We start from the raw sequence: 144179 nt of genomic DNA, 5'->3' as shown, positions 1-144179 counted from the left end.
AGGAAGGCCTATCGGCCTAATTATTAAAATATTTAAAAATAAATATATCTATTCATCCTTCATTCACGATGAAGGACTTGGCCTTTCCCCTCTCTTTGGACTGTGAGCAAGCAGCCTTCCCTTCTGAATCACCCAAATATTTATGGAGTTACCGTTGATTCCAATGCTGTCGGCTAGTGTCTAACTTTTGCAATTGTATTCTCCAACCAACGATATTCAGTCTGACATTGTCTTCCCTCCATCGCCATAGTTGTTTGGGACACGTGGACTTAATGGGAGGTGGCAGGTTAGTGACAATGCATAGTAGTTTGTATTTAATGTAACTACTTTATCCACCTATTGGAATTGTAATTTTGTAATTTATTTTTCTAAGAATTATATGTTATCATAATTATAATTTATAAATTTTTATTTTAAATTAAGGTGGATGAAGATTTGTTGACTTTTTATTTTATGTTTTTAATTGAGGGCTTAAATTGATTTTCAAGGGAGCACATGGTTAGTCTTAATGTTTAAAGAGTTTGTTAGGTTGTATTGGCTTATAATAAATATAAAAAATTAAATTCGCATAGCTTTCTGTCCACCAATTTCTTAGGGATTTGAGATTATTTCAATTCTAATAAGTTCCTTCATGATAAGTTCCTGATTATTATTTATAACATTCATTATATATATAAACAAATTTTATTTAGCAAAATGGTCCATTACTTTTAATAAATTAAAAAAATGGATTCGTGTCAAGTGACTCCCCACCTACCAATTTCCTAGGGATTTAAGATCTCGATAATAAGTTCCTCATTATTATTTATAACATTCATTTATAATTTTCTTTTCTTAAGTTAAAGTTGACCCATAACTTTTTTATACATGGTTAATCAGGTAAATGTGTGCATTAGTAAGACATTCTTTGTGTTGCAATAGTTTTATTTATTTATTATTATTTACTATATCAACCACATTAATATTTTTAATGTGGTTTAATTGTAATTTATAAATAAAAGCATTAAATTAAATTATAATTATATTAATAGTAAAGTTATTTAATATTGGTTTTTAAGTTTGGTAAGTTGAGATTATGTATTACCAATTAAAGTGATGTCTTATATGATTTTAGAATTAAATAAATCTATGTTTTTATAAACTTTTTATCAATCCATTATGTTAGAAAATAAAATCAGCAAGTGAGCAGAAGAAAGAGATAAGCGTGCTAAAAGACAAGCAGGTTTTGGGCCTAAACATTCCACAACTCATCATTGTATAACTTTAAGGCACATTATTGAAAAAGTTTGGGAGAAAAAGGAAGAAGTCTTTTGTTGCTTTGTTGATTTCAGAAAAGCGTTTGACACGGTTCCTAGGGATAAGTTGTGGCACAGAATGGAGGAACATGGGGTTACTAAAAATTTGAGAGTAGTTGTGCATAGGCTGTATGAAGAGGTGAAAGTCAAAATTAGAACTTCAATGGGAATTTATGAAAGTTTTAGAAGCGATATCGAGGTCAAGCAAGGTTGTCCATTGTCTCCTACCCTTTTTGGTTTATATATTGACAAGCTTGAGTGGTTAAATTCACAAGGGGGTGATGGTATCAATTTGGGCAAGTTTGTGATAAGGCTTCTTTTGTATGCGGATGCTCTTATTCTGATTGCTAAATCTGCTCGGGATTTGCAAGAAAACTTACTATCCCTTGAGAATTTTTGTAGAAGGGTGGGGATGCAATTCAATATTAGCAAAACAAAAGTTGTGGGTTTCTCTAAAAAAGGAAAACATAACCAGCATAAGTTATACTTTAAAGGAAGCATTCTGGAAGAAGTTGCGGATTACAAATACCTCGAAATTGACTTCAACAAAAATTTAAGCTGGGATGGCTATAGAAAGAAATGAACCTTGGGGGGTTGGAAAGCATTTTATACTTTTCAAAATAGGTGTAGAGAGGCAGAGTTATGGGACTGGAAACCCACTCAAAATCTTTTTGGGCTTCTAGTGATCCTGGTGATTCTATATAGTTGTGCACTGTGGGCTAGCAGTACATCCGACATGTAGTGGAAACAAATTGAGAAAATTCAGAAGCGTTTGATTAGAAACAAATTCAAAATTAAAAGTGCAGTTCCTCATGCTATCTTGTTAAGTGAAACAGGGGTTTCTCCTATTGAAGCAATTTCTATGGTGCGAGTCATAAGGAATTTAAAAAAATTGAGCAAATGGAAGAGGGCAGATGACCTAAGGTTGTCTTTAATGACGTATTGTGCAAAAGAAAGAAGACTTGGATGCAACAAAATAACAAATGGTTTAGTAAATAGGGTATTTGCTTGAACATGTGCCCCATAAATAGTAAAGAGATAAAAGATTTTCTTCATAAGCATATTTGGGATAAGGAGCTTGGGAGAAAGAAAAAGTAATATATTGAAGTGTTTAATCCCACTCATAATCATCAACAAAAAGCGTACATAAGCATACGTAGAGGCCAATATTTCTTGGAGATCCAAAATTCTTATTTCTCAATTAAGGATTAATTGTCATAAACTTCGATGTGAAACAAGGCTCTGTAAAAGGTTAAAAGAAGTGTGGGAGGAAAAAGTATGTATTTTTTTTTCTTCCGGAAAAGTGGAAACAAAAAAGCATTTCATTTTAGAATAAAAGGCCTTCAAAGACAACATAGAAAGTTATGCAAATATTCTGGCAGCTAGCTCTTGGGATAATATATTTAGCGAGGGGTTTATCGAGAAGTTGGGAGCGTTTATTGTGAGGTTTCACAGGAAAAGGGATGAATACATCAACCAGATGAAGAAACAATCTGTCCCATAGGCTATCTTTAGCCTCATGGATGTTAAATTTTTATTTTCTTTCTTTCTTTCTATATATAGTGTAATTCGAGGAATTGAAACTGGGTTGGGTTTGTACTAGAAGTTGACTCTTACTATTATATAATAAAAAATTGAACATTAAATTTTCATTAACATCTCCCTACATTTTTTTTTTTAATTAATCCTAAAGAAAAAATACTCATGTAAATATATTTCATAGTTTACTGTTTGTTTTGTTTACATGTCCCTTGTTAGAAAGCCACACCAAAATATTGTTTTGTTGTTTGTATATGTGTCTCTCTACCTGGGATAGTTGTTTTTGTGGTTAGTGAAGGGATTATGGTGGTTAGTTACTCTCGTGGTTGGAGATGGGAGTGTTATACATGTGTTGATGGTTAGAGAAGAACATGGAATTGTTGTGATTCATGATGAGAATTATGACAGATCTTGTTGTACTATTAGATTTTCAAAATTATTAGAAGACATGGACAATGGATTTAACACCTTGTATGATTTATTTATTTTTTTCTTATGGGCTATGAGGCTAGAGAAAGATTACAGTGAGATGAAATTGATGATTCTTGAGCATGGTGTGATACCTTCCTTAGAACACAAATTGGTTATTATATCTTTCATGATATTCAATGGAGGTGTTGTTGTTTAAGTTGATGTAAGAGTTGAAGGCCAAGGATTTGAGTACAAAAACTCTAGGATGGACCAATATATATGGAGACTAGAGCTAGAGTTGTATTGTAATGCACTTGTGTAATGTAACATGTCTAGTGTTCGTAAATTCTAAGGAATTAAACGATGCTAGTGTGAAGTTCATATGTGGTACAAGCTTGAAGCCAAGGGAGGGCTTGTTGGTATTAATGCTAGCTTGTTGTGGATCTTTCATGGTGGTTACAATTTTCATGATTTTACATTTCTAGAGTTTGGAGAGCTAGAGATTGTACCAATTTTGTGATAAATTTGTTCACATGTATTTCATTTCTCTTATATATGTATAAAGTACATTTCTATCCAAAATTATGTGATTGCAAATTTAGTTTATTATTTTTCATTGTCTCCATGATTAATTTTTTCTAAGATTTATCATTTATATTAATTTGATATAACATAGGGTTGAAATCACTAAGTGATTTAATATAGAACTTGAAGATAAAAAACATATTTCTATTACATATTTAATGTTGTAACCTTGCTATTTTTGCAAGATCATCAACTACATGTATCACCAGTAATATGCCTAACTAACTTGTCTTTTAAAGCCTAAGACAAACACCTTAAATAATATTGATTTTTTGTTGAATGTTAGTTTTTTGTGCTAATTTAAACTTCACATTTATAAACAAATGCTTGTCAATTTCTTCTTGTGCATGGTTCTCTTATAGTGTTGGTGATTGGAAACAGGTAAATTTTACCTTGTTTTCTGTGAAATACATGAGCAAAATAACATGAAAAATAAGTGCTGAAAAACAACAATGAAAAGTAAAGCAAACCATCAACATGAACACTTAACACAATGTTTTGATGAAGGAGTTCATCCCTCTTGGGTTACATCTCCTTGGTCCAGCTTCCATGGCTTGGGCCTCTATATTAGCTCAATATGGAAAAAAATGTTGTTTACAAAGCTCTAATGCTCCTGAAACCTACCTCAATGTGTTCTAAATGCTCAACTTAGCTAGGAACCACTTTTCCTCAGCTCAATTTGGTCAAATTTTTCTCCAATTATGACCAAAACTGTTTTCTCCTAATAATCCTCCACTAAAACTGGAGGAACTTCAGTTAAATCCACTAAAACTAGAGTTGGCACCAAATTTTGAGGGTCTGCCGAAATTCTAGCCAAGTTAAAATGGAGTTAATTAATGTTAAATGCACTTAATTAACCACTAAACGTGATTAGCACAAACTACGGTTTTACTAACTGTTAACTCCGGTGGTGTTTGCGGAGGTAGACACATGCAATATGCTAACCGTTGAATAAATATAACTATAATTGCCGACAAAGCATTCACATGGGAGGGCTGACCTACAGGCTGGCCCTCCTAACCCCCAACTTGCATTACATTAAACTTTAAATAGGCACGGTAACATAATGGTTAAGTTGTAATTCGGTCGTGTAATGGAAATGTGTTATGGTTGTTCGGTGCAGGTCCCAGGTTTGACCCCCCAGCCTGCCACCAAATTTTTTTGCACTGCGCACCGAGCCGACCTTTGGGGAGGGACACGTGGCAGCCTTTGGGCTTGCCACTTGTCCCTGTGGTGAAGTAAAATTATAAGTGTGGACACAAACAAATTCCTTTAGCCTGATACTGGGTCTAGTCATAACTCATAGATTCTATGGAAGATTTCCTTAGCTTAGAACCAATTAAGAGGGCCTACCTTTTAGTATGCTTATCCCGTTTGATGATGTCCTTACTTGCTCACTCCAGCTATCTCTCGCTTCCTTCTTCAAGCACCTGAAACAAGTAAACAACAACAAACAACAACCGTGATAATAGACAAATTGTAATTCAACCTACTTAAAAAGTCAAGAAACATTAAGCCATGAATATGTAAGATGACAAAACATGTAGGAAATCAATCGATAGTTGCATATATATTGAATCAAAGAGAGATTACAACCATTGTCTTGACGTTGTTGTTCTCCTCTAATAAGACCAGGTTCCCACACACTTCTGCTAGCATTCCATGATGGCCTCAATCAACAATAGTTTTAAGGCTCTTCCCTTTAGGCTTCACTCCAAACCAAATCAGACTTCTCCCTCACACAACTAGATAGCTACAACAATGAATAGCTTGTTGTTTACTCCAAACCAAAATAACACTAGCACACCAACATTAACACTAGATTGTGCTTGGGAAGAAGGGAGGTTTATATAAGATGAATGGATGGGAGATGGATCCTCTTCTCATGGGAGAAGGTCTTATCCCTTGAGGTAGTTCCATCATTATAGGGGAAAGGAGCCCAAACTGACATCCTCGACCCCATCCGACGAAAAGATTTACTAGACTTCCGTTACGAAGCTTCTAGAGTTGGAAACTTCGGCTCTTAATTTAAAAAACTTTCCATAACAAGACCGGCGCGACTGAAACACATCTCAGTCGCTCCGGTCGGCGCTAGGGATAGTGATAATCTTTGCACATCGGTGAAAGGAAGACAAGGGCCATTAGTGCCGGTCTTGTAAACTAGGCAAAACAAAAGTTTCAGGAGAAATGGTGCGAAAGGGAATTGATCTGCTCATGAAGAGGGACACAATGGGGGTGTCTTCATGAAGGGAAAGCATGTAGGGAATTGTGGCATGGACACAACCATCCAGAGAATGATCATGTAAATGGATCCAGGTATGGGCGCAACCATTTGTCAAAGAGGATCATAATGAAACCAAGGTATGGTCGTAGCCATCCATCTGAAAGAGACATGCATATCAACATAACCATGTTATATCGCTTCGCATCATGGACTTTTGTGATCTGAGTCTAGGGCCTTGCTCTCCAACATGACCCGATCAAAGTGTAAATTCTAACATGTGAATAGATGTGTTGACATTGAACATGCTAGAAATTCGCTTGATTACCAGTCAATGATGTAAACTGTTAACAAGCGCAAGAGAAACCACTAATAATGACAATGGTCCTCAAGGTACTATCAACACAATCCATAGAATGTGAATAGAGGAACTGAAGTCGAACACCCATGAAATCACTCGATCGAAAGCCAATGATGTGAACTTGTCGTCGAGTGTGAAGAACTTGCCATTAGGGCATGCAAGCTCTAAGGTACTGGAAAGGAGTCTCTCGGTCAACTTCCTGGATAATGAGCTGAAGTCGATGGAAAGCGACCGTGTCAAAGGAGGGCCATAATGTATCCCACATCATCGACACGAGATGAAAGGATGCAAAATGATTTTGGATGATATAGAGAATCAGAGGTAAATGTAACTACAGAAGGACAACTCTTGAACATATCGGTGACACAACTGGAAGTTTGGCAGCTTTTGGATCCATAGGATCGGTGGTCATGATGACGTGGCAGAGATCAAATGGAAGGAAAAAATGAACAGCCCAACCTAGGAAGGTCAACGATACAAAGGAGGATATCCCAACCCGACACAAAGCAGAAAGTGTCATGTTCAAGAGTGAGTTACCGACACAACTGATAGATTTCCAAATTTTCCCCCACCATTTATGGAAGGTACCCCAATTATTTTTTAATCACAAGCTTGAAGGGGATAGCATATGCTTGCACTGTAAGTTCATCCTTTGGATGAATCCGACCTAGTAAGTTTAATGAGCCCTAGGAAGGAGAAGCTCATGTTTGCCATGATGACAAATCCGATGTCGTTTAATAGTTTAACGAGTCCGACAAAGGTGTAACTCGGTATCTTTTTCATGTTTAGAGAGTTTGAAAAAGACATGGAAAAGAAAACTCCACATGGTCCCTTTTCATACATTTATGTCTCTCGAACCCGAAAAGGTAAAAAATGATACTTGAGAGAACTGCTTGACCATTTCAGTCAAGGAGTGCCTTTTTCGTAAATAATGCCTCCCAGCTTGAAAAATGGGTAAACTTATATTAGGGGCACGACATTTCACATCCGTTAACGAGTTCGAAACAACAAAGGCTCGGCCATCTTTTCGCTTTTAAATTGTCGGAAAAGAGCTTGAAAGCAAACCCCCCATTTTATTCTCTTTTACGATTCAAAAGGGAAAAATACTTGGCAATCTTTTCATGTGAGCTTAACCAGTCAAGAAAAGAGCTGAAACATGACTTGTCATCATCGCCGAACATCCATCACCTATTGCTGCGCAAAAATGTAAAGTGTATTATCCAGTTCTTGAGGAAAAATATGTTAAAATATTTACAAAAACCTGATATTTTCATGAAAAAATGAAAAAAGGAGAAAAGTAAATACATTTTTACCATTTACCATTTTACCTTATTGTGAAAACTTTTTTACTCACTTTTTCCCTCATTGTTCCGGAGTAGATTGCAGGATATCTGGGAGGTCATTCGTCGAGCCGTCAGTTACAGGTAAGAGCCAAAGCCCTGAGCTCCATTTTCATGTCATTTATTCCTATTTTTAATCATTGTTTTTGGTTTTTTGAGGGGTTTTTGAAAAAACATTTTCTCCCTCAATTGGTGCGACTTTCGAGCACGGAATCGCGCTAGCGGAGGATGATTAAAAATCTAGTTGTGTCGTCGGCACAACTAGGCGCACCAATGCTGTGAATGGGGAAAAACTCTATTTCCTCAAAAAATCGCCATTAGAGCTCATAATTTATGAGCCAAGAATGATTGTTGACTCAAATTAATGGCTTTTGCATGAAAGAATTGCCGAAAATGGTGGATTGGAAAGAACAGGAATAGGAGGATGTTGACACCTAGGCAATGAATGATCCAAATTGCCTGGAAGCTTTGAGGGCTTGCGGGTTCCTCAAATTCTTTCTTACGCCATGGATGCGAGCCCAACTCGAGTTACTTCGGTACCTGATTAACCTTTGGGACATTAATCGGGAAATATTTGTCATTGGTGACCAGGAGCTGGAGTTGGAAACTTCAGATATATACTTCATCATTAGACTGTCTCGAAGATGGGAACCAGTGAACTTGTATGGGTCACGACCGATTGGGGCAAGCATATCTTCATTGCTTGCCAAACACTGCCCTGAGGCCCTGAAATCCAAGAGCGGAAAGATTGAGATTTCCAGTGTTTGGGATATGACACTGAGAGTGCTTCTGTTGACCATCAATAGAGTGGCGGGGTCCTAGGTGGAACATGAGACCAACAAGTCGAATTTCCTATATGCTATCGACTGTACAACACCCACGATCTTCAATTGGGTAGAGGCCATGAAGACCAACATAAAGCGTCAACTGTCCAAAGCTAAGGCAGGGAATTTGAAGCAATTTTACTTCGGATATGTGCTCGTGACCTTTTTCTTGGAACGGGTGATTCCATTCCAGTATCAGCTGACTGAGGTAGATCCTCCTATGCCACATGATCCGCGGATGGCTCACTGGAGTCGTTTGATGCCTAGGATCACTGGGGGTCAAAACGTGTCATACATACCTGCAATATTTTCATGGATACGATGACAAAAGATCGTCATGGAGGACTGGCCATATAGTGGCACTGACTTCCGTGGAGATCCGAATAGGTCCTTACCAGATGGGGAGGTTTTTTACAATGAAGGTAAACAATCAACATTTTAATTTTGATATTTTTTAATTGTTTTTGGTATATATGTGCTTATAACATTTCTCTTGTCAATGTAGATGTTGGACTAGAGCAGCCTAATAGGATGTCCCCAATAGCTAGGCGCGTCCCCTGCCCGATTGATGTTGTCACTCTTTATCACGAGGGGAGTGACAACGAGGGGGAGATCGTTAGGAACCTTGAGGGGTTGACTCATGGTATCCCGGAGTATGCTTGGGTAGGATACATTCCTCATCAGTACCAGAGACATATGGTGGGAGTATCGAATTAGATCCGCCAATTGCTGACTCGTGTCACACGAACTGTATCATGCTACCACAATCACCATGTTGATTAGTCCCTAGGTCCAGAACTTACATTTTTTAGGCTTACATGCCATGGATATATGAGGCCTATGATCCTCCAATGTTATTTTGGACACACATATTATTTTTTGGGGTTTTGATGTATCAAACATTATCACCATATATATATATATATATATATATATATATATATATATATATAGATATAGATATAGATATAGATATAGATATAGATATAGATATAGATATAGATATGTATATGTATATGTATATGTATATGTATATGTATATGTATATGTATATGTATATATATATATATATATATATATATATATATATATATATATATATATATATATAGATATATAGATATATATATATACTGTATTTTCTTATCTACTATGGTACAAATGGTTTGTTTTATCTTTTCACATGTTTCGTAAATGTCTATCCAACACATAATTAGCTAATGCATCTATTAATGTATTCATGCGTCTAGGAATATGATGATATGTAATGTAATCAAAATGTCTTTCCAGTAGACAAATACGGAGATACATTCTCAATATTTGAGGGTTTCTGACAGAATATTGCCCATTGAGTTGAAGGACGACAAGCTGTGAATCCAGGTTGACAACCAACTCTCTAATGTCAAGAGCAATGGCTTTTGACAACAGTTCGATGACCGCACTATATTCAACAATGTTGTTAGTTGTGCGACCTAGACAGATACCTTGAAGGTCAATCAACTCACTGTTAGGGTCATAAATAGCCCATGCCGTGGATGATAGGTTCCGAGTACTATGGCAAGCACCATTAGCAAAACTGATGTGAGGAGTCGAAGACATTTGCAAAGCAAGAAAAGCATAGTAAATAGGAAAGTTGTTTGAAAACTAACACACAAAACCACACTACACAAAAATGAATGACACACTAATGTGCACAAGTAACCATGCAAGATGACCTAAGCATAGTGCTTCTTGAGGTGGGAGTCCATGCTGGGACCTGAGTAATCAATCAACGCAGAAGGACGCCAGATTTTTACTATTGCCATGACGAGTAAGCATCAACTCTGCCAAATAATGGAGTAGAATTCATATAAGGCTTTATCCCCATGCCTCCTGGGTGAGGGAGGGTTATGGGTCAGATGGCAACCCCATTGCAATAATGGGAAATTGGTAAAATCTCGGGGAGGGAGAAAAATCCTGAATCCATGAAGGGACAAAGGTGCCCTCGGTTGAAATATCTTGATCATGTTAGGATAAATTGACACATCAATAAGCAATTGGGAAGAAAACTTCTCAAAACACATAGACATTACCGTTGGGCGAGGTAGGAACGAGGAGCAATAATGAGTATTGATCCAAGGTGGTTCCTCAAGAGACATGACTTCCATGATACCTTCATCAGCAAGGAAGGTCTCGGCTAAGGGATTAGGTGATTCCAAAGTGCCAAGCCACGGGGATTAAGAGTACGTATCGAGAGAGATCTTCAAAACAGAAGAATTAGAGGATGTGGAATATGAAGCCGAGATAGTTTCCATGTAATTGAATTCAACGGGACTAAGCGACATAACCTCACCCCAGCTATCAACAAGATCTGGTGAAGGTATGACCCAAGGGTTAGATTTAACAAAGACCATGTTGACAGAGGCAACATGAGGAGGTGGGAGCGGAAAAATTCCCATTAAGGCAGAATCTTTAAAAAGACCTACCCCCACACTCTCATAGGGAGCACCAGTGTGCTTGACATATGGAAAATTTCCATTCGAGGAGGAAGAGCCAAAGAAAGATAGTTGGTCGACAGTGACAATATTCCCTTGATGGGGAAAACGAATCACGCAAAATAAAGAAGAGGCCACGGCATGCATAGCATGGGTCCAACTTCGGCCAAGTAGAAGATTATAATTGAGATTGGTGTCAATAATTTCTACCTCAACTTGCACTGTCTTGCCTTCCAGAGTGATGGCAAGGTTAGTTAAGACACTAGAGGTTCGCGAATCGCGCCCATCGAAAGCTTCCAAAGTGTTCGAAGATTGGTTCAAAGCAGGAGAACCAATAGCCTTCCAACATGCAGTTGACATGATGCAGGTGGAAGCACCTTCATCGATGACAGTCTGGTGGATGGTCTTCTCATTGATGATTACCTGAATGAGAAAGGCAATCTAATGAGGGAGGCGTAGAACATGGTTCTCTAGATCAAAACATATCAAATTGAAATTGGTGGGATCAATGCCCCTAATAACTGACAGCAAAGATTTCCACTGTGATGGACAGCTTTGGAGCACCTCGAGAACAGAGATAGCTGACGGTGCCTGAGCCAAATCCTCAACAATATTATAGTGCTGAGCGGCTTGGGCGTTAGGATTGTATGAGGATTTCCACAACACACCTCGAGACAGTGGCCATATAGTGGAATCAGGGTTAGGGTGCTCAATATGAAGAGGGCTAAAACTCGGGGTAGAAGAAGAAGGTGTAGCTTCTTTCTCTTTCCCAGCTGTCGAAGTAGGAGTTTGATAATCTTTAGATCTAGTAGCCACATTAATAGGCATACTCATCATGAACACTTGAGATCCTGAGGAAGCAGATGATTGGGGTGTAGAAATTCTGCAAATTCTCTACAAATCTTGCTCTGAGGCCTATGTAGAAAATCTGACTGTAGATTAACCTGATAATGAAATATACCAAAGAAAAATACTATAACCTACTTCTACTATCAATTTTGCAGAAGCTTAAAGATTGAGCAAGATTGAGCTGAACACATATAACCAGAAAAAGAAGAATCAATGCAAAATACACATGAAAATACTCAGGGGAAAGCCTCAGCTAAAAACCCCACTATCTGTATTATCATACAAGGTGGAAATACATCAGAATTATACAAATATTTAACTCTCACAGCTAGCCAGCTCTCAATACAATCCTCCTGGATGCTCACAGGAAATCAAAGCTTCTCACAAGCCTTCCTCTCTGCCCTCCAAGCTCCTATTTCCTTGCATTGTTTCTCCTGGGTGATCCTCCTGTTAGCAAGTGGAAGACTCTCAACCAAGTGGAACACTAATCTCTCACATTGATCTCACACCCTGCCAGAATTGCGCAATCCTCCAAGGGACCTTTCCTTGACTGCATGCATGAGTTTCCTTTATAGGAAAACACATGCAACTGATAGTACAATATCCTTAACATTTAGCTCAACTGGGTCTTTCTCAAAATAGACATGCATGAGTTTCTGATGAGGGAATCTTCAGTTATTTGGAGTACACTAGTTGAGTGCATGCATGCATCAACTAACTGATAATTCACAATTAGTTCCTCAAACAGTTTGGAACTATTTTAACTAGACTTAACTCAGTAAACTGAGCTAACTAATTACAACTCAAATATAACTCAATCTTATCTCCTTAATTAAGGGATAATCTCCTTAATTTAAGGGATAACTGTTGCATAACTGTAGAAAGACTTCTAACTTGAATTTCTCTAACTAATTAACCCATAATGAATTAATTAATTATTTCCAAGCAACTGGTGAGACTAAATTCGATTTTAATTCATAATTTTAATTCAAAGACAAATTAAAAATAGAATATTCTGGATTCTATTTTTATCATTTCTTGTTGCTATTTTCAACATGGGGTTGGTCTACCATTTGGGTCTGGTGAGACGGAAATGGCTATTTGAGGACAGTGGGGGCCCCTTTTAGCAAGCGACTGACTTAGGATCATCGGGGACAATCCTTAGTGTAGTGATCTTCCCCACAAATGAAGCAGGGATACTTAGGTTTCCGTTGCGAAGATTCTCTAGCAGATGATTTGGAAGGACCCTGTTTTGGGGCATCAGATTTACCCTTGCCTTTGCCTTTCTTCTTATCTTTCGAGGATTTGTCCACTACGGTAGACTGGACAACGTGGACCTCTGAGGCTTTACCAGGGCCAAGTGGATTCTAGGAAGAACTATTAGGAACAACATTTGAGACCGACTTCTATTTGGAAGAAGATTTAACAAGGGTTTGGGATACTTAACCAATAACTCCATCAAAAGGCGGTACAGCTTGTGACTTTGATGTTGAGGGATCGGATGATGGCCGCAGCGCATCGAGTAATAACTCATGCAAAGTGCCAGACTAAGAGTAAACTAGATCCAAGTACTCGGCACGAGCGATGGCTTGCTCTTTAGTGACGCATCCACCCATAGCTATATCGTGAGCAATTAGGGCCACAAATGATTTGGTGAACCATTCAGTGAGAAACTGATCAGAAATCTCAAATTTTATCAGGCGATGTCTACGTCTCCATTCATGGATATGATCGGAGATATGTGTCGCAATATCTTGCTTAAGTGATGTGAGCAAATAGATGCCAGTTTCGCAGTGAGCTAGTAGTTGAAAATGCATGAGGAAAGCCATGGCTAAAGAGTTAAAGTCATGGTAAGTACTTCGAGGCAGCTCGATGTACCACTTGGCTACAACGCCTATGAGGGTTCGCTCGAAAAGATAGAGACGAATAGAATCGTTAACGTATGAGTTAAACAAGCATCAGAGGTGATATGTCATCACATGGGCCTGAGGATCTTCTTTAGCTTTCCCATCGAACTTTGGACAATCGCTTGGTATCTTAGACAGCATCAAAGGCTAGTATGGCGAATGAAGGATTGGATCATTTGTAAGGTGAGATACATCTCGCAACTAGAGTGTGGCCAAGAATGACAACTGGGTGTTAAAAGGCATAGGAGGTTAATAAGCGGGTCTGAATGGAGGAGCCCATCCCTGCTGGTAAGGATTTTGGCCCCACAATGGGGGATTTTGGCCATATGGCATCTGAGGTTGCCCTCATTGTGACTTACCTTCACCATTGGGAGGATTTTGACCTTGAATACCTTGGAACTATCCGGCCATAGGTTGCTAATAAGCAACGTATGGGTTAAAAGGCTGTTGAGCCTGTTGACCTTGGACATATGGGTATTGGACTATTATAGACATATTTGGGCACTGCAACCCCAATCATACATGTCCATAAACCAAGGGCTTCTAAATCCCTAAAAGTGTTGTTTCATACCCTAAAGGAGCAAGGTCAGCTGATTACATCATCTCCCAGAAGTTCTCCATGAAAAACTACTCAGAACTGGTCAAAGCAGGACCATACAGACTGCCCAGTGCTAAAGGTGCGATGCATCTCACCTGCCACATGCAAAAAGTGTGATGCATATTGGAAAGACCTTCTATAGGGTGCGATGAGCGAGAGCAGACAAATGGCACAAGCAGTTTGCTAGGTGGAAACCCAGAGAATCTTCTAGAAACTGCTCATTTGACACTTGCCTCTCTGAGTTCGCCCAGGGATGAGTAAGGGATCTAAAATCTCCATGTGGAACCAAGAACTATCAGTGAAATGACACTAATCAAAATCCCAGAAGCTGACTCACTCCCCTGTAAACATCTATATATGGATCCCTCATCCAAGAGATCCAAAGGCTGGAATTTTGTAATTTGCAAGGAAGTGTTGTTGGTTTCTCTTTGAAGACATTGTTGGGTGATCTTGCTTTGTATGAGGTGAAGAGGGCTTTCAAGCTGGGAGGATGGTGCTGGGTCAAACCAAGTGGTTGTAATCCTCTCTTCTACTACTGTTACTAATAAAGCTATTTGAGTTTTCCTCCATATTCTTGTGTATCTCTGAATTGTGTTGATATATGCATTTGTATGGTCAATATATATCTGATCCTATATTATTTATAGTGAAATATCTCTAGGCTTTGATGGTAATATGTTGTTGTGAATCTACAGGTGCTCTTTGAAGCGGGATAAGTGAGGAAGCAGCGGCAAGATTCTATCAAAGGCGAAAGGAAACAAGCAAGGAGCCAAGCGGAAGACTGAGGTTGGTACTCTCTACTTCTTTCTCATCTCTCTCTCGTAAAGGAAAAACAAGTGACTTTAATCTGTTTGTTTCTAAGATAGCTACCTGTCTTAGTGGGACTAGCAGCTCTGAATAACAAAATGGCGACTTCGCTGGGGAGCGATTAGTTTGATTGCTTGTCTCTATTTGTTTGATTCATAAACCACAGACGGAGCCTAAAGTTAAGCCAGCTAGCCTTCGAACTGCATTTGCTATGCAAGTGCAAAGTAGATCAACGCTGCTTCAGTCAATCTCCGGGTTTGTTTATGAACTGAACAACTGACTTCCAAACATCCTAAGTGCCCTAGAGGTAGCTTGAGTAACCTCATTCGATCAACCCTATACTTTGTAGTTACTGACTGTCATTTGCTCGGCCTAAATCCCTGAACTAAACTGCAAACTGTGACCAAAAACCAAGTTAAAGTCTCGTTCCTGGACCGTCGCACCCTCTCCTTTAGGAAGACTGGATGCATCGCACCTCCCGTGTGCAGTAGGTGAGATGCATCTCTGTTTCCCTGTGTTACAGGTGCGATGATTAGGTAAGACTGTTTTTGCCTCCAAATTTTGGTTTTTTCTTCACTGTCTTCAGTTTTATTCAGGAGTTTTGCTATCTATGATCAGTAGACCATTGTAGAAACCCCCTTCCTTTGCATCGTTCAGCCTCCATTATACAAAGATTTGTGAATTTTTTAGTGTATTTTTCGCCATTCACAGTTCTAATTTACAAAATAGTAGCTTAATCGAACTGTCATCTTTTGAGTTGAAAGTGTCGCAAGTATCGTTTTCAGTCAAAGAAAAGAATAATTCTCTTTTTGATAGTTGATTACATTGTTACTCTTGTATTTGATCTGAATTTATAAGTATTTCAAGTGTCGAAAGTAGTTTTCAATTCAAAATCGCAAAGTGTCGTCTTGCTTTCCTGTCGTTTTTTTGAAAAGAAAATCGTTAGTACTGTCGCTTTGAAAGAAGAGATAATTCAGATTTGTATTCAGCATTCTTTTTGTCATTCACACATTAAGAAAGCGAAAACAAATACATGCATGTGCATTTGCATTTAGACTGCTTGTTGATTTTGATTTAGGACAATGCATCTAGTGTGTGCTCTCTGCTCTATGTTGAAAGGATTTCATTTCTCTTTCCTTGGTAGCTAGGATTTTCCTTGCAAAAAGAAGATTAAACAACTGTTTATCATCTTATATTGCATTTTAGGAATTGTATATCTACATCATGCGGTGAACCTTAAAGGAAAACTTCTTAAGAAAGATCAACTGTAAAATAAATTCAATGAACATAAAAACGCTTTGGAACCTAACGCACAACATCTAGAAGTCTAGGCTAGAGACGTATTCCGGCATCGTAAACCCTGGTAACTGTCGCTTTCATTGTAGGTTGGGTGATTCCTCCTCCTTGACATGACAAGTGCCAGTACGGATTTGTGCTCCCACGTATCGTCGAGTATATATTGGGAGACCACAATAGGCTATATCCTTTATCCTTAGGAAGCCGTGTCTACCGCCTTATCGATCGCAATGCACTGAACACAACAGTCGGGAAGATTGACTGCCGTACCGTAAAAAGTATTCTGCAGTTTTGCGGTTGGTTTGGTAATCCATCTGTCTAGATTTCCAGAGTAGTCTCCTTCGTTCCTTTTCAGACTCCTTAAAAGAAAAGGTCCATCTGAGCACTTGTCACTTCATGCTCATTAAAAATCAAAGGCGACTAGAGACATGTTTGGCTTTTTCTCGACTCTTAAAAATTGAAAAAGCAAGTTGTGTCAAAGCGTCTAAAATTATTTTAATACAAAATAACATTTGCCCCTCTTATTTTGAGTTGATCAAATAATCCGCAATCGTGGAAGAAAGTCAATCAAAACCCCGTTGTTCGAGGAGACTGACGAGTCAACTGTCTTTTACTCCGGAAATGAAACCATTCCGGGCCAAGCGAAATCGTTTAACTGGGTCAAAGTCTCCTAGTTTGTTTGAAACTTGTGTTTCAACATCCTCTGAGAGTGTAGTTACTCCAACCATTTATGGTATCCCTGCCTCTACAGAAGAAGTTCCGCAATTACAAGAGGACATTGGAACTAATCCTAGTGTAACAGTAAACACTTTGATTCCTGAACTAGCTCCATCCAGAGTTGATTCGGAAGGTGTTACCCCTCCGGCATCTGTCGCTGCAGAATCTATACCCTCTTTGGCACCAGAAATATTTTACGGACCTGACGGTATGCCTCTTCCACCCCGATTGGTTTCTATAGAAGAGATTATGAAGGATTTCCCATCCAGTATCCCATCGCATTTTGGGACTGGGATCCACCTATATCCTTCTACTTCAGAAGTTAATACCCCTTCATTTTGGATAGACTCGATATGTCTGGACAACCATCGACATCTAGGACTGTCTCGTCTAATACAGTGGTAGCAAAACCTCCTGCCACCACTCCGACGATGTTTGCTGGTATACCATCTGTCCCAACTAGCTCTCAACCGCTAGAAGGATTCCACCCAAGGACTATTTCGACAGTATGGTCTGTTCCCATTTGTTCATCCGGAATAGTATCTGGAATCTCTTATGTTGAATCTCAACAAATTGATCCTTCACAACAATATCAATTTGGGCAGCCTGGTCTCCAAAGGCCAATAATTCCCTTGATCACTGGATTGCCGCCATCTGGAGGACACTACAACCTTTCATTGTTCCCTCCAGGAGAACAAACATATGAGAGTTCACAATCGAATTCAGGTCAAATTGGAATCACATCCAACGGTTGGGTGCCAATACTGCCTCAACAACCAAGAGTTGTATACTCAATGCAACCGAGTCTACTTGTGTCGAATATCCCCACTACACCAGCTATTGTGACAGTGTCGCAAGTACAAGCATTGCTTGTTGTATGCCAACCTCAAGTTTCTCAGGTCGTTGTACAACAGCCTCTTGTCTCCACGACACAACCGCAATCGCCAATTAGTGGCTCCTTAACTAGAGTGACTCAGGCTCAAACGGGTACTATTACCCCTCATCTTGGTCAAATGTCCAGTATTGGGCAACAACAAATGGTTTCACAACCATGGCTGGTGCAACATCAACAACCGCAATTCCAACAAGCTTACCAAGGACCTGAGCAGCAAAACTTTGCAGGTAATGGGCAGCCGTATATTCAAAACGGTTATCACCAATCGTCTCAAATTGGTTATGCCCAACCACCTTATCAAAGTTATTAGCATCAAATACATTATGCTAGTATGCAAAGACCCACTACTCAGGCGATCCCATCTTATCCTGGGTACACTTCACCGAACCTGAATCAACAGTTGCCCTTCATGGCGACTCTAGAGTTACCAGATCTAAATCGGCTAATGAATGATCCAATCGCTTATGCCCCTTGGTGGCCGGTGATTCCTCATATTCCTAAATTTAATGGAAATCCGGGTGAAGACCCGTCGAATCATGTGATGACCTTTCATCTGTGGTGTTCATCCAACACTCTCAATGATGATTCGATTCGGCTTCACCTTTTTCAGCGAACGTTAACTGGTCTGGTAGCAAAATGGTACATCGAATTGCCTAGAGCCTCATTCGATAACTTCAGTGCCCTTGCCACCACCTTTTTAACCCATTTTCAATTACCGATAAGGTATGAAACAGGAACAGAGCTTCTTACCAATTTCAAGCAAATGACAGCCACTCACATATCCGATCATATTCATGAATGGTGACGTCGTTGTAGAATGGTAAAAACATATGTCCCTGATCAGCTACTAGCTGAGTGGTTTATTAAGTCTTTGTTACCTTCTATAACAGAAGATGTGGCGAAGGGAGGGGTCGTCACTGAAGAGCAGGTCATTTCTCGTGTGCAATATCTAGACTTGATCTACACTCAGTCTGGCACGCTCTATGACAAAATCCCTGATGCTCTGAGACCAGAATTTTCCGTTCCTCCTCCTCCTTAATCAAACAAAGAATCTCATGCCGGCGATGGCGTGATAGGTACGAAAAGCACTAAATCGGCAAAGGCTACATCTCAGAAAGCCCGTAAGATTTCTGATCAAAATGCAAATGAAGAAATTCTAGCCTCGGAGGTTAATGCCGTGTCAACTGACAAAGGAAAAGAACCGAAGCAACCAGGAGGCAAGAAGAAATGGAAGAGAAAAAAGAAGAAACATGATGATTCGTCTCCTGAAAAATCTTCAGCAAACCCTTCTGGCCAAAAGAAACCTACTCAGCCATGCCTCATATGCGATGAGGATCATTGGACGAGAGATTGTCCATATAAAGCTAAAGTTAAGAAATTCTTCAAGAATTCAAAAACCTCAATAGTATTGACTAATGCATTTCCAAACCCAGTAACCAATCTGGTTGCTAGTGACAATGCTTCCCCATCCCAAGTCCTTATGCTGTCCATTTTAAAACAGCAAAATGATGCTTTGATATCGACAAGGAATAAAGATTATGGGAATCCACAGCTATCGAACAACAAGGCTACTGATCAACCTAGTAGTTCAACAACAACTTCGACTGAAGTTGTGCCACCCATCATTCCTGAGCTAACGATAAAGCCACCAAAGGGAGTAGTACACAAATCGACATTTAATCCTCGTGCCAGAGTGGCATAGAATTATAATATAGTAGAGGACCTAGCTCAATCACCGTCTGCTATGTCGACACTTGAGGTACTGCAAAATTGCACCTCCCAAAAACAAGCTTTATTATCAGCAATATGTGGGATTGACCCAGCGGATTCCAATCTTGTGGCCTTTAATCATAAAGGATATGACCCGCAGTTACCAGCTCAGCTCTCTTTCCTCATTCAAGTGAAAGCCCTCAACAAAACTGTTCATCGAACAATTATTGATGAGGGGGCATCTACATGTATTATGTCAATGAGTTGCTGGAAAACTTTAGGCTCACCACCCTTGTCACGATCGTCGACGACGTTAAAAGAATTTGATGGACGAACATACACTCCATACGGGATTTTAAGTAACTTGCAAGTCGAACTGGGGGGGAAAACAGTAGAAATTGATGTGGAAGCTATCAATGGAAACCTCAATTACAACATCCTACTGGGAAGGCCCTGGATTTATGCTATGGCGGCCGTTGTGTCGACATACTTCAGAAATATTGCATTTCCCTTCCAAGGGGGAATTACAATCGTCAACTAACATACATTCCTCCCCAACAGTTCGCAAGTTACGGGAAGCATTCCGATGATCCACGGAAGCTCTTAGTTGCTTCAAAATATCAGAGTAGGCCTACTAAAAGACCCTACATTGATGGGTACTTTTTCCCTACCACCTCCAAACAACTTGACGAAAGTGGCAACGGTGGGAACCTGCAATATGGTATCTTCCATTCAGAAGATGTCCGAACATGATATTAGCATGGATCGTCACTAGGTGTTGCCTCCAAGCCCAATAGAAATATTGTAGCAATCAATGTTCTCGGCATGGGAGGCAAACCCCAATGAACGCTCGTCAAGCGTTTGGGTGGATAGGTCTAAAGAGAATGGTACTTCTTCAGATCCTTGGTCACATGTACATTCTACAGATGAAGGAATTGTTCAGTCAATGAACATAGAGGAAGCACCATGGGAAGATTACCACCATCATTCCCATCTTCCGGATTACAACGAAGATTACTCTGACGACCTTAATCATCCACCAGTCTTTGATTTTCTATCAAATACTGTAGATACGGTGGATTCCGAGCGAAATATGTCCAATATTGAAGAAACTATCGCCATAAATATCTCAACCAAACCAAATGTTGTAGAAAATATTCATGTCGGCAAATCTTGTTCTTCTTCAGAACTGGAAGTATATTACACTCTCTTCCGCGAGTTCAGAGATGTCTTTGAATGGTCATATTAACAAATGCTAGGCATCAACTCGAGCATAGTTGAACATGAAATTAAGATGTATCCAAATTTCAAACCAGTAAGACAATGGCTTCGGCAGGTACACCCAAAGAAAGCTATTGCCATCAAAGCAGAAGTTGAAAAACTTCTCCATGCTGGTTTCATTTACCCAGTTCCTTTAACTAATTGGGTATTGAACATTGTTCCTATGATGAAAAAGCAAGGAACAATTAGAGTGTGTGTCGATTACAGGGATGTAAACCAAGCTTGTCCAAAGGACAACTACCCTACACCCTTCATCGACCAGATAATTGATGAATGCGCCGGATGCAAAATCTTTTCATTTATGGATGGATTTTCCGGGTATAATCAAATAAATATCCACCCATAGGACTAGTCGAAGACTACATTTATCTGTTCGTGGGGCACTTTCACGTATTGTAAGCTACCTTTTGGTTTAAAGAATGCAGGGGCAACTTTTCATAGGGCAATGAATTATGCCTTCCATGACATCAAAAACATCGTTCAACCATACCTCGACGATCTTCCGGCTCACTCGCGAAAGCGGACCGATCATCCACAGCATTTGAGAGCAATATTTCTACATTGCCAACACTAAAATAAGACTCAATCCACACAAGTGTGTGTTTTGTGTCGGTTTTGGTCGTTTACTAGGCTTTGTAGTTTATAAGGACGGAATTCGTCTTGACCCGTGCAAGGTTCAAGCAATCATCGATTTGCCTCCACCTTCAAATTTGCTTCAGATTCAGAAACTCCAAGGGAAAGCAAACTTTCTGAGGAGGTTCATTCCAAATTACGTTGAACTTGCTAAAGGTTATACACTTTTTTTGAAAAAGGAAGTACCCTTCAATTGGGATCAGGTCGCACAAGCTTCCTTTGATTCTATAAAATAATCCCTAATAAAAGCATCATTAATGTACGCTCCTGATTATCAAAGAGACTTTAACCTGTACCTGGCTACAGTAGATACGACCATCGCAATGGTTTTAGTTCAAGAAGACAATGGAATCGAACATCCTGTTTATTATTTAAGTCGAAACTTAAATGATACATAAAGCAAATACTCATATGTTGAAAAGCTAGCTCTCGCTGCTGTTCAAGAAATACAAAGATTTCGACACTATGTTCTCTTTTGAAAAACTATCGTTTTGTCAGATTACAACCCCATGACTTACATCTTGTCGCGACAGTTGATTGGGGGCAAATATTCAAAATGGATAGAAATTTTGTAAGAGTTTGATCTGGAATTTGTAAAATCCAAATCAAAGAAAGCTTTAGTATTCACAGAGTTACTATGTGATTTCCCATCATCATCCAACGATTCAACATCCAAAGCAACAATCATGGATGAATCTTTGTTTTTGATATCTTCAAGCGATCCATGGTATGGAGATATAATCATTTATCTCCAAACCCAAACATATAGGTCTAATACCTCCTGCTCAGAACAACGACGTACTCGATACCAAGCAAAAGACTACATGATCGTCGGTGATACACTATACCGTCATGGTGTCGATACTGTTTTGCGAAGGTGCCTCACCCATGAGGAGGCCGAAAAAGTCCTGAATGATTGTCATTCAGGCGCATGTGGGGGGCACCAATCTGGTTATGCTATGACACAAAAGATTTTACGAGCAGGATACTTCTGGCCAACAATGTTCAAAGATTGCATAACCACAGTCAGAAGTTGCCATGCTTGTCAAATCTTCGACCGCAAAACCAGAATACCACCTGCACCTTTGCAGCCAGTAGTTGTTGTTGGGCCATTCGCCAAATGGGGCATAGATTTCATGCAATGTAACCCCACCTTGGCCGGGGGGCATGGGTATATCATAGTCGCAGTTGACTATTTTACGAAATAGGCCGAGGCACTGCCTACATTAAAGAACAACGGCGAAATAGCCCCTCTTTTCTTTTTCAATAATGTAGTCGACGGGTTCGACGTTCCACAAGCTATAGTCACAGATCATGGATCGCATTTCCGCAATCACATGATGGTTGAATTGGCCACCAAATTAGGATTGTCCCACGACAGCTCTACTTTGTATTATCCGCAAGCGAATGGGAAAGTTGAAGCAATCAACAATGTCCTGAACACATGCTGCAAAGGATGATTGGAGTCCATAAACGGAGTTGGCACCTAATCCTGTACTCAGCCTTGTGGGCATACCGGACATCGGTAAGAAACGTGACCGAGTTTACACCCTTTCAGCTAGTGTATGGCTTGGAAGCGATCTTACTAGTTCAGTGTGAGATTTCGTCTCTCAAGCTCGCAGTTGACCTCCTCCCCGGAACTTCAGAGGAAGAAGCTCGTTTCTTAGAATTAATCCAACTGGATGAAACTCGTCATGATGCCGCCTTGGCTAATGAAGCGCATAAGAAACGAGTCAAAGCGCAATTTGACAAGAATGTCAAACCTCGCATTTTCTCAGAAGGTGACCTGGTCTTGCTCTATGATCAGGAATCTGATAAATTGGGAGCAGGTAAGTTCCAGTCTTTGTGGATGGGTCCCTATATTTTTAAGTGTGTATTAGCAAAAGGAGCCTACGAGCTAGTAGATTATGACGGAATTCCACTGTCACAACCCCAAAATGGGTTGTACCTTAAGCGTTACTATGCTTAACTCGGCATGGTAACCTCTTCTTATGCTTTTGTTACATTTTTGTTTTCGTTAAGAGTGATCGTTTTGGTTAGGTAATCCACTTTTGCATTTTGTTGCAGATGTCAAACCCATTGGAATCATTTATTGGATATGCCGACAGGGCGAGTCATAGTACGCGGAACCTATCTTCTGCAGCTTGGGCCATCTTTGATCCAAGCGACGAGTTAGTAAGTTTTAGAGGGGTGTGTATTGGTCAATCAACGAACAACATCGTTGAATATAGCACATTGATAGAACTCCTCTCTGATGCCATCACGCATGGCATATACCGACTTGTCGTTAGGCTAGACTCACAGCTCATCATTCTACAGCTTACAGGCATCTATTCCATTTGGAATCTAGCTATATATCGTATGTTCCTAAGGGTCAAGATTTTGGAAGGGCAGTTCGATTCTATTCAATATCAACATATTTCCAGAAACTTAAACACATTAACCAATTCATTAGTAAATTATGTGTTAGATAGACATTTGCAACATTTGTAAAAGAAAAGCATTTTATCAATAAACTGCATCAGGATAATATAACTTAACCAGAATAAAGCTCCGAAAATAAAAAATATATATATATCACTGTTTATAGTTTATACAAAAGTGTTCTGTGTCCAGGACAAAATTGGTCATATGACCCAAAAACTCAAAATGCAAGGGGGCACCCTAATCTAATGGTGCTCGTGATAAATAGTCACCGCCTGTGCAATAATGCGTAAGAGCCTGGTCCATCGGCTCGGCACACCAGTGGTATGGCACTGTAATCTAAAAGGCAACTCATCAGTCCTCACATCCAGAATACCAATGGTGAGACCCTCGATCTGATCCTGCAACACTCCAAGGGTCTCAGATACATCCAGGTCGCAAATAATGGCCCTCCCTACAGCCTCTCCTACTGGAATGGCAGCTGCTCCTCTCAGACACGCTGCTGGTCGCACTGGCTCAATATCTGCATAATCACATGAGTTTTGATTAGTCTTGATAAACACTTAAAAAACACAAGAACATTATAAAAACAATAAAGAGAGATATGGTCAGAGATTTTTACCTATCACACCCCACTGCTTGCCAGCCGGAAGCACCAAATCCGGGTCACCCCAGAAATCCATCCTAGCATATGGATACTCGGCATAAACCATATGCTGATGGTTTAACCACTCAAAGAAAGCATTAGAGAATGAAACCTGTGGTTGACCAGCATGTCTGGCCATAAGGTCAACCCATCTCTGCATCTGTGGCTCAGTCGGTGGTGGTAGGCCAAGTGAAATGTACTGCGGTTGCATAAGTAGGATCTTCTCCAAGGCAAAAGAAGTGAGAATAGAACCATAGCCAAAGTTCTTGGATCTTCCGTTTTTCACCTTGGTAAGTTGTTCTTTGATAACTGGAAGTACTGCATCACACTAGTTGAGTACCTTGGGTTCGAGGAATTCCAAGGCATACTGCATATAGGACCTGTTGGCCAAGTGAAGGGTTGTGCTACCAACCAATCTAGCAAAGGTGAATAAAATAGTCCTCAAAGGCCGGTCGGTGACATCTCGGATACTAAACTTACCGTCCCTGCTCGGCTGAGATCCTTCCCTATAGTGTCGTCGAATATAATCCCTCACGAATTCACCCCCATGGGTAGAACCTGAAAGTGAGAAAGGGGCACCACGCCTTGATAAACCGGTCAAAAAGTAGATGTCCTCAACAGTCATGGGGATGGATTTGCCTCTTATCTAGAACACTTGGTTGGTAGGATCCCATACATCGAGGAAATATTGCAACGAGTTGATTTGTTGCCTCATTCTAGATATGTGGAAGAACTTGAGCAATCCATAGTTCCGCAATGTAGTTACCGTACACGGATCATGTAGAGAAACCATGTCCTCTTCTTCATGCTCACATTCACGCCATATAATGACCATTTTGCTTTGATGAATCTCTGAAAAACAAACAAGAGAAGAATCAGGGTCCTGATTTGGCAAAAAAATAGGCAAAATTTCCATGAAAAATCAGTGCAAGAGTTTTCCTCCTTGCGCCCATCGCACCTTGGCTGTGTAATGAGTGCGATGCATACATTCTGGCCAGTGGCTAGCTTAAGATGCATCGCACCTTTCGATATACACTAAGTTCGATGGGGGCAGAATGAAATGTTCAAACCCGAGGGGCCCAGAAAAGCAGGAAAACATGCTTAGAATTCAAAAAGGAAAGAATGCAATTGAAGAGCTCAGGTTTAGCTCCTACCTGGTCCAGACGGCACCAAAAATCATCCATAGAATCTCTCGGAATCAGCTAGTGAAAATCAAGGGGGAAAACACCTCCAAAGCTCCAACAGTCACAACTCCAAATGAAATGGTAAAATGAGGGGTAAAAAGATATTTTAAGTTACTTTTCACATAATTTAAGTATGGTATTAGATTTTTAACTCATTTTTCAACCATATGTCCTCATTTCTAATTAGTTTGATGGAGCAATTGAACAGGTAGTACGACCGTCAAAAGAACATAGTGTTAACGGTGAATCGAATATCAATGACCATTATCACGAGCAGTTTTATGTGAAGTTCAAGCTCGTTAAAAATTAAACCTAGCAATGAGCATATGTTCCATCAGAGTTCAAGCTCATTAAAAAATGAACCCACCTCCGGTAAATAACCGTTGTGAATGATTATCATCAGCTTTTGAGCCTTGGTCGTGTTCTTACCATCACCTCCACTCTGTTTTAGTCGATCATTCGCCTCCATTTGATTATTTACCCCTTTTGAGGAACAATTGCGATGAGTGATCCTATTAGCCACCTTCTTTACACTGCAGTGATTGGGAAGTTCAAAACCTTACTTGGAACTAGCTGCTATCTGAAAACATCAGTCGTTCCTCAAAAAACGAGTCTCCTTTAAGCTCTTTTCATTTGACTCGTAAAACATGAAAATATTGCCGAGCAATTGGCCTCTCCAGCTCATTAAAGTGATTGGAATTGCTACCCCTCCTCTAGATTTTAATCTTTTTGGACCTGAGGGATTATTACACAAAAAGATCAAGCGTTTGTCTTGTTCGACGCGTTAAAACTATCGAAAAGTCATCCCTTTCGCATTGTTTTATACTTTTTCGGACTTAAGGGATTATATTACAAAAAAGGAATATTGGAGTTTTCTTTCCGTCTCTTTTCAGACTCTCTAAAATTGAAAAGAACAGAGTTATCCTTGTCGTTAAACTTGTTAGAACAATAGCGAAAAACTTGTCCATTCAGACAAGAACAAGTTTCACTGTCACTAGGTTCGTTAAAACATAGCGACAGGTTTGCCCGAAGGGAAAATTATAGAACAAGCATATGTTATCCTCCTCAAGCTTGATAAAACTAAAGAGGTACTGGTTAGAAATGACTAGGGAAAATTGGGAAGAAAACTTGAAGAAACTTTATTGGTAGCAAGTCGCTCTTGAACATGACACTTTCACTCCATCACCATGATTGAGTCAGGTTGGGTTATTCCGTTCACCAGTCATATCACCATTGGTCCACCGTACCATCCACTTTTGGGATTGATGCTACCAATCCATTTCAGTGTCAATGATATGTTCAAGAGAAGTTGCTCAGAGAATTCACCTACCCAGCTTGTGTCTCATCCGCTACAATACCTTCACGCTTCATTCTTTCATGACCGCCACCCTGAACCTTGTATCATCAGATCGTTTTCACCTCTACAAAATCATTTGCTTAGTTCCGCGTTGTAAATGTGGGATCCATTAATGCCCTCCTAGATGGGTCACTTCTTGTCGACATCATCTCATTATCCAAGAAGCGACCTAGGGACAACCCTTCCAGTACTTTGAAGCTTGCATGCCTCAATGGCAAGTTTCTCACTTCCGGCGACATGTTTACACTAATGGCCTTCGACCGAAAGATTTTGCGTGGTGTTCAACATCAACTCATGTATTCACACCACGTGGATTGTACTGCAGTACCTTGAGAGTCATCATCACCATCGGTGATTCCTCTCGCGTCTGTTAGTAGCTTACATCATTGGCTGGTAATCAGGCAATGTCCTTCCCTGTTCGATATCAGAACATATTTTCACATGGATCGACTTGTACTTTCGGGCAAAGATTGAACGAGTCTTGAAGACCTCGGATCTAGTTTCATCCATCCGGGCTACGATATATTCAGGAGAATAAAGACATCAAATGTACATCATTGTTGCATAGATAATCATCCAAACTAAGGGATGATGGCTCTACCAGAATTATCAGTCTGCACACAGACGGTTGTCTGTCCTATGTACATGAAAATGAATTTATCAAGTTGAGCATGGGAATACCAGCCTCAGCTAGATCATGAAAATATTATGAAGATAATGTATTGTATTGTATCTTATTACAGGTCACCTTCCAGCGCGAAAAACCTCAGAGCCTCATTATAAAGCATTTCACCCGGCATCAAAAGGATTTACAACCTCATACTTTAGGGGGCAACTGTTATAGACATATTTGGGCACTGCAACCCAAATCATACATGTCCATAAACCAAGGGCTTCTAAGTCCCTAAAAGTGTTGTTTCATACCCTAAAGGAGCAAGGTCAGCGGATTACATCATCTCCCAGAAGTTCTCCATGAAAAACTACTCAGAACTGGTCAAAGTAGGACCAAGCAGACTACCCAGTGCTAAAGGTGTGATGCATCTCACCTGCCACATGCAAAAAGTGCGATGCATACTGGAAAGCCTTCTAAAGGGTGTGATGAGCGAGAGCATACAAATGGCACAAGTAGTTTGCTAGGTGGAAACCCAGAGAATCTTCTAGAAACTGCTCATTTGACACTTGCCTCTTTGAGTTCGCCCAGGGATGAGTAAGGGATCTAAAATCTCCATGTGGAACCAAGAACTATCAGTGAAATGACACTAATCAAAATCCCAGAAGCTGACTCACTCCCCTGTAAACATCTATATATGGATCCCTCATCCAAGAGATCCAGAGGTTGGAATTTTGTAATTTGCAAGGAAGTGTTGTTGGTTTCTCTTTGAAGACATTGTTGGGTGATCTTGCTTTGTATGAGGTGAAGAGGGCTTTCAAGCTGGGAGGATGGCACTTGGTTAGACCAAGTGGTTGTAATCCTCTCTTCTACTACTATTACTAATAAAGCTATTTTAGTTTTCCTCCATATTCTTGTGTATCTCTAAATTGTGTTGATATATGCATTTGTATGGTCAATATATATCTGATCCTATATTGTTTACAGTGAAAGATCTCTACGCTTTGATGGTATTATGTTGTTGTGAATCTACAGGTGCTCTTTGAAGCGGGACAAGTGAGGAAGCAGCGGTGAGATTCTATCAAAGGGGAAAGGAAACAAGCATGGAGCCAAGCAGAAGACTGAGGTTGGTACTCTCTGCTTCTTTCTCATCTCTCTCTCGTAAAGGAAAAACAAGTGACTTTAATATATTTGTTTCTGTTATGAAACCATCTCAAGAAAAAGATAGAAAAGATAGATCAACGCCTTAGAATTCAGCCTCTTCGAGGGGGCAACCTCCTTTACATTACATAAATGAACAATTCTTGGATGATCCAAATGACAAAACCTCCTTTCTATATATAGGAGTCTAAGGAGTCACAATATAACCCAGCCGACCTAACAATAATAATATAAAGCCACAAAAATAACAATAGAGGGATTCTATGGGGCACAATAATAACAATATGGGGATAATAGGGGTACAACAATATTAATAAGTGGTACAACTACAATAGTAATGGGGTAATCACTAGTGTTAAAGGGACCCAACATGCCCCTCTCCTTCAAAAAAGTGTTGTCCTCAACGCTTGAGTAGTTCTGGATGCTTCTGTATAAAATTCTCATCCTCCCATGTGGAATCTTCAACGGATAAGTTCTTCCACTTGATAAGATACTCCGAAATTGATCGATTTCGTAGCTGTCGAGTTCTTGTTTCTGTGACTGCTTCCGGTTCCAATATAATTTTTCCTTCCTCGTCAAGTTCTGGCAATATTGTTTGAACTAGGAGCTTGTCGCCTATAACCTTCTTTAAACATGAAACATGGAAAACTAGGTGCAATCGAGAAGCTGCAGGAAGCTCCAATTTGTATGCCATAGTACCAATCTTTTGCAACACCTTGTATGGACCATAATACTTTGGTGATAATTTATTATCCTTCTTAGCTTGCTTGAGGGACATTTGCTTATATGGTTGTAGCCATAGGAATACCCAATCACCTACATCAAAACTTCTTTCGCTACGATGTTGATCTGCCTGTTGTTTCATTCTATTCTGTGCCAACACGAGGTTATCCTTTAAGAGTTGGAGGACTTGTTGTTGATGTTCGATGTGATGTTCCACTGCTTGAACCTTAGAATTTTCTCTTAAATATGATGTGATGGATGGTGGTTGATACCCATAAAGTGCCATAAATGGGGTCATTTTTGTTGTTGTATGGAAGGAAATGTTATACCACCATTCAGCCAGAGGCAACCATTTGACCCATTGTGTCTGTTTATTAGATACAAAGCAACGAAGATATCCTTCCAAACATTTGTTTACTATCTCAGTTTGCCCATCAGATTGAGGATGATAAGATGAGCTATGAGCTAACTGAGTACCAAGACAAGAAAATAATTCTGTCCAAAAATTTCCAGTGAAAATGGGATCTCTGTCACTTACAATAATCTTTGGGTTTCCATGTAGCTTTTGAATTGTTTCCATAAATGCAGTAGAAACTGTACTGGCTTTAAATGGATGTGATAATGCACAAAAGTGTGCATACTTGGTAAGTCTGTCAACTACCACCATGATGACACTCTTTCCCTCAGACTTGGGTAAACCTGTGATAAAATCCATTGAAACCTCCTCCCAACGTTGGCTTGGAATGGATAAAGGTTGTAATAGACCCGGTGTCTTAATTGTTTCAACTTTATTTTGTTGGCAAACCAAACATTCCGCCACAAACTTTTGAATATTTGATTTAAGGCCATCCCAAAAAAATTCCTTCTTAACCCTGTGGTAAGTTTTTAAAAATCCTGAGTGCCCTCCTAAGGGAGAAGTGTGCAATTCCATAAGAATCTTTTGTTTTAGCTGGGAATTCTTACAGAGGTATAAGCGATCTTTGTACCATAACGAATCATTTTGCCAGCTAAATGTATCAAACATACTGGAATCTTGTTGTAACTTTCGAATAAGTGCCCACACTTCTTCGTCATTCTTCCATTCCTCCCTTGCTTCGTTTATCCAATCTGGTTGGATAATAGAAATGGTGCACAACAATGCTTCCACATCCTCATCCTTTCTTGAGAGTGCATCTGCCACCACATTTTGCTTCCCTTTTTTGTAGATGATTTCAAAGTCATAACCCAACATCTTTGTGACCCACTTTTGTTGCTCTTCAGAGGATAATCTTTGTTCTAAAAAGTATTTAAGGCTATCATGATCCGTTTTTACCTTGAAGTGTCTTCCCATTAGGTAGGGTCGCCATTTCTTAAGTGCATGGAGTATTGCCAACATTTCCTTCTCATAAATAGCTTTGTGCAAAAACTTTCCCTTGATTGGACGACTTTCAAAAGCAATGGGTCTTTCATCTTGCATTAAAACAACACCAATTCCATTTCCTGAAGCATCACATTCCACAATAAAGGTTTTTGTGAAGTCCGGTGTAGCTAAGACCGGTGCTTGGCACATTGCCTCTTTAAGATGTTCAAAGGCCTTTGTTGCTTCTGGAGTCCATGAAAATGCATCTTTCTTCAATAATGTTGTTAGAGGTGCTGCTATTCTCCCATAATTCTTAACAAACTTGCGATAATACCCTGTCAACCCGAGAAATCCTCGCAGATGCTTTATGGATGTGGGAATTTTCCATTCCTTAATGGCTTTAATTTTGCTAGGGTCTACCTTAACTCCTTCATGAGATACAATATGACCCAGATATTCCACCTCTCGTACTCCAAAGAAACATTTGGATCTTTTTGCATATAATTGTTTCTCCTCCAATAGTTGTAGCACCCTGTCAACATGTTCAACATGATCCTTCCAAGACTTGCTGTAGATTAGTATATCATCAAAAAATACTAACACAAATTTTCTAAGGAATGGTTTGAAAATTGAATTCATCAAACCTTGAAATGTTGAAGGTGCATTGGTAAGGCCAAAAGGCATGACCAAAAATTCATAATGACCCTCATGAGTTCTAAATGCTGTTTTCGGAATGTCTTCAATCTTCATTCTGATTTGATGATATCCTGAACGAAGATCCAACTTGGTGAAGTAAATTGATCCATGCAATTCATCCAGTAATTCATCAATGACAGGAATGGGAAACTTATCTTTAATAGTGAGCTTGTTGAGCTCCCTATAATCCGGACACATGCGCCATGATCCATCCTTCTTGTGCACCAATACTACTGGAATAGAGAAAGAACTTTGACTTGGTTGAATTATACCAGCCTCTAGCATTTCTGCAACCATACGTTCAATTTCACTCTTTTGGGCATAGGGATATCTGTACGGCCTGATGTTTGGAGGAACACTTCCTGGAATCAGATGAATAGCATGATCATGATCACGAATAGGTGGGAGACCTTTGGGAGTCTCAAATACCTTGGAATGATTGTCCAAGACTTTTTGGAGATCTGGAGAAATAGATGATTCCAATGTGGAAACATCTAGCGAACATAATTGTGCAATTACACCTCTTTGTTCCTTTTTTAGAAGCTTTGTCATACCATTAGAGCTGATTATCTTTCCAGTTTCCCTGCAATACCCCTTAATTCAACTTCCTTTCCTTCCACAGAAAATTTCATGAAAAGTTCTTGAAAATTAAAAGCTATTGTACCCAAGGATTGTAGCCATTGGACTCCTAGTACAACATCAGCACCTCCCATTGGAATGGAAAGCATTGGGCTAGTCAATACATATTCTCCCATGGATAGCTTGATATTATGGCACTTTCCAGAGCAATTTATTGTTCCTCCATTTGCAACCATCACTTGACACTCTGGTGCTGGATATAAGAAGCAATTCAATTCTTTTGCTACCTTACAATGAATAAAATTGTGGGTACTTCCTGAATCAATCAACACTATTACCTTTTTCTTCTTGATTTGTCCTTCTATCTTGATGGTTTGAGGAGTGGTAATTCCTACCAATGCATTACAAGATATGGTCAGATTCATTTCTTCTTTATCTAGGCTTTGTTCCTGGAGTATATCCTCTTCTTTTGACCTTTCTTGCTCCTTTTCTTCTTCCTCTTCACAATCTATGTAGAATAATTTCTTCTCAGCACACTTATGACCTTTAGTGTATTTGCTATCACAACTGTAACAAAGCCCTTTTGCTCTTTTTTCTTCCAATTGTTGTGGTGTCAACCTTATAGGTTGTGGAAGACTAGCGGCAACAACACTTCCGTCTTTATAGTTGTGAGTGGTATGCTTCCTGGTTGCCATAATTTTGCTTTCCATTTTTCTTGCTAACCTGAATGCCTTCTCTAATGAATCAGGTTCCCAAAGGCGAACATCATGTTGGATATTATCCTTTAAAGACCCTATGAACACATCAATCCTATGCTCCTCTGGAATATCTTTTACCCTTATGTTCAATTTTTGGAACTCCTCAATGTGCTCCATTATTGAACCCTTTTGTTTGAGACTTATCAATTGGCTAAAAAAAGTGTTGCTTTTGTATCCTCATAATGTGCTATCAATTCTTCCGTAAAAATTGCCCAAGTGATAAATTGTTTACGAGAGAAAAGCCATTGATACCATACAAACTGATTTGGTTCCAAATATAAAGTTGCAATACGTACCTTTTGTGTGTTTTCACATTATTGAGATCGAAAAATTGCTCCATCTGTAATATCCATGTTGCGGGATCCTTGCCATCAAACTTCCTCATATCGATTTTTGGAATATGGTGGGTCTTTGATCCAACATTAGAGTCTATGGAATCATGATTAACATTTCTTTTGTTCTCATCATGAGTTTCCTTTACTACCCTTTCACCATTAGTGACCCTTTCTTGTAGCAACTTATTCATATTTATCTTCAATTCTTCCATGTCTATCTTCAAATCTATCTTCAAATCATCCATCTTAGCTTCCACTTCATTCATCTTAGCTTCTACACCTTTCTTTAAACAATCCATCTTAGCTTCTACGCCTTTCTTTAAACCATCCATCTTAGATTCTGTTCCTTTTTGTGCAAGGGACAGTTGTTGCACTTGGTCTTGTAATTTTGATATATCATGTTGCATTTCTTCCTCTTCTTCATGAGTCATGCTAGATATTTCAGGTTCCTTACTAGGTGTTTTCATTTTCTTTCCTCGGGGCATCAGTTACCGATAATAATGCTCTACTATGCCCTTTGAATTCCTTCAAAATAAATTTGCAAACCAAGCTTAAGCAAAAATTTAAGAAAATCTACACACCTTTTTTCACTTTGTAGGAGCTCGATATTGCCTCTAATGTATCTCTGTACTTTCTAATCATCTAGATATGAATTTGTGACCTGCAGTAGCCTTTTGTCCTCTTTCCAATGCCACAAGTCTGACCCAAATTGGATACTCCAAGGAAGAGTTATGTGAAATCTCCCATAGTGACTTGATTATAGACTAGTTCAGTAGAGCGAACTTGTACGATGTGCCATGAGTCACTGTTTTGACCTTTGGATCTGAAAAATGCATAAAAGAAACTACAGTCCATCCTCTTTCTGTACCTTCTTACGAAATTTCAATTCGATCCCCAGAGAGAAAGTTATGACTCTTTTCCCCAGGTCACCTGTTTGGAATGTAATTCAGGAGTCTGCAAAAAAACCAACTTCCTCAGATCATATCTCCGCAAATGTAGCGCGAACAGCTCTAAAATTTGGACCTGAGGTTCAGTGCAATTTCTTCTCAAATGGGTTTTTTTGCAACTTCTGAAACATTGCAGAAAAAAAGTTATAGCGAAAATTCCACGATGACCTGTTTGGAGCAGCGAAACCCTAGAATCCAAAGCTCCAATTCCAAATGTTATGAAACCAGCTCAAGAAAAAGATAGAAAAGATAGATCAACGCCTTATAATTCAACCTCTTCGAGGGGGAAACCTCCTTTACATTACATAAATGAACAATTCTTGGATGATTCAAATGAAAAAACCTCCTTTCTATATATAGGAGTCTAAGGAGTCACAATATAACCCAGCCGACCTAACAATAATAATATAAAGCCACAAAAATAACAATAGAGGGATTCTATGGGGCACAGTAATAACAATATGGGGATAATAGGGGCACAACAATATTAATAAGGGGTACAACTACAATAGTAATGGGGTAATCACTAGTATTATAGGGACCCAACAGTTTCTAAGATAGCTACCCGTCTTAGTGGGACTAGCAGCTCTGAATAGACACTAGTTTTCCCGATAACAGGCCTGTTGTCCTTGAACATATAGGTGATGAACCTGTTGTCCCCGAACAAGAGGATTTTTTACCTGATGTCCTTATGCATAAGGTTGATACACTTGTTTCCCTTGAACATAGGGATTCTATACTTGCTGCCCTTGACCAAAAGGATTTTGAACCTGTTGACCTAGGGTGTTAGGGTTCTGTACCTGATGCCCTTGACCAGAAGGATTCTAGACCAGTTGACCTAGGACATTAGGATTTTGGGCCTGCTATTGCAGGACTTGAGCTTGGCCTTGTCCTTTCAAGGGTTGACCCCGCTGATATGTATACAAGGGCTATTGTTTCATGGGTTGGTTTTGTTGTTGTAGGGGTTGACCTTGTGGTAGCAAAATTCGTCCCTAGGGCTGCAGAGGTTGGTCTTGCGAGTACATGGGCTGGGAGGTGTGTGTAGCATATTGCATCTACTGTTGCATGGTTTGCTGCAACTGTTGCAAGGGTTGACCTTGCGGTTGTTACAGTTGACCTTGCTATAGGATCATTTGCCCTTGCGGTTTCGCGGATAGCCCTTGCTACAACAAAGGTTGCCCTTGGTGTTGTAGAGGTTTTCCTTGCTGTTTCAAGGGTACTTGAACAGTGCCTGGAAAATTTTCGAACTGAATCTGGCCATAACCACCTTGGAAGGTGGACGAGCTAGGCTGAATGTACTACCCAGACTGAAGGGTGTAAGGTTGATTAACCATTCCTTGAGAACCATATGGAACGTAAGGAGTTTGGTATTAGACCTGAGCCCCATAGGGTTGCTGATACTGAACATTGCTTGATCCAGATGGACCAACAGGATTCTGAACCTATTGATAATGGACATTGCTTGATCCAGTAGGATCAACAGGGTTATGAATAATACCAGAAAAAGGTTGGTTCATACCAACCATGTGAGATTGTGAGCCACTCACACTGGTGGTACCTGACACCATAGAAACTTTCAGCTTTTACCCCCCAGGCAGTGGCACAGCTTGGTCACTAACTAGAGGGATGGAAGAACTGACAGAGACATTCTTTGAAATTGTCGGTTGTGCCTAATAGGTAACTGGGATTGACAATACAAGGGTATTCGGAGTGGTGGGTTGCATCGGGACTGAGGTAACATCCTGTTGGGAAGTCATGTTTGCAACGAACAGACCTGAAGTAGGCATGGCGCCTGATGCCCAAACAAGGTTATGGTAAGTGATGAGGCACTAGGTGTACCTGAAACCAACTATGCTAAAGGCACATAGTTGGGTGGAAACTAGCGGGAATATCCTCGATATAAGGGAAACCTTGAGGAGGAAAAGGCAACTCTTCCTCCTCGACAGTGCGTGGAGTGGAAATAACAGACTCTTCTGGAGAGGTGACTGGAGCATTGCCTTCAGGTTCCATATCTGGGAACAAATGATGACGAATGGCCGAAGAAGTATGAGGGGATAGTTCTAAAGGAACTCCCGGCTAGTTGTATGGACTGTAAGGATGTTGCAGTGATATCACAACAAGGTCAAAAAGAGGATTCAGAGGGTAGATAACCAGTCCAAGATAACCGTCAGTGGTCGGCGAGTCCTCAGGAGTTTGAACGGGATTTTCCAGAGATTCCAGGGCAAGATCAGCAGATGACCCAATATCAAAAGTAGGCAGAGGACGAGATGACAAAGGTTGAATGCTCAGAACAATTCCAAGTTCAACACCTTGGTCTTTGAGTGACTCTGGTAACTCAGGAAACGACTCCTCAGACAATCTTTCAGATAGAGGAGAGGAAGAGGAACTGGGTGAACCAAATGGTTCAGCCACGAACACCTTGTCTTAGTCGAAAAGAAAATTAACTTCAAGGCTTTAAAATGTTCTTTGAGGGAAACTCACGATTTGGTCTCAGACTAACAGGGTGTTATCAGATCGTGGGCAATCAATTATCAAGACGCATAAAAAAGTGGTGCTCTTTCATTTTTTAAGAGTCAAGAAAGAAACAAAGATGACTCTATCACTTTCGATTGGAAATGAGCTTGAAAGGAAAAGCGCTCGAATGATATTTTAAGTTTAATGAGTCAAAAATATCAAATGATTGCTTTGGATGATCTAGGTAAACAGGATTACCAGGGAACCGTGAACTGTAGAATACCTCCCAGCAAACCAAGAAGTACGAGCAGGAAATCTCCCCAAATGTTGTGTTCGGTGTATCACATTTGCAAGGCGGTCGACTCGGCTTCCTAAGGATAAAGAATTGCAACTTAGAGGGGTCTCTTGTTATATACTTGACGGTACGGGAGCACAAATCCATACTAGCGCTGTCTAATGCTGAAGCTAACGACAAATGCTAGGTTTAAAGACGCCAGAACACATCTCTAGCCTAGACCTTTTAGACATGATCATTAAATGTCAAATGCGCCTTAGGTTAATTGAATTCATTTTAAAGTTTATCCTGAGTTATGTTTTAGTTTTCAAGTCTTAGCGATGCAACTCGGAAAACCTTAACTGCAACTAAATCAGACAAGGCCCTTTCAATTCGATGAAATGCATACACTAGAGAGGGTAGAAACTACACAATCAAATGCAAACAACCAAGCAACTGAAAGCAAAATGATCTTTCACTACCTTACTTTTTTAAAAAATAAACTAATGAAAAATGCATTCCAATTCCTAATTTCCCGACAAGCACATTTCTAACATTCCTTTCAAAAGAAAAAGGATCTATTTTCCTTTTTCAAATGCCAATGTAATCCTAGTCTTTAAGCAATAAAAGCTATCATAGCACAATGATGCAACAAACTAGAATTTCATATTTTTCATGAAGCAAGGAAATAAACTTTTCACATACAATACTTCAATGAAAAAGTTTTCGAGACAATCATCTCTTTAAGCAAATGAAAACATGAAAAAGAGAGGCTCATTCAGACTAATGAAGTACTGACTTTACCGACATCAAGACAAGTAACGTAATCCATGCCAGAAAAGCAATGTTTAGACAAGAAAACGAAAATTTTTTCAAACTTGTGTAATAGAAGTGAAAGTCGTAAAAAGACCGCAAACGAAATGCAAGGAGCAAACACACCTACAACTCAACTTTATGAGTTTACAAACAATTGAATGGACGACAATCTAAACACCTTAGTGTCACTGACCACCCAATGACTCAAGAAATCAAGCAGAAAGATGATAAGCCAACAAGCAAACAAAACCAAATGAAAAGAAACTTTCTAGTCTGGGAGAAAACAGTCTAAAAGGCTTACGAGATCAAAATCATAAGAGAAAAACACATTGGCCAAGATTGGGGACAGACCCTAATCTTCACTTACAAGCATCAGCGTGACTACCTAACTGAAAACAAGCGCCAGAGGCTGGTCGGCACAACTGTTTCTCAGCAACTCGTGTTGATCGGCATGACTGTCAATGGATTAAGAGCGCTGATCGAGGGAGCCAAGAAAAAAAATTATTGAAATAGGGACCAGATCTGCTACTATGAATTTCAGACTCAATCCAGTAAGTAGGATAAAAGAAACAAAACTAAAGGGAAAAATTGGAACTAGGAAAGTTCACATGAAATCACGAAATCCAAGTCAAACAAAAGAATTGGTTCCCCAGTATGGTCACCAATTTGTGGTGAAGTGAAATTATAAGTGGGGACATAAACAAATTCCTCTAGCCTGATAATGGGTCTAGCCACAACTGATACATTCTATGAAAGATTTCCTTAGGTTAGAACCAATTAAGAGGGCCTACCTCTTAGTACGCTTATCCTGTTTGATGATGTCGTTGCTTTCTCGCTCCAGTTATCTCTCACTTCCTTCTTCAAGCACCTGAAACAAGTAAACAACAACAAACAACAATTGTGATAATAGAAAAATTGTAATTCAACCTACTTAACAAGTCAAGAAACATTAAGCCATGGATATGTAAGATGACAAAATATGTAGGAAATCAATCGATAGTTTCATATATATTGAATCAAAGAGAGATTACAACCATTGTCTTGACGTTGTTGTTCTCCTCTGACAAGACCAGGTTCCCACACACTTCTACTAGCATTCCATGATGGCCTCAATCAATAATAGTTTTAAGGCTCTACCCTTTAGGCTTCACTCCAAACCAAATCATACTTCTCCCTCACACAACTAGATAGCTACAACTATGAATAGCTTGATGTTTACTCCAAACCAAAATAGCACTAGCACACCAACATTAACATTAGCTTGTGCTTGGGAAGAAAGGAGGTTTATATAAGATGAATGGATGGCAGATGGATCCTCTTCTCATGGGAGAAGGTCTTATCCATTGAGGTATTTCCATCATTATAGGCGAAAGAGGCCCAAACTGACATCCTTGACCCCCTCCAGCCAAACCATTTACCAGACTTTCGTTACGAAGCTTCTAGAGCTAGAAACTTCGGCTCCTAATTTAAAAAAAATTCCATAACAGGACTGATGCGACTGGAACACAGCTCAGTCGCTCTGATCGATGTTATGGATAGTGCTAATATTTGCAGATTGGCGAGAGGAAGACAAGGGCCATTAGCATTGGTCTTGTAAATTGTGCAAAACAGAAGTTTCGGGGGAAATGGTGCGAAAGGGAATTGATCTGCTCATGAAGAGGGAAACAATAAGGGTGTCTTCATGAAGGGAAAGCATGTAGGGTTCACTGTAGAGGTCCTCCAGGATCAAGGAACAGGGAGTATAGGGATAGTGAAAAAACGTTGTGGAACAGTCCCCTCCTCATTGGTCCTCCATTAACCAACCAAATCATGCCACTTCACCACATCTGATAACCAACCAAAATTTGACACTTGTCGAAGCCTAGTTGGACCATTGACCTTGCACAGTCACTTGCCACGTCAGCAGTAAGGACTGCTGACTGTGTAGTGACCGCAATTTTTTTCAAAAATCTCTTATGTTTGGAAAAGTAGACAGAACTCAATATCTTCCTCATACGAACTCGGTTTTCAATGAAACAAGTTGCATTGGGATCATTTTCTGAGATGGATGGAGTTGTTCAAGTTTCGAGCCATTCTGAGAACTTTGATTTTTGAGCTAAATATTATTCATTCCTCCCCACTGGAAGCCTTTTGGACCCCAAAATATACTATCAATTATTTAGCAGGTGAGGGTACAACTCCCTCACCTTCGCGATCTGCAACCATTTGGCTTTAGAAGGCTTTTGTCCCTTAAGTCCCACTCGAAGGTATTCGACATTACCTCTCTTTGAAGTTTTGGTTCTTTTGTTAAGTATGAGATCTTGCTGAAGCTCATTAAGATATTCTGGCGAGAAATCATCTATTGATGGCATTTGAACATGCTCTTCTTGATCATCAATCAAAGGAGGCTGAAAGAATCTCAAATTCTCAACATTAACAACATAGTATATTTGCATATAAGGAGGCAAATCTAGCTTAAATGCATTGTTACCAATCTTTTCCAAAATTTTAAAAGGACAATAAAGGATTGTCTTAAGCTTTTTACCTTCCCCTTGAAGTCTCTCTTTGCTAATATATAACCAAACTTCGTCTCCAACTTTAAATTTATGATTGACACAGTGTTTTTCATGCCTTGCCTTGTAGTTGTTCTGACTTCTTTCAAGTTGTTCTTATATTGTGTGATGTATCAACTGAATTTTCTCTATGAACTTCCTTGCCTTATCGATGTCGTTGTGACCATCGATGGTGACATATTTCTCAAAGATGAAGTCCAATGGCAATTTTTGCAAGTACCACAAACATGCCTCAAATGGAAATGTGTTTGTGGAAGAATGCTTTGCCTTGTTGTATGCATGTTGTATGTAATGCAATGTTCATCCCACAACTTTGGATGTTTGCTGCAATATCCTCTAAGAATATGAATGACTGTCATGTTGACCACTTCGATTTGTCCATCTGTTTGCGGATGAAAGGCTGTACTCTTCTTCAACTATATGTCCATCATGTCCCACAAATTTTACCAAAAATTTCTAAAAAATCGAGAATCTTGATCACTTACATTGGAAGTAGGAAGACCAAAATGAACCCAAATATTTTGGAAGAAAAGATGAGCTATTTTTCAGCTATAATTTGCTTTTTACATGGTGTTAGTATACACATTTTGCTGAACCTGTCTACAACTGCATACAAGTAATCATGATTTTTCCTTAACAATGGAAGACCTCCTACAAAATCCATTGAGATACTCTCCCAATGACGTGAAGGTACCAGAAGTGGAGTGTACAATCCTAGTTTCCTATTGCTAGGCTTACTTGTTGCACACAAATAACATCCTCTTAGAAAACAAGATACATTATCAAACATGCGTGGCCAATAACAATACCTTTGGAGATTTGATATTGTCTTGCCTACACCAAAGTGTCCAACAATCAATGAAGTGTGTGCCTCCCTTATGATACCGTTTCTTTCTCCCTGTGGAATACATAACTTGCCCAAGTGAAATAACAAACTATTATGTACATGGTAATCTAACTCTTCAATTTGGTTTCCTTGACTTAAGCTTGCATACACATCTCAAAAGTCATTATCATATGCATATTGCTCAATGTAACTTTCATGCAAAACATAATTATGCTTGAGTATAACAGATGAATTTACAATAGACCTAGAAAGCATATCAGCTACCTTATTGTAGATTCCCTTTTTGTACTTGATAACCAAATGAAACTGTTGTAGAAAACCCATCCATCTGAAATGATGTGATTGCTGCAACTTTGAATGTGACTGTAAGTACTGCAATGGTTGATGGTCGGTATGGGTAATAGTCTCCTTCCCCATCAAGTAGTGTTTCCATTTTTTGACACTTTGTACCAATGTGTAAATTTCTTTGTCATAGGTGGGATAGTTAGTTACAACTCTATTAAAAATTTCAGAATGAAATGAAATGGGCTTACCATGTTGCACAAGAACTGCTCCCATGGTGTAATCACTAGCATCTGTTTGAATCTCAAATGGTTGTCTAAGATCTAAAAGAGCCAATACCGGTGTTGAATTGATCTTTTGATTTAAAGCATCAAATTCCTTTTGCTGTACATCTCCCCAATGGAAGACTTTCTTGACACTAGTCAATGCATGTGTTATGAAACCAACTCAAGAAAAGATAGAAAAGATAGATCAACGCCTTAGAATTCAGCTTCTTCGAGGGGGCAGCCTCGTTTACATTACATAAATGAACAATTCTTGGATGATACAAATGACAAAACCTCCTTTCTATATATAGGAGTCTAAGGAGTCACAATATAATCCAGTCGACCTAACAATAATAATATAAAGCCACAAAAATAAAAATAGAGGGATTCTATGGGGCATAGAAATAACAATATGGGGGTAATAGGGGCACAACAATATAAATAAGGGGTATAACTACAATAGTAATGGGGTAATCACTAGTATTATAGGGACCCAACAACATGTAGTGGTGTTGTAATGCAAGAAAACTTAGCAATAAATTTCCTAAAATATTGTGCTACCCCAATAAAGCTTCTTACCTCTGTAATTGTATTGGGCTTGGGCCAATTCAGAATGACCTTAACCTTAGAGGGGTCAATCTTCAGCTCACCTCCTTGTTGGGCATAGAATTCCCCCACAGCATGTTTTGGGGCTCAAAGCCCAAGTTTTGGTCAAATATGTTGTAAGACTCCGCGAATTGCAGGCGCGGAGCATGAAATGTATGTTGAGTCATAGGGTTGTCCGCCCTAAGTTGTTTAATGTAATGTTGGCCTACCCATGGTCTGCGGACCATGGGATTATATAAATAGAGTGATGCTCTAAGTTGTAAAGATAATTGGAGATAGAAGAAAAGGAATGGAGTCTAGAAGATAGAGAGCATAGAGGAAAGGTGTAAGTTTCTTGGGTCATAGTAGTAGGAAGAGGCTGTGCAGCTGAGTGCGCAGAGGCCTAGTTGAGTCCGCAGACCCCTGTAGCTAAGTGCGCAGGGTGGAGTCAAGTCTGTAACCCAAGAAGAAGAATAATAAAGAGAAGTTTGATTCCAATTATTGTGTATCTAATTTTGTATTACTTTCTATGCATTTATACTGTTTTGTTTATCGCACACACTTATATGAATATTGAACACTGTTAAGTAGAATTGGGCTCATACAGATAAGTCAAGTAATCGGATAATGTCGGGTTAATAGTAAGGAACTTGGGTAATAACACGGATCGTGCCTCAAGAAGGGTTGTGCGAAGGCAACATCGCAGGCTGCGAGGGACCAGTAGATGCGCGTAGCGACGTGCACGCAGGGTCAAACCACGGACCACCGAAAAACCATCAGACATCTCTAGGGTGCAGAAACTTGGTTCTAGCACCCTCCAATACTGCTTCGGGTGAGACCTTAGTTCGCGCTCCGCACACTATTGCCGAAAGGGCTAGTAGTATTGGGACTTGTTTGGCTAAATCATCTCGAAACCTGGGTCAGGCCCCTATAAGCCAACAAATGGTTATGTGCTAGGACCGGGATCTGCATAAGGGATGTCTGATGTCGTGTCACTGGAATCCAACAAAGAAATAAATTGAAGGGTGGTTGGACAAGAAGATTCACGAGTTCGCGGTGTAGGAAAACAGGAATCCGCGAGTATCTAAGGAACAATGGTTGGAGTGCTACTTATATACAGAAATCCACGAAATTTTCTTTGCATCCTTTCCTTCTGAGATATATGAGTGGATCGCAAAGTTAGCAGACAGCCAGGGAAGGTGTAGGCTCAACAAACCAATCATGTGGACTTTGGAATTAGTGCGCAGACTAGAAGCATCAAGAGATAAGATCGCGCGAGTAGTGGACCATTGGCTCGATTGAATTATAGGAGGATTTATCACTGAGTTCGCGGTAGATACAACCATCAGCTACAGTGAGGCAGAATGACGCTTCCTCAAAGGACCGCGAGGTAAGTATATTAAATCTTTGAACACTTGGATTAAGATACTATTGTGTGAAAAGCGGGTTATGCGAATAAATTAATGTCTAGGACTACGTGAAGTGGGAAGATCTATAGAAGCGGAGGTAGTGAATAATTAGAAACCAATCCCTTAATTTCACCCTCGTGGGAAAGCAAGGAAGAGCTCACGAAAGTTTCTCCGAGAAGCGCAGTCAGTCTGATAAGGCAATGAATTCCACGCTTACCACCTCCACCTACACCGCCACCCGTCTCACCCTCCTCACCTCCATCTCCACCCACCCCACCTCCGCCACCACCACAATTCAGTATGGCGAGTGCGATCAAACTACTAGTATTCAGAGGAGTAGGGAATGAAGATCTGGACCAATTCTGGTTCGTGGTAAGGGTGGTATGGGAAGCACAAGGAGTCATGGATGATAATATCAAGAAGGCTACGCTGGTAAGCGCATTGCAGGATCACACATTAACATGGTACATCAAAAATTCTAATGACCATCCAAATGCAGGAATCACAGAAATCCAGACTGCACTGAACAGGGAATTTAGTAGGCCAAATTCAGAGACACAATCAATTATCGGGTTTAAGGAGATTGTGGTGCTCTCAGGAGAGACCCCCTGGGATCTGAACCAAAGACTGAAGAGTATGATTTGCAAGGCCAACATGACTTTTACGGATGGACAGCACCGCGCATGGTTTGTAGCGTCACTAACATTGCATTTAAGGACGGCGCTATCACAACAAAAGCTTTCCACCCAGGCCGAAGCTTTGGAGATGGTAATGAGATTGCATGAGACCCCTATACAAGACCCTAGTCTGGGAGTCCAACAAATCCACACGCAACTGCAAAATCTGTGTCTAGAGATGCAGAGTTTGAAACAGGACAGGACACCTCGGCCAGGGGCGCACGAGGAGGCATGGTGCATAAAATGAAATGGCCAGGGGTATGACAAGGACCATTGTCCAGTGTTCGTGAATTACTTGGCGGGAGGAGGGCTGATGCCGTTGATACTTGAGGCACAAGCAGGACCAAGCACGACACTTGCACTATGGTGCGTGATCTATTAGATAGGAGGAAAAAACACTAGAATAATTGTCATCTATTGTAGAAGTATACGCAGACGTCCCATCAATTGTTTTGTAATTTCTGCACGTTAGTAGGCCATGATGAACGCACCTACAAAAGCTATGAACTAATGATGGATTGGACTCCTACCTATAGGGTATAGACCGAAACGCGAGCCATCGACCCAAATACAAGAATGGTGTGCGCTAGATTTTAGGGGCGCAGACGAGGTCAAGGTGGAATGGGACTAGGAAGGGATCACAGATGACTAATTTGTTACAATTGCAGAGGGCCAAGGCACTATGCTCGTGATTGTACAAACCTGACAAGGACATCATTTTTTTACTATACTCAATTTGATCATGAGGCAGAAGATTGCCCTACATTGATAGAACCGCTGCATGAAAAAGGGGTACTCCAGCCTCCTCCGACTCAAAATTTGCAGATGATGAGGTTTGAGCCATGCAAAGAAGACCCGAATGTAAACATAGTGCTCAGGAGCGATATGACCACTGGCAATGATAAAGGTAAGCAGTTAGAAGAAAGTGCGTGGGTTCGCAAGGCCCCTACAAAGGAACCTGAATTCAATTTAGAACACGCGAAGGAGATATTCATGGAAGCTAAGAAGAGCTTCATGGAGTCCTCCACTTCAGGTAGTAAGGATCAACTAGAACCAGGGATGGATCCTTCAATTCTCACTAAATTTTTAGAGACATGCATGAAATTGCTACGTGACAACAAGGCAATAAAAGGACTACAGTAACTTATCACTAGGTGCGCGGGGTCAAGAGAAACGTGCATGGTTGGGAAACTTGGAAAGCATGCATTGCGCATAGGAAGGCAAATGAGGTTGACTGCGTAAATCAACGAGTATGAAATGGATCAGGTAATCCTGGATCTCAGGTTGGACACGAATGTACTTCTGAAACAAACATGGGAATGCATGGGCAAACCAGAACTACAATGGTCTCCTATTCAGTTGCGAATGGCGAACCAACAGAAGATCTTGCCCATGGGAAGATTGCAAGGGGTAATAGTGGATATTCAAGGTGCAAGCGCGTAGGTGGATTTTAAAGTAATAGAGATTTTTGATGATAGAAATCCCTATCCCATGCTACTAGGAATAGACTAGGCCACCGATATGAACAGAGTCAAAAAGCTGAAGAAGCACAAAATTATTTTTGAGAAAAAGTCACTAAGCGTAGTAGCTCCGTTAGATCCAGCTGAAGGAGCACGATACACTGAACCGGTGCACGATGATGATAGTGATGACGATCTGAATTGCATCTACAAGATAACCGCGCAAGAACAGGATTAGGTGAAGCCGACTGGAGATGGTAGGATTTCATGGGAGCACGAAAGCTCCTGCACTTCATATTCAGACAAAGAAATAGAGTGTTGGTAGAATCAGCTGCACGAAGTGACAACGCTAAATTGCAACATGATGGTTAGATCACTGCACTACGTGACAACAGAGGTAAGGGACCTGCCTATGTATGATGGTTTAACAGTGGTGGATGAATTCCTGAACAAATTTGAAAGCGCAGTACTAGAACAGTAGTGGTTTGATGCTCTGAAATGGGCACTGCGCAAGACGCTCGCAAGATGGTGGCGTACACATCAGAGAAGTTTTGAGGACTAGTGTAGATGCAAGAGGATGACGCGCCTACAATTTGGAAAACCCCAGCTAAGGATGAGAGCCAGTTACCAGGGGTAGAATAACTTGCGCGCCCACCTTTCCCAATGGGTACAAACATATGACATGCAGCCCACACAAGTGCACACCACTCCCAGAATAGAGAATTGGAACAAAACGTAGTAGCAGGAAAGGCGAAGCGCGCCAAGGACTATCCATGGAGAAGAATTCAACAGGGTGTGCGAAGTGCTGAACAGGGTTCACCAGGTGAAACACACTGACTGGGACCTATGCGTACTAGCGGTTCGATGGGCCTATAGGACCATGTACAAAACCCTGACTGCGAAAACAATTCTAAGGTTGAGGAATAGGGTAGGGACCGTAATTTCTGAGGGGCATGCAACGATGAATCCACACATAATAGCACCTGCAGGTGCGATAGTGTGCGAAGCCCAGGATGAAGAAATCACACAGCTACGTGAGGTAGAACACATAAGGCTTCAGGAAGCCATTCAGCAAGGGAACCTTAGACTTCATGAACTCGAAAAAGACCAGGTACGACTAAGGAAGAAAAGCATTTTGATGGACGCAGAGGTCAAGAGGCTAGAAAATGAGATCAAGCAAGCATGTCTCGTCGATAAACCAAGGATGGCAAGGCACGGTGCGAATGATCATACCAATGAATTAGAAGACTATCACCAAGAATTGATTAGTCTGTTGCCATGGCTAGGACCACATATCACCAAACACAGTAACAAGGGGAACGCATTGCACATAGTAGAGTGCGCGGCGCCGACCATCGCGAGAGAAATTGAGGATTTTCTGCGGACTATATTGGAAGGTGAGATGGAGCCTTGCACAGGCAGTGTGACCACCTGACTAGCCATAGGAAGCATAGTCTTAGCACTCCAGGCAGTTGGAAGAGAGTGCAGGACTATAAATGATTCTGCCTGGCAGTTGCGCGCTTTGACAGATGCGCGTAGGAATAGTCGGTCACAAGGTTCGCGCCCGTGTAGGGGGAGGTGCGTTGCCACGTGGGTAAGTTGGGAAGTGACCATTGGTGTCACTGTTCATGACGGGATGTCCAATTTGAGGCCAAATGGAGTGGGTGGGGGACATTTAAGATAACAATTATGGGCAAAATTTCAGAAAATCTGCCGCTAAGAAAGCATTGATGGCTCAGAATTGGGGAGAACAGTCGAATTCGAATTCAAAAGGTGCTATAAAACTCTAGGGGCTAGCCACGAGACAACACTTGTTCACTTGAGACTTGAGCGGTTGAATAGAGCACAGAGTGTTGAGCGCTGAGCGATATTCGAGCCCCTAAGTTCGCAAAAGACCGCATACAATACAAACAAGTTGACAACTCCCAGGAGAGGTTTGGCCTTTGAAGAAGGAACCGCCGGCAAGGCCGCGCCGACCCATACGATATATGATGTTCTCGAAGGTACTGGGGTTGCGCTAGAAATCCTGAAATCACCTTGGACGCCAAGACCATAAAAATATAAGCAGGCAATGGGACTAGTCTGCATGTCCCTGAGTAATTCGCAGTTTGGTAAGCTATCAATGGAGGAAAAGGGCAAGGCTGTCACAATTAAGACAGATGAAGAGGAGGAGGACTTACAGGCTCTGATTGCCGAGGTAGAGGAAGAAGAAGACGTGGAGGCAGACATCCAACCGATGCACTCTGCAACAAAATTGCTCGAGTATGTCCCTCCACGAAAAGGGAAAGCTAAGGTACTAAAGGATCTGGATGCAACGAAGAGTGCTCTCCAGACCCCACTCCTCCTCGATGGAATTACCTTTGAGGGTCCACTCCTACGATGTGTGCCTATCCTGAAATTTGAAGACTGGGACTTTGCGGATAGTGAGAAGTTCCCACACTTAGAGACGGAGAGCCTAATGAAAGATAATATGGAGGGGCCGGTGATCACATTAGAACTATGAAAATGGCTACGTGGTGTGGAGAAGGCCAGGTTGCTTCATCTACTATGGATACCACACTTTCACCGCGTGCCCATCACCATTTTCGTCATCAGGCAGCTACTTTGCTTGGTGCATGATGGGTACTTATGGCTGGAGGAGCCTATTCCCATCACGGCGGATCTCATCCACAGAATTTCTCGGCTTCCCTGTAAGGGAAAGGACCCCATGACAATAGTAGGAAAAAGCGGCAATTTGGCTCTTGCGGAAGCCATGAAGAAAAAATATAAGCTCAAGAAGAAAAATAGGGGTTACGCCATCAGAATTATTGAGGATAAAGGGGTGCGCATAGCCACCCAACTTCTGAACGCTAAAGTAATGAGAAAATGTCGCGGCAATGAAGTATGAGCGCCGCTAGTTTCATTGGCCGAACGGTGTGCGGAAGGGGTCCAGTTCAACTGGGCCGAGTTCCTCTATGAAGAATTTTTGCTCAATTGCAAGGAGACCCAGGAGCAGGGTAAGACCTTCCACTATGCGTGGTTGCTCTTGTCCATCTTACTGGTAGTGGGAGAACTGTCGAAGGATAGTTAGTTCCTGGGTATTGAGCATGACATACCAAAGGTCGTGAAGTATGCTTCACTCTGGTCTACCAAGGATGCAAAGTGGATTCGTGATATGAAGATTTTTTGGGTGCTCATGGAGGCGAGCATCCAGATGTGGATTAATAGGAGGCCGCGCCTGTCCCCCACAGTGCACAACAGTTTGCAGATTTTTGCAGACTTCAAGGCAGACATGCACAATATTTACATTAGGGTGTGAAATAATCTGGCACAGCAGTGGACAAAGCTCCCATTCATAGCCACTGACAACGCAATCTTTACAGTGTTAGAGACATGGCCTCTCGAGTGGTGCACCCCAAATTTGGCAGAGTTGGAAAAGGTGGCAGCACAGAAAAGGAAGGATGAGGCCAAGTTGCGCGTCACACAGCTGGCCAAGAAAAGGCGCAATGAAAAAGTGGCAGTCGAGGTAAGGGTAGTCTGTGAAGCGGGACAGGTAGTTGCGTAGAAAAAGAAGGTCGCCGAAGCAGCAGCAGTAGAGCAGATAGCAGAGGCCACAGCAACGCAAGTAGAGGAGGGCTAGGAAGTGTCTGCAGGACAGGAGGCAGAGGAGACAGACCTTGCAGAAGAGGGTGTGGACCCAGGAACCACTTCGACCTAACTCAAACTGTCGCACATCCCAGAGAGATCGGGTCCACAGAAAAAGGTCAAGGCCTTAAAGCTAGCCATCGACCAGATCACATTAACTGAAGGAGACCTCTACGACATCGGTGAGATGGTTCGCGATGTCACCAAGGAAGCACTCTAAGAAGTTATGATAGAGCAACAGACTGTGTTGGGAGCCCTAAGGGCATAACTGCAGGAACTACAAGTGCAACCCCTGTAGGAAGGTACCTTGTCCACCTACGTCATAGTAGGTACATCAGTAGCAGAACATATGCTAAGCGTAAGGATGGCCAATACCATAGTGTTACCGGAAGGAGCGCTAGTAGCAGCAAATGAGATTGACAGAGCTATGGTTGGCAAGATCAATGGAATTGGCCTCAATTTGGCTGCCCGTCTGCAAGAAACACTGTAACAACTACAGGATGGAATAATAGCAGAACTCCGCAGCATGGAGGGTCGCGTGATATAGGTCCTTAGTGAGCAAAAGATAAACATTGAACAACTCAGCCTATAGTGTGATGAACTGGTATCACAAACTCAGTGGTTGGAACAGGTGGTAGATGACGCTTGCAAATGCGTCCCAGAGTTGGCCATCCTAGCAGATATACTAGTAGCAGAGTGGATCCACAGCTTGGTGGCCGGCGTCCACGAAGCTAGAACAAAAATGACAAAGGTTTAGTTGGAGCTGAATATTCAAATTGTCGAGCTACAATTGAAGGCACAACCTTCCACTCCCCTGGAAGTCAAAGAAAAATGCGCTAGCGCTATCCAAATAGGGTTGGAAGAAATTGGACGTGTAGTACATGACTGTATCGGTATGTTGGAACAAGCATTTGTGGTCCTCACATCTTTGCAGGAGTACCCCAACATACAGCGCCTGGAAACAGAGGCGCGCGAACTGCAGGAGTAGTACAATAGTGTCCGAGGAACTGCGCAGACAATAGTCGTCACTCAACGGCTTGCGAAGATGCAACAAGCTAAGGCACTGAAGGAACAGGTGGATGTAGCGCGATAGAAAGAGGTAGTTCTCAAAGCACGCATCCAACCATGGATTGATGAGGCCTTCACCATCACGGCAGATATCGAAGGCAAGCTCACACATATCTAGGGGATGTACGTGCTAAGGAATGGATTTTATCCTAGCAAAGAGGCTTCAAAAGAGTGCATGAAGCAGGTCCAGTAAACCACAGAGTAGTGCACTATGGACCTCCAAGCAGTTTGGGACCAGTTGGAGGGACTCTGCGCCAAGATCACTGTGCCCATAGAGTGACTTGAGGGTGAGTCACGATGTTTGTGTTGGCGGCCTGTTGGGCATATAATCCCCCCACAGCATGTTTTGGGGCTCAAAGCCCAAGTTTTGGTCAAATATGTTGTAAGACTCCGGGAATTGCGGGCGTGGAGCGCGAAATGTATGTTGAGTCATAGGGTTGTCCACCCTAAGTTGTGTAATGTAATGTTGGCCTACCCATGGTCTGCGGACCATGGGATTGTATAAATAGAGCAAGGCTCTAAGTTGTAAAGATAATTGGAGATAGAAGAAAAGTAATGGAATCTAGAAGATAGAGAGCAGAGAGGAAAGGTGTAAGTGTCTTGGGTTGTAGTAATAGGAAGAGGCTCTGCAGCTGAGTGCGCAGAGGCCTAGTAGAGTCCGCAGCTAAGTGCGCAGACCCCTGCATCTAAGTGCACAGGGTGGAGTCGAGTCTGTAACCCAAGAAGAAGAATAATAAAGAGAACTCTGATTCCAATTACTATGTATCTTCTTTTGTATTACTTTCTATGCATTTATACTGTTTTGTTTATCGTGCGCACTTATATGAATATTGAACACTATTAAGTAGAATTGGGCTCATATAGATAAGTTAAGTAATAAGATAATATCAGGTTAATAGTAAGGAACTTGGGTAATAACACGGATCGGCTCATACAGATAAGTTAAGTAATAGGATAATATCAGGTTAATAGTAAGGAACTTGGGTAATAACACGAATCGTGCCTCAAGCAGGGCTGCGCGAAGGCAGCATCGTAGGCTGCGAGGGACTGATAGATGCGTGTAGCGAAGTGCGCGTAGGGTCAAACCGCGTACTACCGAAAAACCATCAGACATCTCTAGGGTGCGGAAACCTGGTTCTAGCACCCTCCCATACTACTTCGGGTGAGACCTAAGTATGCGCTCCATGGGCTGTTGCCGAAAGGGCTAGTAGTACTGGGATTTGTTTGACTAAATCATCTCTAAACCTGGGTTAGGCCCCTATAAGCCAACACTCCTCCAACAATGTGTCCCAAATACACTAAAGAAGTCTTACCAAATTCACACTTCGACATCTTTAGAAATAACTATTCTTTTCTCAAGACATCAAGTACTTTGTTCACATGCATGACATGTTCATTTATGCATTTTCTGAATATGAGAATATCATCTAAGTACACAATGACAAAGTCATCTAGAAATGGTCTTAATACATCATTCATAACTCTCACGAAAGTATTTGGATCATTTGTAAGACCGAAAGGCATAATAAGCCACTCAAACAATCCTTGTTTAGTTTTAAATGCAGTTTTCCAAATGTCCTCTTCAGCTATTGTAATTTGATGATAACCACTTTGTAAGTCTAACTTAGTGAAATACTTTGCATACCTCAAATAATCAAGCAAATCATCAATTCTTGGGAGTGGATAACAATTCTTTACCGTGATTTTGTTCAATGCATGGAAATCCACACACATGCACCAAGTCTCGTCCTTCTTTGGCACCAAGACAATGGGTGAACCACATTGCAAAGTAGATGGGTGTATGATACCTTTGTTCAACAATTCTTGAATTTGATTCTTGATTTCCATGCTCTCCATAATCGACATGTGATACATGCCAATGTTTCGAAGTGGAACATCCTGTTGTAGTTGTATCTCATGTTGAATTCCCCTCTTGGGAGGCAACCCCTTTGGTTCCTGAAACATCTCGCCATGCTTTCTTACCACATCAACCAAATCATATTTTAATTTTTCATCACAACCTTCAAAAGATTCATAATCAATATCATTATTTTTCTTGATCATGAGAAGCACAAAAATTTTACTTCCATTTACTAGTCTCTTCATCTGCCCTGCATTAACTCAAGAAATGCTCAAATTTTTGCGATGGGCTCTCACAATGTACTCCACTCCATTCTTGAGCAATAAGTATTTTTTCTCTTGGCGATAAAATACTACAATGCACAGTCCAGTCTGGCTACTCACTGTTGGGATTGCGCAATTCGCAATCTCAGCTGGCAATGGCTGCAGGCTCAGTGACTGCATTGCGCAATTTTCTTGGCTAGCAGTCACTGTCCCTCAGGATTGCGCAAAGCAAGCTTGGGAATAGTTGTTGGGCAAAAATGCACATTTCTGGGAAGGGAGGCATAGCCTTCCCTCTCAAGATTACGCAATGCTGTCTTGGTGAGGCTCTTGGTGAGGAAGAGTCCAAGCTGAGGTTGGCTAGACTCGCTGTTGGAAAACTGAAACTGAGTTTGAGTGTGAATGCATGGTGATACTAAGTGTAAGCATAAGTGAATGATCATGCATGCAAGCGGCGAATGAAACATTTAGAAAATGGAATAACATGCATGTGGGTGAGGCGAGTCACCGAATCGGAGACCGTTCATGAAAAACAGTTTCATGCATGAGACAACAGTGAGATAGCAACGAAAACTAAAAAAGTCCTAGGAAAAGCTAATATACATGTAAATGACAACAAATGCTCACTGAAATCAAGCAAATAGTACTCACATAAGAGAAAACACAAAAAGCGAAAGAAATGCAACACAAGGCATGGGAAGCAAGCTTACCCCAAAACAACTAAGCTGAATGTGCCGACAGTGCTTAGATGTGATGTGGGATGTCAGAGTTGCAGGGCTGATGTGAGGAATGAGCTCTGCAACGTTTGGGTGATGAGTTTTTATAACATCGAGTTTGTGACGCGCATGCCACAAATCTAGGGAAACCGACACTTGGTGGGAGGTTTCTGAAATGATCCTTGCATGTACCCTCCAAATGCTAGAAAAAGATCCCTGAAACAAGGGATGCCTTAGCATGCTACCTTAGGAGAAGCATCCATGCATGCAAGCCAATTTTGACCGATCCCGAAGGGAACCGGTCAACTCGGCTGCACTTGCAAGAGACTGCTCGACTGCAGGGAGAAAATGCACATTTCTGGTTGGGAGTTGGGCTAGCTACCCAGGAGATTTGCGCAATTTCTGGATAGAACAACTGATTGCTGTCAAGATTTGCGCAAATTCTGGGCTGAGCAGACCTGCTGGGGAAAATTGCGCAATTCCTGCTAGGAGTGTTGATTGACAAAATTGTGCAATCTTGGAGTCGAGTAGGCTACCAGACAGGATTGCGCAATTTTCTTGGGGAAGCTGCTTAGCCTACAGCTGGACCAAGTCCAAGTGAACAGCCTGTGACAGGAATAAATCAAGCTATGATCGATAGGCTGCCTTTGCGCAAGCAAAACACTGAAGCTTGTGAACCTAATGAAGCAAGACAAGCTACTGTGAAGGTTGGAAGGGAGGCTCCAAAATAAAGCTAAGGTAAAATTTGGGAGGGTGTTTGTAGCCGCTACAAAACTTGGCGACACACTGGTAGAACTCTAGCTCTCTAAATGGATGTTGTTCGTGAAAAGCAAGTCTAACACCTCCAGAAGTATTGCTCAGTTCTCAGTTGCTCTTGGTTTCACGCTAGCTTGATTGTAAGATGTAGCATTTGCCAAACTCTTAGTCGATTGACACACATTCCAAGCCAAGTCAACACAGTTGTTTTGATTGGGGCTGAGCGGTATATTGATGCATAAGCAGTATAGTCGTCAGAGTCTTGGTTTCATCTCTGGTATTGCTCTGCTGCCAGCATGCCTGGACAGTACCCCGACAGAGTCACATAGAAACACAAGCATGGCTCCACTACCAGCGAGCCTGGTCAGTACCCTGACGGAGTTACTTGCATCACCTCTCTATGCGGGAAGGCTTTCTCTTCTTTCACCTTGTGCATTTTCATTTTTTTCAAACTTTTTTCACTTTTTCATTTTTTTTCATTTTCATCTTCGTAACTGTGCATAGCACTTATTCATTTCAAAGGCAAAAGATGGATACTGACTTATTGAGAGAAGAAAAGGTTGTTCCTGCAGAGAAGTAGTTTATTATATCTCTAACATGCCTATTAAGGTTTTCCCCCTCACCTTACTCTACTTGACTGAGCTGACAAGGGTTAACCCAAAAACAACCGACTAGAGTAGGTGACACTAGTTAGCGCGCAAGCATTGTGTTTTCACCAAGGTTCACTTCAAAAAATATGTATTTTCCATCGACGTATCATGGACTGAAAGTAACAAGTTCTTCATACAGAGGGAGGGTGAAAGATAACCAAGTAGTGATAGTAGCACACAGCCTCTTATACTTTACCCAACTTGCTTCAACAGTCATACAGGGTTTCATGCGAAACTATCCTACGAAATGAAACAAGCGAACTAAAAAACAACAAAGCAAAGAAAGAGCAGAAGCAAAAGTGAAAGTAAAGCAAGTAAGCAAACAAGCGAGAAGATAAACAAACAAAAAAACAAAGTAGGAAAACAACCATGCAAGGAAACAACTCAAAAGCACACACTACTCCTACTCCTAAGTTAACAGTGCACAAGTCATCTCATGTGAAGTGATACTTCCAATGCAGCCACTGGCGCATTGGTTGACCCATGTTGGTGAAGCAAAGGTTCACGAACAAGACAGTTGTCTGAACAAACAAACAGGAAAAATGTGATAGTGAAGACAGAAACACTCTGAGCTTACAAGTGACCATAGAACAAAGATGAGTGATAGTGCATGAGATGCATTCTGTGGTGCTGCCATGATGTTGTGCTACATTGTGTGCAGATGTTTAGTGTATGCATTCTTTTGACTATGACATGCAAGCAAACGTGAGAAAGGTAGACCACTTGGGTTGTGCATGTGTGCTTGTTGTGTAAGATTCCTCCAATGCATGAGCGATGGGATCGTGTAGTTCGAGTGGAGGAAGAGAAATTTGGGTGTTTGGTTGATCTTTAGTGCAAAGCAGAAAGTAACAAGGAGCCTTGAGTGTTTCAACAATTTCCTGACCGGAAGTGAGACCAACCTTAGCACAGCGAGGGCCCGCATCAGCTCGGGCTAAAGTGCCTCGACAGTCTTGGGGGGTTCGACCTCATGGATAGATATATCATCGTAGACCAGTGTCTTGGATAGATTAACAATGGTTGAATCAACATTGTGATTGGATGAGGAAGTGAATAGATCACGACAACCAAGATCAGAAAATTCAAGATGTTTGTTGGCATCCTCATGATTTGATGAATCGGGCAGAGGGGTAGATGAGAAGCAAAGATGTTCACCCTCTGTGTTTTCAAGAAATATAAATGATAGATTGAACGAATTTTCCGAGGAAGATGTGTCCTCTCCGCACTGTAATGACAGACTGACATCTGAGGTGTCCTGTGAATGATCGGAAGTAGAAGCATCTGGAAATGAGTTTTCACAGGGAAAATCAGCAGTGGCAGAATCACAAGGGATGTCAGGATGAAGCGGATGAGGCGTGGCTAGAAGGGAGTCATCCTTCACCGCAGGATCTTCTTTAGATTCCCGCACACACTCATCATGAATGATGGTGCAGGTTGGCTGCATAACACCAACTCTGTCGACAACTTGATCCTCATTCACAACAAGTGAGGAGTCTGAAATGGAAGAACACAAGACAGTACAATCCGGAGGATCAATAGAACGTGAGGATGAAGGTCGAGGGGAAGAGTCCACATGACAACCAACAAGCTTGCAAGCCAAATCTATGCAAATCTCAAGAGCAGGTGGGGTGGGAGAGTGTGACAGTTCAACTGAGGTGTGTGCATGATCTCCCACATCACTCCGCGGTGGTGGAGTTGTTTGATGATGTGAAGGCAGACATCACTTGTGACAATGCTTGTGCCTGCTTGTGATTGACCAGCTCCATCACCGAAGTGCGTTGAGTAAGGTTCGGATACGTGAAGAAGATACTCAAATATTCCATCAAGAAATTCCCAATCAATATCATCTTCCGGGAATCAGTATGCAAGATTACAAAAGTGCGTGTAAAATTGTTCAACGGATTCATCGGGTGCTTTTCATAATTTCATAATTTCTTTGTTGAGTGCTTGACGGTCGAAGTGATTGAAAGCACGGTCTATCTCTGTGACCAGATGAGAAAGAGAATGAATGGATTTTTCGGGCAACGTGGCACACCAATGCATTGGGTGCCCTCGAAGCGTGTAGATGAACAGCGCGCAGCTCATGTATTCTTCAAAGAATCCATGTCTTTTGCATGAGCCTACAACACCAACTGCATGCCTAACCAAGGCTACATAGTGTCCACCATCAAAAGTTTTATGAGAGATGTTATTCAAGAGATTTTTCGAGCTGATGAAATCGTTTCCATAAGACATGCATTCTGAAAGAGCAACTCGGTAGTTATTCATGATAGATGTGTAGAGATTCAAGACAGATGTGATGACTCAGCTTGTCATCTGGCCCTCCTTCTAGCGCCAAAATGTTGACGGTGTTGGACCCGCCAACATGTAAGGGGATATCCCTAGTAATAAGTCCCAATTAGACCTCAGACTGTTTGGTGTAGGAGTTCCAGTAGTGGGGCGTAAGGTAATGCCTTGACCGCGATGTCGCACAGAAGCAAGTGAGATAACTTTGTCAATAGCAAGGGTGTGACCACTGCAGTGAGTCAAGGAAGGAGTATGAGAGGTTCTAACATAGGTGGGTTGAGATGAGGGTGAAGGTGAGTTCTAGATTGAAAGGGATCAGTCCCAACTCAGCTAGGAACACACAACACATACGACATACATAGCTTCCAGTGGAGTAGTCCACTCGGATGCGGTAGTCACAAAATACAAGGTAAGATAACACGTACAACACTCACAGATCAGTCCAAACGAGTGCAATGGTTGTTACAACAAGGTTCATGTGAAAGGTTTGTCTGATGTCCGGCAGAGCAGTCGACACGGATGGGATAACATTAACAACATATACAACACATTTCCATCAATAAATTATGCATTACAACAAATGAATCAATTCAGATGTAGAACACAGGTAAAAGCAACATATATTACAAGTGTTAAAGATCAGTCTTACAACATATATAATACATGTGTAAAAACGTGTTGGCTCTTATTATATAAAGAAGTGTAAGTTCCAATCATACAATACATTAATGTAAACTTGCTACCCCCAACAGTGGCACGCTACAGCCACATCTGCCTGCTCCTCCAAAGAGATGAACTAGCTCCATGCAGTGTAGAAGCCAAGGCGCTTTACAATATTGTCCAAGATCTTCCCAAGAATAGTTTTATCAGAAGCTTGGCTGACCAAAATCCTCTACAATGAGTTATGAGGGACTATTTATAGAAAAGGGTGTGATGACCCTTGACATTCCCCTTTCTGACAGTTCAACTACCCTCATGACTGTTCACCTACTCTATGACTGTTACATCCAACTATTAACAGTTGACTTACACTTGACATGACTCAACATCACAATGCACACGTACTCATGTGAGACAACATGGCTTGAGCAAGTCATGCAAGACATCACTGACACTCGGTCCGCTGTGATGAGACCAACTCTTTGACATGCTTGTGATGGTGAAGGTGGTAAGCTAATGCCAAGCTTGGTCGTCCGTGATGGTGTGCATGCACCTCATAGTGACATCTCGCTGAAGCGAACTCTTGCCTCCGTTGCAACTGATGCATTGGTTCGGCCCCTTCATCCAACTCGCCTGCTAATATGCACATGGCCTTCTTGGGTGTGGCTGAACCTACAACACATTGATGCATAGTGTCTGTGCTGATCTTCAAGTGTGTGCTAGTGGTCATGTGCATCAACTTGCCGATGTACATGTTTAGCTCTAGTTGGACTAGCTTCTTGTCTTCGCCTTGGTGAGTGTGCTGAATGAGTTGGGTTACATGCATGCACACAATGCCCTGCATGCTGCTGAATCCCTTGCATGTGATTAACAACACTTCTCACCATGTCTGCTCCATGTTAGCTGCTGGGATGGATCTTTAACTTCTATGGGTGTAGTTTCATCCGTGAGTGCATGTTGTGCCCACTGTTGTTCCTGAGCTTGCTGCAACTCATTCTTCTATCTGTGTAGCTTCATGTTCTTCCTAAGTTGCTACTTCGGCACATGCAATTCCTTATTTGTTCCATTCTCTGTCTTTATGCGATCTTCATGTCGCGTCGTCACCTCATAGCCCGAGTCTCCAAAGTTGCTTTCATTGTCAGTGGATCTGCTTGATCTTGTAACTTTGTTTCACCTCTGTGTTGTCAACAACCTTCCTCTTGAATTCATTGCGTCTTCTGCATTCGTTGTTGTGTTCTTTGCATTCAATGTATTCGTTGCGTTCGGTATGTTGCCTTCAACTACTGTTCATGATGTTTCTTGTTGTGATATCTTGATGTTCTTGTCTACGAACAACTTGATATCTTCGTGAGTAGGCAAGCTCATAGACATTTGATCGATTGCATCTCCAGGTGTGCTCTGAACGGTGTCTTCGACTCTGCTCTCTTGGAAACCATTGTACCTGCACTACTAAGAGGCAGATGAACACCTGCAATACCTAGAGACATGGAAACACTCATGGCAAGTAATCTGTCGGTTGAAAACGAAAATGAACTTGAGAACTAACTTGCAACATACTTGTGTGACTGATTGTGAAGGTTGCACAATTTCGGCCGAGAGGTCAGGAGACCGACTGCCAAGACTGCACAAGGCACAGTCTAGGCTACTGAGAGACTGACTGACTGTTGTAACTGCACAATGCACAGTCCATTCTGGCTGCTAACTGCTGGGATTGCGCAATGTGCAATCTCATCTAGTAATGGTTGTAGGCTCAGTGACTACACTGCGCAATTTTATTGGCCAGCGGTCACTGTGGCTCAGGATTGCGCAAAACAGGCCTGGGGAACAATTGCTGGGCAAAAATGCGCATTTCTGGGAAAGAAGGCATATCCTTCCCTCTCAAGATTGTGCAATGCTCTCTTAGTGAGGTTCTTGGTGAGGCAGAGTCCGGGTCGAGGTTGGCCAAACTCGCCAACAGGCAACAAAAAGTGAATGTGAGTGCGAATGCATGGTGACACTGAGTGTAATAATAATTGAATGATCATGCATGAAAACGGTGAATGACATATTTAGAAAATGGAACAACATGCATGTGGGTGAGGTGAGTCACTGAATCGGTGACCGTTTGTGAAACACAGTTTCATGCATACGACAGCAGTGATATAGCAACAAAAAATGAAACAGTTCTAGGATAAGCTAATATGCATCTTAATAACAGCAGGCGCTCATTGAAATCAAGCAAACAATACTCACACAAGTGAAAGCACAAAAAGTGACAGAAATGCAACACAAGGCATGGGAAGCGAGCTTACCCCAAAACAACTGAGCTGAATGTGCCGGTAGCTCCTAGATGTGATGTGGGATGTCAGAGTTGCAGGGTTGATGTGAGGAATGATCTCTGCAATGTCCGATTGATGATTTTTGATAACATCGAGGTTGTGACGCTCATGCCACAAATCTAGGGAAAGCGACACTTGGTGGGAGGTTTTTGAAATTATCCTTGCATGTAACCTCCAACTGCTATAAAAATATCCCTGAAACAAGGGATGCCTCTGCATGCTGCCTTGGGAGAAGCATCACATGCATGCAAGCCAGTTTTGCTCGATCACGGAGGGAACCGGTTAACTCAACTGCACATGCAAGAGACTGCTGGATTGCTGGGAGAAAATACACATTTCTGGCTGGGAGCTGGGCTGGCTGCCTAGGAGATTTGTGCAATTTCCGGGCAGAGCAGCTGGCTGCTGCCTAGAATTGCTCATATTCTGTGGTGAGCAGCCCTGCTGGGGAAAATTTCTCAATTCCTACTTGGAGTGCTGACTAATAGAATTGTGCAATCTTGGAGTCCAACAAGCTGCCAGATAGGATTGCACAATTTCTAGAGGGAAGGCTAGTTTCCCTCCAGAAATACCCAATTTTCTTGGGGAAGTTTCTCAGCCTGCAACTGGACCAAGTCCGGGTGAACAGCCTGTGAGGGGAATGCATGAAGCTATGATTGACAGCCTGCCTTTGCGCAAGAAAAACAATGAAGCTTGTGAACCTGACGAAGCAAGACAAGCTGTTGTGAAGGTTGGAAGGGAGGCTCCAAAACGAAGCTAAGGAAAAATTTGGGAGGGTGGTTGTAGTCGCTACAACAATCGCCTAATTGAAGATTGGATGCTTTTTACAGCTTTGGCATTATATATTGTATTTTACCTTTTATTTTATAAATTTGTCTCTTTGTAAATAATTAGCTTTTTGTAAATATTAATTTTTTATTTTGTATCATGAATTTCCTAGCCCCCGAGACCAATACCAAGTCTTATATTATAAAGTGGCTTTTATATTATGAATTCACTTATTGATAAAAGTTGAGAAAGACGTATTGAATGCATATATCAATTCTAATATTAGAGCTTTCATATTAGAGGAATTCATTTGAAATCCCTAATATTCAAAATCCAATCCATAAAATGGCTCTTTTCAATAATCTAATGAATATATTAAGTGGCCATATAACTTCCGGAACTATGTAATAAAGCGGTCATCGGAGGACTCACATTCCACGTCCTTATTTCCGTTCATGTGTATCGAAGATAGTGCATATCATAGGTTTCCTTTCGAGACACATTTTAAAAACTCTAGTATCTTCATTCCCAATCCTTCAATCTCTAACTTCCGATAAGCATATACCTCCGATCTCCTATACAATACTCTCTTCAACCTTCGACCTCTAGTAGCAATATAGCCTCTCACTCCAATCTCCGATAATTTCTCCATCATTGATATGCTAATATGCCTCCCCCTCTGACTTCTGATATCTATGAGGCTTCGATATCCGGACCCAATATGCCTTTTAACTATTGTCTAATCAGAAAATCGTTTCTTCCTGCATATCACAACTAAAATATTTTATAACAATATGAAAAAATTCTTACCCATGGTTATCATTAACTTGTAAAAAATAGACTTTGTTACGATACCATGGGCCAATACCGTGGCTTATCAATGGGATGTTAAAAACAATAACTTATTTCACAATCAAAATATTTTATAACAATATGAAAATATTTTTAACCATGGATATTCATCCCCACTTTACTATGGATATTATCAACCCGTAAATGTGTTTTGTTACAATACCATGGCTTATCAATACCGCATGCCCCAAAGCCATAACTTATTTCATAGTACAAAGATTTTATTTTAATTTAATTTTATAACATTTTTTAATTGAATATGTAAAGGAAAGGTTACAATTACTTTTGAGATATATCTAAACATTTTATTGTCACTACTACTAAAAATATTCACATAGAAATTAAATTAAGGCACTCAGCTTGATGGTATTATCATTACTCTTCTCCTTTATGTAGATGATATCGTTTTTCTTGCAAGGAGCCATGATGACCTAGACAAGGAGCTTAAGACTCTTCATGCCTACTGCTCCAAGATGGGTATGACCATGATGATCTAGACAAGAAGCTTAAGACTCTTCATGCCTACTGCTCCAAGATGGGTATGTATGCTCCAAGATGGGTACGACAGTTAATACAGACAAGGGTATGACAATTAATATTGAGAAGACTAAAGTCATGATCATTAAATCCAAAAATATCACCCATGGTAGTTTTGTCTATGATAACCATTTTCTTGAGCAGGTTTCTTCTTATAAATATTTGGGTATTGACTTTCCTCATTAGCTCAACTAGAATTATAGCATCGAGAAAAGAATTATTGGAGGTTGGAAAGCTTATTATGAGCTTGAAAACAATTGTAAGTTAGTTGATCTTTACATTTGGAGTAAAAAAAGGTTCCTCTTTGAGACTCTCATCACCCCTGTTATCTTATATGGATGTGAAGTTTGGGGTTGCAGTATATCTAGGGAGTCGTGGAGAAAGATTGAGATGATCCAAAAGCAATTCATAACCTATAACCTCAAGATCAACAGAAATACTCCCTATCCTATCCTCTTGATCAAAACTAGTATGTCCCCCATTGAAAGTGTGGCTATGTTTAGATATATAATGTATAAGAAGAAGCTTCACAATATGGAATCCAAGAGGCTCCCAAAAATTGCTTCTAACTTTAGTCAAAACCCCCACCTACGCCTCAAGCGCGGGTGGCATCAGGATGCTCAGTCTTGGCTCAACCTTTGGGGGATTAAGGAGGAGATCATCATGGGAAGCAAGGACAATATCAAAGATACTATTACCTCCAGTTTTAAGGACAAGATGTGAGATGCTAAGGAGCTAAAGGGTAAAAGGAAGTTAAGGTACTATAAGGAGGTGATCAACCCCACCCTTGATAATCAGAATTATCTCTCTATGTTGACTAGCACTAAGAAGAAAATGAACATCGCTAGGATTAGAACTAACTCTCATGAGCTTCGGAGTGAGGTTGGGCAATGGTCTACTCCCAAGACTCCCCAGGATAATAGAATCTGTTAGATTTGTGATACTAAGATGAAAAACACTTCCTTTTAGACCGCCTAGGTCTTGCCTACATCTGCTCTCAATTCCCTATCATCAGCCACACCTCCAATCTTTTTGACTTATTAACCCAACTATAGCAATCTTGGAATGGAATGCTTATTTCCCTGCTCCTTGATCACAGAAACAAGATTTTGAAGAATGACCATTAGACTTTCTTTTCTTGAGGTCCAATAGACCACTTTGGTCTTAGTGGACGTTAATCATCATATATATCTATATATATATATATATATGAACCAATATAGATCCATTTTAGTTAAGGATCGAAGGAATGAGAGCAAGCAAAGTGACTAACAATAATAGATTAAATATAATGCATGATTTTTTTAACTTTTTCAAATTTAGATACTTTCTTAAAAACAATACAATGTGATCAAATTTAAGAGAAGAGGGGGGGGAGAGGGAGAGAGAGATGGAGTTGGAGGGAGAGAGAGGAAAGAGCAAAGATATAGAGAGATAGAGGTGGAGAGAGAGAGGGAGTGGGGAGAGATAGAGAGAGAGTGAAGGAGAGAGGAGAGGAGGGAAGAGAGAGAAGAGATGAGAGAGATAGGGAGAGAAGGGGAAGAGAGAGAGAGATGGAGACACATAGATGAAGGGGAGAGAGAGAAGGAGAGGGAGAGGGAGATAATCATAGAGTTGGAGGGAAGAGAAAGAGGGAAAGGGAGAGAGTGATTGGGGGGATGGGGGCGAGACAAAGGGAAGTGGGAAAGAAGGGAGATAGGGGAAGGACGAGAGAGAGGACTCAAGAGAGATGGAATTGGAGAGGGCAAGAGATGGAGGAGATAAGAAAAACATAGAGGGAGAAAGGTGGAGAGAGAGAGGGAGTCGCAAGAGAGTGATGGAGAGAGAGGGAGTGACAAGAGAGTGATGAAGAGAGTGGGAGGGAAAAGAGAAAGAAGGAGAAAGATAGATAGTGAGAGAAGGTGGAGAGAGAGAGAGAGAGAGAGAGAGAGAGAGAGAGAAGGGGAAGAGCGGGAGAGGGAGATGGAGGGGGAAAGAGAGATGGATATGGAGAGAGGGGGAGATGGAGGGGGAAAGAGAGATAGATATGGAGAGAGGGTGTGTATGTTTGTGAGAGGGAATAACAAAGAGACACATAAATACAAATATAAATCCAATCTCTTGAAGGTGCAAACCTCCTTTTTTATTGCAAAACTTGAGAAAAAGTTTGAACCTCAAAAAATTAGATCCGTGTCACTTGATAAATCAAGAATTAAAATAAATCTAAACTAATAATAATAATAAATTAAATGTATTTATTAACACAATGAAATATTATATTAAAACTTTCACTAAAATAATATATTTAAACATGATAAGCATTTTCAAATAAATCACATCTTACATTACTATATGAGCATTGTGCACCAATCTTGCACACAAAAAAATTTAAATGAAAACATGTTGGACAAGTTCGCACCAAAAAAATAATTGTAAATGAAAATACGTTATTCGGCCAAAATATGGGACTTTCAAATGAACTTGTCATAGATTACTTTATCATTGTGAACTACACCCACTCAAAGTTACTTTATTATTCTGAACCACTCCATTTGTTGAAAAAAGAAGTACATGCTTCACCTCCGTTTGACTTGGTTGAATATTTTTTTAATTTATGGTCGCTTAGTTATGATTTAGCTTTTAAAATTGTTGATCAACATGCATCAGCACTAAACCAAGCAGACCAAAACGTGGGGTCCGTGGGAATACATGAACCAAAACATGAAACGAATATATACCAAAATATTAAAAGAATATAATTAAATTAACAGAACAAAAACAATGTTCAATTCCGTTCTACCGGTTATCAGGCCACACATGATTTTTTTGCAATTAGCTTCTATAACCATGAATTCATTTGAACAGCTTTCAGATTTACCAATCTGCAACTGCAACAACGGAAGAAATACATAAATTTGCTAAAATCATACACATATCCAAACTAGGTTGTCCCGTTGGACTTCACCTACGAAAGAAATCTCCAATCAGTATAACACAGATCCCTGTGTATAGCTCAGATTTAGCTTTTCTGAAAAAATAAATAAATTGTGGAGGGAATTTGAATCTTTCAAGGAGAGACCAGAACAACGGGGGCCGGCCTATGATAAAATACTCTTCCCATGCCCCTTGACATTTTCTTTCCTTTTCCTGCTTTGCCTTTCATTGCATCTCCCGTTTTACACAACTTCCTGTTATTGTTGATGGCCACCACATCTTCTATGTTGAACTTCCACTCGCTCTCCCACCGGGGCTGCGCGCATGCAGAACACAAAGCACTAACACTGCAATAACACAAAACCAGTCAATACCATAACATGAGTAACCCTATACATCAGATATACAGACAGATACATGTTAACTATTTTTATCACAGAAACATGTTGTTGTTGGGGCAGATCAATACCTTGGGAAAATTGGTGGCTTCCTCTGAGTAGTATCAGATTTTTTAGGGTTGTGACCATCGCCCGAATACTCTTTGCGGTCATACACCAAATCTGCTGCAGTAACATGGGAATCCATATTATTTATTTGCAGCGAAAGAGATCAAACGTACACTCTATGTCCGATTGAGAAAAATAAATACACGACTGCTTCAGCATACCGAGTTACAGCCTTTTATCTTAATCGTCTCCTGATATACACATATAAAACGAGGAGCTGGGAAAGGAGAATCCACCCCACCCCCTGTTTTGGGGTTTCAAATACAGCGGGGTGAGATTACGGCATGAAAGCAAAAAACAATGGTGAAATCTGGAGGAAGATCCGCTCTCGAAAAACCGCAAGTACAATACCGTTGGCGGCTTCTTGTTTTGATATCGTGAGGCAGAAAACTGAGGCAGCACAAACCACCACGACGAAGTATTCAACGTGTCATCAGCCATACTTATCTTTTTCTTTTGTGTGTTACTGCAGATTTGAGTGGACTGACAATAACCGTAAATTGTAGGAAAAGCAAAGTATTGAAAAAAGGAGTCGATTTCCGGATGATGATGATCACCGGTTGGTTATAAAGGGGAAAATTGGCTAAAGGTTTTTCAGTTTAGCATGAGTGGTTTTGTTTGGTGTGATAACTAAGGTGTTATTTTGTTTTTGTTTTTTTAATTAAAAAGATTTATATAGACATTTGTTTAAAGTTTTTTAGGACGATGATTTTTTATGTTTTATGTTTTTTTTAATTGAAGGTCTAGATTGACTCTCAGAAAAATATGCTCACTATATGTTTAATTTTATTAACGGTTGTAGTGTATTAAAGAGTTTGTTAGGTTGCATTGACTTTTAATAAGTTTTAAAAATTAGATTCTATTCACTTGGTTCTTACTTACCAAATTCCTTTTTTTTTTTAAGTTAAAGTTGACCCATAACATTTTTGTACATGGTTAATCCAATAAATGTGTGCATTATTAAGGCATTCTTCATGTTGCAATAGGTTTTTTTGGTTAATTTGTGAAGCTTTAGGCTATATCAACTACATTAATATTTTTAATTTGGTTATACTAGTTTATATTTATACATATTTTTAGAGTAATTAAAATAGTTATAACAACTAAATAAAGATTGAAATTTAAAAATTTAATATTTTTAATCATTAATGTCTTTTTGTTTATGAGTTGTATATAAATATGGTTACAATATATTTCACAATTAAAAAACACCTTAAAAATAAACTTGTTATTAAAAATATTGTAGTGAAATTTCTAAAGTATATAAAATAGATACTTTCAAACAATATCAAATACTAGACAAAGGAGTCTCTAATTACCAATTCATAATCTTCTAACAAAACTGCCTTCCAATATAAATAGCCCTAAAGAATGTCATCCTACCTTCCAATATAAATAGCCCTGAAGAATGTCATGCACTTGCTATTAAATTTGAGCTCAACAAGATCTTAAAAATGTTAGAGTGGAGTTTCTAAAATATATATAAAGTGATATTTTTAAACAATACCATGTTACAGTGGAGTTTCTAAAATATATATAAAGTGATACTTTTAAACAATACCAAATACTAGAGTCCTTAATTACCGAACTAGAATCTCTTAATAAAATTGCTTTCCAATGTAAATAACCTTAAAAAAAATTATGTTGTTTTCCAATATAAATAACCCTAAAAAAATATCATGCACTTACTATTAAACTTGAACCCAATAAAATCGTGAAAAGAAACATTCCTCTAAACATATGTTTCACGGTTTCTAATCCAAAAAAAAATGACACACACAATATACGAATAAAACTGATTTTTGGCCAACCTAACTTTATGAAGAGAACTTAATAATCCACCACCCAAAAAAAGTTTTGATTTTATAAAAATGTCTAATGAAAAGTTTTTATTTTATAAAAATATCTAATCAAGTAGACATCAAGTAGACATGATACAATCAATAAATCCAACAAATTTCTTCTCACCTTACATTTAAAACTCATCAAAATGATCTTCAACCTCAAATTCAAAAGTATGTTTTTGACAAATATAGTGCTCCCAAGACATATGATGCTTTATATCAAGGCAAAGTTAATGGAGAAAAATATTTGCATTCGACAAAAAGGGCCATCGCTATTCAAGCTAAATGTCATTCAATGAACATTACTAGGAACATGTAGATAGAACATGGTGTTTACCAATTTTAGCATGAAAAACCTTATTCATTTTACCTTACATTTAAAACTCATCAAAATGATCTTCAACCTCAAATTCAAAAGTATGTTTTTGACAAATATAGTGCTCCCAAGACATCTGATGCTTTATATCAAGGCAAAGTTAATGGAGAAAAATATTTGCATTCGACAAAAAGGGCCATCGCTATTCAAGCTAAATGTCATTCAATGAACATTACTAGGAACATGTAGATAGAACATGGTGTTTACCAATTTTAGCATGAAAAACCTTATTCATTTTATTTTAGAAAAAATTATAAATTGAAAGATTAGATATTACTGATTTATTAATATTAAAATTAATAAAATGAAATAATAAAAAGGAATTTTACATATTAGTGATTGTTTTAGAGAATTTGAAAATAATATATAAATTATTTTAAAAATTAATTTATGAATTGTTTAAAATCTATATTTTTACACAATGGAAAATTGATTATAATTTAGTTGTTAAATTAATAGTAGTGATAGTAATTATTAATTGCTATTCACCAATGTAAGTTACTTCATCATCATTATTCAAAGAAAATTAAACCATCTTGAATTATCCCAAATAATCCTTAAAGAATATACTTTCACTCCTACTACTCCTACCAAATCTCTTTATTAACATATTTCGTTATATTTTAGAAAATCAAACTCTTAACCAAATAAAAACAATTTTAAAATATACTCTACCCTTAATTTATAATTCAACAATCATTACTCACCCTATTATTTTTTAAATATAATTAACACTTTTATCAAATTTTAAAAATATAATAATATAAAACACTAATCTATTTATACTGAGAAGATACTTAAATAGCTTCTATCTTTATTAATAACATCGAAACCGGCGTGGAGTATGCCGTAAAACTGCTTCTGCTTGGCTAAGAGCTCGTCTTCCTCGGACGTAAGGAAACAGGTTAACGGCCCAAGACCCAGAGGCATCTGGCAGGAGTGAAACCCTGCTCCCTTACGGACCACCAGCGGGTTATTACAGGTGGCGTGGTTTTCCTTGATAACAGTGATGAGTCAAACCGACATTCGCGGATAGCAGCCAGAGATCGCTGTCCTCACTGTTGGTTTGACACCTGAGTTTGATAGGTTTTGCCACCTTCGAAAAACAAAAAAAAAAACATCGAAACAAATATTTGTTCTATCTAAAAAGATATGATCTTCAAACATGATGTCGAGGAATCTTTTATGCAGTGGATACAAAAATCTTAAAAATAAGTTATTTAATATGGTTCTAAAATAAATTATTTAATATAATTTTTTAAATTATAAATAATTTTTAAAAATTAAAACACAAATAAGAAAATAAATAAATGAGATACAAATTATAAAAATAAAGTTATGTAAAGAAAGATGTATAAAAATAAAATTTTGTAGGGGAAAGATGTTCTCAACATGCGGTACACGATTTACAGTATATCTTCGATTTGGTGAGTTTGTCTTTATTATTTTAGTTTTAAAAAGTTTCAGGTTGTATTGTTGGATGTGATGACACAATTTTACCATGTAATTGCAATCGTGTCTCATTTAGTTTCAGCTATAGCAATTCTATGCTCCACCCAACCAAACTTGGTCCTACACTGTCTGCCTTTCATCTCCATAGTTTTCTAGTATAACACGATCTTGAACATGTGGACAACGGGTTAATGCGAAGTGACAAGGCAGCGACAATGCAGGTAGTGCTTTTCGAATCACAATTTTGTGATCAAATTTTGAAAATAAATAAATAAGTAAATAAGGTAGCCACTATCATCTTTATAATTTATAAATAAAAAAATTGAATTATAATTTTTAAAAATTTTAATATTAATCTTTAAATTGTTTAAATAGAAATTATTTAAAGGTGTGTTTGTTCATGAATATTGGAGATTAATGACGAAGTCTGACTTCGAGAGTGGAGAAAATTGAATTTGTGATCTCCAAATCTAGTAAAGATGCTTTAACTACATGGACTCAACCAATTAAGCTAACGCTTAGGATATATATATATATATATATATATATATATATATATGAAATTGCAATGAGGTAAAGTTCATATTTGTGTAACACCAAGTTGATAACTATTAAGAAACTGAAGATTGAACATGAAAATTTTATCATTCAGTTGACTTTATATAATACTAACTTGTTAAATAAACTATTCCATAAAACTATATTTTTATGAGAGAGTGTAGATTTTCACAATGTTTAAATTGAGAGATTTTTTTTGGATGAAAAAGTGTAGAGGATTTTTAATTTTGTCCAACTTTTTTGGTGGACACTCTCCACCTATCATCCAAGATCAAAGAATTAAATGATCACAAACAAGTGCTTAGAAGCCTTGAATGATCACAAATGAGTGCTTAGAAGCCTTTAATAGAGGCAAGAATACAAATTAGTTGTTAAGAATTTAACTTTAAATTAATAAAGGTAATCGGTAAGAGAAAGTCAAAGAAAGGGGGTCAAGTAAAAAAATTTAAAATAAGAACAAATAAATAACAAAAGAAATGAACATAAAAATTAAGAAATTCAAAACATAAATAAAATGAGGTGAATGAGGGGATAAAGAAAATAACCAATATAGTGAAATTGGGGAATAGAAGAATATTAAATAAATTAAGAGATAAATGGAAAGAATCCATTTAATTCCATTAGAATATAAGTACATATAAATTTGTATGGATATGTTAAAAATATGAAAAATGGATAAATGGATATAAGGATGAAAGAAAAAGGAAATTTGAAAAGATAATTCTATAAATAAATAAATAGATACAAAGTGTGTGTGTGTGTGCGTGTGTGTTAAATAGATACAAAGTGTGTGTGCGCGCGTGTGTGTGTGTGAAGGGTGAGAGGTCCAAAGATAGAAGTATAAAATTGTGACTAAGAGCTCAAAAAATGAGATCAAATATAATGTTGGATCAAAAGGAATAAAATGACGCCATGAAAGAGAAGGAGGGTTTGTTGGTTCACCAAGCATTGATGGTTCTAGAATCGAAATGGAGAGTACAGGGAGAGGGATGGGGTAGGGACGAGAGAAAAATAATGACTGAGTCGATGTATAACATGTTTTCAAGAATGGATTAACTTATAACCATCTTCTCTGTTAAATTTGTTGGAATGCTTCTCAATCTCAAGAGCTTCCTTAATGATTCCAAAGTTGGAAAAAGGAATAGAGGTAAGGATTTTTATTTATCAAAGTAAACGACGTGTTTAAAATTAAAAGAGAATTCAACGATGGTAGACATTGATAATTAAACATGGTTGGTATCAACAATATGCTCTTTAAGGAGGGCTTTGAAGGGACAACCAGTCTAGCCAACATATAACTCCATGCATGAACCATGAATCTGGTAAACCCATGAACTTAACATGGGGTCAGACATATCCTTAGTTGACCAGAACATTTGCTTCAAAGTTTATGGGGTTTAAAAATGGTCTTAATTTTCTTTTATGACAAGATCTTAGCAATGAGGTCGATGGTTCCTTTTATGTAAGGGAAAGAGACTTGGCCCTAAGGAGGAGAGGAAATAGAGCAATTGGATTTAGGATTAGAGACTAGAAATGAGCTTGAAATTATTGATCTAAAATGATTATACCTCATCTCGATGGATTACCTCCCTCTTCACCATTGACGGGAAATTTAATTGCTTAAATTTTGAGTTCATTAAATTATCAATCAGGGCTCGTAAGCTGATGAGGCACCCGCACAATATTTGAAGAATTAGATCTTATTGGAACATTATATCACACAATGCAACATTCAATTAATAATCACTTTCTACCAGACACAATTTATGCTTCTCTCAGTTAACAAATAATTAATATACATTAATCTCAAAAATAGTTTGCATTCATTAATATTCAACAAGGTCAAGTAACAGTAGCAGTTGATCGATCCATTCACACTCATCTTGAAAAGAATAAACAAAACCATGCAATCCAATAGGACTACAGGTTCGAGTCCTTGGGGTACCTCTCAACCCTCTAGTAGATCCCTAGGTTAGTAGTCTCTTAACACACGCGATAAGGGCCCTTAAACCACATTAAAATTCCAACTTCTTCAAATTGATGTGATTCTCAGAAAGGAATCGACAACATTAGATAATTGTAATGGAATAAATACAAAATAATGATTTACAACATTAAAATTACATGTCTTCAAAAATCATAAAGAACCACATTCAATCTATTAAACACACACATAACCTATGCAAGTGCATTCCAGGTAACTAGATCAAGGGGGGCTCTCTAGCTGGAAGCACTGCAGGTAAAGGAACTTGTTACTCCAACAAATTAAACAACAACGGTGCAGATTATATTATAGAGTCATAAAAAATGTAGTACAGAGTCCAAAACTCATTTTAGCCACTTCAGTAGTGTTACAATAACATTACATCTAACTTTCTTCAGTAGGTTACAATACAATATATAAACCATTATCGACCAATCCAGCCCGAAGAATAAGGAAAAGTGTTATAACTAAGTGGCTAATATTTTCAAAAATGATAGTGGACGAAACTGCCTATTTATTGTTGAACAATCTCGTTCTAACTAAAACTCATACAATATAAAAAGATAACAAAATAGAAACTACTTTGACTATGTAGGTCACGGTCAGAAGTATCCAAGTTGGCGTGTAAAGTGAACATTGCATCTGTCCTTCCCATAGTTATCTAGGATGGATCCTTCCAATAGATTATAATACAATTCCTGATCTGGTAAACAATGGTCATCCACCCTAAGATTTAGGCAAAAAAGGCTACAAAGTCTCACAACCATTAGATAAGTGAATTTACTGAAATACGGACCAATTTAGTAAGAAAACACATAAAAATAGTGATAATCACCTTTGGCATTCAAGATACAATTAAAGACATAAAATAAAAGGAAATAGTAGTAAAGTATAAGGAAATGTGAGGCAGGGCTTAAGGTTTTGAGTCATAGAAGATGCTTGAGATGTGCTTGGAACAGGTTGATTTTGAGGTTGTTCATCCCCTGACACTTAGACGGTTGCGCGTCCTTATGCTCAATTCCTGTCAAAAGCTTGACCCGGATGGTTAAGCTTCTCTTAGCTCTGCTCTTATTTCCTCCCAGAGTATTTGACTTGCATTCTTTGAAAATGTTGCATCAAGTAGTCCATCTTAGTCTACTAGAGCTAGTCTTGATTAAGTAATAGCTGATTTCAAACTGCCAAGTAGTCTTGCGATTTTCTTAAACGATCATTACTTTGAGTCAGAGCTTGATTCTCCAATTCCAATTGAACACACTTGAACTTGAACTTATTAACCCTCCTCCACAATTTCTTTGTTTTCTTCTACTTTCCAAATCATGTTTGATCTAGTTCCATGTCTACTAATATCTTAGGCTCAACCTCTACAAACTCTTTGGTATTCCTAATTTCTTTTAATTTGGGAGAATTCAACACTTCCTCCTTTCCAATGATTTTCACTTTTATTACTAGTAATGGTAACTTTAAATCCACTTTGTCACCCAACAAAGAATCCACATCGTCTTTATGAGCTTTCCATTCTAAGTTTTATTCTACAATTCTAAAAAACCTCTCTAATTTAGTAACTCCTACATTTTTCTCAATACCAACTTCAGATAACTTCGGTACTAGAATTGTTCTTATCAATTTGTCTTCATAGGCACTCGGTGCCTAGAATTCCTTTTCTATTTCAATGTCAAGATCATCTAGTGGAGAGACATATTTAACACTCTCATTAGAAGCATATTTTACAACATTATTCCCATCCTTTACCAATTCATATTTGGAACCAGGGCTCCCATCTCCCTCTCCTTTAGAGTCGAAATATGGTAAATGAAGAAAAAATTGACTAACTTCATGACATACCTGTGATACCATTTTCAACAAATCAGACTCCCTACCTAAGCTTATTGAGGTTGTTGCTGGTTCATTTGTCCCTTCCTGGCTTGTAGACTATTTAAGTGACGATCGGGTGTGGCAATGATGAGGTACAATCTTAATGACCACAACCTCGTCTAAATCTCCTCCAGAGTCAGATTTATTTTCTGAATTCAACTCCTCAGGGTCAATCACAAGAGAAATTTCCTTCAACACCTTTTTACTATACCCTGTCTTCTACATGAGAACCTTCTTCTATTTTAGCTGACAAGATTTCCCTCTAGGATTCTTCTTCTTTACAACTGGGACATCCTCCTCCTAAGATAAAGGTTATTTAGATTTCTCATATGCTACTTAAGGTTATTTAGATTTCTCATATGCTACTTCCTCTTCTTTTTTAGACAGGGGGTCATCTAGGGTTTCTTCCTGGAGGGTTTTACTATTTTTAGAAATAAGAGTTTCTCCCAATGCGTTGGAGCCCTCCTCATTTTCGTCACACACTAAGCCTTGATATGAGCATTCATCTTCTGAAACACATTTCCTCTAAGACATAGATGATCTTTGTTTCGTGGGAGATGACATGAAATTATGCCTATATCCACCCCACAAAATAAATTCTTCCCACATATTATCCTACTTCTGCAATTCCACTTCTACTAAGATTTTTATCAAGCCATGGTTAAACATACTTGTCCCGACATTGAGAGGATGAGCCTGAAATTTTTTGGCCATTTTGGTTAAACTTTGTAATAGGTAAATGGGAAGGTTCATTTTTTGCTTATCCTTAAAACAAATTAGAAATTTGAGATGGTACTGAAAAGTGACAGCATATCTACCTTCACAAGTAACGTATTTTTGAACCAAATATAGAGGCTCATGCCACTTCTCCTTCACCCACACCCGCGGTATGCCCTTGCTCCAATTCAGGCCCTTTTTCTTAGGGATCATACGGTATGTTGTTGGGCATGGATTGGATGTACCTTGATAGAACCAAGGTGGATTATTATGACAAAGCTATTGAGTGCTGGATGGAAATGGAGAACTAAGAGTTCTATGAGGTAAGAAGAAAGCGACATCAGTTAGAATGTTGAAAGTTATGCAGGTGAAGCATAGTCACAGGAAAGGGTGTTTGTTATTTGTAGTACACATCTCTAGTGAAAAAGGTAAGGAGGTTGAGGATGCAGATGTTTTAAGTAGGTACCCAGTTCTACAACAATTTTGGGATGTATTTCCTGAGGACATTTCAGAGTTGCCAGCTCATAGGGAAGTAGACTTTTCTATTGAGTTGGTACCAGGGGCATCCCCAACATCAAAGGCACCTTATAGGATGAGTACACCTGAGTTGGTAGAGTTGAAGTTGTAGTTGAAGGAAATGTTGGACAAGGGATACATTAGGCCAAGTGTATCACCATTGGGTGCACTATTACTGTTTGTGAAGAAGAAGGATGACACTCTTAGATTGTGCATTGAATATAGGCAGCTGAACAAAGTGACCATTAAGAACAGGTATTCTTTACTGAGGATTGATGACTTGTTTGATTAGTTGTAGGGAGCAACAGTGTTCTCGAAGATTGATCTGAGATCCATATATCATTAGGTACACATCAAAGAAGAGGACATCTACAAGAAAACTTTCCAGACTAGGTATGGGTATTATGAGTTTGTTGTAGTTCCATTCGGTTTAACTAATCCTCCAGCTACTTTTATGTGCTTGATGAATAGTTTTTTGCATCCGTATTTTGATAAGTTTGTTATTGTGTTCATTGATGACATATTGATATATTCTAAAAAAAGAAGATCATGTTGAGCATTTAGCAGCAGTGTTGAGGTTGTTGATAGAGCATCAGTTGTATTCTAAGCTCAACAAGTGGAGTTTCTTTCAGATTGAGGTACATTACTAGGGACATGTTGTTTCCATGGATCACATAGCATTGGACCCAGAGAAGATAAGAGATATCATGGAGTGGGAAACTCCCCGGAATGTGGATAAGGTGAGATATTTCATGGGGTTGGCAGGCTATTATAGGAGGTTCATCAGGAACTTCTCACATATTTCTCATCCTATTACATCATTGCAGGGGAAAGGTAAAAATTTTGAATGGACAGAAGAGTGTGAGGCTAGTTTTGAGCAGCTCAAGAAGTTGTTGATACATGCACCAATGTTAAAGATCGTAGATCTAGATAAGGAGTTTGTTGTATGTACATAGGCTTGCAAAGAGGACTTGTTGGGATCCTTATGCAGGATGGACAGGTGGTGTGCTATTAGTCATGAAAAAGAAATGAGCACGAGCAGAACTACCCCACTCATGATCTTGAGTTAGTAGCGATCATACATGCATTGAAGATGCTGAGGCACTATATTCTTGGAAAAAGGTTTGTATTGTTGATTGATGACAGTGGTTTTTGGTATCTGTTTGACCAATCGAATTTGAATGGCAGACATGCTCGGTGGTTGGACACGATAAGTTAAATTTTGAGATCAGATATATCAAAGGTAAAGAGAACATGGTGGAAGATGCTCTTAGCAGATGGATACAAGTAAATCACTTAGCAGCTATGATCTCCTATGGGACAAATTTACAGGATAGGACCTTGCAGGCAGGTCAGCAGGATGATAGCTAAATGGAGATTGTGCACAGGCTCCAGTAGTTAGAATTGGTAGTACAGGTACATGTACAGGCAGTAGTATAGATACAGGTACATGCAGTAGTACATGTATAGGTATAGGTGATGGTACAAGTACAGGTACAACTAGTGGTATAGGTACATATATAGGTAGTGGTATAGGTACAGGTACAGGTGCAGGTGCACTGAATGAGGACTACCATCTCACAACAGACAGATTGGTTAGATTTAGAGGTACGATATATGTGTCAGACAATAATGAGCTGAAGAAGGACCCGGATTTTTCTGGTTCATTTTCTGCTTCATTTTCTGCTTATCATTAACATCAAGATGAGGTTATTTCTCCTTGTATTTATATGAGTATTATACTAGTTTATATGTGGATCATATGGCTATGATTTCCTTGGTATTTCTGTTGCTATTATGTTGGTTATATATATGTTGTATGACAGTAGCTATGTATGGCTCTCATCATGTTTTTACTTGTAAATGAATGAATAATGTATCTATGACCTAATGGATGAAATTGTGGCTAATGTGTTGAGGCATCAATGCTTCTTAGCCATTCTCATTTGAATATGAGACCCCTATGCTTAGATCTGTTATTTACACCTGTAGATTACATATTTATGATATGTTTAATGAAATTCCTCTCATTGCTAGTAGGCGTCTAGTCAAGGGCTTGTTTAAGTAATTGCACTTGTGTCATCATCTCCTTGTTATCTTTATGTTCTGAAGGTTTCATTCAATTCTGGGCAGTGACTTGGGCTTTGTGCCTGAAAACGTGGCTCAAATCCCTGGGACACTAGCACAACACTGAGCAAAATTGCCCCTGGACGCTGACATGCCTTGTCATGAGAGCATACAGAGCCTCATGGATGTTCTCAGACCCATATCATGGGAGCATCCAGGGGTCAAGTTGTCTAAAACCACAATGGGACCCAAGGGCTGGTTACCAGAAAGGTTGGCATGGTTCTTAGGAGCCCTATTGTTGATGTTGAAGGTATGTATGATGTGTTTCCATCGGTTCCACTTCCTTAACGTGACTTAGGAAGTCGAATCACATCATAGTAGCTTCTCATCACATGTTTACCCCAGTTGGCCGATTACTTGGGTAGATGTGGGAGGAGGGTGTTACATTCAGATGGAAATGCAATGGTTTCATTGGAATCCTATCAGCGGGTTACAACTAGGGACCCCACCTCCCAAGGACACCATAATTCAAAATTTGATTTATTTGAGGGTCTTAAGAGTTAGGGTTTGGTTCAGTAAACATCAATGCAACATTTGCACAAGGGGTTGGATTTTGGAAAATTCTCACTTGAGCAATCAAGTGTACTTGCATAGGCCTTGGCAAAACACAAATGCTTGAGCTTACAAATGTGTTTCTATTTCTTTGTTTAGTTTTTATATCCCCATAAAAAAATCATAATATGCTCCTAAATGGATCTTTGAAGTGATTTTAAACTTTCCATAAAATTCAGGTTGGGATTTGGATGGAAAAACCATTGGTTCCATTGGACTCCTGGCACCAGGTTATAGCTAGGGACATCCCTTCGAAGCTGGCCATCGAACTGATCACATTAACTAAAGGAGACCTCTACGACATCGGCGAGACGGTTCGCGATGTCACCAAGGAAGCACTCCAAGAAGTTATGACGGAGTAGCAGACTGTGTTGGGGGCCCTAAGGGCGCAACTGCAGGAACTACAGGTGTGGCCCCCGCAAGAAGGTACCTTGTCCACCTACATCACAGTAGGTACATTAGCAACAGAACAAATGCTAAGCATAAGGATGGCCAATACCATAGTGTTACTAGAAGGAGCGCTAGCAGTAGCAAATGAGATCGACAGAGCTACGGTTGGCAGGATCAACGGAATTGTCCTCAATTTGTCTGCCCTTCTGTGAGAAACACTGTAACAACTGCAGGATGGAATAACATTAGAACTCCGTGCCAGGGAGGGCCGCGCGATACAAGTTCTGAGTGAGCAAAAGATAAACATTGAACAACTCAGCCTGCAGTGTGATGAACTAGTATCACAAACTCAGCGGTTGGAACAGGAAGTAGACGACACTTGCAAATGCATCCCAGAGCTAGCCATCCTAGCAGATCTACTAGTAGCAGAGTGGATCCACAGGTTGGCAGCCGGCATCCGCGAAGCTAGAACAGAAACAAAAAAGGTTTAGCTGGAGCTGAATATTTAAATCGTCGAGCTACAATTGAAGGCACAGCTTTCCACTCCACCGGAAGTCAGAGAACAACGCGCTAGCACTATCCAAATAGGGTTGGAAGAAATTGGACGTGCAGTACAAGACTGTACCGGTATGTTGGAACAAGCATTTGTGGTCCTCACATCTTTGCAGGAGGACCCCAACATACAACGCCTGGAAACAAAGGTGTGCGAACTTCAGGAGTAGTACAATAGTGTCTGAGGAACTGCGTAGATAGTATTCATCACTCAACGACTTGCGAAGATGCAGCAAGCTAAGGCACTGAAGGAGCAGGTGGATGCAGTGTAACAAAAAGAGGCAGTTCTCAAAGCGCGCGTCCAACCATGGATTGACGAGGCCTTCACCATCACAACAGATATCGAAGGCAAGCTCGCACATTTGCAGGGGATGCAAGCGCTAAGGAAGGGATTTTCTCCTGAAAAAGTGGCTTCAAAAGAGTGCATGAAGCAGGTCTAGTAAACCGCAGAGCAGTGCACTACGGACCTCCGAGCAGTTCGGGACCAGTTGGAGGGACTCAGCGCCAAGATCGCCCCGTCCACAGAGTGACTTGAGGGCGAGTCATGATGTTTGTGTTGGGGGCTTGTTGGGAATATAATCCCCCCACAACATGTTTTGGGGCTCAAAGCCCAAGTTTTGGTCAAATATGTTGTAAGACTCCACGAATTGCGGGCGCGGAGCGCGAAATGTATGTTGAGTTATAGGGTGGTCCGCCCTAAGTTGTGTAATGTAATGTCGACCTACCCATGGTCCACAGACCATGGGATTGTATAAATAGAGCAAGGCTCTAAGTTGTAAAGATAATTGGAGATAGAAGAAAAGGAATGGAGTCTAGAAGATAGAGAGCAGAGAGGAAAGGTGTAAGTGTCTTGGGTCATAGTAGTAGGAAGAGGCTCTGCAGCTGAGTGTGCGGAGGCCTAGTAGAGTCCGCAGCTAAGTGCGTAGACCCCTGCAGCTAAGTGCACATGGTGGAGTCGAGTCTGTAACCCAAGAATAAGAATAATAAAGAGAAGTTTGATTCCAATTGCTGTGTATCTGCTTTTGTATTACTTTCTATGCATTACGCTGTTTTGTTTATCGCGCGCACTTATATGAATACTGAACACTGTTAAGTAGAATTGGGCTCATATAGATAAGTTAAGTAATAGGATAATATCGGGTTAATAGTAAGGAACTTGGGTAATAACACGGATCGCGCCTCAAGCAGGGCTGCGCGAAGGCAGCATCGCAGGCTGCGAGGGACCGGTAGATGTGTGTAGCGACGTGCGCGCAGGGTCAAACCATGGACCACCGAAAAACCATTAGACATCTCTAGGGTGTGGAAACCTAGTTCTAGCACCATCACATACTACTTCGGGTGAGACCTAAGTCTATGCTTCGTGGATTGTTGCTGAAAGGGCTAGTAGTACCGGGATTTGTTTAACTAAATCATCTCTAAACCTAGGTTAGGCCCCTATAAGCCAACACTCCTCCAACAATGTGTCCCAAATACACTAAATAAGTCTTGCCAAATTCACACTTCGACATCTTTTAAAACAATTGTTCTTTTCTCAAGACATCAAGTACTTTGTTCACATGCATGACATGTTCATTTATGGATTTTCTGAATATGAGAATATCATCTAAGTACACAATGACAAAGTCATCTAGAAATGGTCTTAATACATCATTCATAACTCTCATGAAATTATTTGGATCATTTGTAAGACCGAAAGACATAACAAGCCACGCAAACAATCATTGTTTAGTTTTAAATGCAATTTTCCAAATGTCCTCTTCAGCTATTGTAACTTGATGATAACCACTTTGTAAGTCTAACTTAGTGAAATACTTTGCATACCCCAACTAATCAAGCAAATCATCAATTCTTGGGAGTGGATAACAATTCTTTACCGTGATTTTGTTCAATGCACGGAAATCCACACACATGCACCATGTCTCGTCCTTCTTTGGCACCAAGACAATGGGTGAACCACATTGCAAAGTAGATGGGTGTATGATACCTTTGTTCAACAATTCTTGAATTTTCTTCTTGATTTCCATGCTATCCATAATCGACATGTGATACATGCCAATGTTTCAAAGTGGAACATCCTGTTGTAGTTGTATCTCAAGCTGAATTCCCCTCTTGGGAGGCAACCCCTTTGGTTCCTGAAACATCTCGCCATGCTTTCTTACCACATCAAACAAATCATATTTTAATTTTTCATCACAACCTTCAAAATATTCATAATCAATATCATTCTTTTTCTTGATCATGAGAAGCACAAAAATTTTACTTCCATTTACTAGTCTCTTCATCTGCGCTGCATTAACTAAAGAAATGTTAAAAATTTTGCGATGGACTCTCACAATGTACTCCACCCCACTCTTGAGCAATAAGTATTTGTTCTCCTGGCGATAAAATACTACAATGCACAGTCTAGTCTGGCTGCTGACTATTGGGATTGCACAATGCGCAATCTCAGCTGGCAATGGCCGCAGGCTCAGTGACTGCATTGCATAATTTTCTTGGCCAACAGTCACTGTCCCTCAAGATTACGCAAAGCAGGCCTGGAAACAGTTGTTGGGAAAAAATGCACATTTCTGGGAACGGAGGCATAGCCTTCCCTCTCAGGATTGCGCAATACTGTCTTGGTGAGGCTCTTGGTGAGGCAGAGTCCGGACGAGGTTGGCCAGACTCGTTGTTGGAAAACTGAAACTGAATGTGAGTGCGAATGCATGGTGATACTAAGTGTAATCATAAGTGAATGATCATGCATGAAAACAGTGAATGACAGATTCAGAAAATGGAATAACATGCATGTGGGTGAGGCAAGTGATCCAGGTGGATGTTGGTGGCCACCCACTATCCCATTTGGACTCCCACAACTGTCTCTTTCAGCTTTTTCAGTTTCCTAAATTGTAGCACAGTTTACTATTTTTAGCAGTTTTTCGGGTCCTGAACTTCCGGAGCTGTTTTGAGGCCCTAAACGACGTTTTTTTTGGGAATCTAGGGCAACATGGCTCCATGGACCGATGTTGCCTCCCAAAGTTGTAGTGCTGGGATAGATCTTTCTAACGAGCTATTGTACGCGTCAAACGGAGATCGTATGCCAAAGTTACGACCCCGGGAAATTGATGTACCAATTTACCCAAACGGGGCCCACAATTTGGCGTTTCATCTTCTAGGGTTAGATTTCGGAATGTTAAGGGTTTTCCATTGTTTATCAACAATAAATAGGCCTTCGAGCCTCATTGTAACATAGTTCGGAACAGTTCAGAGGCATGTAGCCGCCACATCTCTTCTCAGAGATAAGCTACCATCGCCCTAGCTAGTTTCTTTCCATTTCTGTTTGTAAGCATATTTCAGTATTTTACAGTAATGAAATGAAGTATTATTTCCGCTGCATCTTTGTGTTTATGGTTATCTCTGTATTTTATTGCGTTCCTATTTAAATCCGGATCAGTGGTATCAGAGCGGTCTGCTTTCTCTCTGTTTTTCTTTGCATGTCCCCAACGAGGTCGGGATATAAGGAGTTAGGCCTTGAACTGGTCGAACCTTTGCAAGACCAACCTCGCAAATCCCGATGGCCTCCCATGGTGGATGAGAAGAAAGACGAGGGGGCAGGAGATCCTATCAAAATCTTGCTCGAAGAAGCGCTCGAGCGGCAAAGGAACGCGATGATGGATAGCTTTGCGCAAATCCTTCAGCGGCTACCCAGAGGCGACGCATCGGCTTCCAACAGCAACTCTGGAAACGCCACACCGTTTAAGGTACAAGTTAATTTTGAAATCCCCATCTTCAAGGATCAAATAGACGCAGATGCCGTAGATAAATGGTTAAATCTGCTAGATGGGTATTTTTCTGTTCACGAATTTTCAAGTCGGGAAAAGATTGTTTTCGCTCTTCTCAAAGAAGCCCCCCACGTCAAGGACTGGTGGGAAACCTACTGCGAGCAAAAGGATGAAAGTACAGGCTCATTATTTTCAGCCGCACCCACTTGGAATGACTTCCGGGATGCCATCAAGGAGCAGTACTACCCTGTCGGAAGCTATGAGGACAAATACATCACAAAGATGTGCCGGAGTTCACAAACATTTTTCATACCCTTCGCACACAGTTGGGTATCAAAGATTCTGAGCTGCATCTGGTACTCAAATACCGTGGCTGCCTGCACAAATATATCCAAGAAGAGATGGTGTTCTTGAACATCTCCTCGCTCGGCACAGCGTACCGATACACTGTCAAAATTGAGCAAAAGTTCAAACAGAAGAAGCGAGACTTTGGATCTGCAAATCCGAAGCCCAAAGGACAAAGCCAAGGCGGGGTGACCCAAGACAACCCGTCGAAGCCACAAGAAAAGAACAACACCATGAAGCCGAAGAAGGACACAGGGAAGTGGTGTGAGTTCCACAAGAGTCCCACTCATAACACAAATGAGTGTCGGACCAAGCAATCGTTGGTGACCGAGTTGAAGGCTTCTGAATCAGATGCATGTTCTGACCCTGAGCCAGAACCTAACAAGGGTAATGGCAAAGGGAAGCAGATCATTGATGCGGATCCCAGCGCCACTGTTGCCACTGCTAAGATCTAGAAGAATGAACCTACAGATCCAGAAGAGGGGCAGTGTCTTTTCCACTCACAGATGTGGGTGAAGGGTTTGCCGCTGCAATTCATTGTCGACAGTGGCAGCCAAAAGAACCTCATTTCAGCAGAGGTCGTGAAGCGGTTGGGCCTACCAACTACACCACACCCACAGCCGTACAGTATTGGGTGGCTTCATGAAGGACGAGATCTCAAAGTTCGCCAGCAGTGCCGCCTTCCCTACAGCATCAAGCCCTTCACAGACGAGGTATTGTGTGATGTTACACCTCTGGATGTTTGCGATGTATTATTAGGCCAACCATACTTGTGGAGGCGACATGTTGTGTATGAGTCAAGGCCTCGTGCTGTTATTATTTCTTTAAATAATTCATTATACAGGATACCGGAGGTAGCCCCACCTACTGCCACATCTTTGATCACTGCTAAGAAAGGCAGCAAGCTCATCTCCCAGACCAGGAAATTCATCTATATGGGGAAGATCGTTGCTACATCCATGGCCCCCGCGAAAGATTCCTCCACGCAGCAGCAACAGCAAAGGGATACGGTCATGACAGAACACAGGAACCACTTCTCCTCACCCACAGGGGTACCACACAAGTTTCAGGTGGGCAACAAAGCCTGGTTGCATCGACAGAAAGAACGCCTTACCAGAACCCATCAGAAGCTCAGACCACTCAGACATGGTCCTTACAACAGTACCAAGGCTATGGGGAACAATGCTTTGGAGCACATCATTCCTCCATTCCTTCGCCTGCACCAAGTGTTCAATATGGACCATCGTCGACCATGCTTCCCACCATTACTGGACACATCAGAGATTGCACGACAAGTTCAGCAGATGGAGGAACTCAACGCAATGGGGACCATTGCTTCCTAAGGGGGGAGGAATGATCCAGGTGGATGTTGGTGGCCACCCACTATCCCATTTGGACCCCCACAACTGTTTCTTTCAGCTTTTTCAGTTTCCTAAATTGTAGCACAGTTTACTATTTTTAGCAGTTTTTCGGGTCCTGAACTTCCGGAGCCGTTTTGAGGCCCTAAACGACGTTTTTTTGGGAATTTGGGTTAACAAGGGTCCATGGACCAATGTTGCCTCCCAAAGTTGTAGTGCTCGGATAGATCTTTCTAACGAGCTATTGTATGCGTCAAACGGAGATCGTATGCCAAAGTTACAACCCCAGGAAATTGATGTACCAATTTACCCAAACGGGGCCCACAATTTGGCGTTTCATCTTCTAGGGTTAGATTTCGGAATGTTAAGAGTTTTCCATTGTTTATCAACAATAAATAGGCCTTCGAGCCTCATTGTAACACAGTTCGGAAAAGTTCAGAGGCATGTAGCCGCCACATCTCTTCTCAGAGATAAGCTACCATCGCCCTAGCTAGTTTCTTTCCATTTCTGTTTGTAAGCATATTTCAGTATTTTACAGTAATGAAATGAAGTATTATTTCCGCTGCATCTTTGTGTTTATGGTTATCTCTATATTTTATTGCGTTCCTATTTAAATCCGAATCAGTGGTATCAGAGCAGTCTGCTTTTTCTCTGTTTTTCTTTGCATGTCCCCAACGAGGTCGGGATATAAGGAGTTAGGCCTTGAACTGGTCGAACCTTTGCAAGACCAACCTCGCAAATCCCGACGGCCTCCCATGGCGGATGAGAAGAAAGACGAGGGGGCAGGAGATCCTATCAAAATCTTGCTCGAAGAAGCGCTCGAGCGGCAAAGGAACGCGATGATGGATAGCTTTGCGCAGATCCTTCAGCGGCTACCCAGAGGCGACGCATCGGCTTCCAACAGCGACTCTGTAAATGCCACACTATTTAAGGTACAAGTTAATTTTGAAATCCCCATCTTCGAGGGTCAAATAGACGCAGATGCCGTAGATAAATGGTTAAATCTGCTAGATGGGTATTTTTCTATTCACGAATTTTCAAGTTGGGAAAGGATTGTTTTCGCTCTTCTCAAAGCAGCCCCCCACGTCAAGGACTGGTGGGAAACCTACTGCGAGCAAAAGGATGAAAGTACAGGCTCACTATTTTCAACCGCACCCACTTGGAATGACTTCCGGGATGCCATCAAGGAGCAGTACTACCCTGTCAGAAGCTATGAGGACAAATACATCAAATGGACCACACTACGGCAGGGACGAGACCAAGATGTGCCGGAGTTCACAAACATTTTTCATACCCTTCGCACACAGTTGGGTATCAAAGATTCTGAGCTGCATCTGGTACTCAAATACCGTGGTTGCCTGCACAAATATATCCAAGAAGAGATGGTGTTCTTGAACATCTCCTCGCTCGGCACGGCGTACCGATACGCTGTCAAAATCGAGCAAAAGTTCAAACAGAAGAAGCGAGACTTTGGATCTGCAAATCCGAAGCCCAAAGGACAAAGCCAAGGCGGGGTGACCCAAGAAAACCCGTCGAAGCCACAAGAAAAGAACAACACCATGAAGCCAAAGAAGGACACAGGGAAGTGGTGTGAGTTCCACAAGAGTCCCACTCATAACACAAGTGAGTGTCGGACCAAGCAGTCGCTGGTGGCCGAGTTGAAGGCTTCTGAATCAGATGCATGTTCTGACCCTGAGCCAGAACCTGACAAGGGTAATGGCAAAGGGAAGCAGATCATTGATGCGGATCCCAGCACCACTGTTGCCACTGCTAAGATCTAGAAGAATGAACCTACAGATCCAGAAGAGGGGCAGCATCTTTTCCACTCACAGATGTGGGTGAAGGGTTCGTCGCTGCAATTCATTGTCGACAGTGGCAGCCAAAAGAACCTCATTTCAGCAGAGGTCGTGAAGCGGTTGGGCCTACCGACTACACCACACCCACAATCGTACAGTATTGGGTGGCTTCATGAAGGACGAGATCTCAAAGTTCGCCAGCGGTGCCGCCTTCCCTACAGCATCAAGCCCTTCACAGACGAGGTATTGTGTGATGTTACACCTCTGGATGTTTGCGATGTATTATTAGGCCAGCCATACTTGTGGAGGCGACATGTTGTGTATGAGTCAAGGCCTCGTGCTGTCATTATTTCTTTAAATAATTCATTATACAGGATACCGGAGGTAGCCCCACCTACTGCCACATCTTTGATCACCGCTAAGAAAGGCAGCAAGCTCATCTCCCAGACCAGGAAATTCATCTGTATGGGGAAGATCGTTGCTACATCCATGGCCCCCGCGAAAGATTCCTCCACGCAGCAGCAGCAAAGGGATACGGTCATGACAGAACACAGGAACAACTTCTCCTCACCCACAGGGGTACCACACAAGTTTCAGGTGGGCAACAAAGCCTGGTTGCATCGACAGAAAGAACGCCTTACCAGAACCCATCAGAAGCTCAGACCACTCAGACATGGTCCTTACAACAGTACCAAGGCTATGGGGAACAATGCTTTGGAGCACATCATTCCTCCATTCCTTCGCCTGCACCAAGTGTTCAATATGGACCATCGTCGACCATGCTTCCCACCATTACTGGACACATCAGAGATTGCACGGCAAGTTCAGCAGATGGAGGAACTCAACGCAATTGGGACCATTGCTTCCTAAGGGGGGAGGAATGATCCAGGTGGATGTTGGTGGCCACCCACTATCCCATTTGGACCCCCACAACTGTCTCTTTCAGCTTTTTCAGTTTCCTAAATTGTAGCACAGTTTACTATTTTTAGCGGTTTTTCGGGTCGTGAACTTCCGGAGCCGTTTTGAGGCCCTAAACGACATTTTTTTGGGAATCTGGGGCAACGTGGGTCCATGGACCGATGTTGCCTCCCAAAGTTGTAGTGCTCGGATAGATCTTTCTAACGAGCTATTGTATGCGTCAAACGGAGATTGTATGCCAAAGTTACGACCCCGGGAAATTGATGTACCAATTTACCCAAACGGGGCCCACAATTTTGCGTTTCATCTTCTAGGGTTAGATTTCGGAATGTTAAGGGTTTTCCATTGTTTATCAACAATAAATAGGCCTTCGAGCCTCATTGTAACACAGTTTGGAACAGTTCAGAGGCATGTAGCCGCCACATCTCTTCTCAAAGATAAGCTACCATCGCCCTAGCTAGTTTCTTTCCATTTCTGTTTGTAAGCATATTTCAGTATTTTACAGTAATGAAATGAAGTATTATTTCCGCTGCATCTTTGTGTTTATGGTTATCTCTGTATTTTATTGCGTTCCTATTTAAATCCGGATCAGCGAGTCGCCGAATCGGAGACCGTTCGTGAAAAACAGTTTCATGCATGAGACAACAGTGAGATAGCAATGAAAACTGAAACAGTGCTAGGAAAAGCTAATATACATGTAAATGACAACAAACGCTCACTGAAATCAAGCAAAAAATACTCACACAAGTGAAAACACAAAAAGCGAAAGAAATGCAACACAAGGCATGGGAAGCGAGCTTACCCCAAAACCACTGAGATGAATGTGCCGAAAATGCCTAGATGTGATGTGGGATGTCAGAGTTGCAGGGTTGATGTGAGGAAGAAGCTCTGCAATGTTTGGTTGATGAGTTTTTATAACATCGAGTTTGTGATGAGCATGCCACAAATCTAGGGAAAGCGACACTCGGTGGGAGGTTTCTGAAATGATCCTTGCATGTAACCTCCAACTGCTACAAAAAGATCCTTGAAACAAGGGATGCCTTAGTATGCTGCCTTGGGAGAAGCAGCCCATTCATGCAAGCCAGTTTTGCTTGGTCCCGAAGGGAACCGGTCAACTCGACTACACTTGCAAGAGACTGCTCGATTGTTGGGAGAAAATGCGCATTTCTGGTTGGGAGCTAGGCTAGCTGCCCAGGAGATTTGCGCAATTTCTAGACAGAACAACTGATTGCTGCCGAGATTTGCGCAAATTCTGGGCTGAGCAGCCCTGCTGGGGAAAATTGCATAATTCCTGCTAGGAGTGTTGACTGATAGAATTGTGCAATCTTGGAGCCGAGTAGGCTACCAGACAAGATTGTGCAATTTCTGGAGGGAAGGCTAGTTGCCCTCGAGAAATGCGCAATTTTCTTGGGAAGTTGCTCAGCTTGTAGCTGGACCAAGTCTGGGTGAACAACCTGTGACGGGAATAAATCAAGCTATGATCGACAGGTTGCCTTTGCGCAAGCAAAACATTGAAGCTTGTGAACCTGATGAAGCAAGATAAGTTGCTGTGGAGGTTGGAAGGGAGGCTCTAAAATGAAGCAAAGGTAAAATTTGGGAGGGTGTTTGTAGCTGCTACAAAACTTGGCGACACAATGGCAGAACTCCAGCTCTCTGAATGGACCTTGTTCATGAAAAGCAAGTCTAACACCTCCGGAAGTATTGCTCAGTTCCCAGTTGCTCTTGGTTTCACACTAGCTTGATTGTAAGATGTAGCATCTGCCAAAATCTTGGTCGATCAACACACATTCCAAGCCAAGTCAACATAGTTGTTTCGATTGGGGCTGAGGGGTATATTGATGCATAAGTAGTATAGTTGTCAGAGTTTTGGTTTCACTTTGGTATTGCTCCACTGCTAGCAGGCCTGGTCAATACCCTGACAGAGTCACATAGAAACACAAGCATGGCTCCGCTGCCAGTGAGCCTAGTCAGTACCCCGACGGAGTTACTTGCATCACCTCTCTACGCGGGAAGCCTTTCTCTTCTTTCACCTTATGCATTTTCATTTTTTTCAAACTTTTTTCACTTTTTCATTTTTTTCATTTTCATCTTCGTAACTGTGCATAGCACTTTTTCATTTCAGAGGTGGAAGATGGATACTGACTTATTGAGAGAAGAAGAGGTTGTTCCTGCAAAGAAGTATTTTATTATATCTCTAACGTTCATGTTAAGGTTTTTCCCCTCGCCTTACTTTACTTGATTGAGCTGACAAGGGTTAACCCAAAAACAACCGACTAGAGTAGGTGACACTAGTTAGTGCGCAAGCATTGTGTTTTCACCAAGGTTCACTTCGAATAGTACGTATTTTCCATCGACGTATCATGGACTGAAAGTAACAAGTTCTTCATATAGATGGATGGTTACAGATAACCAAGTAGTGATAGTAGCACATAGCCTCTTGTAATTTACCTAACTTGCTTCAAGAGTCATACAGGGTTTCATGCGAAACTATCCTACGAAACGAAACAAGCGAACTAAAAATCAACAAAGCAAAGAAAGAGTAGAAGCAAAAGTGAAAGTAAAGCAAGTAAGCAAACAAGCGAGAAGATAAACAAACATAAAAACAAAGTAAGAAAACAACCATGCAAGGAAACAACTCAAAAGCACACACTACTGCTACTCCTAAGTTAACAGTGCATGGGTCATCTCATGTGAAGTGATACTTCCAATGCAGCCACCGGCACATTGGTTAACCCATGTTGGTGAAGGAAAGGTTCACGAACAAGACAGTTGTGTGAACAAACAAACAAGAAAGATGTAATAGTGAAGACATACACACTCTGAGCTTACAAGTGACCATAGAAAAAGATGAGCGATAGTGCATGACATGCATTCTGTGGTGCCGCCATGATGTTTTGTTACACTGCGTGTAGATGTTGAGTGTATGCATTCTCTTGACTATGACATGCAAGAAAACATGAGAAAGGTAGACCACTTGGGTTGTGCATGTGTGCTTGTTGTGTAAGATTCCTCCAATGCATGAGCGATGGGATCGTGTAGTTCTAGTGGAGGAAGCGAAATCTAGGTGTTTGGTTGATCTTTAGTGCAAAGTAGAGAGTAACAAGGAGCCTTGAGTGTTTCAACAATTTCCTGACCGAAAGTGAGACCAACCTTAGGACAGCAAGGGCCTGACATAACCATCAGCTCGGGTTGAAGTGCCTCGACAGTCTGGGGGGTTTCGACCTCATGGATAGATATATCATCGTAGACCAGTGTCTTGGATAGATTAACAACGGTTGAATCAACATCGTGATCAGATGAGGAAGTGAATAGATCACGACAACCAAGATCAGAAAATTCAAGATGTTTGTTGGCATCCTCATGATTTGATGAATCGGGTAGAGGGGTAGATGAGAAGTAAAGATGTTCACCCTCTGTGTTTTCAAGAAAGATAAATGACAGATTGAACGGATTTTCCAAGGAAGATGTGTCCTCTCCGCACTGTAATGACATACTGACATCCGAGGTGTCCTGTGAATGATCGGAAGTAGAAGCATCCAGAAATGAGTTTTCACAGGGAAAATCAACAGTGGTAGAATCACAAGGGATGTCAAGATGATGCGAACGAGGCGTGGCTGGAAGGGAGTCATCCTTCACCCCGGGATCTTCTTTAGATTCTTGCACACACTCATCATGAATGATGGTGCAAGTTGGCTGCATAACACCAACTCTGTCAACAACTTGATCCTCATTCATAGCAAGTGAGGAGTCCGGAATGGAATAACACAAGACAGTACAATTCAGAGGATCAATAGAACGTGAGGACAAAGGTCGAGGGGAAAGTCCACATGACAACCAATAGGTTTGCAAGCCAAATCTATGCAAATCTCAAGAGCAGGTGGGGTGGGAGTGTGTGACAGTTCAACCGAGGTGTGTGCATGATCTCCCACATCACTCCGCGGTGGTGGAGTTGTTTGATGATTTGAAGGCAGACAATCACTTGTGACAATGCATGTCCCTGCCTATGATTGCACAGCTCCATCATCGAAGTGCGTTGAGCAGGGTTCAGATACGTGAAGAAGATACTCAAATATTCCATCAAGAAATTCCCAATCAATATCATCTCCCAGGAATCGGTATGCAAGATTACAAAAGCGCATGTAAAACTGTTCAACAGATTCATCGGGTGCTTTTCATAATTTCAAAATTTCTTTATTGAGTGCTTGACGGTTGAAGTGATTGAAAGTAGGGTCTATCTCTGTGACCAGATGAGCAAGAGGATGAATGGATTTTTCGGGCAGCATGGCACACCAGTGCATCAAGTGCCCTCAAAGCGTGTAGATGAACAACGTGCAACTCATGTATTCTTCAAAGAATCCATGTCTTTTGCACGAGCCTACAATGCCAACCGCATGCCTAACTAAGGCTACATAGCCTCCACCATCAAAATTTTTATGAGACACATTATCCAAGAGATTTTTTGAGCTCATGAAATCATTTCCATAAGACATGCATTCTGAAAGAGAAACTCGATAGTTAGTCATGATAGATGTGTAGAGATTCAAAACAGATGTGATGACTCAGCTTGTCATCTGGCCCTCCTTCTAGTGCCAAAATGTTGATGGTGTTGGACCCGCTAACATGTAAGGGGATCTCCTTGGTAATAAGTCCCAATTAGACCTCAGACCGTTTGGTGTAGGAGTCCTAGCAGTGGGGCGTAGGGTAATGCCTTGACCGCGATGTCGCACAGAAGCAAGTAAGATAACTCTATCAATAGCAAGGGTGTGACCACTGCAGTGAGTCAAGGCAGGTGTATGAGAGGTTCTAACACAGGTGGGTTGAGATGAGGGTGAAGGTGAGTTCCAGGTTGAAAGGGATCAGTCCCAACTCAGCTAGGAACACACAACACATAGGACATACATAGCTTTCAGTGGAGCAGTCCACTCGGATGCGGTAGTCACAAAATACAAGGTAGGATAATATGTACAACACTCACAGATCAGTCTGAACGAGTGCAATGGTTGTTACAACAAGGTTCATGTGAAAGGTTTTTCTGATGTCATGCAGAGCAGTTGACACGGATGGGATAGCATTAACAACATATACAACACATTTCCATCAATAAATTATGCATTACAACAAATGAATCAATTCAAATGTAGAACACAGGTTAAAGCAACATGCATTACAAGTGTTAAAGATCATTCTTACAACAGATACAATACATGTGTGAAAACGTGTTGGCTCTTATTATATAAAGAAGTGTCAGTTCCAATCATACAATACATCAATGTAAACCTGCTATCCCCAACAGTGGCATGTTACAGCCACATCTGCCTACTCCTCCAAAGAGGTGAACTAGCTCCATGTAGTGGAGAAGCCAAGACGCTTTACAATATTGTCCAAGCTCTTTCCAAGAATAGTCTTATCAGAATCTTGGCTGACCAAAAGCCTCTATAATGAGTTATCAGGGACTATTTATAGAAAAGTGTGGGGTGACCCTTGACATTCCCCTTTGTGACAATTCAACTACCCTCATGACTCTTCACCTACTCTATGACTGTTACATCCAACTATTAACAGTTGACTTACACTTGACATGACTCAACATCACAATGCACATGTACACATGTGAGACAACATGGCTTGAGCAAGTCATGCAAGACATCACTAACACTCGGTCCATTGTGATGAGACCAACTCTTTGAAATGCTTGTGATGGTGAAGGTGGTGAGCTGATGCCAAGCTTGGTCGTCCGTGATGGTGTGCATGCACCTCATGGTGACATCTTGCTAAAGTAAACTCTTGCCTCCGTTGCAACCGATGCATTGATTCGGCCCCTTCATCCAACTCACCTGCTAATATGCACATGGTCTTCTTGGGTGTGGCTGAATCGATAACACATTGATGCATAGTGTCCATGCTGATCTTCAAGTGTGTGCTAGTGGTCATGCGCATCAACTTGCTGAAGTACATGTTCAGCTCTAGTTGGACTAGCTTCTTGTCTTCGCCTTGGTGAGTGTGCTGAATGAGTTGGGTTACATGCATGCGCACAATGCCCTGCATGCTGCTGAATCCCTTGCATGTGATTAACAACACTTCTCACCATGTCTGCTCCGTGTTAGCTGCTGGGATGGATCTTTAACTTCTACGGGCATAGTTTCATCCGTGAGTGCATGTTGCGCCCACTATTGTTCCTGATCCTGCTGCAACTCATTTGTCTATCTGTGTAGCTTCATGTTCTTCCTGAGTTGCTGCTTCGGCACATGCAACTTCTTCTTTGTTCCATTCTCTATCTTTGTGCGATCTTCATGTCACGTCGTCACCTCATAGCCTGAGTCTCCAAAGTTTCTTTCATTATCAATGGATCTGCTTGATCTTGCAACTTTGTTTCACCTCTGTGTTGTCAACAATCTTCCTCTTGGATTCATTGCATCTTCTGCATTTGTTGTTGTGTTCTTTGTGTTCGCAGTATTCGTTGCATTTGGTATGCTGCCTTCAACTGCTATTCATGATGCTGCTTGTTGTGATATCTTGATGTTCTTGTCTACGAACAACTTGATATCTTCGTGAGTAGGCAAGCTCATAGACATTTGATCGACTACATCTCTAGGTGTGCTCTGAAGGGTGTCTTCGACTCTGCTCTCTTGGAAACCATTGTACCCACACTGCTAAGAGGAAGATGAACACTTGCAATACCTGGAGACATGAAAACACTCATGGCAAGTAATTTGTCGGTCGAAAACCAAAATGAACTTGAGAACTGATTTGCAACATACCTGTGTGACTGATTGTGAAGGTTGCACAATTTCGGCCAGGAGGTTGGGAGACCGACTGCCAAGACTACATAAGGCACAGTCTGGGCTACTGAGAGACTGACTGACTATTGGAACTGCACAATGCATAGTCCATTCTGGCTGTTGACTGTTGGGATTGCACAATGTGAAATCTCATCTAGCAATGGCTGCAGGCTCAGTGACTACATTGTGTAATTTTATTGGCCAACAGTCACTATCCCTCAGGATTGCGCAAAACTGGCCATGGGAATAGTTGCTAGGCAGAAATGCGCATTTATGGGAAGGAAGGCAGAGCCTTCCCTCTCAAGATTGCACAATGCTATCTTAGTGAGGCTTTTGGTGAGGCAGAGTCTAGGCCAAGGTTGGCCAGACTCGCCAACGGGCAACAGAAAGTGAATGTGAGTGCGAATGCATGGTGATACTGAGTGTAAGAATAATTGAATGATCATGCATGAAAACAGTGAATGAAAGATTCAGAAAATGGAACAACATGCATGTGGGTGAGGCGTGTCACCGAATCGGCGACCGTTCGTGAAACACAGTTTCATGCATACGACAACAGTGGTATAGCAATGAAAAATGAAACAGTTCTAGGACAAGCTAATATGCATGTTAATGACAACAGGTGCTCATTGAAATCAAGCAAACAATACTCACACAAGTGAAAACACAAAAGCGACAGAAATGCAACACAAGGCATGGGAAGCGAGCTTACCCCAAAACCACTGAGCTGAATGTGCCGGTAGCTCCTAGATGTGATGTGGGATGTCAGAGTTGCAGGGTTGATGTGAGGAATCAGCTCTACAATGTCCAATTGATGATTTTTTATAACATTGAGGTTGTGACGCTCATGCCACAAATCTACGGAAAGCGACACTTAGTGGGAGGTTTCTAAAATGATCCTTGCATGTAACCTCCAACTGCTAGAAAAATATCCCTGAAACAAGGGATGCCTTTGCATGTTGCCTTGGGAGAAGCATCACATGCATGCAAGCCAGTTTTGTTTGGTCACAGAGGGAACCGGTCAACTCAACTACACATGCAAGAGACTACTCGACTGCTGGGAGAAAATGCGCATTTCTGGCTGGGAGCTGGGCTGGCTGCCTAGGAGATTTGCGCAATTTCTGGGCAAAGCAGCTGGCTGCTGCCTAGATTTGCTCAAATTCTGTGCTGAGCAGCCCTGCTGGGGAAAGTTGTGCAATTCCTACTTGGAGTGCTGACTAACAAAATTGCACACTCTTAGAGTCCAACAAGCTGCCAGATAGGATTGTGCAATTTCTAGAGGGAAGGCTGGTTTCCCTCCAGAAATACCCAATTTTCTTAGGGAAGTTGCTCAACCTGCAGCTGGACCAAGTCTAGGTGAACAGCCTGTGAGGGGAATGCATCCAGCTATGATCGACAACCTGCCTTTGTGCAAGCAGAACACTGAAGCTTGTGAACCTGATGAAGCAAGACAAGCTGCTGTGAAGGTTGGAAGGGAGGCTCCAAAACGAAGCTAAGGAAAAATTTGGGAGGGTGGTTGTAGCCGCTACAATTATCGCCTAATTGAAGATTGAATGTTTTTTACAGCTTTGGCATTATATATTGTATTTTACCTTTTATTTTATAAATTTGTCTCTTTGTAAATAATTAGCTTTTGTAAATATTAATTTTTTATTTTGTATCGTGCATTTCATAGCCCCCGAGACCAATACCAAGTCTTATATTATAAAGTGGCTTTTATATTATGAATTCACTTATTGATAAAAGTTGAGAAAGACCTATTGAATGCATATATCAAATCTAATATCGGAGCTCTCATATCAAAGGAATTCATTTGAAATCCCTAATATTCAAAGTCCAATCCATAAAGTGGCTCTTTTTAATAATCTAATGAATATATTAAGTGGCCATATAACTTTCGAAACTATGTAATAAAGCGGTTGTCGGAGGACTCACATTCCACGTCCTTATTTCCGTTCTTGCATATTGAAGATAGTGCATATCATAGGTTTCCTTTCGAGACACATTTTAAAAACTCCAGTATCTTCATTCCCAATCCTTCGATATCTAACTTCCGATAAGCATATACCTCTGATCTCTGATACAATACTCTCTTCGACCTTCAACCTCTAATAGTGATATAGCCTCTCGCTCCGATCTCCGATAATTTCTCCATCATTGATATGCCAATATGCCTCCCCCTCTGACTTCCGATATCTGTGAGGCTCTGATATCCAGACCCAATATGCCTTTTAGCGATTGTCTAATCAGAAAATCGTATCTTCTTGCATATCACAACTAAAAATATGAAAAAATTCTTACCATGGTTATCATTGACTTGTAAAAAATAGACTTTGTTACGATACCATGGGCCAATACTATGGCTTATCAATGGGATGTTAAAAACAATAACTTATTTCTCAATCAAAATATTTTATAACAATATGAAAATATTTTTAACCATGGATATTCACCCCCACTTTACAATGGATATTATCAACTTGTAAATATGTTTTGTTACAATACCATGGCTTATCAATACCACATGCCCCAAAGCCATAACTTATTTCATAGTACAAAGATTTTATTTTAATTTAATTTTATAACATTTTTTTAATTGAATATGTAAAGGAAAGGTTACAATTACTCTTGAGATATATCTAAACCTTCTATCATCCCCACTACTAAAAATATTCACATAGAAATTAAATTAAGGCATCGAGCTCGATGGTATTATCATTACTCTTCTCCTTTATGTAGATGATATCGTTCTTCTTGCAAGGAGCCATGATGACCTAGACAAGTAGCTTAAGACTCTTCATGCCTACTGCTCCAAGATGGGTATGACAGTTAATACAGACAAGGGTATGACAATTAATATTGAGAAGACTAAAGTCATGATCATTAAATCCAAAAAGATCACCCATGGTAGTTTTGTCTATGATAACCATTGTCTTGAGCAGGTTTCTTCTTATAAATATTTGGGTATTGACTTTCCTCATTAGCTCAACTGGAATTATAGCATTGAGAAAAGAATTATTGGAGGTTGGAAAGCTTATTATGAGCTTGAAAACAATTGTAAGTTGGTCGATCTTTACATTTGGAGTAAAAAAGGGTTCCTCTTTGAGACTCTCGCCACCCCTGTTATCTTATACGGATGTGAAGTTTGGGGTTTCATTACATCTAGGGAGCTGTAGAGAAAGATTGAGATGATCCAAAAGCAATTCATAACCTATAACCTCAAGATCAACAAAAATACTCCCTATCCTATCCTCTTGATCGAAACTAGTTTGTCCCCCATTGAAAGTGTGGCTATGTTTAGATATCTGATGTATAAGAAGAAGCATCACAATATGGAATCCAAGAGGCTCCCAAAAATTGCTTCTAACTTTAGTTAAAACCCCCACCTACACCTCAAGTGCGGGTGGCATCAGAGTGCTCAGTCTTGGCTCAACCTTTGGGGGATTAAGGAGGAGATCTTAATGGGAAGCAAGGACAATATCAAAGATACTATTACCTCCAGTTTTAAGGACAAGATGTGGGATGCTAAGGAGTTGAAGGGTAAAAGGAAGTTAAGGTACTATAAGGAGGCGATGAACCCCACCCTTGATAACCAGAATTATCTCTCTTTGTTGACTAGCACTAAGAAGAAAATGAAAATCGTTAATATTATAACTAACTCTCATGAGCTTCGGAGTGAGGCCGGGTGATGGTCTACTCCCACGACTCCCTGGGACAATAGAATCTGTCAAATTTGTGATACTAAGAAGGTGGAAGATGAAAAACACTTCCTTTTAGACTGTCTGACTCTTGCCCACATCCGCTCTCAATTCCTTATCATCAGCGACACCTCCAATCTTTTTGACTTATTAAGTTAACCCAACTATAGAAATCTTGGAATGGAATGCTTATTTCTCTACTCCTTGATCACAGAAACAAGATTTTGAAGAATGACAATTAGACTCTCTTTTCTTGAGGTCCGATAGACTACTTTGGTCTTAGTGGACATTAATCGTCATATATATATATATATATAAGAACCAACATAGATCCATCTTAGTTAAGGATCCAAGGAATGAGAGCAAGCAAAGTGAATAACAATGATAGATTAAATATAATGCATGATTTTTTTAAGTTTTTCATTATTTTATTTTCTTTGGCATGATTGATCCAAAATAAAAGTTTAATATTTTACAACCATTTCAGTTTTTCAAATTTAGATACTTTCTTAAACACAATACAATGTGATCAAATTTAAGAGAAGAGGGGGGAGGGAGAGGGAGGAAGATAGTGACAAAGTTGGAGAGTGAAGAGAGAGAGAACGACATGGGAGAGAGGGAGAGAGAGGAAGGAAGAGAGAGACGGAGAGAGGTCAGGGGAGAGAGAGATGGAGTTGGAGGGAGAGAGAGGAAAGAACAAAGATATAGAGAGATAGAGGTGGAGAGAGAGAGGGAGTGAGGAGAAATGGAGAGAGAGTGAAGGAGAGAGGAGAGGAGGGAAGAGAGAGAAGAGATGAGAGAGATAGGGAGAGAAGGGAAGAGAGAGAGATGGAGACACATAGATGAAGGGCAGAGAGAGAAGGAGAGGGAGAGGGAGATAATCATGGGAGAGAGGGAGAGAGAGGAAGGAAGAGAGAGAAGGAGAGAGGTCAGGGGAGAGAGAGGGCAGAACAAAGATATAGAGAGATAAAGGTGAAGAGAGAGGGAGGGAGTGAGGAGAGATGGAGAGAGAGTGAAGGAGAGAGGAGAGGAGGGAAGAGAGAGAAGAGATGAGAGAGATAGGGAGAGAAGGGAAGAGAGAGAGATGGAGACATATAGATGAAGGGGAGAGAGAGAAGGAGAGGGAGAGGGAGATAATCATAGAGTTGGAGGGAAGAGAAAGAGGGAGAGGGAGAGAGTGATTGCGGGGGGGAGACAAAGGGAGGTGGGAAAGAAGGGAGATAGAGGAAGGAAGAGAGAGAAGACTCAAGAGAGATGGAATTCGAGAGGGTGGGAGCGGAAGGAGAGAAGAAAAACATAGAGGGAGAAAGGTGGAGAGAGAGAGGGAGTGACAAGAGAGCGATGGAGAGAGTGGGAGGGAAAAGATAAAGGAGAGAGATAGAGAGGGAGAGAAGGTGAAGAGAGAGAGAGAGAGAGAGAGAGAGAGAAGGGGAAGAGCGGGAGAGGGAGATGGAGGGGAAAAGAGAGATAGATATGGAGAGAAAGTGTGTATATTTGTGAGAGGGAATAACAAAGAGACACATAAATACAAATATAGATATTATATAGTATTATATAACCAACCTAGATCCATCTTAACCCGAGATCTGAGCGTCGAGAGAGATCCAATCTCTCAAAGATACAAACCTTATTTTTTAATACAAAACTTGAAAAAAAAAATTGCACCTCAAAAAATTGGATCCCTGCCACTTGATAAATCAAAAATTAAAATAAATCTAAACTGATAATAATAATAAATTAAATATACACATCAATGTAAATATATAATAAAATATTATATTAAAACTTTCAATAAAATAATATATTTAAACCTGATAAGCATTTTCAAATAAATCACATCTTACATTACTATATGAGCATTGTGCACCAATCTTGCAAAAAAAATGCAAATGAAAACATGTTGGACAAGTTCACCAAAAAAAAATTGTAAATGAAAACACGTTCTTCGGCTAAAACATAGGACTTTCAAATGAACTTGTCATAGATTACTTTATCATTGTGAACTACGCCCGCTCAAAGTTACTTTATTATTCTGAACCACTCCATTTGTTTAAAAAAGAAGTACATGCTTCACCTCCGTTTGACTTGGTTGAATATTTTTTTAATTTATGGTCGCTTTGTTATGATTTAGCTTTTAAAATTGGTGATCAACATGCATCAGCACTAAACTAAGCAGACCAAAACGTGGGGTCCGTGGGAAGACATGAACCAAAACATGAAACGAATATATACCAAAATATTAAAAGAATATAATCAAATTTACAGAACAAAAACAATGATCAATTCCGTTCTACCGGTTATCAGGCCACACATGAATTTTTTGCAATTAGCTTCTATAACCATGAATTCATTTGAACAGCTTTCAGATTTACCAATCTGCAACTGCAACAACAGAAGAAATACATAAATTTGCTAAAATCACACATATCCAAACTAGGTTGTCCCGTTGGACTTTACCTACAAAAGAAATCTCCAATCAGTATAACACAGATCCCTGTGTATAGCTCAGATTTAGCTTTTCTGAAAAAATAAATAAATTGTGGAGGGAATTTGAATCTTTCAAGGAGAGACCAGAACAACGGGGGCCGGCCTATGATAAAATACTCTTCCCATGCCCCTTGACATTTTCTTTCCTTTTCCTGCTTTGCCTTTCATTGCATCTCCCGTTTTACACAACTTCCTGTTATTGTTGATGGCCACCACATCTTCTATGTTGAACTTCCATTCGCTCTCCCACCGGGGCTGCGCGCATGCAGAACACAAAGCACTAACACTGCAATAACACAAAACCAGTCAATACCATAACATGAGTAACCCTATACATCACATATACAGACAGATACATGTTAACTATTTTTATCACAGAAATATGTTGTTGTTGGGGCAGATCAATACCTTGGGAAAATTGGTGGCTTCCTCTGAGCAGTATCAGATTTTTTAGGGTTGTGACCATCACCCGAATACTCTTCGCTGTCATACACCAAATTTGCTGCAGTAACGTGGGAATCCATATTATTTATTTGCAGTGAAAGAGATCAAACGTACACTCTATGTCCGTTTGAGAAAAATAAATACACGACTGCTTCAGCATACCGAGTTACAGCCTTTTATCTTAATCGTCTCCTGATATACACATATAAAACGACGAGCTAGGAAAGGAGAATCCACCCCACCCCCTGTTTTGGGGTTTCAAATACAGCGGGGTGAGATTACGGCATGAAAGCAAAAAACAATGGTGAAGTCTCGAGGAAGATCCGCTCTCGAAAAACCGCGAGTACAATACTGTTGGCGGCTTCTTGTTTTGATATCGTGAGGCAGAAAACTGAGGCAGCACAAACCACCACGACGAAGTATTCAACGTGTCATCAGCCATACTTATCTTTTTGTTTTGTGTGTTACTAGAGCTGCAGATTTGAGTGGACTGACAATAACTGTAAATTGTAGGTCCGGATGATGATGATCACTGGTTGGTTATAAAGGGGAAAATTGGCTAAAGGTTTTTCAGTTTAGCATGAGTGGTTTTGTTTTGTGTGATAACTAAGGTGTTATTTTGTTGTTGTTTTTTTAATTCAAAAAAATTATATAGACATTTGTTGAAAGTTTTTTAGTTTAACTTAATGGGATCAATATGATTTTTTACTTTTTTTAATTGAGGTTTTTGATTGAGTTTCATGAGAATAAGCTTACCATATATTTAATTGTTCGGTTGCATTAATTTTTAATAAATTTTAAAAATTAGATTTTTTCGACATGGCTCTTGCCCACCAATTTAATTTAAATTTTTTTTTATCACTCTTGGATGCGGGTGAATAGGGAGGCGATCAGTGTGATGGGACAGGGGTGGTGGGAGGCAGCTCGACACCTGCCCACCCTGTACGTGAAGAGGAATGTAAATCGGGGGAGGGTAGCCTGGCATGCAGGCCATTACATTCTCCCGTTAAGTGCCACAGGATCCGCTGTTAATGCGTCGGCTCTCGCATGCTGTGACCTGCAAGCGATGGCGGCCTTCATCAATGAGGCAGTTATGGTGTGGGTTAATCGAGAAAGGGAAGACAATTATAAGGAAGAGCAGGGTAATGCTAGCGCGATGCAGCTAGGTGAGGTGTTAAGCTGGGTCCTCTCTGTCAATTCTGAGCCTGAAGCGGAGTTGCTGTGTCTGGTTTGTGCTATTTCTCTCTGGGGCACTGGCCGGAGTTCGAGCTCTGGGAAGTGGCCTCTGTTTTCGAGTCTCGGGTGCATTGGTCCTGTTTCGAGTAAAGATTTTGGAAAGGAGGGGGGGGACTTCGCAGGAAACTGCCTCTCCGCTCCCGTTGGCTCTGAGGTTTTTAGTCTTAAGGTTGGCGGCATTCCCTCTGTTATGTTATCTTCCTCCCTCAGCTCGAACCTCCGGGACATTGGCTCTGTTCTGAGCGTGGTCGTTCAGTCCTCTCCCACCGCTGTGGGCTTTCGAGGTTTCAGTGTGGTGTTTGGTGAATATCCGTCTGAGGCCCCTCCTATTATGGCCCGCCTTCGACAGAGAATGGGCTGCCGCCGAGGCCAACCCAGGCGTGCCCCCAATGACTCCAATTCGGACTCGCCAGCCACCAGCGAGCTGTTCACTGGGCGCTATCCGAGTACCCGTAGTGGGCGAGGAAGGCGCCGCGCATCCAATCTGCCTCCAGGGCCACCCTCGACAACTGGGTCTGCCATTTTTACTTTCAACAGTTCGCTTCATCGGCCACGGGTCACTGCACACATCACGGTGATGTTTTACGAAACCACGCAATTGGAAGGCACTGATAGTCATACGAGAGGTTCGGGAGCTGCTGATGGTCCTCCCCCTGCATTCTAGCTTGGCATTGGTATGATGCCACAGCCTACACAAGCGGAACCAGGGAGAATTATTCGGGACACGGAGATGCAGCCTGCCGATCCTGGTCCCTCTGCTCAGTTCAACGCTCCTGCTGAGGATGAACAGGAATTCGGATGGTGCCGAATTGTGGAGGAACAGCCTGATGAGTAGCATGCTTCTGCTGGAGGTAATCCTCCTTCTTTTTGTTCCAGTTTTGGATATCCTCGGCTGCTTCTTAGTCATCTGGGTTTTGGGTCTCTTCCGGCTGCTGACGAATGGATCTCCTGGTTTTGATTGGGATGTATGGGACTCTATGGGTGGTTTTGTTTTGGTCATGGGTTTCTTCGCCTCTGGAAGGAGGCTTATGTTGGTTTTTTTTGGAATGATGGCTCTTCTTCAGAGCATTGTACTGACTTCGGTCACCCTGTAAATACCTTCTCTTCTACTTAATAGAATTAATTTTACATAGAAAAAAAAAGTTGACCCATCACATTTTTATACATGGTTAATCGGGTAAATGTGTGCATTATTAAGGCATTCTTCGTGTTGCAATAGTTTTTTGGTTATATTTGTGAAGCCTTAGGCTATATCAACCACATTAATATTTTTAATTTGGTTATACTAATTTATATTTATACATATTTTTAAAGTAATTAAAATAATTATAACAACTAAATAAAAATTGAAATTTAAGATTAATATTTTTAATCATTAATGTTTTTTTTGTTTATGAATTGTATATAAATATGTTTACAATATATTTCACAATTAAAAAACACCTTGAAAAGTAAACTTGTTATTAAATTATTGTAGTGAAAATTTTAAAGTATATAAAGTAAATACTTTCAAACCATATCAAATCGAGAGGATTCATAATCTTCTAACAAAACTGCCTTCCAATATAAATAGCTCTAAAAAATGTCATGCTACCTTTCAATATAAATAGCTCTGAAAAATATCATACATTTGCTATTAAATTTGAGCTCAACAAGATCTTAAAAATATTGTAATGGAATTTCTAAAATATATATAAAATAAATACTTTCAAACAATACCAAATACTACACAATAGTCCTTAATTACCGAACTAAATTCTCTTAATAAAATTGCTTTCCAATATAAATAGCCTTAAAAAATGTCACGTTGTTTTCCAATATAAATAACCCTAAAAAAATATCATGCACTTGTTATTGAACTTTAACCGAATCGTAAAAAAAACATTCCTATAATTTAAAAATCATTACTCACCATATTATTTTTTTTAATAATAATTAATATTTTTATCAAATTTTAAAAATATAATAATATAAAATACTAATGACATCGAAACAAATATTTGTTCTATTTTTATTTCAATTTATCTAAAAGGATATGATCTTCAAACAGATAAAAATAATTAAACTTTGAATTAATCAGAAGGAGTTGCAGCTCACAGGTGAGTACACCACCTGGAGACTGCACTCAACAAACAAGGAGGAGACTCTCGCTCACATTCACTCTACATTACATGAATGAATATTACATATTAAATACATGACTAAAAATTAGGTAGCTGAAACCAACCTCCTAAATTCTAGGAACAACTCCTAAACAAAGAAGGTACGTTACAACCACATAACCATTTCTCCATTATTTCTAACTCCCCCCCTTAATGGAGAAAGGGTTATTTTGCACACCTAACATCCCTCTAAATAACTCAAACTTTACTCGCCCTAGAGGCTTAGTAAAAATGTCAGCTAAATTATCACAAGTATTACAATAATCCACACAAATTTCCTTAGACTGTATCTTTTCTCGGACAAAGTGAAACTGAGTATCAATGTGTTTAGTATTCTTATGGAAAACTGGATTGTATGCAAGCTTTATTGTGCTTTGATTGTCAGTTTTGATGCTGGTTGCTGCTTTTTGTCCTTCGCCTGCATCACTAAGCAATCTCCTCAACCAAATGGCTTCGCATGTAGCTGCACACAACGCCTGGTACTCTGCTTCACATGACGATAATGCTACAGTGCTTTGCTTTTTGCTGCTCCACGAAATAACCCCGGATCCAATACTAAATGCATAACCTGTGATAGATCTACGATCATCCAGGTTGCCTGCCCAATCAGAATCTGAATAACCTGCTAAAGTAACATCAGAAATGTCAGTGTATAAAATACCGTAATTACAAGTACCACTAAGGTACCTCAACACACATTTTGCTGCATTCCAGTGACTGTCGAGTGGTCTGGACATAAACTGGCTCAGCACACTAACAGAGTATGCCAAATCAGGCCTAGTTGTCGTAAGATATATCAGACTTCCCACTAGCTGTCTATACAAAGTGGCATCCACCTGTTTTGTGCCATCGTCACTGCTTAACTTGAGATTCTGTTGCAATGGTGTTGCTGCTGTTTTACACTGTTCCATTCTGAATCGTTCCAACAGGTTTCTGGCATACTTTCCTTGAGTTAGAAAAGTTTGACCAGAATCTTTCCACACTTCTAGTCCTAGGCAATAATGAAGATCACCAAGGTCTTTCATTTCAAATTCCTGTGACATTTGTTGCTTGATTTCTTTGATTAAACTATTTGCATTCCCTGTTATTATCATGTCATCCACATACAAAGAAATCAAAATTATTTGCCTTTGTTTATTTATCTTGGTGTACAGATTTGGATCGTTGAGGCTCTTATGGAAGCTATGCTGAACAAAAAATGAATCAATTTTGTCATACCATGACCTGGGTGCTTGTTTCAATCCATAAAGTGCCTTATGCAGTTTACACACTAAATGTTCCTGCCCCTTTTTCACAAAACCAGGAGGCTGTACTAAATATATTTCTTCTTTTAATTCTCCATTCAGAAATGCAGATTTAACATCTAACTGGTGTAGCTTCCATTTATGTTTTGTTGCTAAACAGATTAGCATTCTAATTGTATTAAGTTTAGCTACGGGGGCAAAGGTGTCATCAAAATCAATTCCTTCCTGTTGTGAATAACCCTTTGCTACCAGTCTTGCTTTGAATTTTTCTACAGTACCCTCTGCATTTATCTTAGGTTTATACAGCCACTTACAACCTATAGGGGTTTTTCCTTCTGGCAGCTCAACTAAGTCCCAAGTATGGTTTCTATATATGGATTCCATTTCTTCATGCATTGCAGCCCTCCATTCATCTGATCTACTTGCTTCTTCATAATTTGAGGGTTCTACAATATTTAAAATTTTGGACATTAAAGCATAGTCTCTGAATTTTGCAGGTAGTCTAGTTTTTCTACCTGATCTTCTTGGTAAAGGACTCACCTCAACTCTTCCTGTTTCAACACTGTCTGGGCCTGCATCCTCACTTATTGAGCTATCTGCTGCTACTTCTTCCTGTTTCTGCTCCTGCTCCTTTTCTTCTTCTTCTTCTTCACTGTTCAGTTCTATCAGAAATGGAATGTGGCTATCGTTGTTAGAGTCTTCCTTTCCATCTCCTATATGTTCATGAAAAATGACATCTCTGCTTGCAAACACTTTACGAGTCACAGGATTATATAATTTGTATGCTTTATATTCTGTGCCATATCCTACAAATATGCATTTCAAGGCTTTGGGATCTAGCTTTTTCCTATCTGCTTTCGGTATATGAGCAAAAGCTTTAGATCCAAATATTCTCAAATGACCAATTGCTGGTTTGAGTCCAAACAATGCTTCAAAGGGGGTTTTGAAGCCTAGACATTTGGTGGGACTCCTATTCTTTAAATAAACAGCAGTATTAATGGCTTCTGCCCAAAGACCATTAGAAATGCCCTTACCTTGAAGCATACTTCTCGCGCACTCCACAAGGGTCCTGTTCTTGCGTTCTGCTACTCCATTCTGCTGTGGAGTGTGTGGCACTGTGAATTGTTGTATAATCCCATGCTGCTTGCAGAAGTTCATGAACTCATTTAACCTGTATTCCCCCCCTTGATCCGAGCGGAGAATCTTTATCTTCTTTCCTGTTTGGTTCTCTATCATAGATTTGAATTCTTTAAAATATTGGAAAGCTTGACTCTTTTTGCTTAAAAAATACACCCAAGAGAACCTAGTGCAATCATCTATAAACAGTAGAAAGTAGTATGCACCTCCTAAAGACCTACTCTGCATAGGTCCACAAATATCTGTATGCACTAGTTCTAGGATGTCTCTTTGTTTTCTGTTGACATGCACAGGGAATTCATCTCTATGCATCTTCCCTAATGCACATCCATCACATTCCAGTTTGATATTATGTAAAACAGGAAGTCCATCGACCATACCTTTATTTTTAAGCAAGATGAGATCTTGTAGATTGATATGTCCAAATCTCTGGTGCCAGAGATTCTCAGCTGTTGATGTTGCTGCAACCATCGCCTGTCGTGGCATGCTCCTTGCATCCAGTTTATACAAATTCCCCACACGTACTCCTGTTGCAACTGTCTCCAATTTGCTATCCTGAATGACACATCCATTCTTGAAGAATTGTACCTGCATGTCCTGGTCTGTTATCATAGAGACAGAGATCAAATTCTTTTTAATTCCTGGAACATATAGAACATTTTTGAGATGTTTGATATCGCCACTAGGTAGCTTCACAGGAATATCCCCACAACCTTTGATCTCATACCCACTGTCATCACCCAAATAAATTTTGGATCCACATGTAGAATCTTCAAGAAACTCAAAATATTCTCTCTTACCAGTCATGTGCGAGGATGCGCCTGAATCGACATACCATGTATTGTCCTCATCTCCTCTTGATGCTGAAAGTGCACAGTCGACTGTAAATAGCCGAAGATCATAGCTGTGGTCTTCCTCTTCTTCAGCAAAACAGCCCTGATGCTTCTTCTGTTTACCTCTCCTTTCATCTGTTTGCCTCTTATAACACTCTCTGATCTGGTGACCAGGCTTTCCACAGTAAAAACATCTCTTAGCATAGTTATCATTCATACCTCTAGATGGTCTCCTTTGAAAGGAGTTGGCCCCTTTCTGCTGCTGCTGTGGTTGCTGGTGCTGATGTTGGTGCTGGCGCTGCTTTCCTCTGTGCTGTCTTTTCTTTGCCATCAGAGCAAGGTCATTGCTCTGGGTCTTCAAATTTTGTCTTCGCTCCTCCTCCTGGAGCAGAATTGCTGTCAGCTCATCAAAAGAGGGGGCTTTCTCCCTCGCTGACAACCCTGAGATGAATGTCTGATATTCATCGGTCATCCTGTTCAGTGTGAGGGTAACCAGATCTGAGTCTGATACCTTTTCTCCAATGGATCCCAATTTGTCTTTCAGATCCTTGATTCTGGCTGTGAATCCATCAACAGATTCATTCTCGTCCATCTTTAGTGCATACAATTTTCCTTTGAGTGCGAGAACACGATTTGTGTTCTGTGTCTCATACAGACCCTTGATCGTGCTCCAAATATCTGCGGCCGACTTGCAATCTCGAATATGAGGGATAATGTTGTCTTTGACAGACATCTTCAGTATGACTTTTGCCTTTGTTTCTCTTTTATCCCAATCCTGTTCTTGGGTTGTATTTCCGGATCTCTGTTCATTTCCCAAGACGATCGACCATGCGTTCGCACTCTCCAGCAAGGTTTGCATTTTGAACTTCCAGTTGGAAAAATTCGTTCCATCGAGCTTGCCGGACTCGTGGAGGTATGATTCCAGACTGTTGTTCATTTTCGCACTACTGAACACTCCAATTGGCCACCACCGGGCAAGTCCGATCTGCTACCACCGAACAGATCAGGAACTTCTCTGTGCCACCACCGGGCAAGTCCAATCTGCTGTCTCCAAACAGATCAGGGACTTCACTATGCCACCACCGGGCAAAACCGATCTGTCACCACTGAACAGATCACAGAGCTCTGATTCGCCACCACCGGGCAGGTCCGATCTGCTACCACCGAGCGGATCACGGAACCTCACTTCGCCACCACCGGGCAGATCCGATCTGCTACCTCCGAGCTGATCAAGGATCCTCAATTCGCCACCAACGGGCAAATCAAATCTGCTGCCACCGAGCAGAAACCTTCACGTGCCTCCACCGGGCAACTCCGATCTGCAACAAAGATTGCAGATTTACAGAAAGAAAGGGCTGGCGCTCTAATCAACGCCGAATCCGCGCTAATTGCGGAAAATGAAAATTTATGATGTGCACGAAATTTGGCGCGTTTAACAGCCACGGATCCGCGCTAATTTGTTCGTTCTTTTCTCTGGCGCGGTTTTCAGCCTCAAACCCACGCTAATGGCGCGACTGTACCTCCAAAAAACGCGCTAATTGCTGCAATCTTCCCAAAAAAAAAATTTCGCTCCGAATTTCCGCTCCAACCCTTCCTTCGGCTCAGTGATGATCAGTCATCTGATGCCTTTTCGCTTCAGGTGTTACTGCAGCTCCACCTGATCACACAGCTATCTCTACATGTACTCCTACCACTACAGATGTGTAACTAATGATACATCCCAGAAAAAAACAAAATTAAGGCTACCTCTACCCTAAGCTCTGATACCAAGATAAAAATAATTAAACTTTGAATTAATCAGAAGGAGTTGCAGCTCACAGGTGAGTACACCACCTGGAGACTGCACTCAACAAACAAGGAGGAGACTCTCGCTCACATTCACTCTACATTACATGAATGAATATTACATATTAAATACATGACTAAAAATTAGGTAGCTGAAACCAACCTCCTAAATTCTAGGAACAACTCCTAAACAAAGAAGGTACGTTACAACCACATAACCATTTCTCCATTATTTCTAACTCAAACATGATGTCGAGGAATCTTTTATGCAGTGGATATAAAAATCTTAAAAATAAGTTATTTAATATAGTCCTAAAATAAATTATTTAATATAGTTTTTTAAATTATAAATAATTTTTAAAAATTAAAACACAAATGAAAATAAATAAATGAGATACAAATTAAAAAAGATAATATGTAGAGTAAAGATGTATAAAAGTAAAATTTTGTATGGGAAAGATGTTCTCAACATGCGGTACGCGATTTACAATTATATCTTCGATTTGGTGAGATTAACCCAATTTTACCATGTAATTGCAATCGTGTCTGATTTAGTTTCGGCTATAGCAATTTTATTCTCCTGCCAACCAAACTTGGTCCCACACTGTCTGCCTTCCATCTCCGTAGTTTTCTAGGATAACAAGATCTTGAAGATGTGGCCAACGAGTTAATGCGAAGTGACAAGGCAGCGACAATGCAGGTAGTGCTTTTCAAATCCCAATTTTGTGATCAAATTTTGAAAATAAATAGATAAGGTAGCCACTATCATATTTATAATTAATTTTTAAAAAATTTCTAAAAATTTTAATACTAAAGTTATTTAATATTAATTTTTAAATTTTTTAAACAGAAATTATTTAAAGGCATGTTGTTCACTAATATGGGAGATTAATGACCAAGTCTCATTTCAAGAGTGGAGAAAATTGAACTTGTGATCTCCAAAGCTAGCAAAGATGTTTTAACTACATAGACTCAACAAATTAAATAGGACATATATATATATATATATATATATGAAAATGAAATTGCAAGGGGGTAAAGTTCATATTTGTGTAACACCAAGTTGATAACTATTAAGAAAGTGAAGATTGAACATGAAAAATTTATCATTCAATTGACTTTATATAATACTAACTTGTTAAATAAACTATTCCATAAAACTATATTTTTATGAGAGAGTGTAGATTTTCACAATATTTAAATTGAGAGAATTTTTTTGCATGAAAAAGTGTAGAGGATTTTTAATTTTGTCCAACTTTTTTGGTGGACACTCCACCTATCATCCAAGATCATAGAATTAAATGATCACAAACAAGTGCTTAGAAGCCTTGAATGATCACAAATGAGTGCTTAAAAGCCTTTAATAGAGAGAAGAATACAAATTAGTTGTTAAGAATTTAACTTTAAATTAATAAAGGTAATCGGTAAGAGAAAGTCAAAGAAAAGGGGGTCAAGTAAAAAAAATTAAAATAAGAACAAATAAACAACAAAAGAAATGAACATAAAAATTAAGAAATTCAAAATATAAATAAAATGAGGTGAATTAGGGGATAAAGAAAATAACCAATATAGTGAAATTGGGGAATAGAAGAATATTAAATAAATTAAGAGATAAATGGAAAGAATCCATTTAATTCCATTAGAATATAAGTACATATAAATTTGTATGGATATGTTAAAAATATGAAAAATGGATAAATGGATATAAGGATGAAAGAAAAAGGAAATTTGAAAAGATAATTCTATAAATAAATAAATAGATACAAAGTGTGTGTGTGTGCGAAGGATGAGAGGTCCAAAGCTAGAAGTATAAAATTGGGACTAAGAGCTCAAAAAATGAGATCAAATATAATCTTGGATCAAAAGGAATAAAATGACGCCATGAAAGAGAAGGAGGATTTGTTGGTTCACCAAGCATTGATGGTTCTAGAATCGAAATGGAGAGTACAGGGAGAGGGATGGGGTAGGGACGAGAGAAAAATAATGACTGAGTTGATGTATAACATGTTTTCAAGAATGGATTAACTTATAACCATCTTCTCTGTTAAATTTGTTGGAATGCTTCTCAATCTCAAGAGCTTCCTTAATGATTCTAGAGTTGGAAAAAGGAATAGAGGTAAGGATTTTTTACTTATCAAAGTAAACGATGTGTTTAAAATTAAAAGAGAATTCAATGATGGTAGACATTGATAATTAAAGATGGTTGGTATCAACAATATGCTCTTTAAGGAGGGCTTTGAAGGGACAACCAGTCTAGCCAACGTATAACTCCATGCATGAACCATGAATCTGGTAAACCCATGAACTTAACATGGGGTCAGACATATCCTTAGTTGACCAGAACATTTTCTTCAAAGTTTATGGGGTTTAAAAATGGTCTTAATGTTCTTTTATGACAAGATCTTAGCAATGAGGTCGATGGTTCCTTTTATGTAAGGGAAAGAGACTTGGCCCTAAGGAGGAGAGGAAATAGAGCGATTGGATTTAGGATTAGAGACTAGAAATGAGCTTGAAATTATTGATATAAAATGATTATACCTCATCTCAATGGATTACCTCCCTCTTCACCACTGACGGGAAATTTAATTGCTTAAATTTTGAGTTCATTAAATTATCAATCAGGGCTCGTAAGCTGATGAGGCACCCACACAATATATGAAGAATTAGATCTGATTGAAACATTATATCACACAATGCAACATTCAATTAATAATCACTTTCTACCGGACGCAATTCATGCTTCTCTCAGTTAACAAATAATTATATACATTAATCTCAAAAATAGTTTACATTCATTAATATTCAACAAGGTCGAGTAACAGTAGCAGTTGATCAATCCATTCACACTCATGTTGAAAAGAATAAACAAAACCATGCAATCCAATAGGACTACAGGTTCGAGTCCTTAGGGTACCTCTCAACCCTCTGGTAGATCCCTAGGTTAGTAGTCTCTTAACACACGCGATAAGGGCCCTTAAACCACATTAAAATTCCAACTTCTTCAAATTGATGTGATTCTCATAAAGGAATCAACAACATTAGATAATTGTAATGGAATAAATACAAAATAATGATTTACAACATTAAAATTACATGTCTTCAAAAATCATAAAGAACCACATTCAATCTATTAAACAAACACATAACCTATGCAAGTGCATTCTAGGTAACCCGATCAAGGGGGGCTCTCTAGCTGGAAGCACTGCAAGTAAAGGAACTTGTTACTCCAACAAATTAAACAACAACGGTGCAGATTATATTATAGAGTCATAAAAAATGTAGTACAGAGTCCAAAACTCATTTTAGCCACTTCAGCAGTGTCACAATATCATTACATCTAACTTTCTTCAGTAGGTTACAATACAATATATAAACCATTATCGACCAATCCAGCCCGAAGAAATAAGGAAAAGTGTTATAACTAAGTGGCTAATATTTTCAAAAATGACAATGGACGAAACTTCCTATTATTGTTGACCAATCTCGTTCTAACTAAAACTCATACAATATAAAAAGATAACCAAATAGAAACTACTTTGACTATGTAGGTCACAGTCAGAAGTATCCAAGTTGGTGTGTAAAGTGAACATTGCATCTGTCCTTCCCATAGTTATCTAGAATGGATCCTCCCAGTAGATTATAATACAATGCTTGATCTGGTAAACAATGGTCATCCACCCTAAGATTTAGGCAAAAAAGGCTACAAAGTCTCACAACCATTAGATAAGTAAATTTACTGAAATATGGACCAATTTAGCAAGAAAACACATAAAAATAGTGATAATCACCTTTGGCATTCAAGATACAATTAAAGACATAAGATAAAAGGAAATAGTAGTAAAGTATAAGGAAATGTGAGGCAGGGCTTGAGGTTTTGAGTCATAGAAGATGCTTAAGATGTGCTTGGAACAGGTTGATTTTGAGGTTGTTCATCCCCCCACACTTAGACTGTTGCGCGTCCTTGTGCTGAATTCCTGTCAGAAGCTTGACCCGATGGTCAAGCTTCTCTTAGCTCTGCTCTTATTTTCTCCTAGAGTATTTGACTTGCATTCTTTGAAAATGTTGGCATCAAGTAGTCCATCTTAGTCTACTAGAGCTAGTATTGCTTAAGTAATAGCTGATTTCAAACTGCCAAGTAGTCTTGCGGTTTTCTTAAACGATCATTACTTTGAGTCAGAGCTTGATTCTCCAATTCTAATTGAACACACTTGAACTTGAACTTATTAACCTTCCTCCACAATTTCTTTGCTTTCTTCTACTTTCCAAAGCATGTTTGATCTAGTTCCATGTCTACTAATATCTTAGGCTCAACCTCTACAAACTCTTCGGTATTCCTAATTTCTTCTAATTTTGGAGAATTCAACACTTCCTCCTTTCCAATGATTTTCACTTTTATTACTGGTAATGGTAACTTTAAATCCACTTTGTCACCCAACAAAGAATCCAAATCTTATTTATAAGCTTTCCATTCTAAGTTTAATTCTACAATTCTAACAAATCTCTCTAATTTAGTAACTCCTACATTTTTCTCAATACCAACTTCAGATAACTTCGGTACTAGAATTGTTCTTATCAATTTGTCTTCATAGGCACTCGGTGCCTAGAATTCCTTTTCTATTTCAATGTCAAGACCATCTAGTGGAGAGACATATTTAACACTCTCATTAGAAGCATCTTTTACAACATTATTCCCATCCTTTACCAATTCATATTTGGAACCAGGGCTCCCATCTCCCTCTCCTTTAGAGTCGAAATATGGTAAATGAAGAAAAAATTGACTAACTTCATGACATACCTGTGATACCATTTTCAACAAATCAGACTCCCTACCTAAGATTATTGAGGTTGTTACAGGTTCATTTGTCCCTTCCTGGCTTGTAGACTATTTAAGTGATGACCGGGTGTGGCAATGATGAGGTACAATCTTAATAACCACAACCTCCTCTAAATCTCCTCCAGAGTCAGATTTATTTTCTGAATTCAACTCCTCAGGGTCAATTGCAAGAGAAATTTCCTTCAACACCTTTTTACTATACCCTGTCTTCTACATGAGAACCTTCTTCTATTTTAGCTGACAAGATTTCCCTCTAGGATTCTTCTTCTTTACAACTGGGAAGTCCTCCTCCTAAGATGAAGGTTATTTAGATTTCTCATATGCTACTTCCTCTTCTTTTTTAGACAGGGGGCCATCTAGGGTTTCTTCCTAGAGGGTTTTACTATTTTTAGAAATAAGAGTTTCTCCCAATGCGTTGGAGCCCTACTCATTTTCGTCACACACTAAGTCTTGATATGAGCATTCATCTTCTGAAACAAATTTCCTCTAAGACATAGATGATCTTTATTTTGTGGGAGATGACATGAAATCATGCCTATATCCACCCCAAAAAATAAATTCTTCCCACACCTTATCCTACTTCTGCAATTCCACTTCTACTAAGATTTTTATCAAGCCATGGTTAAACATACTTGTCCCGACATTGAGAGGATGAGCCTGAAATTTTTTGGCCATTTTGGTTAAACTTTGTAATAGGTAAATGGGAAGGTTCATTTTCTGCTTATCCTTAAAACAAATTAGAAATTTGAGATGGTACTGAAAAGTGACAGCATATCTACCTTCACAAGTAATGTATTTTTGAACCAAATATAGAGGCTCATGCCACTCCTCCTTCACCCACACCCGTGGTATGCCCTTGCTCCAATTCAGGCCCTTTTTCTCAGGGATCATACGGTATGTTGTTGGGCATGGGTTGGTTGTACCTTGATAGAACCAAGGTGGATTATTATGACAAAGCTATTGAGTGCTGGATGGAAATGGAGAACCAAGAGTTCTATGAGGTAAGAAGAAAGCGACATCAGTTAGAATGTTGAAAGTTATGCAGGTGAAGCATAGTCATAGGAAAGGGTGTTTGTTATTTGTAGTACACATCTCTAGTGACAAAGGAAAGGAGTTTGAGAATGCAGATGTTTTAAGTAGGTACCCAGTTCTACAACAATTTTAAGATGGATTTCCCGAGGACATTTCAGAGTTTCCACCTCATAGGGAAGTAGACTTTTCTATTGAGTTGGTACCAGGGGCATCCCCAACATCAAAGGCACCTTATAGGATGAGTACACCTGAGTTGGTAGAGTTGAAGTTGTAGTTGAAGGAAATGTTGGACAAGGGATACATTAGGCCAAGTGTATCACCATTGGGTGCACCGTTACTCTTTGTGAAGAAGAAGGATGACACTCTCAGATTGTGCATTGAATATAGGCAGCTGAACAAAGTGACCATTAAGAACAGGTATTCTTTACTGAGGACTGATGACTTGTTCGATTAGTTGTAGGGAGCAATAGTGTTCTCGAAGATTGATCTAAGATCCATATATCATTAGGTACACATCAAATAAGATGACATCTACAAGACAACTTTCCAGACTAGGTATGGGTATTATGAGTTTGTTGTAGTTCCATTTTGTTTGACTAATCCTCCAGCTACTTTTATGTGCTTGATGAATAATGTTTTGCATCTGTATTTTGATAAGTTTGTTATTGTGTTCATTGATGACATATTGATATATTCTAAAAAAATAAGAGCATGTTGAGAATTTAGCAGCAGTGTTGAGGTTGTTGAGAGAGCATCAGTTGTATTCTAAGCTCAATAAGTGGAGTTTCTTTCAGACTGAGGTACATTACTTGGGACATGTTGTTTCCATGGATCACATAGCATTGGACCCAGAGAAGATAAGAGATATCATGGAGTGGGAAGCTCCCTGGAATGTCGATGAGGTGAGATAATTCATGGGGTTAGTAGGCTATTATAGAAGGTTCATCAGGAACTTCTCACATATTTCTCATCATATTACATCATTGCAGGGGAAAGGTAAAAATTTTGAATGGACAGAAGAGTGTGAGGCTAGTTTTGAGCAGCTCAAGAAGTTTTTGACACATGCACCAATGTTAAAGATCGCAGATTTGGATAAGGAGTTTGTTGTATGTACATATGCTTGCAAAGAGCACTTGTTAGGATCCTTATGCAGGATGGACAGGTGGTGTGCTATTAGTCACGAAAAAGAAATGAGCACGAGCAGAACTACCCCACTCATGATCTTGAGTTAGTAGCGATCATACATGCATTGAAGATGCTGAGGCACTATATTCTTGGCAAAAGGTTTGTATTGTTGAGTGATGACAGTGGTTTTCGGTATCTGTTTGACCAACCGACTTTGAATGGCAGACATGCTCAGTGGTTGGACACGATAAGTAAGTTAAATTTTGAGATTAGATATATCAAAGGTAAAGAGAACATGGTGGAAGATGCTCTTAGCAGGTGGATACAAGTAAATCACTTAGCAGCTATGATCTCCTATGGGACAGATTTACAGGATAGGATCTTGCAGGCAGGTCAGCAGGATGATAGGTATATGGAGATTGTGCACAGGCTCCAATAGTTACAGTTGGTAGTACAGGTACATGTACAGGTAGTGGTATAGGTACATGTACAGGCAATAGTATAGATACAGGTGCATGCAGTAGTACATGTATAGGTATAGGTGATGGTACAAGTACAGGTACAACTAGTGGTATAGGTACATATATAGGTAGTGGTATAGGTATAGGTACAGGTGCAGGTGCACTAAATGAGGACTATCATCTCACAACAGACGGATTGGTTAGATTTAGAGGTAGGATATATGTGTCAGACAATAGTGAGCTCAAGAAGGTGATCTTGAGAGAGTTTCATGCGAAACCATATTCAAGTCACCTAGGTTATCAAAAGACACTGACAACAGTGAAGAAATTCTATTATTGGTCGAATTTGAAGAGAGACGTAGTAGAGTTTGTGGCTAGGTTCTTGGATTGTCAGCAGGTGAAGGCAGAGTGTAAGCATCCAAGTGGACTGCTACAACCAATTGTAATTCTAGAGTGGAAATGGAAGGTCATTTCCATGGACTTTATCACAGGTTTGATGAGGACAGTGAGACAACATGATTCCATCATGGTTGTTGTGGATAGGTTGACAAAGGTTGCACACTTTATTCCAATGAAGTCTACATTCTTAGTGAGTGATGTGGAACAGGTCTTCATCAGGGACATGGTCAGATTGCATGGAGTACCAAGAAAGATTGTGTTAGACAGGGATGTGTATTTAACTTCGAAGTTTTGGAAGTGTTGGACACCTAATCCTTAATGGGTTAGTGTGGAAGCCGAATAGACAAAAGGAGTCCAAGAGACCTTGGGATGTGAAACCCAACGGTCACAACATGTACTATAAATGTAAATCATTTGTTAATAAAAATGTACTCTCATGTTTTATCCTTTCGATTATTCTTGTTGCCCATGTGTGTTTAACATGGTATCAGAGCACAGGTCCTTAGTCCCTAAAATTAGTTGTAACTCCTTGCATCAGTTTTCTCTGCCATAACCATTGCCTGCGCCCTCTACGCTCCCTGGGTTGTTCATAATTGTCCTCCCTACGCTCTCTAATCATTTTTTGCACATTTTTTTGGGTGTAACATCTCTTGGACTGACAAAGAACGCCCAGCTCCTAGCGTCGCCTGCAACTAGCACAGTAAGCGCACAGTTTGCACAGAGCAATGTAGTGGCCAATCTAGGGTGCTATATTAGACTAGATTTATTATCAACCAGGGTAGGTAAACTTAGAGGCACGCGTCTAAAGTCTATAGACCTAAAAGGATCTCGGCTACCTAACTAAGTGTTTACTGTGACAGGTTGCAACACTCCTTTACAGGAGGTTAAAATATGTTTCCTCTCACCTTAACACTCAGATCACCTAACTTATCTAACTGTCCTAAGGATACATCGTATTGCTAGACTGAGATTTTAGTCCTCTTACAAGGATGTTATGCACAAAAGCTCTGTCTAGTTAACACTTAAGCATTCATGAAAAATCAAAAGCACACTAAAGTTTAAATGCATGAAAACAGAGTCTATGGAGATGCTTTAAAATATAACGATGGATCAAATCTCTTACAAGATATGGTTCAATGATCTAACGATAAAATCTTCAAGCTATCACCATAAATACCATTTGTGAGAATTTCTAATCAAATCGACAAAGTCATAAACATGGAAATAACACTAAACACTATGTGTTCTATTCAAATTCAAAAAACTGCTAAGGAAATGAAATTAACAGTATACCAATCCATGCAGGGCCCGTCCACGTTTCAATGGTACACTGAAGTAAACTCAAGCAACGAGAGTATTAATGCATAAACACTGCTGGAGTAAAACCGTGACTATATTTAAGTGCTGAAGATTGCAATCACATACAAGAGCTCTGTTCTCAAACGATGCACAGAGATAATAATCGTAACTGTTCTTGAAAACAAAAATAATACGCAGTCTTTATCTGCTTGTCCCTATCTGAATCGAATGTACATTCATTAAGCAGATGTTTCTGCCTTTACAATGGAATGATTTTTGGTCATTTCTAATCTAAACTGATTTTCAAAAAAAAACAAAATGAAACCGGTTTGGGAAACCATGGCTTTTACTGCCTTTGTAATCAAAAGGCTGGGGTTTGACCAGCGTTGACCACATAACCAGGAGCTTTTGATTTGTTGTAGAATCGATTTTTCACCATGCATGTACATTCCAGGTTTCGTTCCTATCCATTGCTTTGGTTTGCCTGTCATGCCACGTGTCAGATGATAAACCGTTTACAGGATGTTATGACTTCCTGTAATATTTTTTTATTGAAAATTCCTCATTTCTAACATAAAAATTCATAAATTAACTTTAATGCAAACTAACAACTATAATTCTATTAATTAATCAATTTCGAGGGATATAAGGGGTCTATGGAGGAAAAAGGTAGACAAATGATGGTGTTTCTAGAAGAAAAAGATGGTAATGGAATGGTACCAACATCTCCCCCAAGCTCAATGACTTAGCATGTCCTCATGCTAATCCTGATGTGCTGCCTCTATACTCTGTTCCTGCCTGTACCTCTGCTGCTTTTAACAATGCATCTATGTTCTTCTTAGCTTGGGCATCTTTCTGAATGTGGAGCTCATGTTTCAAACTCTTGTATTTCTCCTTGAGGGCTTTCTTTTGGGTATACCATTTGGTTGCCCACTTGCAAATGTCAGTTTGTTCAGCCTTGAGCTCTTTGATTTGCTCCTTAAGCTTCTCATTCTTCTGCTGGGTTTTCTTACTCTGAGTTCTCAACATTTCGTTCTCCCTCTTAATGACTTTCTCCAGCATGTTGGCCTCCATTAGTTCTTCTTTTAACTTTTCAATTTGCTTTTCCAGCCTCCTTTGTTTCTTGATTGCAGGTGGTGACTCTTTTCCTTGCCTATTGTTGCTCTCAACCTCCATTTTGGCTTCTGGTCCAGGCTGTGAGTGAGCACTGCTCTCGATGTCCATCGGTGCATGTGCATTTGATTCCGGTTGATCTTCTTGTGTCTGGGTCGTTTGTCTTCTCCTTGATCTTCTTGTATATGTAGTGAAAATCTTGTCTTGTTCAATTTTCTGGGCAGCTTCTTGCCTCATTTTTCTCGTCCTTACACTACTGCAGGGTGGAGGGACAATGCTTGTCTTGTGCACAGGGATTTCCTCATCAATGTCAAGCATAAATCCTGAGTGCTCTTGCTATTCCTGTTCATCTTCTCCATCTTTGATTTGATTGGCAACCATAAATTCCTTCCATGTTTTTCCCCTCCTTTGCACTTCAAATTCAATGAGAATTTTAATTAACCCGAAATGATACAAGCTTTTGTCCTCATTACCTTTTTTCTTTTGGATAGTTTTTGACATCTTGGTCAAGCTCTGCAAGAGGAAATATGGTAAACTAATGGTGCACTGCCCTTTTAAATGTAACAGGAGTTTGATGTGGTATAAATAGACTATGCTGTAATGACCCTCACACGTAACAAATTTTTGAATGATATACACCATTTTGTCCCATGGATGCATCAGCCAGCTCCTAGGGACACCCTTCTTCCAGTTAACAGATGAAACCCTCGACTTGGACATGAATTGGGTCCATGATTTTTCTTTGAATTGTTTTGTTTTGAAGTATTTTTCTCCTTCTGGGCTGATCCCCAAGGATTGTGCTATGGTGTCTTCTGAGATCCTAAATGAGAAATTGCCTATCAATGCTTTCTCCCCATTAAATGTAAAGGCAAATTGTTTAGTTACTTCCTCATTGCTCCCATTAAACTTCTCCAAGAAGGGTAGCCATTGTTTTTCTCTTAAAATTGCAATACAGTCATTGTGGTACTGAGAACTATCAAATGTGTTTGGCTCTACTCTATTAGTCATTTTGACAGAGAAACTCCTGCTCTAACCCTCTTTGTTTATGCTTACTAATTTAACAAGGGTATTTTGGTTTGTTACCTTTGCTTTTCGCTCCACACAACTGACCTGGTGGTGCCCTTTGTTCTTCGAGATCAGCTCCTTCAATGGCTTAAGCAGTGACCGGATGACTGTCCTTGAATTATGGCGGAGGTGGAAACTTGTGAGCCCAATTACTGTGCTTTCCTTTCGTAGCACTTGTTGTTCTCGGCCTTTGTTTTTGAAATCACAGCACTTGAATTGCTAGTATGGAATGCCCTTTTTACAACTGAGAATGAAATGGAATTTTAACAACCGACTTGACCCAATTCACTATAATAATAACAGAGCGTATTCATATTTCAATGACAGAGGAGTAGTTTTATTGGGTTGTATGAGTACCATCATGAGAACTTCGTAAGCATGTATGGAGTACTGGAGTATAGTAACGGATAGTTGTTTGCATGAGTCGACTTGGTCGAACAATCATGTTATATCTTAGCCGATTCAAAAACAATGAATGAAATTGTGTAACATTTGGCTTTCCAATAGTTCACCACCTGTCCCTTGCTCATTGGTACTTGGCCGAATAGGGAGATGTTGGACCGATAGTAAAGTTTGATGCCCGATAATGAGTTAATAAAAAGGCTGGGAGGGTGGTATAATAGAGGATTTAAAAATCGTAGGAGGAGTATGGGGATAGGCTAGAGTGTTGGGAAATGATAGGAATTAGGAATATGACAAGGGTGATGGATATGTGGGTGTTTTTGAAATTGATCATAAGCAGTCATAGTCATCACATTTAACACTAAAATAATCTAAGAATTTAAATGTTAAAAATAAAAATTACAACAATACATTACACTTTTATTGGTTGATCAAGAGTTGAGTTGGCATGCATAGGTAGGACTGGTCTTTCTTGTTCAGATATGACTAATCTTTGTTGTCCATAACAGGTCCCTCTGAGATGAATTTGGATACAACAGGTCCCTCTGAGATCTGGAGAATGTTTGTGCAGCTTCTTTGAAATCTGGAAAAGAACTATATGTGTGCAGCTTCCTTGATCTTTGGTGTTTGATGGAGCCTCGGTGACGAGCAACCTTTGAATCTCTGTTGAAACTTTGTTGAAGCTTTGCTGAAGTAACTTGAGATAGCAGTCTCTAACAGGTCCCTTTTATGTTTGTTGAACAGGTCCCTCTAATGTTGGTGCTGGTAACATGGTCTTCTGAACAGGTCCCACTGCATAGTGCTTAAACAGGTCCCTCTGATTAGAACAAAGACAAAAACAACTTCTTTATTGAAATACTGAAGTGCTGAAACAAACTCTTTGAGAATTTACAATGAGGAGATGAGATAAGAAAAAACAAAAACGTTGATTCTTCTCCCCCACTAAAGCTTTGACTTGTCCTCAAGTCATTATTGAATCAATGAATCAAACAGGAAACAAAAAGAAAAGGAATTCTTACCAGCCAAAGAATTGGTTTTCAAGTAAGAATTCTGGGTTAGAGTGTGCCAGAGTCTGGTTTTCACATCTAAACCATTATTATTTTATTTTTATTTTTTTAAATTTTTATTTTTTTTATATGTTTTTTTAATTTTAATTTTTATTTTTTAAAATTGAAATGAAATGAACTAAGGTAGAGATATCACAGCTGAAGGTTGTAATATCTCAACCTCCCTTTTCTGAGATACAGTTTGAAGAAAATCTTCCTTGCTGATGGGCTTATGGTAAAGTTTCAAGCGATGGCCATTGACAATAAAGGGGTGGCCTTCTCCATCAATGGTAATAACCTTGACTGATCCATTGTCATAAACTTGAACTATTTCGTATGGGCCCATCCAATGTGTGGTAAATTTGGCTTTATGATCTCTGAATTTAGAGTCAAATAGTAAAGCCTAGTCTCCTTCTTTGAAATGTTTCTTCTTGATGTGTGCATCATGCCACTGCTTCCTTTGTTTCTGCATTAGGAGTGTTGTCTCCTCTGCTTGCTGCCTCATTTCATCCAGCTGGTTCAAGTGTTGAATCCTCTCTTGTTGGGATTCATTAAGATCAATTCCTAAATCTGCAGCCATCTTAAAAGTATGTATTTGAAACTCAATAGGAAGCATTACCTTTTTGCCATACACCAACTGATATGGTGTAAATCCTGTAGTATTCTTCCACGTGATTCTATAAGCCTAGAGTGCATCTTTGAGCTTCTCCTCCCAATTCTTTCTGTTCATTGCTATGGTCTTAGTGATAATTCCTTCCAATGTTTTATTTGTGGATTCCACCTGGCCATTGGCCTGTGGATGGTAAGGTGAAGTAAACTGAGTACCTTGATCTGTTACTATCTCCCTTGGTACTCCATACCTTACAAAAATTTCTTCAAAAAGGAAGTTTACCACTGTTTGTTCAGTTGCCCGGACTAGTGCTTTGGCTTTAGCCCATTTTGTCACGTAATCAGTACATACTAGGATGTACTTCTTACCATTGGAGGTTGGATTAATGGGTCCTATGAAATCTAGAGCCCATTTTTCAAATGGCTCTAGGTTTACTTGAGGCTGAAGTGGCATCTCATCTGTAGCTGTTGGCCTACCCATTCTTTGACAGCTATCACAACTCTTCATGCACTTCTTGGAATCCTTAAAAATAGATGGCCAGTAGTATCCAAGACTAAGAATCTTGAATGTTGTTCGTTTAGCTGCAAAATGCGCACCACACGGTTCATCATGGAAAGATTTTAAAATATCAATTATTTCATCATTTCTTACACATCATCTAATAATCATATCATAACCAGTGTAAAATAAATCGCCATTAACCGATGAGTATCAAGCACTTTGTTTGACTAGCCTCTTCTTTTCCTTTGGAGTAAAGTATGGAGGTGTTCTTCCTGTGGACAAATAATTGGCCAAGTCAGCTGTTTGGTCAATTTAGTGTGTCCTAAATTGCTATTTAAAATGTCAATCCGGGATTTGTAAACTGATGAAGTGAAGCGCACTATATGTGCAAGATAACCATTTTCCTAGTCTTTTGTCATTTTTGAGTTTTTTAGTTTGTTTTTGGGTTTATCTTCTGTGGATTCCCTAGTGTGTGATGGCGAAGTTGAAAGTTAAGTATGGATGGTAATGGTGATTTCTACAGTGATTTTCCAAACTTAAAAGTTCTCAAAAAGAAAGTTTCAAACTGACTGTAATGAAATCAATTCTCAAAAGGAAGTAAATGTACCAAAACAGTGAACTAGTGACAATGGCCCAATATCCTTACTGCTGCATGAAAAAGAAAATAGAAACTGAACTTAAAGCAACTCAAAGACTGAAAGCAAAGCAAACTTAAATCACACTACTTCAACCCACATTCTGACCCTTCACCTTTCAACTCACTCCGTCTATAGGAAGTAATCATAAACAAGCTGAGTAATATGATATCTAAATTGCAGGAAATTAAATTGCATAAAAGGAAACTAAGATTTAACTACTCATTCATATTTCAACTCTTGAAAATGACATAAGTAATCCAATCTCTATCTTGCAGGAAAGAAAACTAAATCATACTACAACAAGTAATATTCTAATTCCTTACTAATTGAGTCGCTTGGCTATAGAAAGGAAATCATAAACAGATGAGTAATATGATGTCTAAGTAGCAGAAAAGTAAATAAGCAAAAACAAAACTTGAAAGAAATGACAGTGCTGGAATTAAACTCAGGAAATGAAAATCAGCAGAAAGGACAAGATGATCTCATGTCAGTAGTTATAAAAAAATATGCAAATTTGCCCGGGCTGCCTACAAAAACCTGTAAAAGAAGCACTGATTAGCTAACAGTTAGAAAAGAAAACATAAAGGAAATATGGACAACAATGAACATCAGAACAACGCAATATATATATACAAGCAATGATTATAGAAACAGTAAATGAAAGCAAATAAGAACTATACAAAGCTTTAGTGTACAGGGGCCCTCTGCAACCTTGGCCAGTCAATCACTTAATCACAAATCAAATTCAGGAATGTTGTCTTCTCATGTATTTAAAGTGTAGTAATAAAACAAAGTAAAGCACAGTACAATGGGCTGATAACAACAGTCAAAATTACATCTCCAAAAGCTAACTATCCAATGTATATCAACGCGTTATTTATAAGTAAAAGTGCTGCAACTAATTCCTAGATTTTATGCTGCCAAGAGACACGTAAATCTCCTTGACCTGAGATCTAGCGTGATGGTCATCATGACAGTTGAATCCATGGAGTGGTGGCTACTCGATTCAGTTCACGGGCTGCTCTACAGGTGTGCCAGTACCTCCGGAAACTAAGGATCGTGCCATGCAAACCTTCACGTGGGAAAAACAGAGCCGTGCCACCGCAAAACTCCTCATTTGGCCCTTCCTTTGACCATCGTTGACCACGACCGTTTATGAATGATTTGGCTGAACTGAGGGGACACACTCCATGTGCACGTCACTTGCAGCTTGCCCATGTGGCCGGTTTCTCCATTGGACACCTGTAACATAGCCTTTAACAAAATGGCTGCGGAAACTTGGGCTAGCTGCGGAAAGTGACAAGTTTCCGTAGATGTTTGAACAAAAATCTAAATCAAACAACAGTCATAAACATAGCTAGGAAACCATTTCATAAGCTCTTTTTAGACTAATATGCAATGATTTGACAGCTTGGTGGATGGAGTAAATGGAAAAAGAAGGCTGAAAGGGTATATAGGGAAGTGTAGGTTTGGAACTCAACATACCCCCACTGTGAAGGTGTTGCATGTCCTCATGCAACCAAAATTTAGTCACTCCCCTCTAATTCATATGTTCTGATGCTTCTGTTAGGACATCTAGCCCTCTTTTCTTCTTCTTTGGTGCTACCACCATCCTTGGTTTCCTTATTAGACATCTGAATTTGAGATTGATCAATGCTCTGCTCAACTTTTTGCACTTTTTCTTCAGTTTCTTGTTTTTCTTTTGCCATAGTCCTAAATGGAGCATAGTGTTATCATGAATAATTTTATCTACTTTTCTCTGCTCCTTGAGTGCTTCATTTTCCTGCTTGATATTCCTGTTTAGGACCTCTAATTCAAATACCTCCTGCTTTAAGGACTGAACTTGTGCATCTAGTGGCAGAGTGGTACTTGGACCTGCAGCTGATTTTTCTAATGATTCCAAGTAGTCATATACCTCCTGTTGATTGGGATCTACCTCAAGTGTCTTTCTTGGACTGAGTTCAAAATCTGGTGGAGGAGGAGGACTGCTCTCTAGCTTTGGCCGAGAAGGTCTTTCATCATGTGGAGAACTAGTTTCAATGCTTGGCTGAGGAAGAGGTGGACTATGGCCAGCTGGCGTTTTCTCAGGTGTCTCTCCACCCAAGTCGATGAAGTGGGGCCGTTTTATTTGTGTTTTACTCCCCTTTCCTCTTAGCCTTGTGCTTCTCCTTAAGTATGGTGGACTAGTACTCTTTTCTTGTATACTCTGTTTTCCTTTTTCCTTTTTTCTTTGCTATAGCAGTAGCCTGAAGATGTACTAATATTTCTGACAGTGGTTGATAATCCTCCTCTATGGATGGCTCAGGTGATTGGTAGACTTCTTGGATGGTCCTTTTGCCTTTTTCTTTTCTCTGTTTCTTGTCTTTAGTTCTGTCTTCTTCTTTTTGACCAATTTCTTGAGTTTCTGTAGTAGGGGAGTCTTGGACTATGGTGCTCTTTTCTCTTCTCCTACTTTTTCTTGGTGTCTTTGGTGTACTACTTTCAGAGGCCTCAGATGGCTCCTGGAAGTAGTTTGTTATCAAGAATTGTTCCCAGGTATCTTTTTTTTTCTTTAGTTGGTCTTCAATAAGAATTTTTATAAGTCCATGATGATATAGATGAGGGTCTATATTGCCTATGTGTTTTTGTACTGTAATACTCGTCTTCTTCAAACTCAACAGTAAGAAATAAGGCAAATTAAGAGTCTGATTCTCTAAGAAATTCATCAACAGTCTAGCATGGTACATGTACATCGAACCAAAGCGTCCTTCACAAGTGACAAATTTTTGGATAACTAACAGCAGACTAACCCATTCTTCCTTCAATGCATGAACAGGAATTCCTTTAGTAAACACAGTGGTGTCCATACCTGGGTTTCTTAGCATAATTCTCCATGCCTATTCATCCACGCTTTTATTTTTGAACGATCGCTCACCTTCCTAGGGTAAGCCTGTGGCAGCATCTACTGTTGTTTCGGTCACCGTGAGCTTCAAATCTCCAATCTCCACCATTTGACCATCGAAAGACCGTGCAAAAGCCTTGGTTACTTCTTTGTTATAGCCTTTAAACTTTTGAATGAAGCGTAACCATTTGGCTTTCTTCAGCAAATCCTTGGCTTGAGGGTAACCTTCTAAGTATTTCGGTCCTTCTGGCTCTGCCCTTAGTAGTTTTCCCATTTCTTTCTTTGTTTTAAATTTCAACTGAGGATGCAATTGCGTATGAGGATTTAGCAGAGGGAAGGTAGCTCAGTTGCAGGGTTTATGGTAAAATGCAGTGGTTGCAATCGGTAGCAGGTAACGGGAATGCTTCAGATTATAGGCGGAACAGAGGATAAGCAATTGCAAATAAGCTCACAAATTGAAATGCGTGTATATGAAAAGGAAGATCTTTAATGAAATGGTAAGTGAACAGAGTGGAGGCGAGATCTTTTTTTTTTTTTGAATTAACGGTTGCGTACGGGAGATCACACGTTTTGATAGATGGCTGCGGGAAATACGGTGGAGAGGAGCCGTAAAGGGATTGGTCACATATTATGAGTGCAGGTGGCAAATGAAAATGCAGTCAACTTGAGTTTAAACCCGAAAATCCATCATGAGACCGTTAAGAAATGAATGCATGGTGTATGGAGTAATATCGTGGAATAGGAGTGGGTAATGTAGCTATCATATCGAATCATTGCACATAGTAGAACTTTTTATGGTTTGATAACTATGCATAATCATGACTTTAATTGCTATTTGATAAAAAAAATTGCTCATACCTTTGGAAATTTTGTCATTTCTTGCTCATAGCTTTTAACCAACTATTCTTTCTTGATGTCTTGGAGATGCTCCATGTCTTCATGGCATTTGCTCACTTACACCTGCATTTTCATGATTTTTGTGCTAACATTTTGACTGTGAATTTGAAAAACAGAGTGGTGGTAGCTGCGGAAATCATTTCTGGCTGCGGAAACTGTTTCTGGTTGCGGAAACTGCTTCCAGCTGCGGAAACTGGGACAACACCTACTTAGCTGAACAAAGATAGTTAGAAAAGAACTAACTGAGTGAAAATAGTCCTGAAAGGAACTTTTATTGATGAAATGAAAATGAAATGAGTGGAATGGAGTGAAAATGAAGCGGAGTGAAGTGAAGCGAAAATGTGAATGAGATGGAGATGGAGTGAAATGGCAAATGAGGTGGAGTGAAGATGGAAAAAGGAGAGGAGATTTTTTTTTGGAAAATATAGAGTGTCAGGTGTCCCTGATTTTCACTCTATATTTTCTGTATAAGACTGCCAATCTATGATTGGTTTTCAGGCTTATACAATTTTTTTTTTTTTAACTGAAAGAAACAAAGGCTAGGCTGGTGGGGAAGAAGGATTCTTCTCCACCAGCCTTATTGCAGAATTCTCTTGGAACATCTTGACAAATTCTTCTTTTGAGAGTGGCTTATGATAAATTTTCAATCGGTGGCCATTCACAATAAGAGAAATCCGAAATTCATCAATGGTCTTGATTCTTACTGCTCCATTGTTAAAGACTTTGTCAATTTCATATGGCCCAAGCCAATGGGTCTGAAATTTACCTTTGAAGTATTTGAACTTGGAATCAAACAGTAATGCCCAATCTCCCTCTTGAAACTTTCTTTCTTTGATATATCTGTCATGCCACTTAGCTCTTTGATGTTGAACTAGATCAATCCTTAAAATTGCTTCTTGTCTGATCTCATCTAGCTCATTCAGCTGCTCCATTCTATGCTTTTGGGCTTTTGATAGATTCATCCCCAACTGGACTGCCATCTTGAAAGTCTTGACTTGAAACTCAATGGGGAGCAGGACTTCTTTCCCATAAACAAGTTCATAGGGAGAATGTCCTGTTGTATTCCTCCATGTAGTTCTGTAGGCCCATAAGGCTTCAGGAAGCCTTTCTGCCCAATCTCTTCTATGTAGATGAACAGTTTTGGTGATGATGCTCTCAAGAACTTTGTTTGTAGACTCCACTTGGCCATTTGCTTGCGGATGATAAGGAGTAGATTTTCTGTGCTTGATTTTGTATTCTTCCATCAGCTTCTCCATCAAGTTAGATGTAAATTGACTTCCCTGATCTATCACAATTTCTCTTGGGACACCAAAACGAGTAAAAATATCCTCAAAAATAAATTGAACAACTGAATTTTCATTGGCAGAAGGCAATGCTTTGGCTTCTACCCATTTAGTGACATAATCAGTGCATACCAATATATACTTTTTCTGTTTAGATGGTGGATTAATGGGTCCAATGAAATCTAAAGCCCATTTTTCAAAGGGTTCGATGAGTACCTGTGGTTGTAATGGAATTTCATTTGAAAGAGTCGGTCTTCCAACTCTTTGGCAGCTGTCACACCTTCTGACATATTGTTTTGAATCTTTAAAAAGGGAAGGCCAATAATATCCTAAAGAAAGGATTTTATAGGCCGTCCTTTTGTCAGCAAAGTGTCCACCGCATTGTTCATCATGACATGCCTTGAGGATGTCAGGCATTTCATCTTCCCGAACACATCTTCTGATCACACAATCTAGCCCTTTTTTAAACAATTCATTAGAAATCCATGAATAATTTGAACTCTCCCGAATAATTCTTCTTTTTTCACTAGGAAATAAATGTGGAGGTAGCTTTTCTGTAACCAAATAGTTAGCAATATCTGCATACCAAGGAGTCTTAGTAGTTACTGCAAATAAATACTCATTTGGAAACTTATCCTCTACAGGAGAATCTTCATTAGTATTTTGGATCCTAGACAAGAAATCAACTATTGTATTTTGTTTCCTTGGTCTATCCAACACAGTAATATTGAATTCTTGTAAAAGTAAGAGCCATCTTGTAACTCTGCCATTAGTAACAGGTTTGTTCATGAGATATCTAATTGCAGAATGATCAGTATGAACAAAAGTTTCATAGCCTGTTATATAATGTCTAAACTTATTGATTGCATGAACAATAGCTAAGAACTCTTTTTCAGTCACAGTATAGTTTAACTCGGTGGGAGTCAAATTTTTACTGGTGTAGTAAATGGCATAAGGAACCAAATCCTTTTGACCCAACACAGCTCCTAGAGCTGTATCTGAAGCATCTGTGGAAATATGCAAAGGAAGTTTCCAATTTGGCCCTCTCAAAAGGGGTGCTTCAGATATTCTTGTTTTCAAGGTTTCAAATGCAGATTGACAATCAGGATCCCATTTGAATTTACAGTCTTTTGTAAGTAATTTGAAGAGTGGAGATGCTATTTTGGTGAAGTTTTCAATAAATATTCTATAGTATCCAGTAAATCCAAGAAAACTTCTAACATCTTTTTGACAATTTGTAATAGGCAACTTGGAGATGACTTCAACTTTTGATCTATCAACTTTAATCCCATCCCCTGAAATATGATGTCCTAAAACAATCCCTTCAGTAAACATCATAAAGCATTTTTCATGACCCAATGATAGGTTCATTTCTTTACACCTTATAAGGACTTTTTCCAAATTCTCTAATGCGTCTTCAAACGAATTACCATAAATTGTAAAATCATCCATATAAACCTCTACACAATCATGGATTAGATCAGAAAAGATTTCTAGTACTGCCCTTTGAAATGTTGCGGGTGCATTACATAATCCAAAAGGAAGTACTCGGTAAGCAAAAGTTCCCCATGGACAGGTAAATGTGGTCTTATCCTGATCTTCAAGTGCTACCTGGATCTGATTATAGCCACTAAAACCATCCAAAAATGAAAAATACTTTTTGCCTGCTAAAGTATCTAATACCTGATCGATAAAGGGTAAAGGAAAGTGATCCTTCCAAGTTGCTTTGTTCAATTCTCTGTAATCAATGCATACCCTCCATTTACCATTCTTTTTAGGTACTATAACCAAAGGAGAAACCCATCGGCTATCTGAAATTAGATAAATGAAGTTTACATTGAGTTGTTTTTGGAGCTCTTCTTTCACTATCTCCTTAAGGTTTGGATTCATCCTTCTCTGAGGTTGTCTGATTGGTCTACTATTTTCCTCGATGTAGATGTGATGAATGCAAGTCTTAGGGTCAATACCTTTCATATCAGTATACTCCCATGCAAATGCAGTAGAATGTTTTTGCAAGATTTTGGTTAGCTCTTCCTGTTGTGGTCTTTCCAAGTTTTTGTTGATATTCAATGTTTTACCTGGAAAGATCTCAATGGTGGAACTACCAAACTCTTCCATAGAGAAAAGAGACATTTGTCTAGATGATAGATACTCAATGTCAGAATCTAACTGAAATTGTGTGTTGTCATATTCTGAAGATGTTTCAAAGTTTTCTAATGTGTTCAGAATTTGACTATCTTCACTGACTTCAGAAATGGTAAAGACAGGTTGTATAGTATCCTCATCATCAACCAACTCATTATCTCCTATTTCTGTAATTGCTTTTGCTGGAAGATACAGATTGAATTTCTTTGTCGAATTACCATCAGAAATATACATATCCCCAGACCTACAACTGATAAAAGCATCAGCTGTGGCTAGCCAAGGTCTTCCTAAGATGAGAGGGTGTCCTCCTAAATTACTCTTGGGACTTAAAATCATGAAATCTACTGGATATTCCCAAGAGTCTAAGGAGACCGAAATGTCTTCTAATACACCATCTGGTTTGATAATTGATCGATCTGCAAGTTGCAGTAAAGTAGGTGTAAAAAGAAGATTAGGAAGTTTCAGCTGTTCCATAGTCTGTCTACTCATAATGTTGATAGCAGCCCCTAAATCAATCAAAGTATTTGGAATTTCTACCCCATTGATATGTGTTTTGACAATTGGACTACCGGGATCTACATACTTCTGCATAGTAATTTTTCCCATCATGATATCTACAATTTTTCCTACCAGGTGGATTCTTCTTGTATCTCTAGGTTTCCTTCCTGGTCTTTTAAGACTCAACTCCTTTATTGTTTTTGCTAGAATAGGAATCTCTCTAATGGCCTGTAACAAGGGAATCTTGATACAGGCATTCTTCAATTCATCTAGAAAATCATAGTCAGGCAACAAGATTTGTTTTTCCACCCCTTTGTCAATTTGTAATCTTTCAGGAAAAGGAGGTGTGGATGAAGATACAGGTTGCTCAACTATAGGAGTTGTGGGGGTTAACTCTTTCTTTTTCTTTCTGAGTGCTTGGGTTTTGAAGGGATGCTTCAGAACCTTTATTGGCTTCTAGAGAATCTTCCTCAGAAATGCTTTGCTTTTGGGCATCTATAGAAGGTTTATCTAAAACTCTACCAGATCTGAGTTGTACATCATTGAGAGGAAAAATCATATAGGTAAGAAATTGTTGACCTTCTACCATATAAGCATTTTGAGGGTTTTTATTATTGGGGTTTGGCAATGGCTAGGAAGGAAGTTGATTTGACTTCTGTTGGAATGGAAGCAAGAGTTGAGAATTTGGATTCTGTTGAGAAGGTTGTTGTTGTTGTGGAAATGGCAATGATAGTTGTGGATTTTGATTTGGAAGTTGTGGAGCTTGTTGGTTTTGAAAAGATGGAGGATATTGATAAAATTGGGCAAATCTCCCATAAGGATTTTGCATACCTTGTACCCATGATTGAAAAGGATTTTGAGGTTGGGACCAAGGTTGTTGCCAAGGATTCCAATTTGGTGGGGTTTGAAAGTTCATAGAGTTGTTAAACCCTTGGTTTTGTTGCCCCTGCCAAGGTCTCCTTGCAACAAAACAGAGAGACTCAATTGTATTTGGATCTTCTTGAAAGACAGCTTTGAGCCCAGGAATTGAAGGACAATCCTTGGTCTCATGATTTTCTGAACAAATCACACATGTTTCTACAACTTTTTCATCCAAGGGACATTCCCTTAGAGCATGTTTCTTTCTACATTTTGGGCAAAAGATGGCCAAAGCTTCAGCTTCTGCTTTCTGCTTATTGTGTATCTTAAGAGTGTCTAGTTGCTCACTAAGACTCCCTAAGATATCAGTTTTGAATTCATCAAGCATATTGCCAATCTCAGCCCTACTTACTGATCCAGTTGCAGATTTGTTTGCTCTGATGAGAGAAGGATCTCTAGGCCCTTTTCCAGTTTTAGATTTTCCCCTTGAGAGATGGACACATAGCTCTGCTATATCATGAAGTGGAAGTTGAGATATATCTCCTTTTCCCATCATGTTCAAAATATCTATCCATTCATCTCTAATGGCTTTTAATAGAAGGGCTTTCAGGGTTTCCTCATCTAAGTTACTCATTTTTTCTCTTTTTAGGTTGTATTGGAATCTTTCAAGTAAATCCTCCAAGTTTTCATCTTCTCTTTGCACCATTTTGAATACTTCATCCTTGTGATTGGTGGGCATACAATAGTCCAGGTATCTATCCAAAAATGTTTGTTTCATATCATTCCAAGTCCTAATGGATTGAGTGAGTAATCCCATGAACCATTTCAAAGCAGCTCCTTTCAATGTTGAAGGAAACAGTTTGAGTTTTTGAGAGTCTTCTAGATAATCATAAGTTCGACACAGGACCTCAAACTCAAATAGAAATGTTTCAGGATTCTCATTTCTTAACCCATGAAAGTTTGGGAGGACAGATGGTGAAATATTTTTCATTGTTGCTTGAGAATCCTCCTCGACTATAGGAAATCCGAATGAGTTATCTCAATCCCTATTTCCCCCATTGTTACCTCTACCTCCTCCATTGTTTCCTCCTCCCCCTCCTCTACCTCTACCTCTAACAAATCTGTTAACTACCTCTTCTGTCATGATAGCTTCCTCAGAGATTTCAGAGTCCTCTGGTTCCTCTACTAATTGCGAACGAGGAGGAATTTCTTCCTCTTCTTCCTCAGGTGATTCTACTTCTTCAATTACAATGTGTCTCCATGTAGAAGGAAAGAAAGGATCTTTTCCTAATTCAGATTCGATGGATGGTGTGGGAGAGTCTCCTAATTTAACTACTGCCTCTTGAATTCCAGGAATCCTAGGGCTAGGAGTGTGGGTTGGAGATGATGGAGTTGTGAAAATCGAACTCTTGGCTCTAGCTAAAACCTTCCCTTAGAATCTCTTGCTCTATGCATGTCATTTTTATTTTTCTTCAAGTCGAGCTAATAATTCTCTTTCTGATCTTCTAGGTCACTCTAGGTGCAAGAAGAGAGCATACTCAAGAAACTATTAAACCAATAACTTTCTCTTTTTTGATCCTCCAGGTCACACTAAGTGCAAGAGGACAGCATACTTTGAGAGGTTATCAATTTTTCTTCCTTGAAGAATTTTTTTATATTATTTTTTAAGAAATTGGCTACCTAGTTTCACTTCCCCGGCAACGGCGCCAAAATGTTTGGTCAATTTAGTGTGTCCTAAATTGCTATTTAAAATGTCAATTCGGGATACGTAAACTGATGAAGTGAAGCGCACTATATGTGCAAGATAACCATTTTCCTAGTCTATTGTCGTTTTTGAGTTTTTTAGTTTGTTTTAGGTTTATCTTTTGTGGATTCCCTAGTGTGTGATGGCGAAGTTGAAAGTTAAGTATGGATGGTAATGGTGATTTCTACAATGATTTTCCAAACTTAAAAGTTCTCAAAAAGAAAGTTTCAAATTGACTGTAATGAAATCAATTCTCAAAAGGAAGTAAATGTACCAAAACAGTGAACTAATGACAATGGCCCAGTATCCTTACTGCTGTATGAAAAAGAAAATAGAAATTGAACGTAAAGCAACTCAAATACTGAAAGCAAAGCAAACTTAAATCACACTACTTCAACCCACATTCTGACCCTTCACCTTTCGACTCACTCTGTCTATAGGAAGTAATCATAAACAAGCTGAGTAATATGATATCTAAATTGCAGGAAATTAAATTGCATAAAAGGAAACTAAGATTTAACTACTCATTCATATTTCAACTCTTGAAAATGACATAAGTAATCCAATCTCTATCTTGCAGGAAAGAAAACTAAATCATACTACAACAAGTAATATTCTGATTCCTTACAAATTGAGTTGCTTGGCTATAGAAAGGAAATCATAAACAGATGAGTAAAATGATGTCTAAGTAGCAGAAAAGTAAATAAGCAAAAACAAAACTTGAAAGAAATGACAGTGCTGGAATTAAACTCAGGAAATGAAAATCAGCAGAAAGGACAAGATGATCTCATGTCAGTAGTTATAAAAAAATATGTAAATTTGCCCGGGCTGCCTACAAAAACCTGTAAAAGAAGCACTGATCAGCTAACAGTTAGAAAAGAAAACATAAAGGAAATATGGACAACAATGAACATCAGAACAGCGCAATATATATATATATATATATATATATATATATATATATATATATATATACAAGCAATGATTATAAAAACAGTAAATGAAAGCAAATAAGAACTATACAAAGCTTTGGTGTACAGGGGCCCTCTGCAACCTCGGCTAGTCAATCACTTAATCACAAATCGAATTCAGGAATGTTGTCTTCTCATGTATTTAAAGTGCAGTAATAAAAAAAAGTAAAGCACAGTACAGTGGGCTGATAACAACAGTCAAAATTACATCTCCAAAAGCTAACTATCCAGCATATATCAACGCGTTATTTATAAGTAAAAGTGCTGCAACTAATTCCTAGATTTTATGCTGCTAAGAGACACGTAAATCTCCTTGACCTGAGATCTAGCGTGATGGTCATCATGACAGTTGAATCCATGGAGTGGTGGTTGCTCGATTCAGTTCACGGGCTGCTCTACAGGTGTGCCAGTACCTCCGGAAACTAAGGATCGTGCCACGTAAACCTTCACGTGGGCAAAACAGAGCCGTGCCACCGCAAAACTCCTCATTTGGCCCTTCCTTTGACCGTCGTTCACCACGACCGTTTATGAGTGATTTGGCTGAACTGAGGGGACACACTCCATGTACACGTCACTTGCAGCTTGCCCATGTGGCCGGTTTCTCCATTGGACACCTGTAACATAGCCTTTAACAAAATGGCTGCGAAAACTTGGGCTGGCTGCGAAAAGTGACAAGTTTCCGCAGCTGTTTGAACAAAAATCTAAATCAAACAACAGCCATAAACATAGTTAGGAAACCATTTCATAAGCTCTTTTTAGACTAACATGCAATGATTTGACAGCTTGGTGGATGGAGTAAATGGAAAAAGAAGGCTGAAAGGGTATATAGGGAAGTGCAGGTTTGGGACTCAACATCAGCATACCAAGGATTCACTATTGAAATTGCAAATAAATTTTCATCTGGAAAATAATCTTCAACCGGAACAACCTCACCTGGATTTTGCAGTCTAGAAATAAAATCTGCCACTTGATTCTCCTTACCTGGTCTATCTAACACTGTGATGTTAAATTCCTTTAACAATAACAACCATATGGTAACTCTACCACTAGTTACTGGTTTGTTCATTAAATGCTTAATGGTAGAATGGTCAGTATGTACAAAAACCTCATAACCAGTTATATAATGTCGGAATTTATTCACAACATGTATGATGGCAAGCATTTCTTTTTCTGTGACTGTGTAGTTTAATTCTGCAGGTGCTAGATTTTTGCTAATGAAATAGATGGCATAATGACAAGACTCTTCTTTTTGGCCTAATGAGGCACCTACTACAGTATCAGATGCATTTGTAAAGATGTGAAATGGTAGGTTCCAGTTAGGTCCTTTTAAGACTGGTGTGGTTGATAACTTTTCTTTGAGTGTTTCAAATGCTTGCTGACAATTCTCATTCCAGTTGAAAGGTGTATCTTTTGCTAGAAGTTTAAACAAAGGCGAAGCTATTTTACCGAAATGTTCAATAAACCTTCTGTAATAGCTTGCATACCCAAGGAAACTTCTTACCTATTTTTGAGTCTTCGGAATTGGCAAATTGACAATGATCTGGATTTTTGATGGATCAACTTTAATGCCTTGAAAACAAATATAGTGGCCTAATACTATCCCCTCATTTAACATCATAAAACACTTTTCATTGCTCGGGGACAGATTAGCTTCAATACATCTCTTCAAAACTTTTTCAAGATTCTCTAATGCATGCTCAAATGAATTACCATACACTGAAAAATCATCCATGTAAACTTCAACACAATCATGAATTAAATCAGCAAAAATAGCTAATACAGCTCTCTGAAATGTGGCTGGAGCATTGCAAAGTCCAAATGGTAAAACATTATAAGCATAAGTGCCCCAAGGACAAGTAAAAGTGGTTTTGTCTTGGTCCTCTAAGGCTATCCTGATCTGGTTGTAGCCACTGAAACCGTCAAGAAAAGAGAATGATGATTTCCCAGCTAATGTGTCTAGCACTTGGTCAATAAATGGTAGTGGAAAATAATTTTTGAGCGTTGCTTTGTTCAATTGTCGATAATCAACACAAATCCGCCACTTACCATTTTTCTTGGGCACTACTACAAATGGGGATACCCACTGACTATCGGAGATAGGATAGATAAAATTGACTTTCAAAAGTTTTTGTAATTCCTCTCTAACAGTATCCTGAAGCATGGGATTCATTCGTCTCTGCGGTTGCCTCACTGGTTTGATATTACTATCCGTATAAATATGGTGAGTGCATGTTTCAGGGTGAATTCTGTGCATATCGGTGTAGTCCCAAGCAAATGCTTTCTGGTATTTTCTCAATAATTGAATCATTTTTTCCTCCTGAGATGAGTCTAGGTGAGTGCCGATATTCAAAGTTTTTCCTGGACTAATCTCTATGGTCTTGCTCTGTGTGTTTGTGATAGATTGGATAGGAAAAATGTTCTGAAATGTTGTTTGCAAAGATTGAATGGTGCATATTTCCTGAAAATTTTGTGCCAAAAGTTCATCTGCAGCATGATATTGGTCATTTCTCAAATCTTCGGAAACATCAGGTTGAGAAAGGAACAACTCTACCAAATCATCATTATTATGTTCTTGAAAATCATAGATTTGGTTGATGCTGAAAACAGATTGAACTTATTCTTTGTCATTGTATTTATCGTCAAGCCATAAATTGTGTGCTACTGCTGGTGATTGTGCTGATGGGTAAAAAGTGAGTTGCTTTCTTTCAGTTCCTCGTGAAATGATCATATTACCCGATCAACATCCTATGAATGCATCAGCAGTTGCTAACCATGGTCTACCAAGGAGTATAGGGTGTCCTCCTAAATTGGATTTTGGCTGAAGAACTAAAAAGTCCACTGGATACTCTCAAGAGTCCAGTGAAACAATTATGTCCTCCAAAATCCCTTCAGGAATCACTTTAGACCTATCAGCGAGTTCTAGAACAATTGTTGTGTGCTGCAAATTTGTGAGCTGGAGTGTTTTCATGGTTTCAAGATTCATCACATTTATTGCGGCCCCAAGGTCAATTAAGGTGTTTGGAATATGTATGTTGTTAATGATTGTAGTGACTCTGGGAATACCAGGATCAACATACTTTTCCATTGAAATGGTGTTTGTCATAAAGCCAGCTAAATGTCCAATAACATGAATGGTTTGTGGATCAACTCTTTTCCTAGTAGGCTTTTTAAGGCACAATTCTTTGATGGCTTTAGTATCTATGGGAATGTCTTTTATGGCTTGTAGTAGTGGAATTTTTATATAGACATTCTTTAGCTTATCTAAAACATCAAATTGTGGTATAGACATGGGAAGTTTTGTTTGGACCAATCGGTTTGGAAAAGGTGGTGGATGCAACGGTTGCATTTGTTTATTTTTGATGTCATCATTTTGTTTCCTTTGAATTGGAGTTTCATTTTCATTTTCTTCGTTTTCTTCTTGTTTATCAGCTATTGGAGATTCTTTGTGAAGTATCTTACCAGACCTCAAATTGATATTTTGCAAGGGTAATGTGGGATATGAGGTTCCCTCATCTACATTGTAGGCTGGTCTCTCTGCTCTGTTATTTGGATTTGGTACAGGTTGAGTAGGGATTTGAGTAGGTCTAGGAGGTTGTGGGTTAGATGGAAGTTGTAATTGTGGTGGATTTATTGGTGGAGGAGCAGGCAATGCTTGTTGAGTGGGTTGGGGTTGATGTGGGTAAACAACTTGCTGCTGAGGATATTGCTGATATGATTGAGGATATGGCGAATATGGCTGATGGTATTGTTGATATGGCTGTGAATATGGTTGGTATGGTTGAGGGTATGGTTGATATTGTTGAGGGTATTGCTGAGATGGTCTCCATTGTTGTTGTGGGTAACTTTGGTGCTGCCATGGCATGGGTACATTCCATGAATTCTGAGCATACATCTGATCATGTGCAGGAAATTGTAAATTCTGGTTTGGGAACATACCTTGAGGTGGAGGTCTTGGCTGCCATGGTCTCTTTGCGCCCATAAAATACACATTCTCCATATCTACATTAGCTGCCACATTACAATTCTGCAAAACCTTGACTTTAGAGCAATGAAATATATCATGATTTTCAGTACAAAAGGCACAAACTTGAATGTTTTCTAATGGGCAGTCTTTCAAGGCATGTTTCTTCCGGCACTTTGGACAAAAGACAGCCATTATTTGATCTTCCTCTTCTTGTCTTTTCTTAGCTTTAAGAGTGTCAATTTGAGTTCCTAAGGTACTTAATAGATCTGTTTTGAATTCTTCTAACAGGTTTCCTATTTCAGCTCTTGTGACACTTGCTGAAGCAGATTTTGTGGCTTTGGATGAGATGGTTCTTTTTCCAATTTTGGCTTTGCTCCTAGAATACTTTTCACATAACTCAGCAATTTCTTCAAAAGGTAAAGTGGAAATATCACCTTTGCCCATCAAATTAAGATAATCTAAGTATTCCTCTCGAATGCCCTTCAAAAATATTGTTCAAATCACATCAAGAGGCATGGTTCTGTGTTTTGATTTTTGTAAATTGTAAACAAACCGCTCTAAGTACTCCTCTAAATTTTCATCCTCTTGTTGATTCATCCTAAAGATATCATCTTTGGAATCTTTCGATCTACAATAAGGTTGGTATTTCTTTAGGAATATTCTTCTCATGCCATCCCAATCAGTTATCGCATGTTCACCAAGCCCCATGAACCATCTTAATGCTGATGCTTTTAATGTTGCTGGGAAGAGTCTAAGCCTATGGGCATCATCTGTGTAACCATATGTTTGACATACAATGTCAAACTCAAACAAGAATGAATCTGGGTCTTTTGAAGCCATGCCATAAAAGTTTGGTAGCACAGATGGGGGTATGTTTTTCATTTTTATTTCATCATCCTCTTATGGTTCTTGGATAGGAAATTTAAAGGTTGACTCTTCCTCTTGACCTTGATTTGGTGGTCCTCTTTCTGATCCATGTCCTTCTTCAGCCATTTTGATAGGTTCCTCTGTTGATTTATTTTCTTGTTCAATGTCACTTGTTTCAAAGAGAAGTTCAAGGAAAGATTGTTGAGTTACGGTGCTACTTTCTCCTTTTATAGAGGATTTAGGGAAATGTTTCTTCTGTGATTTGTGTGCTAATAAAATTTGCCTCTCGATGAGTGTGAGTCTTTGCCCTGATTTCTGTTTATCCTCTAATTTTTGTATGGTGACTTCCTCAGTTGATGTTGTGTGTTCAACTTTTCCTAAAGGGTCTGCTCCTGATGGTAGGTTAGTTTTTGGATGGGGGGTTCTATGAATCTACCTTTATGGTAGGTTACTTCTAAAATGATGAATTAAAAGTAAATCTATGTTTTTGCTTGTTTTTGTTTATTTTATTTTATTTTTTATTTTGTTTTTAGAAATCCTCTAGCTGCGCCTCCCCGGCAACGATGCCAAAATGTAGTGGCCAATCTAGGGTGCCAGATTAGACTAGATTTATTATCAACCAGGGTAGGTAAACTTAGAGGCACGCGTCTAAAGTCTATAGACCTACAAGGATCTCGGCTACCTAAGTAAGTGTTCACTGTGACAGGTTGCAGCACTCTTTTACAGGAGGTTAAAATATGTTTCCTCTCACCTTAACACTCAGATCACCTAACTTATCTAACTGTCCTAAGGATACAGCGTATTGCTAGACTGAGATTTTAATCCTCTTACAACGATGCTATGCACAAAAGCTCTGTCTAGTTAACACTTAAGCATTCATGAAAAATCAAAAGCACACTAAAGTTTAAATGCATGAAAATAGAGTCTATGGAGATGCTTTAAAATATAACGATGGATCAAATCTCTTACAAGATATGGTTTAATGATCTAACGATAAAATCTTCAAGCTATCACCATAAATACCATTTGTGAGAATTTCTAATCAAATCGACAAAGTCATAAACATGGAAATAACACTAAACACTATGTGTTCTATTCAAATTCAAAAAAATGCTAAGGAAATGAAATTAACAGTATACCAATCCACGCAGGGCCCGTCCACGTTTCAATGGTACACTGAAGTAAACTCAAGCAATGAGAGTATTAATGCATAAACACTGCTGGAGTAAAACCGTGACTATATTTAAGTGCTGAAGATTGTAATCACATACAAGAGCTCTATTCTCAAACGATGCACAGAGATAATAATCGTAACTGTTCTTGAAAACAAAAATAATACGCAGTCTTTATCTGCTTGTCCCTATCTGAATCGAATGTACATTCATTAAGTAGATGTTTCTGCTTTTACAATGGAATGATTTTTGGTCATTTCTAATCTAAACCGATTTCCAAAAAAAAAACAAAACGAAACCGGTTTGGGAAACCATGGCTTTTACTGACTTTGTAATCAAAAGGCTGGGGTTTGACCAGCGTTGACCGCATAACCAGGAGCTTTTTATTTGCGGTAGAATCGATTTTTCACCATGCATGTACATTCCAGGTTTTGTTCCTATCCATTGCTTTGGCTTTCCTGTCATGCCACATGTTAGACGATAAACCATTTACAAGATGTTATGACTTCCTGTAATCTTTTTTTATTGAAAATTCCTAATTTCTAACATAAAAATTCATAAATTAACTTTAATGCAAACTACCAACTATAATGCTATTAATTAATCAATTTCGAGGGATATAAGGGGTCTATGGAGGAAAAAGGTAGACAAATGATGGTGTTTCTAGAAGAAAAAGATGGTAATGGAATGGTACTAACAAGAAACAAGCAAGTATCCATGGTATGAGCGTTGAGTTCTTTTGAAATATGTGCTGCGTAGATTAAAGGTTGGTGTTGACATATGCTTCAAGTTTTAATGCTGCTACCATATACGTTGTCCCAAGTATTAACATTGTCCTAGTTTTAACGTTGTCCCAAGTTTTAACGTTGTCCTGGTTTTAACACTGCTCCATTTCTTTAATGCAATACGACTAACAACCTGATCAAGATCTCTCTAACCACTAGATGTGATACACCGTCCACTCTTGGGATCCATCTCAACGATATTCATCATTTCTAATTGATGTGTACATGGCGAGCAATAGATCCACCGCTCTTATGACCACCATAAAGTTTACAAAAAGCTCCAACTCTGAAACCCTTTCTCAAATAGATTTTCTTTACCATTGAAGCTGTTGCGGTAACAGATCCCAGAACTGAACCCTACGTGTTCCATAAAATATACAATGCTACCTCTCCGCCATTACCCATTTCTTTGAAAGGTTCCCTTGAGGACTTTTTCGACTTTGGAAAGCATGTATTAGGTCTGCGTGATCGCTTGTTTAAACAGTCAGCAGGATAGCAGAACGTTGCTGCATTGAGAGAGGGACCAGAAGTGCCTACGCTCACAGTAGAACTTCCGCATCATCACTCTCTTGTGCAGATCGATCTTCAGAGGCAATGTTGTCCATTACAGCTCCTTAGACGCCTAGAGAATGCACACCGAGATCTCTAGACCAAGAAACCAGACCTGCAATTTGACAATCTGGACTACAGTAAGATTCTGGAAGCGTTGGTATATATGTTGAAGTTTTTGGCTATATGTTGAAATTTTTGGCTATACGCTGGTATACAAACATTGTATTAACATTGTTCATGGCATGTAAACTGTATTAAATGCCATGCGTTGAATGTTGTTTTGGTACGCTGCCATGCGTTGAACGCTGTTTTGGTATGCTGCCTATACATGGCATCTATCTTCGCAGTCCAACAAAGCCTCTTCTAGCAATTAATCAAGTATTTAGCACTGTACAGTAGCATCTCAGAATTCTCAATAGCTAGGAGAAACTTCTCACTTATTTGACTCACTCCTATAGCATGACGTTAATGTCATGGCTTCCACTCCTATAGATTTTAAAGAAATGAATGGGCAACATTATTTTTGAGCGAAAGTCGTAGAGTTTTCCCTCGCAGGTTTTCTTCAAGTCTTGAACATCATGGGTTTCGTCATGGACATATTCGAATAGTCATTTCTTTTGTTTCTTTCTAGCAACAAAAAATGAGAGGAGACCATGGCTAATGCAGTATTGTTCACCGGTCTAAAATAACTCCATCTGGGTTATCCTTTAACACCATTTTTGTTAATGTCAATACTTCCAAGATTTAGAATCCTCTTTGGAATTTTTAGGTGCATAATATACTAAAATGGGCATTTCATGATGTAAGATGAAAATTCAGTGTTTAAATGTCAATTGATATGGACTCAAGGAAAAACTGCGGGGGCTTCCTTTCTGGAGTTCGAAAGTGGCCCTGAGATAGCCGTGTTCTTTTGCTAAACTAAGCCACTACCTTTATTATGTTTGTTGGGTGCTCTTTGAGGAAGATTAGACCACTGTTTGCACAGAACAGAGCCACTCTTCTTCTCTGCTGACTGGGTGTGCCTTTCGAGTAACAGAAACATGAGTGCATTCAATTGAATCTATTCCTGTAGCTTCACATGGTTGTAGCAGAGGGCATAAAGTGGAAGGATGGAACATCTATTCTCTGAAAGTTGCATTGCTGATACTAGATCTCCTCTTTATCTACAACATCATTGTGTAAATTCTGAACATGTATTTCAGTGAAGAGTGAAGAAGTTTGTGGTTACTACACTTGTTATTAGTATTAGTTATGCTTGTTGGGTCTAAAGTTGAGCTAACAACAAGGAATGCACCTACAACATTTGATACACAAACTGTTTGATAAAATACTACAGTGGACCAAATCATACAAACTCAGGACTCTTTGTGGTTTTCTCTTAGTTATTCCGGTTGGGTTTCTTACAGCGGACTATTGTTTTCTTTGAAGAAAGTGGCAAGATTAGAGAATATTGAATTGTACCCTAGTCAAAGTATTTATATATGAGCATTCAAGTCCTATCCATGACATGGTGCTATAGTTGTTGAAGTTTTGATAGCCATCATTTTTGCTTTGAAAGTGAAGGAGTATTTGAAGGATCCAAGCAAGTTTGCAGTTGCTGCTACCCCAGTGTGGCATTGTATTTAAAACTCATTATAGTGCATTGATTCCTTGATTCAATTGCTGTATAAAGAGTTCGGTGGGCTGACTATAATATTTTATGGAGAAAAGTTTTGTTAGTTCTATTGTCAGAACATAATGCAAGTCATGATTAAACCATTATTTTTTATATAATGGATTGTAATTGGTGCTTACTGGTTGCACACTGATCATTTGCTGACATTTATAAAAGATATTGCTATGTACTGTGAATAAGTATTACTTTTCTGCATTGAGTAGTAGTTGTGATCAGTTTTTAAGGTGTAAATCTAACATTGAGGAAAAAAATGGCCAGAATCAGTGAAATATTAGAGTTCCTCAAAACTCTCATATTGTCTACTAATCATGATACATTAAAAGTCAGCGAAGTTTCTCTCACAGACATTCAGGTCTGTCTACAAAATGCACAAGAGAAAATTGATTTTTTGCAGCTCGAATCTCAGCTACAATAAGAAGAATTAAAACAGAGGAGTCATTCTGAACATGTTTCTGTTCAGAACATTGAGACTGCCTCCCATAAATAGCAAGACAATATTGTTGAAGTTCATTCAAATCCAGTGCCCAATAAAGCAGCAGTTGTACATGC

The 144179-nt window shown here is 39.7% G+C and overlaps 2 protein-coding genes across 4 annotated transcripts in view; both read right to left on the bottom strand.

The window, feature by feature from the left end:
- Positions 1 to 248, bottom strand: part of LOC149255709 (outer envelope pore protein 24, chloroplastic-like) — a 1086-nt gene extending 838 nt beyond the window's left edge. Inside the window, exon 1 of the mRNA XM_089455116.1 lies at positions 186 to 248. Coding sequence (XP_089311242.1) covers positions 186 to 248 — 63 coding nt within the window. The remainder of the gene's footprint in view (positions 1 to 185) is intronic.
- Positions 249 to 65326: 65078 nt separating this feature from the next.
- On the bottom strand, positions 65327 to 100686 carry LOC149255708 (uncharacterized). Of its 3 annotated transcripts, none has more exons than XM_089460555.1 (2): positions 100381 to 100686; positions 65327 to 65734 (listed from the first exon to the last, which is right to left on the bottom strand). In XM_089460555.1, exons 1-2 carry the CDS (start codon positions 100494 to 100496, stop codon positions 65521 to 65523), a joined length of 330 nt encoding a protein of 109 aa, XP_089316681.1. In that variant the 5' UTR covers positions 100497 to 100686; the 3' UTR covers positions 65327 to 65520. The 3 variants fall into 3 exon arrangements, with proteins under 3 accessions (XP_089316681.1, XP_089316680.1, XP_089316679.1); XM_089460554.1 differs by lacking the exon at positions 100381 to 100686 and adding an exon at positions 65857 to 66176; XM_089460553.1 differs by lacking the exon at positions 65327 to 65734 and adding an exon at positions 99853 to 100258 and having other exon boundaries at positions 100381 to 100674.
- Between the last annotated feature and the right edge of the window lie 43493 nt (positions 100687 to 144179).

The sequence above is a fragment of the Pinus tabuliformis genome, chromosome 7 (genome assembly GCF_031772625.1).
Source record: "Pinus tabuliformis cultivar Carrire ecotype Pingquan chromosome 7, CPIR1, whole genome shotgun sequence".
Taxonomy (NCBI): Eukaryota; Viridiplantae; Streptophyta; class Pinopsida; order Pinales; family Pinaceae; genus Pinus; species Pinus tabuliformis.
Note: the sequence above shows the minus strand (reverse complement) of the source record. Positions and strands in the feature narration are given on the sequence as shown.

Excerpts from the sequence above, each read along its gene's own strand:
- LOC149255708 (XM_089460555.1), bottom strand. The coding sequence starts at position 100,496 with ATGGATTCCCACGTTACTGCAGCAAATTTGGTGTATGACAGCGAAGAG. Across the intron at positions 65,735-100,380 it reads AAGCCACCAATTTTCCCAAG|TGTTAGTGCTTTGTGTTCTG; the intron begins GTATTGATCTGC and ends GTGTTATTGCAG.